Below are 129,983 nucleotides of genomic sequence, written 5' to 3' on the forward strand. Positions count from 1 at the left end.
ATAAAAAATATATTAAAAATCGGAATTCATAGAGCACTACAGGTGGTTGCTCAGTGGCATACACGTGTCCAGTTCTGTTACCCTTTTCACACCTCCCCGCTACTGGAGACCGCTGCCCGTGGCTGCCCTGCCCACCCAGCTGGAGACGGGGCTCCTGGGGCCAGGGCCACAGGGCTGCGAGAGGACGGGTCTCCCGGGGCGCCAGGGGGTCCCCGCGGGGGTGTTCCCTCTGCAGCCTGCACCCCGGCTCCTCTCCCGGGGGTGTTCCCTCTGCAGCCTGCACCCTGGCTCCTCTCCCGCGGGGGTGTTCCCTCTGCAGCCTGCACCCCGGCTCCTCTCTCCCGGGGGTGTTCCCTCTGCAGCCTGCACCCCGGCTCCTCTCCCGCGGGGGTGTTCCCTCTGCAGCCTGCACCCTGCTCCTCTCCCGCGGGGTGTTCCCTCTGCAGCCTGCACCCCGGCTCCTCTCTCCCGGGGGTGTTCCCTCTGCAGCCTGCACCCCGGCTCCTCTCTCCCGGGGGTGTTCCCTCTGCAGCCTGCACCCTGCTCCTCTCTCCCGGGGGTGTTCCCTCTGCAGCCTGCACCCCGGCTTCTCTCTCCCGGGGGTGTTCCCCCTGCAGCCTGCACCCCGGCTCCTCTCCCGGGGGTGTTCCCCCTGCAGCCTGCACCCCGGCTCCTCTCCCGCGGGGTGTTCCCTCTGCAGCCTGCACCCCGGCTCCTCTCTCCCGGGGGTGTTCCCCCTGCAGCCTGCACCCCGGCTCCTCTCCCGGGGGTGTTCCCCCTGCAGCCTGCACCCCAGCTCCTCTCCCGCGGGGTGTTCCCCCTGCAGCCTGCACCCCGCACCCCGGCTCCTCTCCCGGGGGTGTTCCCTCTGCAGCCTGCACCCCGGCTCCTCTCCCGGGGGTGTTCCCTCTGCAGCCTGCACCCCGGCTCCTCTCCCGGGGGTGTTCCCTCTGCAGCCTGCACCCCGGCTCCTCTCCCGCGGGGTGTTCCCTCTGCAGCCTGCACCCCGGCTCCTCTCCCGCGGGGTGTTCCCTCTGCAGCCTGCACCCCGGCTCCTCTCTCCCGGGGGTGTTCCCTTTGCAGCCTGCACCCCGGCTCCTCTCCCGCGGGGTGTTCCCTCTGCAGCCTGCACCCGGCTCCTCTCTCCCGGGGATGTTCCCTCTGCAGCCTGCACCCCGGCTCCTCTCCCGCGGGCCGGCACTGGCGGCCCTAGTGGGTCCTCGCCGCTCCGCCGGCAGGCGGCGCCCTCCCGCCGACCTCCCGCCGGGGTCGCGACGGGGCGTGCGCGCCCGAAGGTTCCCGGCGCCCGCGCCCAGCCCCACTTCCTGGTCGCCGCGGGGTCCGGGGCGCCGGGCTCGCCACGGCCACCCCTCCTTTCGGGAGTCTCTGCTTCGGGCCCCCTGGGGCGGGCGCGGCAGGTGCCCAGGCGGTGTCGTTGCGCATCGGGCCGGGTCGGATCGGGGCCGGGAAGCCCAGCGGAGCCTCCGGTGAGCGCGGGGCCGGCGCCCTGGCTTCCCGCCGGGTCCGGAGGGAGAGGGGAGCGGGGGGAAAGGGGTCTGCGGGCCCCGCGCCGCTCGCTCACGGCTCCCAACGGGCGGGAAACGTCCTTTCCGGGGCCCCGGGCCGGGCTTCGCTCGTCCTGAGGGTCCCGCCGGGGGTCCCGCTGGCGGAGAGCCTCGGACCCGGGCCGGCGGGGGTGCACCTGGCGCCGTCGGGGGTGTGGGGACCCTGAACCCGGCCGCACCCGCTGCTGCCAAAGAAGCCGGTTTCGGAGCCGCACGGACGGGCGGGCGGCGGGCCGGTCGTTGTCAGCGCCTCCGGCTGGAGGCGGGGCCGTTAGCGCACGTGGGTGCCGGGCGGCCGCGCCGCCTCCGGCCGCGGGGCGCGGGGCGTTGGTGACAGTTTGGAGGCGGTGGCGCCCCGGGGCTTCCTCCGAGGACCGGTTCTCAGTGCCTCCCCCGCCCACCTGCTGCCTCCGGAAGCGGCCGGCGGAGCTCCGGGCGCACCCGGGCGGCGGGCGGCGGGCGGCGGGGCCCGGGGGACTCGCCGCGCCCGGCCCGTGCCCGTGCCATTGGTGCGGGTGCCCGTGCCGGGGGGCCGGGGGCCGGGGGCCGGGGGCCGGGGAAGCCGCGGGGTGCCTGCTGACACCCCCAGAGAGGAACCCACCCGGATCGCCATCGCGAAAAGACTCGTGAGTGTGTGTGTGTGGGGGGGGGGGAGGGGGCGCGTTCTCGGAACTGCCAGTTGTTTCAGGTCAGAGTGTTTCCGTTGCGGTTTGAGACGGTTTTTCCCGGGAAACTTGTCTAGTGAGGAAAACGGCTAGTTATAGGGTTATGGAGACTTGCCGCGGGGTGGGGATCAGCCTGGCTGCTCTGAAAATCACAGGGGCGGGGAACCTGTTGGTAAAAAGTAAGGGACATAGCACGGCAATGCAATGCATGAGACTTGGATCCTGGTTTGATTTATTTTATTTGATTGATTGATTGATTGATTTGATTGATTTTTTTTTTTTTACAGAGAGGAAGGGAGAGGGACAGAGAGTTATAATAGAAACATTGATCAGCTGCTTCCTGCACACCCCCCACTGATGTGCCCTTGACCTTAATCAAACCTGAGACCCTTACGTCCGCAGGCTAACGCTCTATCCACTGAGCCAAACCAGTTAGGGCTTGATTTTTATTTATTTATTTATTTATTTATTTATTTATTTATTTAAAGAACGTTTTTAAAAATTGAGCCAATAGAGGACATTTGTACTGGTTATTTGGTAGCATTAAGGATATTAGTTTTGTTTTGTTACTTTAGGTAATAGTATCATAATTGTGTTTCTTTTACATATCCTTGTCTTTTAGAGATAAATATCAACATTAGAATATTTATTTGCTTCAGAATCACCCAGCTTTGAGGAGCACTGCTAGTGGAGACATGAGGGGGAAGGAGATGAAAGGCTGGGTGAGGGGGCCGAGGTATGGGATTCTTTACAATGGTGTCTCTACTTTTGTATGTTTGGCATTTTTCTTTAAAAGTAAGCACCACTGCCAGCGCCTCCACCACCTCCACCACCCGTGAAAGCTTTTTGTGCAGAAACTAAGTTTGGAAGTTAACCGCCAGCGCTTCTAGATTCCAGGCCTCCCACCGACCCTCACTTTCTGTAAGCTGGGCGTAGCGGCTGCCTCTGTAGACGCATAGAAAGTCTTCTTTTTCTCTCTCCTGGGTGCTGCTTTCTTTTGTTCAGAAGGCACAGGGTGTTTGCTGAGTGTGACAGAGCAGAGCGGATCAAGTTGATGCAGGTGGTTGCTAGGTCAGCTTTTTTTATACAAAGGGTATTAGCAAGCTTGGGACTTGAGTTGTCTGCAAAGGGACAAGTTGGATAAAATGTGTTAGCAACTTTTCCCAACTGCCCAAGTCCTTCCCAAGTTGTGCACATCAAAAACAGAGCTCAGCCGAGACCAGTTTGGCTCAGTGGATAGAACGTCAGCCTGCAGACTGAAGGGTCCCAGGTTCGATTCCGGTCTAGGGCATATACCTTGGTTGAAGGCACATCCCCAGTGGGGGGTGTGCAAGAGGCAGCTGATCGATGACTCTCTCTCATCGATGTTTCTCTCTGTCCCTCTCTCTTCCTCTCTGTGAAAAATCAGTAAAAAAAAATTAAAATTAAAAAAAAACACAAACAAACAACAAAAACAACAGAGCTCAGAGTAGTGAACCCACTCAGATACACTTAGGATCTGTGTACACTTCTGGAATCTGTGTACACTTCTAACATTAGTTGTTGTTGTTTTTTTAAAAGAATGTTTTTTAAAATTGAGCCAATAGAGGACATTTGTCCTGGTTATTTGGTAGCATTAGAGATATTAGTTAGAAGTATGCATTATAAAACAAATCACAAGGTAAGTGGATCTTATCTGGAAGAGATCTTTTTTTTTTCTTTTCTTTTTTTTGTTGATATTTTACAGAGAGGAAGGGAGAGAGATAGAGAGCTAGAAATGTCGATGAGAGAGAAACATCGACCAGCTGCCTCTTGCCTACCCCCTACTGGGGATGTGCCCACAACCAAGGTACATGCCCTTGACCGAAATCGAACCCAGGACCTTTCAGTCCGCAGACTTACGCTCTAAGCCCACTGAGCCAAACCGTTTTTGGTTTCAGCACCTGGAAGAGATCTTATCTGTGTGGGTTGTCTTTTAAAGCCCTGATCTTTTTTGCTTCAGGCATTGTGATGTGTAACTGTTAAGAAAGAACTGACTGCTAAAATACTCTGTGAGATTCATTTCCTTTCCAGGAACCCTGCTTTGAAGAAGAGGGGTGTGGAGGGTAATATCTGTACTGTATCCATCCGACATTCTTGTTTTTCCACCCCACCCCTGTATTTATCATGTACAATAATTTCTCCTCATTCTGTCATGCTTCCTTAGTCATTTCACCAAGTGACGATGGTTTGAGGGAGATACTAAGTTCAGCTGAGGGAGAGGCGACGTATTCCTCAAAGATAAACCCACATTTCTTAGGAGTTTCAGTGGAACTGATTTGAATGCTTCTGTTTGTTAAGAGAAACCAAGCCAAGTCAATGCTGTCTGTGATAGCTGGAAGGTGAGGTTAAATGAATCCGCTCAGCCTGTGCCTTGCCCAGTTCGGATTTGCTCGTGTAAAAGGAGTTAAGATGCTTGAAGAATTCGGTTGAGGAAATGCCAGTGTGTCCCAATTTCCTTGCAATGTATGGGGAAGTGAGAGAGTCAACCGTAGGCCCCTCACGGTTGGAAAATGTCATAGTGAATTCATGTTCGTATGGAAGTGAAACTGGCTTTAGTTTTTGTTGTGTGACGAGAAAGGAAGATGAAGCTGTTGAGGGACTTAGTTTTCTGCGTCAGTTCTCCAGAACAAGAGCATGGAGAGAGAACATGGACTGTCCTGGCCCTTAGTGACCGGGTGGTGTCCTAGCAATGCTTGCCCTCCTCCGTGTGAGGTGGTGGGATTGGGCACGGGAGAATGGATTGCTGGTTACCCTTTTAAGGAATTACCACACATGTGACACCGTCTTCTCCATCCAGTTGTTTAAGGGTATACACTGGGTGGCCAGATTATTATGATCTCTGCACGCATAATAATCTGGCCGTTCAGTGTATATCCTATATAATAAAAGGCGAATATGCCAATTGTTCCCTCAATCGGGAGTTCAACCAGCAGGCAGGTGGGCCAACCACCCATGTCCCCTCCCCCTAGCCAGGCTGGTGGGACCCCACCTATGACTACCCATGGATGAATTCATGCACTGGACCTCTAATACTCACACACACACACACACACACACACACACACACACACACACCCCGAATGGCCAGACTATTATTCGTTCAGAGATCATAATAATCTGGTCACTCAGTGTAAACATATTTGAAGGGCAGATTACTGCTGTTGGTTTAGAACTGAAAGGAAGGGGTGTTAGCAATCAAGTCAACACCTCTTGTCACAGATAAACACTGCTGTCATCTACGACATTTCATCCCATCCCAGGAGGGTTATTTTAGTTTTTAACGGATGAGAACATTGAAACCTACAGACACTAAGTAAGACTTGCCAAGTCGCTTCTTTAATGGGGGAAGGAAATTTATCCTAGTCGTCTTCACACAGGCGTTTTTAATTCTCACAAATAACTCAGAGTTGGGTATTATCAGCCCGTTTTGCGGATGGAATTGTAGCTAAGAGAGGCTAATAATTCACTAGAAGTCTTGCAGCTAGAGAAAGTAGAACCAGGGTTTAAATTCAAACCTGTGGGATCTTAGAGCTTCTAGCCACACTACCTTCAGCAGACTACCTTCAGTGAAGCTATACAACCAGGAGTTGGTTAATTATTCGAAGCAAGCTGTCTTTTTTCCCACATTCGACTGCCCTGGTTACAAAGTGGAGACACGGGCCACATCCATCCAACAGAGATGTCTCATCAGGCCAGCACGGAGTTAAAAAGGAAACTGAGCCAACATTGAAAACGGGGAAGTTTCAAGTAATCTGCCCCCAGAATTCCTGAGGGCAGTACTGAGCAGCCTTCTCTCCAGAGCAGGGCATTGCAGGCCAGGCCCCTGGTCTCCACCACCCCCTGAAGCGTCCCCCATCCCAGAGGCAGAGGACAATGGCACGCACACTGTTGTTTCTTGTCACAGTAAGAGAGCTTTCTACATGTGTGTCTCCAAAATGGAATTACAAAAGATGGAATGAGAGGCTCTTGTCCCGAGAAAAATGGGAAAGACCATATTCCTTTGCGGGAATGAGGAGTCCTGTGTTTACTCTGCATAGCTTCCATGTCAGAAAGATACAGGTACGTCCTCATTTTCCTCACACCCCATTAGCTTGACTCATGGCTTTATTTACTCAAGACTTAGCGTTACTAAAATCTAGAGTAACGCAACCAACGTGTAGGGCACGCGAGGGCACGCGAGGGCACGCGTGGGCCGGCTGCAGCAGAGAGAAGGAGTGCCTCCAAAGTCCCACACTGGCTTTGTGAGTGGGAAGAGGGACTTGGTGCACATAGGGACTTCCCTGGGGTGTCTTGTGGTGGGGGGGTGGGAGATGGGGGGAAGGAGCCCTCTTTCTCTAAGCAGCCTGATCCTGGATCCCAGTGGCTCCTGAGCTTGTACCTTGGCTCTCTGTAACTGGCTTGAGGGTTCCCAGGGCTTGGGAAGGGGCTCCTCTCTCTCCCTTCTCCGCCCACCCCTCACGCTAATGACAGCTCTGCTCTAATGCACGGCTCAGGCATAGTCCTGTCCGAACACTTCAGGGATGGAGGGACGGAGGTGCCCAATCGTCTGGCTTTTGAGACCTTTCTGTGATGCAAGTTCAAGGGTGGCCTAATTTCCTCATTTTGAAACTTCTGGTTAAGAGTCATGGGATAGAAGTTCTCACATCTGTGTGTAGCTGGGATTTCATCACCATTGAAGCTTCTGTTTATATCTTAGTTTCCTTCCTCTTGAATCCGAGTGCTCACAGCTGGGGATATTCTCACAGCTGGGAATATCTTGCCCATATTCCCTCTAGGGAATACGGTCTTTCCTTAGAGAAAGGGAAGAGGAAACACCACAAGTGGAACCTTGTGGCGTGGTTTTGAGGACATATCATGGGCTATTTTGGGGAATTGGTCACTGGAACTGTCATGTAGGTGCCTTGTGGTGGAGAAAGAAACTTTCCTCCACCCTTCAAGGTTCTTTCAGCTGGTCTAATCATTAATCCACATGAGTCAGATTATCAGAGAAAAACAACCAGATTAAATTACATACACAAATACAGGAACCCTGCATACATGAGCGGTTCGGACAGGAAGGGAAAATGAGGTATAAATGGAATCCTTAGGAAGAACGAGGTAAGGTTCCTTGGGGCTTGAGAGGGGGAAGAAAGGCCATTAACAGGACGATGAGAACTGATGTTCAGTAATTAGAAGTTCCCACTGCCCTATAGATAGCTCATAAAGTGTTATCCTATATAATCCTATAGAATAAAAGCCTAATAGGCTAAGAGTCTGGTCAACTGGTCAGCCGTTCATCCAATCAAAGCGGAATATGCTAATGATATGCTTCAGCCACCCAACTGCTCCTTCAACATGCACTGACCACCAGCGGGCAGTCGACTGGTCGACCGGTCACTATGATGTGCACTGACCATCAAAGGGGCAGACACTCCGACTGCTGCTGGGGTCCGGCCAATTGGGACTGATGGGCTGGACACCCCGCAGCTAGCCAACCTCCCGAGTCTCTCCCCACCTCGATTGTGCACCGGTGGGTCTTTCGGCCTGGCCTGTGCCCTCTCGCAATCCTGGACCCCTCAGGGGATGTCGGAGAGCCGGTTTCGGCCCATTCCCGCAGGCCAGGCTGAGGGTCCCCAATTTAAAATCTTGAAGGGAGAGGTAAAAGGGTCTCAGTTACCTTTAGCTGAAATTAATTCCTGTGCCAAAGTGGCACACCATGAGGCGACTGACTCCGAACCTCTTCCCTGTACCCAGGGTGGTAAGAAAACTAGAACAGAGGAGGGTTCTAAGTTCAATGCCTTGTATGGTTGAAAGAAGGAAGGTTAGAGTCGGGGTGTTTTGTAAATGCCTGATTATCAGTTGACTGGTTCCTTTCAGGGAGAACTCTCAGATTCAGATGTGCGGGTGCATAGGCAGCTGGTGAGGAAAAGTAGGCCAGTTGATTACCTGCCAGAGCAAACAGAGGGGAGGGAGCAGTCCTGAGTGTGGACTCCAGCCAGATCATTGGTTCTCTTACCACCTACCTGTGTAACCTTGACTCTTTTTATAATCTCTCTACACCTGAGTTTCTCTTGTATGAAATGGAAGTACTAATACATAACACCCACCTCATAGGGCTGGAGGATTAAATGGCACATCAGCGGGTGGTTTAGCTATTGCTGTTGTTAGAGCCCTGCCTCCTTCACCTTGGCCTGCATTTGAGGTATTCCTCCTGCCCCCTATCCCCCAATAATGTTAGGAGGAAAGCTACGGGACACAAATGCTTCCTGGTTCTGAGGGTGAGCCTCGGCTGCCCTGCCTCACGGCCTTAGGAACTGTTCTCATGACAAATGCTCACGGGGAGCCTCAGCCGCTTTGGTTGGTGAGAGAACTGGGCTGGGGCCCTGGCTTTGAACCCAGGCTTTGCCTCTGTTGTTTGGGGATTAAAATTCACAATGACTCTAGAAAAGAGATGGAAACCCCTGGCAGCCTGTGCGGGTGCAGACTCCACCCTGCTGCGGAAGAGCAGGCTGGTGACAGCGTGGAGATTGGGGCAGACACAGGAGCCCTAGCCCCACGCTGCCACCGCTCGGTGAGGGCTCGGCCGACCGAGTCCACCCCGTGGCCTCAGTCTCCTGGCCGCTGCGGGTAAGCACACCCCATGGAAACACTGTGAAGGGCTAAACGTTTTACGAAATCCTGACCCAGGCACAGAGAAGTATTGTGTTCGACTTGCTCTGTATTGGTGAAATCATGCAGCAGGTACACTGGCAGATTTAAAAATGCTGATAACCGCCATTTTCATAGCATTTTTTTTTATAGTTTGAAAAGAGCTATATAATTTAACCTTTAACTAGGGGTGCAGCTTTATTTGTTTATATTTGTTCGTCCTGCCTTTTCTGCTTGTACGGGGAAGTACGAAAGGGAACTGATGTTCAGGCCAGAATGAGCCCAGAGATAAGATAGGAACATAGAAATGGGTTATTCTTTTTATTTGATCGGGGAAGGCAACATGAGTTTGTATTTCCAATGCTCTTCAGGAGGCCTAGGGAGATGTTGATAGCTGAGGTGTTTCCAGGAAGCCTGTGTTGTGTCCAGAGAAGCAGAATGGAGGGCAGTCAGTCTCCTCCAAGCAGCCAAGGTGAAGGTCACTCCCATGAACAGCTTCTTCCCAGGAGAGGCCATGGGCTGTTGGACTTCCTCATTCTGCCCCAGGTCCAGACCTTCACTAAACCCACTGCCTTTCTCCTCTTCTACTCACAACCAAGTAAGTATTCTATGAGATATCAAACAGCCCCACACCCTAACCCACCCCCCAATCCCACCCCCCAGCTAATAGGTCCCCATGCCTGCTCCTTTCTAGCCCCTGAATAGATTTCTCTCCACTGCCCCTGCCATTTTCCATCACCTCCCACTTCCATTTATTTTTATTTTTTTAAATAAATCTTTATTATTCAGATTATTACAGTTGTTCCTCTTTTTCTCCCCGTAATTCCCCTCCACCCGGTTCCCACCCCACTCCATGCCCTTACCCCTCCGCAATCCTCCCCCATAGATGTAAGATTTTTAAACAATCTCTTCCCGCACACCGTCTCTCCACCCCCCCCACTCCCTTTCTATGCCCCTGATTCTATTATATTCACCAGTTTATTCTGTTCATCAGATTTTTAATTCACTTGATTTTTAGATTCACTTGTTGATATGTATTTGTTGTTCATAATTTTTATCTTTACCTTTTTCTTCTTCTTCCTCTTCTTAAAGAATACCCTTCAGCATTTCATGTAATCTTGGTTTGGTGGTGATGAACTCCTTTAGCTTTTTCTTGTCTGTGAAGCTCTTTATCTGACCTGCAATTCTAAATGATAGCTTTGCTGGGTAGAGTACTCTTGGTTGTAGGTTCTTGCTATTCATCACTTTGAATATTTCTTGCCTCTCCCTTCTGGCCTGCATAGTTTCTGTTGAGAAATCAGCTGACAGTCATATGGGTGCTCCCTTATTGGTAACTAACTGTTTTTCTCTTTTAATATTCTCTCTTTGTCTTTTGCCCTTGGTATTTTAATTACGATGTGTCTTGTTGTGTTCCCTCGGCTCCATGTAGTAACAAGGATCAATGATCGCAGCGAGCACCTCTGAGAGAAAGCCGCCCTTGTGTTCTGGCCCGATGCCACACAGTCCAGTTTCTCCCCATGAGTCTGGGTCCCCAGGGTCTCACCTGGAACCCGAGTTCAGAGCAATTGGGAGCTCGTATTTACCTTCCGATTGAAACACACACACACACACACACACACACACACACAAACAGTGCACCTGGTTGCCAGTCCGTTTTGCACATGCCTCCTTACCTCCCCACCACCGCACCTCCTACCATTCTCAATGCGCTTTTTTCTTTCCTTCTAGTTGTAGAACTTCCACTCAGCCAGCTTCCCCGTGGTTCTGGAAGACATTTGTTTTGCCTTTTAGTTGTAGTTTTGATGTGGTTGTGAGAGGCAGCAAGTACAGGTGTTTATCTATGCCACCATCTTGGTTGTCTCCCCTCCTTCTATTTATTTTGTTTTTGGAAATTGAAGGGAAAAAAAGAACTATGGCCCCACCAGCCAAAGATTCAAATATATTAACATTTTGGCATACTTTTTTCCACTTTTGCTTTGATTTGCTTTCATTTTATATAAATTTAATAAATTTTAGCATTTTATAAAATGTAACTCGTTGTATATTTGCATTTTAACAAACTGTCATACTGTGATTGAAATTTATCATAGCATTTTTCCAGTTTTTTACAAAAATCATTTGTAATTGTGTGCTATTTCAGCCTTTTTTTTCCCCCCCCCTCTCCCCACCCCCTTTCTTGGTAATCCTTACCCAAAAATATTTTCCCATTCATTTTTAGGGACAGTGGAAGAGAGAGGGAAAGACAGAGAGAAACATCTATGTGAGAGAAAGACATTAATTGCTTGCCTCCTGCATGAGCCACCAGGCCCCAGGCCAGGGAGGAGCCTGCAACCAAAGTACATGCCCTTGACTGGAATTGAACCCGGGACCCTTCGGTCCATGCTCTATCCACTGAGCCAAACCGGCTAGAGCTAGCCCTTCTCTTAATATTAGGGAACTAATTGGTTGCTCTTTTTTTATATTATAAAACATTCTATATTGAATGTACATAAAATCTTGATTCTGTGATATATTTAGTCTTTATCTCTAGTTCCTGGTACAGAAAGTACCTTCCAGCCTAACCTGAGTTTATGCTAATGAGGTATTTCTTGGTGGATGGGGCCTGGTTGTCTGGGGAACCAGCCCTGTGATTAGTGAGTTGGAACTTTCAGTCTCACACCCTGACCACCAAGGAGAGAGAGGAGAGGAACTGGAGATTGAATTCAGTCTTCGGCAGCCAGTGATTGAATCATTCATGCCTACATAACGAAGCCTCTGGACAACCCCAGACACAGGAGCTGGTGGGCACATCCAGGTGCTGGGAGGGTGGTGTGCCCAGGAGGGTGCGGCAGCTCTGACCCTTTCCCCATTCCTTGCCCTGCACATCTCTTCCATTTGGCTCTTCCCAAGTTGTATCCTTTATAATAAGTCAGTAATAGTGTCAAAAACAAAAATTGCCGCAAAGAATATGAGAAAATGGAGAGACTTGATTCCTGTGAACAGATTGCAAACCGGGGCGGTGCAGGTCGGGGCAGAAACTGAAAATGTACGCTGAGGAGGCAAAGGGAAGGCCACCTCTTACAGAGGGAGCTGCCACCCGGGCCCCACGCTGGTCTGTTTGATGTAAACGAGGTGTCCTGACTGCTGTGAACCTGGTGTAAAGGAGAAGAGTGGAGTCCTGATTGGTCGTTATGGAGCAGTTCTGATTGGTTTAGGTGCACCTGAGGCTATAATTGTGCAGTTCTGATTGGATGGGTCAGGTCTGGGGCGAAACCAGAACTCCATGTAATAGCTGACCCAGTGTAAAGGAGCAGAGCACACACAGTGCAGGAAGCCAAGAGCTCGTCTGATGCTTTTCCGGGTCTGCTGAGTGCGTGAGAAGGCCCTGTCAGCTGACGGCCGCTAGACTTTCATTACTTTACAAAATTTGGACCCTCGGCCCCACATGGGGAGTCCATGTGAGCTGATAAATGTCTTCTCTGGGTTCACATCAACTGAGCCTTTCTTCTCAGGGGCCACATAAGTAAAGTGTTTCCCTGAGTTCTGTGAGCCATTGAAGCAAATTATCAAACCTGAGGAGGGGGTCACGGGAATTCCTAATTTACAGTTGCTTGACCACTTGGGACTTGTGCCTGGCCTCTGAAGTGGTAGCACTTCATTTGATATTGTAAACCATACTAAATGGAATGTGCATAACCCTTCTGATTGAATGTACATAAAGTCCCTTGTGAGACTGAGCCTCCGTGGGGTCTGCCCGAACTCTGAGTAGTGTTAGAATTGCTTGGTGTAGAAGAGCCAACACCTTTGGTGTCAGAAGTGATTTGAGGAGAGACAGTGTTTTACCTTTTAATTCCATTTCTCATTACTTGGGACGGATTCCCACAAATAATTACTGAATCAAAGGATTTGGAGAGTGAAGTGTTCTTTCTGATTATAAAAGCAGTACATTTTCATTGTGGAAAACCTGGTAAACACAGGTGTGTGTGCAAAGAAAGTCCACACCCTGACTCTCACCAATCAGTTAGTCACTGTGAACACAGCGTCTCTCTCTCTCTCTCTCTCTCTCTCCTTCTCTCTCTCTCGCCACCTGCAGCCTTGCCTTTTCCTATGGTCCATGGACTGCCAGCATAGGCGTCACCTGGGAACTTGTTAGAAATGCAGAATCTTAGCTCACTCCAGACATAGGCAGGATCCGCCTTTTAAAAGATCTGGATTCAGGTTGGGGAACTATTGGTCTATAAGGCCATGACCTTACCAGTCCCCTTACCTACCAGGTGGCCTGGCATTAATTATGTGTATATACATAATATTTTTTTCCTATTTACCTAATATTAGGATGATACTCTGTGGAGGATGGGGCAATCTCCTTTTCCCTTAGTGTTTTTCTGGCTGGTCAAATAATTCAAATGACATACAGCAGATTAACAGGAGAAAATCAAGTTTTATTACATTGACTCAAGGAATGCACTTAGCATGGAAATTCCAGAAACTAAGGCAAAATGAGGTCTGTGTGCCATTTGGAACTAAGGAGGGAGACGGAAGGAAATTCACAGGGAGTGAGTAATTGTTTAGTAAACCAGCGTGGATTGGACCATCTTGACTCCTAGGCACAGAGAGAGCACTTGGATCGAATGCTCAGTTCCTCCCTGTTAGCCACACCTAGTTCATATTAAAATCGTCATTTTATGATGGTAGCTTCAAGTTGTTTGTCTGAATTCCTTGAGGCAGTAAGAGAGAAGATCAAAAGCCTTTCTCCCAAGCCTTCGAGGCCTCCCGTGTTTCAGCTGAAATCATCTGCGTCCAGAGTGGTGCTTTGGGGGGAGCTCCTTCTGTGCCATGGTGCTCAACCTCCCCGCATTGGGTCAGACTGAGGACAAGCACATCCCCTCAGTGCCGCCGACGCCGGGGTCAGCAGCATCTCCAGGAGGCGGGAATTCCACCTACGTCTCCTTGCTAAGCCCTGATGCTTGCTTCTATTAATATCTTTTATCTTGCTTGTATCAGTTAACATTTTATGTCAGCATTTTCCAGTTCTTTGATTTTTCTGAGAAGCTTGTTTTTCGTGGCTGCAGACCAGTAGTCCATCTCATGACTATCAGAATTCATCGGACCTCCCTATCATTGGGCGTTAAAGTAGTTTTGATTCTTTTGGGGCGAGCGGGTTCTGTAGGTTGCTGTAAGTATGCTGAAGTGAGCTGCTCATGCAGTCATTAATTTCTTTAACCTTGATGATTTCCTTGTGACAGATTTTCTTTTGATGAGTCAAAAGGCACCAGCATTTAAACATCTTTGAAATGCAGAAGTGCAGGAAGTGCCCTGCTCTGTACTTTCCCTGGCACTGGGCAGTGTGGGCTAAGGAGATGGTGTCTGGGGAGCAGTGGTTTTATCTGTTAGTCACGCCTCCAAACCTGGCTTAGAGCAGTACCCTAAGGGAGCCTGGGGGCATGGAAAGAGAGTTACCAGAAGGGTGGGTAGCTGCCTGTGGTCGAGGTGTTTCTTTGCTCCGGGCCTGGGTACTGAGCTGTAATAGATGCCACTGGCCAGGGGATGTACACACCCTCCAGCGGCTGCAGGGTCAGGAGTGGAGCCGACGAGGCGTGAAAGGAGGAATCTGCCAGCCCTGATTGGTGCCAGACTTGTTTTATTTTGTAAGTCTGGGTGTGTTTGGTTATCCAACACTTTTCCTCTCCCATGCAGACCAGGACACTCCTTTTAGGTAAACTTTATTCTGTAATGTGCACTCAGATTCTGCCCTCGAGAAAAGGTGGAATAGCAGCATTATATTGTGATTGAGTCACAGCGTGAACTTGGATGGCTTCCTTAAATACTTTTGGAGTATATGAGTAAATGAATATACAAAGAAAAATGAATTGTTTGTTTTATAATGTGCATGTATTAAACGTGTGTATCATATGATATAAATTAAAATGTTTTAAAAAAAAGTATTTTATTAACTATTTGACAGGTTATAATTTCCAAAAGATACACACACAAACTATACCTTCTGGAAATAAGTATGATTGATTTGTATTTTGTCTAGTAGTAAGTCTTTTGGGTGGGCACTTTTAAAAAAAAATCTTTATTGTTCATATTATTACAAATGTTCCTTATTTTTTACCCCCTCCATTGCTCCCCTCCACCAGGTTCCCACCCCACCCTCTGCCCTTTCCCCACCCCCCGTTGTCCTCATCCATAGGTGCACAGTTTATGTTCAGTCTCTTCCCACACCCCCCACACCCCCTTTCCCTGAGAAGCATCAGTCCACTCCCCTTCCATACCTCTGATTCTATTATATTCACCAGTTAATATTGTTCATCACGTTTTTTAATTCCCTTGGTTTTTAGATTCACTTATTGATAGTTATGTATTTGTTGTACATAATTTTTTTATCTTTATTTTCTTCCTCTTCCTAAAGAACCCCCTTCAGCAATTCATATAATTCTGGTTTGGCCGTGATGAACTCCTTTAGCTTTTTTTTTATTTGTGAAGCTCTTTATCTGGCCTTCAATTCTGAGTGATAGCTTTGCTGGGTAGAGTATTTTTGGCTATAGGTTCTTGTTATTCATCACCTTGAATATTTCTTGCCATTCCTGTCTGGCCTGCATGGTTTCTGTTGAGAAATCAGCTGACAATCATATGGGTGCTCCTTTATAGGTAACTACCTGCTTTGCTCTTGCTGCTTTTAATATTCTCTCTTTGTCTTTTGCTCTTGGCATTTTAATTATGATGTGTCTTGGTGTGGTCCTCTTTGGATTCCTTTTGTTTGGGGTTCTGTGTGCTTCCTGGACTTGTAAGTCTATTTCTTTCCCCAGGTGGGGGAAGTTTTCTGTCACTATTTCTTTCAGTATGTTTTCGATATCTTGCTCTCTGTCATCTTCTGGGACCTCCATAATTCTGATGGTTCACTTGAAGTTGTCCCAGAGGTTTCTTACATTATCTTCAATTTTCTGGATTCTCTTGCCTTCTTGCTTCTGCAGAGGAGTGTCTTCTGGCTCTTTATGTTCCAAATCTTTGACTTGATTCTTGCGGTCTTCCATTCTGTTTTTAGGACTCTGTATAATATTTTTTATTTCTGACAATGTATTCTTTATTTCTAGTTGATCCCTTTTCATATCCTCATAGGTCTTGTTTATTTTATCAGCCTTTCTAGGAAATTCTTGAAAAACCTTATAACCGTGGTTTTTGAACTCTATATCTAGTTGCTTGTTGTCCTCCATTTCTTTCGTTTGTGATCTATTTCCTTGTCTCGGCATTTTCGGTGCTTCCCTGAGTTGGTAGGGTGGCTTTGTGTGTTAGGGTGCCCTATATGGTTCAGTGGGTCAGCCTCCCAGTTATCTGAGGTAGACACACTTGGTGCACCCTTTTGTGGACTGTGTGTACAGCCTTATTGTAGTTAAGTCTTAATTGTTGTTGGTATCACTGGGAGGATCTGACCTCCTGGCCAATTGGCTGTGAGGATCAGCTGTGTCTATGCCGGGAGACAGCCTTATTTGATTAGACTTGGAAAATTGCCAAAGCCTCTGTGCTCAGCTTGTATGGGGTGGAGTTTCAGGGTGGAGTCTACAGCCTTGGATTTCCGTCAGCCCCGCCCAATGAGGTTCCTGAGTCTCAGTGTTCCTCAGTGTCCTTCAGTTTTCACTGGAAGCACCTCTGAGAGAAAGGTACCCTCGAGTTTCGCCCACTACCAGACAGTCTAGTCTCTCCCCCAATGAGCCCGGAACTGGGGTTTAGTGCAGTTGGAAGTGGGGTTGGAAGTGGGGTTCAGTGCAGTCCAAAGCTTTTGTCTCCTTCCCGCTAGGGCAATCCAGCGGCACAGTCAACAGTACTTCCTTTGCCGGCAACGTGAGCGCCTCCGGGGGCTCTGCCTTTCGCCACTCCCCTGAGTTTCCGCCTTACATCCCAGATTCTCTCTGTATGAGCCTGGGACCCCAGGGTCTGGCCTAGAACTGGGCTTCAGTGCAGTCGGAAATGGGGCTCAGCACAGTCCAGAACTTTTGTCTCCTTACCACTAGGGCAATCTAGCAGCTCAGTCAACAGTCCGTACTCTGCGCACCTTTGGGCCTCTGCCTTTCGCCACTCCCCTGAGTTTCTGCCTTACAGCCCAGACTCCCTCCGTATGGGCCTGGGACTCCAGGGTCTCACCCAGAACTGAGGTTTAGTGCAGTCGGAACTGGGGCTCAGCACAGTCCGGAGCTTTTATCTCCTTCCCGCTAGGGAATGCCAGCCAGGCACTCAGCCTCCCCCTTCTCTCCGACTCTGTCCTCTCTGTGTGCGCATGTCTCAGTACCTTAGCTTTTACAGCTCCTCTGATTTTCCTTCTCGTTTTCTCTTTCCTTCTAGTTGTAGAATTTCCAGTCAGTCAACTTTCCTGTAGTTCTGGATAATGTCCACTTTATATTTTAGTTGTATTTTTTGAAATTGTTGTGTGAGGCTGCAGTTAGGCATTTACTTATGCCACCATCTTGGTTTCTCCTTGGATGGGCACTTTTAATCACGCAAAAATTTAGTGAGCTACATATGGTAAAATGCACAGATCTTAATCATTGTGTTTTGTTAAGTATCTACACCATATAAACAATATCCCTGTTAAGACCCAGAACACTGCCATGCTCCAGAAAGCTCTCCTGTGCCCCTTTGTAGTCAATCTCCCTACCCAGCAGCAATTGCTGTTCTGATTTCTAGCACAGTGAGCTTTGCCTGTACTTCCTGTAAATGGAATACAGCACAATAATACAAAGCAATCGGCTTTTATAAATGGAATACAGTATACAACAGAACAGAAATGGCTTATTTTGTCAACATAATGTTTTTGCTTGTTGTCTGTTTCAGTAGTTCCCTATTAGTAGCTAATATTTCATTCTTTGATCAGACCACAATTTATTCACCCATTCTCCTTGTGTTAATGGCGAACGGCACCAGATGTTGGACCTTCTCAAAAGAAGGGCTCCTTGAGCTTAGGAGAAAGAAAGGCAGAGGAAACATGCTTGGGGGAAGGAGATGGGGAATAAACTGAATAATCACAGTTTGTTTAGTTACTTCCTGAAGGATATTTGGTTGGTTCCAGCTTTGGGCAATTATGAATAATGCTGCTGTAAACATTTGTGTGGACATGGTTTTCATCGCTACCAAGGAAGTGTGATCACTGGATTGTATGCTAAGAATACGTTTAATTTTGTAAGAAACTGCCATACTGTCTTCCAAAGTGGCTATACTAATTCATATCCCTAATAGTAGTGAGAGGTTCTGTTGTTCCACATCCTTGCCAGCATTTTGGTATTGTCATACAAGTTTTCTTGCAGACACGTCTTTGAATCTCTCCTGGGCAAAATGCCTAGGAGTGGAATTACTGGATCATAGGATAGGTTTATGTTTGTGTCAAACTGTTTTGCAAAGGTTGTAGCATTTTACATTTTATGTCTTTTCTAAATCTTGGTATTGGTCTTTTGATTAGCTTTTTCTTGATGACTGATGATGATGATGATGTTAAGTTTTTTGTATGTTTTCTTTTACAAATATCTTTTCAAATATTTTGCCCAGTTTTGTTTTGAATTGTCCTTTTACTATTGACTTATAGGCACGATATATATATATATATATATATATATATTGTCTAGTAGTATGAGCATAAATCCTTTGTTCAATATATGTACTGTACATGTTTTCTCCCAGTGTGTTTCTTGCCTTTTTATTTTCTTATGAGAAGAGTTTAAGAAGTCCACTTTATCTTTTTCTTTTATGGTTGGCGCTTTTGTGTTTTGTTTAACACAAGGTTACAAAGATGTTCTTTGTTTTCGTTCTAGAAGCTTGAAGGAACTAAACATGAGCAGTGCCATCATCTCTGGTTGTTGAGTCATTCCAGGAGTGGTGTTTAGTCTTCTACGTTTAGGCCTGTGATCCGTCCTGAATGAATGTGTGTGTGGTGTGAGGTGGGATTGAGGTTCTTCTTTTTCACACAGCTACCAGTTTGCCCAGCGCCATCTGTTGAAGAGGCTTTCCTCCACTGAATTGCCCTGGTACTTTCTTGTAGGCCAAGTGGACTATTAGAATGCTCTACAGCCCTCGGTTCTGTTTGTTTGTTCTTAAGACAGTACCTCCTGTCTTGGGTTCTGTAAAATAGCATCAAAATCTGGTAATATAGGTCCTCCAACTTTGTGCTCTTTCAGATTTTTTTTTTTGCTGTCCTTGCTCTTTGTATTTCCATATACATTTTAGAATCGGTTTGTTAATTTTTACAAATAAGCCAGGTTGGATTTTGATCAGGGCTACACTGAATCTATCAATCCAGGGAGTATTGACATCTTAACAGTATTAATCTTCTTTAGTTTTTCTCTGCAGTGTTTTGTAGCTTTTGGCATGAAAGTTTTATACATGTTTTAAAAGACTTATTCCTGAGGGGGATGGGTGAAAAAGGGGAATGGGAAAGAGAATCCAAGATGGCTGCTCGGGTAGACACCTAGCCGCAGCCGCACGCAACAATTTCAATAAAATACAACTAAAATATAAAATGGACATTACCCAGAACTACAGGAAAGTCAACTGACTGGAAATTCTACAAGGAGAAGCAAGGAGAAAACCAGAAGGAAGCGCGGAGGAGCTGTAAAAGCCCAAGGTACGGAGACACGCGGCGCGTGCGGAGAGGACGGAGCCGGAGAGGAGGGAGGCCGAGTGCCTGGCTGGCGTTCCCTAGCGGGAAGGAGATAAACACTCGGACTGTGCTGGGCCCCCAACTGCTCTGAACCCCCGTTCTAGGCCAGACCCTGGGGACCCAGGCTCATCCAGAGGGAGCTGGGCTGTAAGGCGGTACTCGGGGAAGCAGCGAAAGGAGGTCCCAGAGGCGCGCACACAGCGCGCAGAGAAGGGCCGGCCGGCTGTGCCGTAGGACTGCCCTGGCGGGAAGGAGACAGGCTCCAGACTGCTCTGAACGCCACCTCCAACTCCACTTCCAACTGAACTGAACCCCAGTTTCGGGCCCATTGCGGGAGAGCTTACACTGTTTGGTAGCAGGCGAAAATCGAGGGCACCTTTCTCTCAGAGGCGCTTGCAACAAGTACTGAAGGACCCTGAGTCTCAGGAGTCGCATAGGGCGGGGCTGACGGAAGCCAAGGCTGTAGGCTCCACCCTGAAACCCCGCCCCATCAGAAAAGCTGCCTGCGAAAATGCCTAAACCAAATAGATCACAAACGAAAGAAATGGAGGACAAAAAGCGACTGGATATAGAGTTCAAAACCACACTTATAGGGTTTTTCAAGAGACTCCTAGAAAAGGCCGATAAAATAAATGAGACCTATGAGGATATGAAAAGGGATCAACAAGAAATGCTAAGGGATCAACAAGAAATAAAGAATACATTGTCTGAAATAAAAAATATTCTACAGAGTCCTAAAAACAGAATAGAAGATCGCAAGAATCAAGTCAAAGATTTGGAACATAAAGAGCCAGAAGACACTCCTCTGCAGAAGCTAGAAGGCAAGAGAATCCAGAAAATTGAAGATAATGTAAGAAACCTCTGGGACAACTTCAAACGATCCAACATCAGAATCATGGGGGTCCCAGAAGATGAGAGAGAGCAAGATATCGAAAACATACTGAAAGAAATAGTGATAGAAAACTTCCCCCACCTGGGGAAAGAATTGGACTTACAAGTCCAGGAAGCACACAGAACTCCAAATAAGAGGAATCCAAAGAGGACCACACCAAGACAAATCATAATTAAGATTCCAAGAGCAAAGGACAAAGAGAGAATATTAAAAGCAGCAAGAGCTAAGCAGGTGGTTACCTATAAAGGAGCACCTATACAATTGTCAGCTGATTTCTCAACAGAAACCATGCAGGCCAGACGGGAATGGCAAGAAATATTCAAGGTGATGAATAGCAAGAACCTACAGCCAAAAATACTCTACCCAGCAAAGCTATCACTCAGAATCGAAGGTCAGATAAAGAGCTTTACTAATAAAAAAAAGCTAAAGGAGTTCATCACCACCAAACCAGAATTATATGAATTGCTGAAGGGGGTTCTTTCAGAAGAGAAAGTAAATAAAGATAAAAATTATGAACAACAAATACGTAACTATCAACAAGTGAATCAAAAAACCAAGGAAATTTAAAAAAAAAATCTGATGAACAATATTAACTGTTGAATATAATATTGTAGAATCAGAGGTATGGAAGGGGAGTGAACTGATGATTCTTGGGGAAAAGGGGAGAGGGAAATGTGGGAAGAGACTGAACATATAAACTGTGCACCTATGGATGAGGACAATGGGGAGGGGGGAAAGGGCAGAGGGTGGGGTGGGAAGGGGGGGAAAGGAACACTTGTAATAATATGAACAATAAAAATTTATTAAAAAAAAAAAATTAGTAAAATAAAAAAAAAAAAAAAAGAAAAGAAAAAGGGGAATGGGTTAATATGTGAAAATCACCAGTTATAAAAGCAGTTAGAGGATGTAAAGTACAGCACAGGGAATATAGTCAGTAGTATTGTAATAACTTTGTATGGTGTCAGATTAGGTAATAGACATATTGAGGTGATTACTTTGCAAGTTCTGTAATTGTCTAATGACTATTTTGTACAAATGAAACTAATCTACCTAATAAAAGGGTAACATGCAAAAAAAAAAAAAAAAAAAAAAAAAAGACTTATTCCTATGTATTTTATATTTTTGAGTCTATTGTACATGGTACTTTTTACATTTCCAAGTTTTGTTTATGTATGTATATAGGCTTTTGTTTTAATATATTTTATTGATTTTTTACAGAGAAAGGGAGAGGGAGAGGGAGAGAGAGAGGGAGTTAGAAACATCGATGAGAGAGAAACATCAATCAGCTTCCTTCTGCACACTCCTCACTGGGAATGTGCCTGCAACCAAGGTACATGCCCTTGACCAGAATCGAACCTGGGACCCTTGAGTCCATAGGCCAATGCTCTATCCACTGAGCAAAACCAATTAGGGCATATATAGGCATTTTATTTTTTTATTTTTTAAAATATATTTTATTGATTTTTTACAGAGAAGAAGGGAGAGGGATAGAGAGTTAGAAACACCGATCAGCTGCCTCCTGCACACCCCTTACTGGGGATGTGCCTGCAACCAAGGCACATGCCCTTGACTGGAATCGAACCCGGGACCCTTCAGTCTGCAGGCCGACACTCTATCTATCCACTGAGCCAAACCGGTCACGGCATATATAGGCATTTTAATAATTGACCTACAACCTTATTAAATTATTAATTCTAGTAAATTTTTGGCAGGTGCCTTAGAATATTTTGTATATAAAAATACCATCTATAAATAGTTTTATTTTATTCTTCCTAATCTCTGTGCCCTTTTCTCTTACTTTTCTGAACTGGCTATGACCTCCTACAATGTTGAATAGAAGTGATCAGAGCAGATATCCTTGTCTTGTTCCCAGTTTTTGTGTGAAAGTTATTAGTATTTCATAATTATGATACTAGCTGGAGATTTTTCAGAGGTTCTTTATCAGGTTAAGGTAATTTCCCTCAATTTCTACTTTGCTGAGGAGTTTGTATCATGATTGGGCTTTGAATTTTGTCAAAAGCTTTTTCTGCAGCTCTCAAGATGACTACGGTTTGTTTTCCTTTATTTTGTTCATTTGATTATGTCTCTTTTTCATCTACCAGCACTTTCTCCTCACTTCCAATTTGGAAAAGGCCTAATACTTAACCATGAAACATTTTATAAACAAAAAATCACCACATATATTTGAGTAGAATTGTTAGACTTACTAAGTGGCCTGCCTACTTGACCCCCAAAAAATAATCTTTGAAAATGCTATCATTAGTCTCATGCTTTAAGGAAATAGATCTAAGGAGACCTAGATGTTATATTTTCCAAAAAGGATCTTCTTCAGGTATTTTGTATGGTTCACCTTCTCAGAAATGACAAACAGAGCCATGGGTTTTGGAAACTACAAACGAACTTGAGCATGTTATCTCTGGTTGTTGAGTCATTCCAGGAGTGGTGTTCAGTGGGTTGGGACAGCGAGTGAGATCCCAGGAACTATTGAGCCAATTTCTGATTGGTACTTTCTAAGTCACTGTATGCTAAACCCCTTCCTTTACTTAAATGCAAGACTAAAGTTGATGGTAATCATTGAGAACTAGGAAGCAATCTCTAGCTCAAATGCCCTTTGAAGATTAAACCTCTTTAATGAGCATGTTTGTTAAGCATTTGTCTTTGGACATTTCTGGTGGTAGTGCAAACATTAGCTCTCAAGCTACTACACATTCTACTTTTGAACAATTACCATTCTTATAACTTTATTTTTCTTATGAACCCTTTTCCCATACTTATTGACTTATTTAGGAATATTCCTATTATTGATGTCTTAAAATTTGGTAGCAAAATCTGAATGATTAGTACAAGGTTTGGGATGATTTTCTTTATTCTGAACATTGCGCTTATACTAATGATCTGTTCCCACCAAAATGATGAAGTGAATACACACACACACACACACACACAATTTGCAGTAGTAAGAAGGTATTGTTACATTGTGAGGGAGAGCTGTATGAAAATATACATCACCAGAATATTAATTTGCAAGCAGACATAGGGCGTGGGTAAAAATTAATGGTAGTGAATGGAAAACAGAATCATCTCAGGTGTAACCTAATTTCTTCAAGAAGTTTGTAAGGATCTGGAGGAAGCAGGGCACATATATCTTGACGTTCTCATGCCATCGATATAATTAAGGATATATAATCACCTGTCCCCCAGGGAAGCACAGTTTAGCTCAGATGATGCCATGTTAGATGGTGGAAAGGTCATACAAAGGCACTGACTGTAAAGGATGTTTATTTTTATAGAGTGTTAGTGTGGGGTAGCTGTTAACCTTGCAGAGGGCAGCCTGGGGCCCAGTTCTATTTGATCATTTTTAAGCCATGACCAGTGATGTATTGTGTGTGTTTGTGTGCCAGAGATTCTAGGAATAAAAATCAAAATAGCCTGGATAAATCGGGTACTTACAAATTGGATAAAGTCAAATGAAGCCTCTAATTAATTTTGTAAGTAGGAAGTTCAAAATGGAGATGATTGGCTTTGTGCCTGTTCCTGGCAGGAAAGGCCCCTGGGCCATGGTACATCACAAGCCATCGATAACTATAATCCTCTATATGCAGAATACCACACGCCGCAGTAAGTCAGGGGTCTGATTAAGAATAGTGATATGATACTGAGTAGGCAAAAGACACAGTGAAGGCTCACAGTGGCTAAAAATGTTACAGTAGAAGCAGAGACATATGCAGCAAGAGGGGAGGGCTACGAAAAAGAACAATTAGAAGTATTTTGTATTAAGGAGAGTGGGCTAAAATGCTGTAAAAAGAAACTAAAAATGTAATGGTTCAAATCCAGTACAAGTTTATTTCTCTCATGTAACAGTCCGGGGTGGATATATCTGATCCCTGGTGTCTCTGAAAATGCGTTTAAAGACTGGGAAATTCAAGAGGACCCAGGAACCAGCTTGAAGGAACTCCTACAGGATGAGTTTGGAAATAGGCATTCAAAAGAATAAGGGTGGCAGTGATTAAAAATAAGGCCATGAATCCATAATATATTTCCAGGGGGAAAATTGCTAGCGTGTAAAAGCAGAAGGGATCATAGAATTAGGAAAACACTGTTTTGTAATCCCCAAGATGGTAATTGATTCAGGCAAGGGTGATAAGTGGATGCTAAAACTGTTAGGTGAAACTTGGTTGTGGAAGAGCATAGCCTGGCTGTCTCGTTTTTAATAGCTCCAGGGTAATACCATGAGATTTTTATTTTTCTTGTTAAACTTTTCTGAGGTTGCATAGCACGACTATTTGATTATAATACTACTATGAAGTTATTAAGTTTAATTTGTTACCTATTATTGAAAAGTTATATATTTTTTCCTCTCAAACTCGAATGTACAGAGGACTTTCCAAAAGCTACAGGAAATGTGATACTGGACCTGATTTAATATAGGTTGAAGATTCAGCTACATCTGCTATTGAGCCAGAAACAAGCAATTTGTAAAATGTGAAACAATCAATGCGACTTTATTCACTCAGTTTTTTGGTTTGGGAAAACAGTAAATTTTCATTCTAAGAAATTACGTTAACATGCAACAAGTGCCAGAAGGTCCTGTAATCACACCATGAGAACTGTGAGGTTAGACTCCGAAGCCTGTGGGTGGAAATCACAATGTAAGCAAGATTTCTGTAGATGGATGCCCTGGTATATGCACCCACATCTCCGGTCTTTGGTGGACTTTCAACCTAAGTATTCCCTTTCTTCCTTTTGCTGGAAAAAAGATAAGCAATTAATTGCTGGTTCTAATTCCACAGCACATTAGAGTTTTCTTTCTTTTTTTAAAAGAATATATTTTTATTGATGTCAGAGAGGAATGGAGATAGAAACATCAATGAGAGAATCAATGACCTGCACGCCCCCTACTGGGGATCGAGGCCCACAACCTGGGCATGTTCCCTTGACCAGAATCGAATCCAGGCAGACACTGTCCTCTGAGCCAGACCAGCTAGGGTGCAAGTTATAGTTTTTCTAAGCAGAGATTTGGAGCCAGTCATACTGAACTCCAGTTACCAAGGCAGCTATTAATGATGGTTTTGTTCTGTTTTTGCTATCTTTCACACAGAGCTTATTCCTGTGGCATTTTGGTATGCCAGGAACCCAAAGTTAGATAATTTAAGGCTTTAAACTGAAATAGGAAGATCACAAGTGAGAAGACTTCCTCTTGGAGAAAGCAGAGTGAGTATGGTGTGTGGTTAAGATTTGGTTGTTAATAACTAGAAAAGCAAAAAAGAAATCGTGGTTAGTTTCCTTCAGGCCTACTACTTCTGAATCAGTCAGATCACAATGCAAACCCAAAGATGTCTTGAAAAGGACTTCCCTGTTAACTTTTTAAGTTGTATATGAAGCAATATGAGTTGATTCATAAGTAGTTAAAACATTTTTTTTCCCCCAAGAAAAGAACCATATCTTATAAATCCTTGGAGTTAAAGTAAACTTTTTCAAGGGAAAATTCGGGACAGGTAGTCTAACAAAGGATTTTTGTCTTATCCTGTAGGGTTGTTTAAAGAACAAAATGTTGTAATATTCAACAATTTTAGTGCTTTATTGAGGACAGGGAGTATAAGTTGGTATCACCTCAGAAAGTTTCAGTTCCCATTACAACATTCAGGAACCATTATAAAACAGCCACAACTTCTCTTGATTGCTTTTTATTGTTTCAAGTTGCATATCTTCCCTCTCTAAAGTTCCTTCCAGCTTTATGGTTCTCTGATATATTCCATCTCAGATTTGTTTTGTCTTCTTTCTTCCAGTCATCTTCTAAGAAGCTTCCGAGAACTGCCTTGGTGACTGGAACCGACCCTCCTCCTCCACTTCCTGCCTTTGCTGACCTTCCGCAGCCCCCAGACACTCCTCCAGGGAGTCGCCTGCTTTTTGCCTTCCCCTGGCCCCCATGGTGAGAGTCAGTAATGCAGTGGACACTTGGGAAACACCCCTGGGATGTTGTTTATTTAAACATGGATTCCTTAGCTTTGATTATTTAATTTTGCATTGCAGTTATTAAGGATAAAACAATTTTATACGGATAATTCTTTTTAAATTTTATAGTAAAGGTAACTTTAAGGGGGTGGTATCTGTTTTCCTCCCTCACCTCCATTCCAAACCAACTTTTGCTATTTAAAACAGCTTGTTTTTTTTTCTTGACACTGGAGGGCTTCAAGTGGTCTTATCATTCCAGCTATGCTTCCTTATCCAAGCACCACCACTTACAAAGCCAGTGGCATTTGTCAAGGTGCTTAACCATGATTCCGTGCCATTATTTATCATATCTCAAATCTGGAATGGAGCTTTTTCGGGAGAGGGTCAAGTTAAATTACACGATATATTTGAGTATAGAAAATAATTTGAATGTACAAGAGAATTTCTTTCATTGATTCTTTTAAACCTATAGTTATGAATAGGAGTATTGAATGACTTTTTAAACTTTTTTGATATATACACGTGTGTGTGTATATAAATAGATGAGTTTATGACATTGGTCATTATGGCCATAAGAATATGTTGAAGAAAAAATTATTCACAACCCTTGCTGAAGAATGGTAAGGCAGACCTTATTCAGAACCATTGCAATAGGTGTAGGGACCACAATGATGAGATTCTGCAGTGACAGGAAGAGACTGGGCTTCACTCCAAATACAAGTGGGAATTCATAGCCAACAGGCAAGGTGTGGGGGGTCAGTAGATGAAATATTACTAAGGAAGCGTCAGGAGCAAGGGGATTCTGGCTAACCCCTAACAGGATTCTTGCTGACGGAAGGTTAGGGTGATTGGACATCATTGGGCGGGGGGGGGGGGGGGGGGGGTGGTGGTGAGAGATGAGGAGCCTGATCAGATAGCAAGGGAGATCAGATATTGAGGATGAGACATGCTGGCTAACCTGACTTAGCAGGATTCTTGTTAAAATTGGACTGTGATAAGATGAACACAGAAATCAAATGTGAGGGCCTCTCTTCTCAATTAGGACTCCTTGTCAAGTTAATAGAACTAATAGCTTTCTCCCACACTGAACTTTTTCTTCTCAGACAATATCCTCATTACTCCTTTGAAATTTATCAGTTACCTGCTTTTCAACAAATTCAGTCTTTCACTTTTTAGTCTTGACACTCTCTAACTTATTTTTTTCCTTAAAGTTTGAGAAATTCAGAAAGACCTATAATACTACATAAAGTATTAAGTCAATGTGTACCTTTTAAGTTTTTCTATGCATGTGTAATGGCTTAACAAGTAATGACATACTTTTGTAATCTGCAATTCATTTAATTAAACATTATGGAAATTTATGTTATTTTTAAACATGTAATGTGCTCATAAGGCTAAACACTGAATAAGTATAGAAAAGGTGTGTGAACACAGGCTTCCTGCTAATGTTTTTAATGGCTGCAGCGGAGAACATGTAGGGAAGGACTGTATATCATTTTAACCCTCTCCAGTTGTTGACATTTGTGATGGATCTGTTAGTACTTGGAGTTGGTTTTATTTTGCTACTCAGAAATACTTGAACAGTCTTGCAGAAACCTCTTTGGGTCATGTTTTCAGGATAAATTTCTCTAATTTCCTTCCTTCCATCCTTTCCTGATTTCTTCCCCTCTGACCTTTCTCCTTCATCATCTTATCTTTTTTGCTGCCTCCAAGTGCATTTATCACTCAAGCTTCAACTCCTGTTCCTTTGCCTTTACCTAGGACTTCCTAATGTTCTCAGGTATCCATACTCGGTCCCTGTTCCTTCCCTGTATTCTCCCGTCTCTCCAGGTGCCACACCTGTAAGATCATACCCAGAAGATAAATCTTTCCTTTACCAATGTTCCTATTATTTTCAGCTGAATAGTCTGTTCCATATCTTTGAGCTTCAGAGACTTAATATGAATTATGATCCTGCAGTTAAAAACTGTTTGAAAACTGCTGGACTAGAGGGCCCCTTAAACACTACCTCTACCTCACTTACGAAGAGATAAAAGGGGGGACAGGTGAGGTAACATTATCTTGAGTCAGAGTGGGACTCGCTTAACAACTATCAGTGATTGTTCTGAGTGTCACCTGCAGGCTGCTATTTTAAGCCTGTGTTTTCACTCCTGTAGGAAAAAGTATTTTATCTTTTTACTTATTAAAACTTGTACTTATATGCAAGTTTTAGTAATTTATATTAACATTTTGGTTATAGATCTGAGAGTTCTGAACAACCTGTCTCAAAAAGTATGCATATTAATTCTTCGTCTGTATTCTATACATTTTATGAGAAATATAAATTCCTATTTATACATATAATTGTTTGTGGAAATGATTGGATTAAATTAGATTTGGGAAATCCTAGTGCTTGTTTTGTGAAGTCTTAAAATAGAGATAGAATCAAGATAACATCAAGACTTTTTCACTTTTCTTTGCAGGGATGGAAAATAAAACAAAGCAGTATTTTATCGTCTATATTTCAGCAGGCCTTCTGAAGGTTAACTAAAAATATGATTATGCTTTCTTCAGAGAACTGCTCTTCTCAGTACCAGTTACATCATACAAGTCAGCCCCTAGATGGTAACTGTCTGCTAATCTTGATTATACTTGGAAAAATATTACTAAATATCCTCACACTGGGAATGAGAAGAAAAAACACCTGTCAAACTTTTATGGAATATTTTTGCATTTCACTAGCATTCATGGACCTTTTACTCTTGGTGAACATTTCCATTATATCCTATTTCAGGGATTTTGTACTTTTAGACATTAGGTTTACTAAATACCACATCTGCTTGTTTACTCAAATTATTTCTTTTATTTATGGCTTTTTGCATTATCCAGTTTTCCTGATAGCTTGGATAGATTATTATCTGAATTTTTCTAAAACCAGCCTTCCACTTAAGTGTCAAAAATTACTTTATTTCTTTACAGTAATTTTAATTTGGATTTTAGTGTTTGCTTATGTTTTGGGAGATCCAGGTATCTACCAAAACGTGAAGGCACAGTATGTTTATCCTTATCAATGTCCTTTCTATGTCAGCATTCAAAGTTACTGGCTGTCACTTTCCATGGTGATGATTTTATTTATGGCTTTCCTAACTTCTTGGTCAGAAGTTATTACCTTGGTACAGGCAATTAGGATAACTTCCTACATGAATGAGACTGTCCTGTATTTCCCCTTTTCATCCCATTCTAGTTGTACTGTGAACTCTAAAAAAACACTCTTGCCCAAGCTCATTGTCTGTTTTCTTGGTACATGGTTACCATTTGTACTACTTCAAATAATGATCCTTTTATTTAAAGTACAGATTCCAGCATACATTGAGATGAACATTCCGTGGTTGTACTTTGTCAATAGTTTTCTCATTGCTACAGTTTACTGGTGTAAATGTCACAAGTTTAATTTAAGAGACATTGCATTACCTGTGGATCCATTTGTCAACTGGAAATGCTGCTTCACTGCACTTACAATTCATGATCCTGAGCAAACTGAAAAGCCTACATCAATTATAACTTGTTAACATGTTGCCGTGTTAAAACTTACAACTGTGGTATTTTCAAAGAAGAAGAAATAACTCGGTGCATACCAAGACTGAACTGAACTGAAGCCTCCCTCAACCGCCTCAATGTGTATTTTGGGCTATGATATTATTTGTCTTTTTGTTTGCTTTTAAACAAAATAATTCCAAGAAAAAATGTTATATCTGTTCAGGAAAATTCATGTTACAAATATGAACATAGAAAGTGAAATGAGTTAACATTTGGCCATACTGATGTTTCTGTTATCCAAAAAACTACTGGATGCAAACTTCTGTAAATCTGAGATTTGCTGCCAACTTTATACAAACTTAAATAAACATTTTTATTTAATTCACAGCAATAAAATCAAGATCGTCTTCTTAAAATGATTTGGAATAAATATTCTTTAACATAGGGGAAGATTAGCTAATTTAAAAATATATATTTGTTCTTAAAATATATATTGTTCTATATTTGTTCTTAAAATAAATATTTCTGCAAGCTAAGTTTTGCTTACCTTACAGAACTGGTAGTGACTTTCTAGATTTCTTTCCATGACATACCATATTCCTTTTCAGTTATATAACTTAAATGCCACTTGCAATATCAAATCATAAATACCTTGTAAAAGTAAAGTAGGGTTTCTTATCCTCAGCACTATTGGTATTTTGGGTTAGGTGATTGGGGAGAACGCCCTGTGCATTGTGAGATACTTAGTAGCATCCCTACCCCTCTACCCACTAGATACCACCAATAGCACTCTCTTCCCCAGTCTTGACAATCAAAATGTCTCCAGACATAGCCAAACCTCCCATGGGGGGAGGGGAAGGGCGCAAAATCGCCCCCGGCAGAGAACTACAGGAATAAAGGAATCTGAATGGCAAATAATCTGAAGTCACTTTGTGAATTCAATTGAACTACATAGAAGTGTCTAACCTGTCAATGTCTAAACCTAGCCCTCATTTCTCTGTTCCTTTTCTTCTGTACTGCTTTCTAATTGGCCATAACACGGCACTATGATATTTAAAATGTTTTGTGCTTAATAAAACCCTGCAGATTTTAAATCAGGAAAATTTATAACTATTTCAAATCCATTAGTAAGCTTTTTTTGTTGTTGTTCACTAAGAAAGCCCCATGCCTCATAAGCTTAAAGAAAAAAAGAAATGCAATAGACCAGCCAAATGGAAGAGGCTTTTATTAGTAAAGAAATGAACTTAACAGCTGGTCTACAATATATTATTGAATTATAAACAATATAAATAAATGATTCTGTAGGCCCACTTAACCTTCATCCAGACCCACATGAAGCAATGTTACAATAATATTCTATGTGAAAATATGCAGGTAACAAAGGTGCAATTACAAGTAAGTTTAAGCAGCAGAGTATAAGGTGCTTTAACAGTTAACGTTGCCATCAACAAACATTTGAATGCTTAGTTTTACTTCACTGAATACAGACACAACAAATATGAAAATCTAAAATTGATACACATGCTACTTGTTAATATGAAAGTGCCTTCTCTTTTCTTAAAAAAACAAAACAAATGGAAAGACTTTTTACATAGATCGGGGTGTGCTCTTATAATGCAAAATTAACTTCATTTTCAGGTTATACAATTGAAAACTAGCTACAGACACCAATCTAGGAACACTAATGCTAAGAGAGCTAAGACTATTTAATTTCCTGTAAAGAGGACTCTAATACAATATCCAATGTAAAGAATACATCTATATATAATCTTAACATTTGTTTTCTAGAAAGATAAAAAATGCTTTTTCCCCTTGGTGATGCTTTGTTCATCCTGGGTGGATCAGCTTTTGAAGTTTTAATCATTTAAAAGTCCTATTTTAGAACAGTGTGAGGAATCAAACGTAGGAATAGAAAAAGTCAATTAACATGTACTTGAAGAATCAAAAATTAGTATTTTTTTAAAAAACTAATATATTACACAAATTTGCCTATGTTTAAATCAACAACAAAATGTTAACAAGACAAAAGCATTAATTTAGCAGAGGCCTAAAATGCCTGCCATCTGTGTTGGCATCCATCCTGTACACTGCGGTCTACAACTCCAACCCTCAGCACAAGCTCACTCCTGACTTGAAGCATAGTTTCTAGAACCTATTTTGACTTTTCTTTACCTACAGGAAAAAAAAAAAAGGGGGGGGGGTTTAATAAGGTGACTGGGAATCTTTGGTGAATATCTCGGAAGTTAGACATCCAAAATGATACACCCAAAGTTAGACATCCTTGCACATTCCGTTGACTTTATTTTTTTAAATTCTCACCTGGGGATATTTTTCCCATTGCTTTTCAGAGAGCATGGAAGGGAGGAAGGGAGGGAGGAAGAGAGAAACATCAATGCAAGAGAGACACATTGACTAGTTGCCTCCTGTATGCACCCAACTGAGGCAGAGAGGGAACTGAACCCAGGTACATGCCCCAGGAACTGAACATGCAATTCTTCAGTTCAGGAGCCAAAAGGTACTTATACAATATATATATTAACATCATAAAATATGGGTAAATATTTTTAAAATTCGGTAAATCAAAACATCTTAAATTTTAAACAATGCCATGGGGGGGAAATTTGTTTTACTTGGAATGTCAGTATTCCTTTTTAAATCAATTTGTTAAAGATTCTAATCTGACATGTATTTGGACATTTTCCTGCTTTAAGAAGCTGTGACTGCCCAGCTGGTGTGGCTAAGTGGTTGAGCATCAACCTATAACCAGGAGGTATGGTTCGATTCTCGGTCAGGGCCCATATTCGGGTTGGGGCTCAATCCCACTGTGGGGCATGCAGGAGGCAGCTGATCAGTGATTCTCTCATCATTGATATTTCTACTTCTCCCTCTCTCTTTCTGAAATCAATAAAAATTACTTTCATTTTTTTTATCTTAATAGAGAATGTTAGTATCAAGCAATGTTACTATGTAAAGCTGTGTCAATAGGAGTTACAGTGCAAGTCACAAATCCTCAAGTGGTAAGGAATATACCCAGTTAATAACTGATCCCATTCAATGCTTACCCCCCAAATATTTGTCAATTTAAACACAGAACTCTTTTATGTTTATTCTATATTTTAAAGTAAAACCCTTTTATTTTGTAATGTGTGCTTTCTAAAAAGTAGGTATTTGTAATAAAATTTATGTAGTCTTCCTTGCTTTAAAAACAAAACCTGTTCAGCGATTTCCTTTGAAATTTCCCAGTTTTAGATATGCTTCACTGTCAATACTGGGTATAAAGTTTTTGTAGTTAAAAATGTATAGTAAGTCGCCGAGACCGGTTTGGCTCAGTGGATAGAGCGTCAGCCTGCGGACTGAAAGGTCCCGGGTTCGATTCCGGTCAAGGGCATGTACCTTGGTTGCGGGCACATCCCCAGTGGCGGTGATGCAGGAGGCAGCTGATCGATGATTCTCTCTCATCAATGTTTCTAACTCTCTATCCCTCTCTCTTCCTCTCTGTAAAAAAATCAATAAAAAATTAAAAAAAAAAATGTATAGTAAGTCAGCACCAGCTTCTTTGTATTGTTCTGTCTCACCCCCTGCATAGCAATACCTCTGGAATAGATTCGAGTGTCAAAACAATTCTTAGAAATATGGGCTGTCACAAAATATAAATCCTTACTGTTAATACCCTTAATTTCATAACCTACTCAGGTTTATGACTGATGGATGTTTAGTAGGTGAAATGTTACAAGAATTGATGTGATTTACTCAGACCCCTTATCGTCATCTAGCCTAATTCTTACCCCAATGCAGAAAAATTTCCCTCAGTTCCAACTTTATATTCAGTACATTAATAATAATTATGTTCATATCTGTTTAAACTGCAATCAAAATTATGTTTGGGAAGATTTTTATTTATTACTAGTTCCTTATGTCATGTCTACCACATGCTACACATATTAAATGTTCCAACAGTTTGCTAAATGAATGGATAAATGCCTGAATGATAATGTCCATATCCTACATAATAAAAGGTTAATATGCAAATCTACTGAACAGCATAATGACTGGTTGCTATAATGCACACTGACCACCAGGAGGCAGATGCTCAACATAGAAGCCACCCTCTGATGGTCAGTGCGCTCCCACAGGGGGAGCCCGTTCAGCCAGAAGCCAGGCTCACAGCTGGCGAGCACGGTGGTGGCCATGCAGCCGGATATTCCCCGAGGGCTCCCAGACTGCTAGAGGGCACAGGCCGGGCTCAGGGACCCCCCAGAGTGCACGAATGTCATGGACTGGGCCTCTAGTGTGTTCGTATATTCCATGGTTAGCTAGCAAGAAGCATTTAGAAAAATTTCCTCATTTGCTTGTCTGTTTGAATTTTCTGCCTTGTTCCTTAGGACAACAAAGACTAGGTGGCACAGGGAATATTGCTTAATAAATAATTATCTTTTAGCAATTGCTCTGAAGTATGAAAGAAACTGTTGAAAAGGGAAAGAGAATTAAGTAGAAGCAACTTAAAAACACCAATTATGTGGCCCAGAATCATAGTTTTAGAGCTGGGAGGAACCTCAGAGATGATTTAAATTAAAATCAACATTTTTAGTATAGGCCCAACACTGTATACATAGAAGAGGAAACAGGTTTAAAGGTAAGTAACTGCCGAGGGTGTCGCACACAGCACTTCCAACCGAGGTAAAACCCCAGTTATTCATCATAGTAATTTAATGATTATGTAGACCTATTAACTATTAATATAGTATTTAGTACTACTTAACACAAAAAGAATTATGACTTTTCAACCATTCTAAACGAAGATAGTAAGCAATGGATTCTTCTGGTTGCTTGAGGCAAGACTGAAAAGTTCCTTCTTTCTAAAGTAGGTTGATATTTACTTCTACCATCAGTTCTACCACCCTCACAAGCACCAACTTTTTCACCTCTATCAATGAAAGCTCAAAAAAAACATGGATTTAACACTGTATAATTTTAAGCCAATAATGATGGCTACTATCAATCCTTAAGAAGATTACTGGAGTCCATTTAAATAGGTGGTCGAAAAGGACTTACTATATTACTCTTAAATTTAAAACCATGCCATGTTAACATAACAGTGTTTTAAATTCATATTTATTTTTTCCAAATTAAGAGTCATCCTATACTTTCTTTTAGACAATACATTTAAAAACCTTTGCAAGGTTTTCTTTCTATGGATTCATATTTATGCCACCAGTATCACTGAGAGCAGTTGTACTTTTCAAAGACAGTAGAAAAAAATATTTTTCTAGTGTACCCCCTAATGGCCTAATATCTGAGATTAAAACGGTCATTTTTAAATAAAATTAAGTGTTCATAAGCTATAAAAGGGGAAAACATGAAACATTCATGGGGAACATTTCCCAAAAGTTTCGGTAAACAACGCATTTAGAAGGTTCATGTGTGAAGAGTAGAATGGGACAATTTTCATTAGAGAAGCTGGGCTTCAGATCGGAAAAGGAGGGAGGCCACTTCCTTTTAATATGTGAGTACTAAAGTGACAGTTCAGAAAAAGCCAAATGTTTTGCTCTAGAATATGACAGCAATAATTACTATCATATTAGTACTTTACAACTTTCAAAAAAAGCTTTCTCATAGTATTATTTTAAGCTCTAAAAAATTACATGTAAAACTTTAGAATTCTTAAAAATTTAGGAAACTTTTTCCAAAGATAATATAATTTTTAACTCTTTACTGATGTAATGGCTTGTACTGCTGCTATAAAGGAAATCATATAGTAATACATTTTCTGAACTTACAACAAAAGAGGAATATGTTCCCAAAGAATTCTTTTAAAGATAATACAGCTCTTAATAGGTTGAAATTAAATTTTGCTAAAACTGCATATTTACTTTCCTTAATACTGTTTTTGTGCTTATCTAAATTGAATCACAATCTTTAAAATGAAATCAAATGTTTTAAATAGATTCATAAAATACCAATATTGATGAATGTGGAACTATTTATTTCATGATCCACACTACTGTGCATCAAAAAATAGAGGTAGGCTTGTGTTAATTGAAATCCACACTGATAAAGAGAAACAGCTCTTAGTCATCCAATTCTTAGACTGAGACTACCTAGCAAATAAAATACAATATTAAAAATGTTTTTCTTTGATTCAGCTGTGGCATCTGAAAGTGAATACTCAATTCTGATAATTAAAACAACTAATCTTTGAGTTTTTGACAACCTAAGACTACATATACAATCTATATATTGCCTCCTTACAACACTTGTGCCATAGTGTACCAAGACCCTGCAAATGCAAATAATGGGGCTTAATCACATTTAATTGGACATGTCAATGATATGGGGCACTATGACATTTCAATCTAATACTGGTATCTGAATAAATGTCTGACTATAATTTCACAATGGCTACATGAAGATTATCTAAAAAATTTATTCAAAAGCATGGGCATAACAATATGTATTATATACAGTTCTAAGAGGGCTACTTAAAATTATTTCTATTTAAAACTAGGTGAAAGATGAATATTAACTTCAAAAGTGCAGAAATTTGTTCAGTGTTGAAGTGGGATAAACTAACAAGTGGCAGGCCTCTTCTCTCGCATTCTCAAGTTTCTTCACTAACATTTTTTCCCTCCCATTCCACCTTCTCTACTTCTAGGTCAGCCCTTAAAAGTGTGTGTTTAGATGATGCCACAGCAAATTAAAAGTACCATCTTGGAAATAGTTAAATGCCACTTAAAAAGTCTCATACTATACTGATTTCATCAAAGCTGCATAGCTGTGTCAGACACATCCCTACACAAGACTTGATGAAAATCCACATCATGTAAAAAATAATTTTTACAAGCTAGCTCTCTCGGCTTGTTTACTTTCTTAGGAACACATGGTTTAAAGCAAATAAAATTTAAAACTTATAGGTTTCTCCCCACTCACCCCCAATGGAAAAAGAGTGCATAAGTTTAAACAAGTCAGAAAATACAAACTTAAGTAGCAAAAATAGGAAGAACTTCTCTTTCTGTTTGTCATTCCCTCAATCAAAATCCTAAAACAATTATATAAATAAAAATAATAGCCCTCTTCATACCTATATCATATCATACTAAAACTGTGCTTAAAGCTCAGGGGAGAGGTGCACACCCAGTGTCATCATCTATATCCATTATATGTAACTGATATTAACATGGTTTAATCATCTTAAAGAAATAACTGCTTCAAAGGTGAGAGTGACCAGCTGAAAGCAAATGAGCCATTTCTAAATAAAACAACTCACTTGAAAAAAAAAAACACAAGTATACTTTCTGGTATGTTTTGAGTGGAGACAACAGAAGATCTGTACTATTCTAAAGATTATTATTATAAGACTTAAGATTATAAGGTACTCTCAAATGAATACCCTTCTTGTAAGCTTTCTTAACATAGTGCCAGGCACAGGGGCTTTTAGTAAGCACTACAATAATGACTGCTATTACAAGAGGGTGTAAATAAAGGTGAACCTATTAACACAGTTCAAAGCTAACATCTTAAAGGTTCTATGTATTATAGTTAAGGGAAGCAATCATTATTGCAAGGGGAATTTGTCCCCACATACTTTTATATTGTTTGTGGATATGCTAAAGTTTTAATTCCAGGAGAGATTTTTCTTTGTGCCCCCCTGCTCCCTACAGTGAAACATCTTCCGCTAGTGCTTAGCCTGTATTTAAGTTCTGAAATTGAAACACGAGGGGGAAAGTCAAGCATATGACAACTCTTCACAATGATTAAATGCTAATAAATGAAAGTTGACTAGAGAGTACCTACCTTTCCTTGAAACTTTAATCCAATGATTAAAAATGTGATATAAAGAAATATGTAACATGGACTACAAGCTATGTAGGTCTGGAACATGAGCCTTACACTATATTACACATTCTAATCCTACACGCAACTATCAGTAAACATTTTTTAAAACATTACTACACTAAAGAATCCCGCAAAGCATACATTCAAACAAGAGGCATCTAAAGATTAAAAAAATTACCCGCTGTATTTTTGTATAAAAATAATCAACATTCTCTAATGTACACAAAGCCAAAAGATAAATATCTGTGATGTCTTTAATGACATCTTTAGTCTTCTACTAGGTCAACACAATCTTCTTGAAAAGAGCAGTGATAATGACTGAAACCCATAGACCCTTTCCCACTTTTGCCAAATATCTATGTACGTTCCTTCAATTATTAAAACATTTTCATTGTATGACAGAAAGATTAAAAAAATTAAACGTTTGATGTCCAGGACTATAAAGCTCTCAAGGTTCCCACAACAGTTTTGTTTTGGTGTCACAATTCTAGCAGATCACTAACTGTTTAGTGAAAGGTTTTACTTAAAAATTTCCCCCCTAAAACATGTACATACAAAATTAGACCTCACCATCCAAGAGATATCACTTGGTGTTTTGTCGAAAGCATGCAAGGGTTTAGTCAGGAAACAGGAATATGCTTTCTAGCTAGACCCAACATGTTCAACATTAGAAAAATGACAAAGACCAAATACATATATCTGCTACAAATTATTGCCTTGTGGAAAAGGTTATATGTACATTGGGTTCATAAGGTATAATCAGATTATGTAGAGAGAAAATATAATTAATATGAATCAATATCTTTTGAGAGTCAAATTATTTGTATGCTAGTCCTTATTTTATCGGCCAATTTAATGGATTGCTCCCCTTTTTTTCAGTGTGCATACACTGGGAAAAATACTTGAGCAGAACACTGATGCTACCTGAAATATTTCCATTGTGTCATGTATCCCTCTGAGTGAAAAAGAGAATCATTTTCCTTCCTGCAGTAGAGTTTCTCAACTTTGGTACTGCGGACATTTGGACCACATGACTGTTGTAGAGGGCTGTCCTGTGCATTGTAGGATGTATATACTCCCTGTTCTCCATGTGCTAGGTAACCGATAGCTTCCCTCCCTCACCCCCTCAGCTGTGACAACCAGAATGTCCCCAGGGCAGCACAACTCATCTCCAGGAGAACCATTGGTCTATTTGTACAAAAACTAAGAGGAAAATGTTCTCAGTTACACCAAATTCTTGGTCAAGTTTAGAATAGAAGCCAACTCTTCTGACTCCCAGATCAGTGTTATCCTTGCTAGAATGCATCCTTTTTTATAGACAAAACAACTTTCTAACAGACATTTTTTTCAAATGCACAATGATATCTCACTGCATACAATTCCAGTCACTGGACTCCTAAATTATTTTTAAATTACCTCTAATGACAACCTATGGGAAACTTACAGGGTAGAAAAATGTATAACAAAACTGGATTAAAAGAGAAATGTAAATCATTAAATTAGTTTTAAAAGGATTCTTTATATTAATGATAAACATTCCTTTTTAAAAAGTACTATAATACGTTTCTTTGAAAAATATCATGGCCCTCTATAACAAGTCTTTCAATGTTGTATGTAACCTGTAAAATTAATTTCACCAATGTTGGCTAATTATGAAAATGTATGATGAATTATTAAATCTGTAAAAGAAATGCTAGCTTTTCATGTGGAGATCCCAATGTTTTTGGCTATCCACCACAATAAATGATAATATTCTAGGCCAACCTGAGCCTTTACCTCACAAGTTTGTTTAAGAAGAATAAAACTGCTGTTATCTCACAGCCTCATGATCTTGTTAAGATTCCTTCAGAGAGTTGATGCGTGCACAGATCTTTAGGGCAGGGCCAAGCTTGATATTCATTGCACTCATAAGATGGTCTTCTTTTAGCAAGAGAAGGGCCTGTCCATCAATCTCCTGTGCTCTGAACTCATCTGCAATATCCTGGCAGCCTGGAATTTGATCAGAGGAAGGAAGTTAGAATTAATACACAACAATTAGACATTACTCCTAATAGTCACAGTTATACTCTCACTGGGTCTGAGTATGTGAAACACAGGTTGAAAACAAATGAAATTTATTTATGGTAGTCTTGGGTTCACTCCTGAAGAAGAAAGTATTTCTTGATATTCTGAAAATAAAAATTAATCAAAATCAGGTAAAGCAACTTATTTGGTAATTCTTGTTCTAAAATTTAATCTACATATTTATAAAAGCCTAAGTGACCATCACAAACCGAATGGATGACTGAACAGGCTGTGTGGGGCGACCAGGCTGGCAGGGGGGTTAGTGAGGGGTGACCAAATGACCGAACAGCAGGCTGCGTGGGGCGACCAGGCCCGCAGGGGGGGCAGTTGGATGCGATCAGGCTGGTGGGGGGGAGGTACAGTTAGAGGCAACCAGGCTGGCAGAGGGGGTGACAGGACAAAGAAGGGACAGTTGGGGGAGACCAGGCCAGCAAGGGGACAATAAGGAGCAACCAGGCTGGTGGGGGTTCGGTGTGGGGGCGTTAGGAGAGACCAGACCAGCTGGGAGGCGGGGCAGTTGGGGGCAACTAGGCTGTGGGGGGGGGGGGGCAGTTAGGGGTGATCAGGCAGGGAGGCAGGTGAGCAGTTAGGAGCCAGTGGTCCTGGATTGTGAGAAGGATGTCTGACAGTCAGACATTCCCCAAGGGGTCCGGGATTGGAGAAGGTGCAGGCTGGGCTGAGGGGACCCCCTCCCCATGCACAAATTTCGTACACCGGTGCACCGGGCCTCTAGCATAAAAATAATTAGTAAGAATCAGGTAAAATGTAAGGATTGATCAGTCTAGATATAGCTTATCTTCACAAAAAAAGGATGATGGTGTCATCTCAAAGTGTGCCACACATATAACAAGTTTAGATTAATTAGTTGTTATACCTCATGAACCTATCTTTCTATAATATATTCTTCACATATATGTATACAAAGGAATAAAATTAATGTTCCTCCATTTAAATAACAATTTAGAAATATTTTCTTATGTATTAGAATACCACTTTCATTATCTCTTATAACTTTTAATTTACAACCTTCAATTGGCCAGCACATCTAAATCATTTTTATTGTTCACTAAGGTCAGAACCAATCCATCCAGATTATAGTATTGCTCTATTGCAATACTGCTAAAATGTATTATACTGCTCAACTTGTAATTTCAACTTCAAATCTTAGGATCATTGGACTCATCTCCACTTTTGAAATATAAATTCTCGTTGGAATTAGGGGCTTGCTAACTAACCTCTTGCCAAAAAACAATATTTTAGCTCTCAGACTAAACCAGGTGCTTTATCAGGTAACAAACACAATGCTAGCATCTACTTGAACCCCAAATGTTCTTATTACCAAATTTTGCAGTCGGGTTACTCAATAAACTTCTCCTACTCACTAAGGATAAGGAAACTAGCAAGAAGGTAATGAATTAAGGAACCAAGAGAGAAGAGAATACAAAATGTAGAAGCTTCCTTAGACAGTAAAATTATAAAAATAAATTTGAGAATAAATACTAATGTTAAGTGTTAGAGCATTGGCCTGCACACCAAAGGATCTCAGATTTGATTCCCGGTCAAAGGCATGTACCTGTGTTGCAGGTTTAATCCCTGCTCCAGTGGGGGTGCATGCAGGAGGCAATCGGTGTGTCTCACATCGATATTTCTCTCTCTTTCCCTTTCTCCCCCCTTCCACTCTCTCTAAAAATCAACAGAAAAACAAAATAAACAAAAAAAGAATACATACTAACAGCTTAAAGTCTATTTTATTCAAATTAGTATTCTCAGGGAAAACACAAAAAAATGGAAATTGTTACATCTTTGGATACAACTTTGCAGAAATGATTATCCTCCTATTGCAAACGTATCATTCTCTTGTTTATATAGATAATGATGTCATCTTCTATAACCCCAGCACCAAACACTGAAATATAGTGGCAACCATACTTTGGTAAAAACTGCTGTTTGAATTTTAGCTTTGCTATCTGACTTCGGCCTTTGATTAAAATTACTGACCTTGCCTGGAGGGTAGAAAGTTACTCCTCCCTCCCCCTCCTGGACCTGAAGGCCAAATCAACAGTCTGGGTTAGTCAAGGCTAAAAGAACAGAACGAACCAAGAAGGGAGATTAGGCCATCTGGCCAATACATACAACCTCAAGGTTAAGCAATATAGAAACCAGTCAGCTCCAGCTCCGTGGACCTCCACCCCCCCTTTTTTGAAATGTATATAAAAAGCTGGATTTGTAACTGCTTGCTGCTGCTGTTTGTCGCCTGCTCCATCCTGGCGGCGGCAGCCCAGATTCGAATCTGTAATAAAATTTGTTATTTGACTCCGCAATTGGCTAGATGGAGTTGTTTCCCGGGTAGGGGTCTCTGCCTCTTGGGTGGTCTCTTCTCCATTCAACAAACACAAAGCACTGTAAATGCTAAATATATATATTGGGTAAGTGAAGGACTAAATGAGTGAATAAACAAATAATAAACAAAAAATAGAATCTGCTAGAGAGGAGCCATCTGTAAGAGTAATACAACCACTTTTTCTGTATTTTGCTGTGTGGCCATCTTTTCTCTTGGATATTTTTTTTGCCTTCTTTGTTGGTTGTATCTTTTTTGTTTCCTATATAGCAGCCAGCTTATCAATGTCTCCAGTATCTTAATAATTTCTCAGACTTCTAAAAATTGACATTTCAAAAGTACCCTCTGCAGAATTTTTATGATTTTTCCCATTTACCATATAAAATAAATTATATAGTTAAAAGGAATTACTCACCATAGAAAAGCCCCTTTTCTTTTCCCAGAGGTAGCTCTCAAAACTGGACAGACAAAACTGACTAATCTTGTGTCTAGTTGTGACTTCGTCCTTCTTTATATGAAAGAACTAATGTTCTTCTCTCTTCAGTCTTACTTACAAGAGAGCAGGGAAGAAAAGAAGAGAGAGAAAGATAGGGTAGGACTTAGATTCAGAAAACGGGAGCCATGAGAAGTAATGAGGACTACAAGAGCTACATGTGGGAATAGAAACAAGGAGCTCTCCATGAGGAAAATATTTAGCAGGTTCTTGTTCCTATGCATTATGAGATCCCTCTTCAAATGTCTTCTTGCCGGTGGACAATAAATGTATTAGCAAAATAATAATGAACAAAAAGTTTGGGAAACAGCATGATTAAATATGAATACATTATCTTCAGAATTTTAGATCACAACTTTCTAAAGTTGGGGGGACTATACATTAATACAGAAGTTAAAAAATAAAGTGACTTAGAAAAGAAAAAGATAGGAGCAAATATGCTTCTAGAAAATTGAGAAAAATGAACTTTTTAAAAATTCTAGATGCTGAGTATACTGAGCTAAAGTTCTATGAGTTTCTGACATTAAAATCTCCTTTTATGAAGCGGCTGTACCATAGGGATATGTACAAAATATATCCCAACTATTGTAACCAGTCAGCACAGGTGGCTTTACATCACCAGAAGCAACTATCAGGGTGTGCACAGATGTGAACACATGGACATGGGTCCCAAAGCATCCAGTCACTTTTCCAGAGAAACCCAAAATAAACTCACTCTGCACAAAAAGTGGCCTCAATAAAGTTGGTGAAAAGCTATGACCTGCCATTCAATACTACAGAAAAATCAAATCCCAATGTTAGTATTATAAAAACCAGTAAATAGTCATATTGTATGTAATTCTTATACTGTATATGACTACAAAGAAACCTAATTTACTGCAGATTCAAAAATCAATAAATCCAGAGTAAGTTGATATTTGCAATTTAACTGTTTCAAGGAAGAGCTGAAGAAGATAACTGCAATTAACTAAAAACAGAAAGAATAGTATAATGCACAAAACTTTATATGAAAATAATTTTTCTTTCTGCTAACAGCTATGAGATTTGGGTGTACTGCATACCAGCTCCATACGATCCCACCAGAATGGTGAACAAGATGACATTACACAAAGAGAAGAGAAAACTCTAGGGGTTAAGTGTAGGCGCCAGGATAAAAGAGGGAAGCCTATCCTCAACTGGAAGGAAAATGCAAAGGCTTACAAAACTTACAAGCTTGTTCATTCTAGGGTAAAACTTGGGAGTAGACTACTCAGAAAAACAAACAAACAAACAAACAAACAAAAAGCCCTGAATGAGCTCAAAGAGGCCCAAAAGGAAGTTTACAAAGACCAGAGGAACATAAGAGATATGAAGATAAACGCTTATTCTGGTATGAAAGTTACCTTAAACTACAGGCATTTCAGAGAGAAAAACTGAAAAAGATATAAGGATCATACAAATAAGCTTGTTATTTAACCTATAAAAGTTTGGAAATACTCCCATTTAATCAGTTAATATAACTCAGTAGAGTTATATTAAGCAGACTCAAGCAATTCTTAATTATAAAGCAGTCTCCTTTTAGTGACATATTATGTTCTCTAAACACTGGCAATAAAATTAAGTGTCTTGATGAACTCAGTAAGACAAGCATCTAAAGTTATAAACAATAATCATTTTTTTAACTCAAATGAAGCAAGAATGAAACAAAGGAGTTAGCCTTTGTTCCAATAAAGCAGCCAAGAGTAGTCTCATGGCAAATGGATATGGGAAAAATTAGAAAATTAGTCCTAAAAAAGCATATGAAGTGACAGAGGACTTACTACTACCAATTATTTATTTGATTGCCAACCTACATTCTTTAGGATATGAACCACCCTTCATCCCCAAAGGAAAAGAAATACTTTCCACCAAATGAGAACCCCAGCTAAAAACAGCCCACACGCCCCATTTGGCAAACAGAGACTACTTCTGAAGATGACAGAATCAAGGTCGAGCCCAGATCAGTATAGACTTTAGGGTTAAATCTCAAGATATATAAACTAGTCTAAAATCTAAAATTTATTTCATTAAGTATTAAAACCACAAACAATAAAGATTCACCATCCTCTAATACATCAGTTTTAATGCATATTCTAAACCTCCATGGTCAGCACAACTTACACCTAAGTTTTCTTAGGTATGTGCTTAAAAATCTTCCCATGGAAAATGTATCCCTCTTAAAACAATTTCTTCTTTCTTTAAAAGTGACTATATCTTCTTTTTCTTAAGAAAAAGAAGGAGCCAAGACCGGTTTGGCTCAATGGATAGAGCGTCGGCTTGGGGACAGAGGGGTCCCGGGTTCGATTCCGGTCAAGGGCATGTGCCTTGGTTGCGGGCATATCCCCAGTGGTGGGTGTGCAAGAGGCAGCTGATCAATGATTCTCTCTCATCGATGTTTCTAACTCTCTCCCTTCCTCTCTGTGAAAAATCAATAAAATATATATTTTTTTTAAAAAGAAAAGAAAAAGAAGAAGGAGGAGAAGAAGGAGGAGGAGGAGAGAGAGGAGGAGGAGGAGGAGGGAGAGGAGGAAAACCACAAAAATCATTCAGCATTTCTAAAACAAGGTATTGAAAAAATAATTTAGCCCAGCAGGTGTGGCTCAGTGGTTAAGCGTCAACTTTTGAACCAGGAGGTCATGGTTTGATTCCCAATATGGGACATGTAGGAGGCAGCTGTTCAATGATTCTCTCTCATCACTGATGCTTCTATCACTCTCCCTCTCCCTTTCTCTCTGAAATCAATAAAAATATATTTTAAAAGAAAAAAGAATTTAATAAAAATCTCATAGAGTTCTTTACATATGGTAAAATGACTGACAATTTTTTTTTAAAGCAATAATACTGCTAAATATACTTTCTTCACTCTCACAGCACATTAGCTGTAAATTTACAGTGGCCTTCATAAAAAGATTAATTAGCAAAATTAGATGGATAAATTTTAATAACTTGCAGACAACTGCAAAAGAGATGTATTTTTCTGGAATGTTTATGTCAAGATAAATGATTTGATTCAGAATAAAACCAAAATTGAACAAACATTTAAAAATTTCCTTGTGATCCATATTCATGAAGCCAAAGTAAATGACAAGATTTGTTGACTTTAAAAATATATATCGTCTTAACATACGTAACCATTGTGTAGGTTTCATCATGAGTAAGGGTGCAAAATGTCTTTAGTAGCCAGCCCCTTGGAGAAAGTGGACATAAAGATTATTGTTACATTAAAGAAAAAAAGTTAAAGAACATTAAGAATAAGCTCATGGAAAAAATCCAAAAATGAGAGCAGAAAAACATAAGAAAGTTACTTATTCTATTGGGATAGAATATCATAACTGAATGTTAGCTGTCTACTTAAAAAATCAAATTTTGGAACTGTTCTTGATATCTACTCTTTGCAAAGAACGCAGCTTCCTTTAAAAGAAACCAAAATTTAATCATAGTCTAAAAGGTCCTGATTAGCTTTCAAAAATGTAAAAAGAAAATTATACTCTCTCCTATTTTAAAAAAAGGTTAAATGTTAAATTAGGAAATGAGGAAACCGAATAGAAAAAGAGAAGAGCAGAGGGAAGAAGTGTCTGACTCAATCTCTCTACTGACCTCTTGAGAGAAATCAGACTGAAGAGAAGAGAGCACCTTTAATACCTTCACCGGCTGAGGTGTCACAGCTGAAGCAGGACTAGTCAGTTTTTATCGACTTGAGAGTATGAGAAAATACCCAGTTGTGCTGAGGGAATAAGCAAGAGGAAACAGATATTTCAATAGCAAATGCTATTTAACTACTATATATATATATATATATATATATATATATATATATATATATATACACACACATATATATACACACACACACATAAGTACTTCTTGAACCCTTTCATGCAACAGGTGCAGATGGATCTAACATCATTCCTGTGTGTGAATGCACAAGAAAAACATTAAGGCCAAAATGCTGAATTACGTACCAGGCAAAGAATGAATGAAGGCCCAGACATCATCAACCGTCCATATAGAGGGCTCTGTTTGTGCAACAGGTAGCAAGTCACTGTTCTCAGGCATTTTCCTAATCCTCACTTCTCGCAGCTCACGCTCTCTTTCCCGCTCGCTCTGCCTGCGCAGACGTGTTGTCATAGCAGATGGTACAGGATCTTCATGAGAAGCCAAGTCTTCTTCTGCAGATGGATAAGTAATTGGAAGCTGGAAAATGTAGTACAAGTAAAATACAGCATTGCACTTTCCTTGCATTACTGAAAAGGGAATTGTACATTGAAGCAAGTTTTCTACAGACCTGCCTAAGGATATGTTCTCTTGCTGCCCCATCAGGGCCACTTGGACGACGGCCACGATGTTCAAGACTTTGATTATCAGGCTTACGATTCCAACGACTAAGTGCAAATTTTTTAGAACAGCTAACATTGTACCTAAGAAATTCAAGTAAGAAAAAATATTAAACGATATATGGGACACACTACTTAGTAATTAATTATTAAAGTGAATTTGTGAATCAATAAGTGGCATATACTTCATTAAGAACTATAATACCTCAGAAGGTAAACCATAGTGTTCAATGGATTTACTTATGCTAATAGACAAAAATTGGCTTCTGTATATATCTATAAAATGCATAGCTCTCAATCTAATACTAGATAGGAATTGATATTTTCTCCTAATAACAGCATGACAATGGGAAACTTTCTGTAAAATAGAGAGGGCAACTGATTTTTATAGCAGCAAAGTAATTCAAGGTTCCAGGAGAAAAAGAGTTATAAATTAACTATTTAAATATTCATCCAACCTGGTATTTTCCCAAATAATAATATCTGAAAGGAGATTAATAAAAATAGCTTAATACAGTAGAGAAAGACAAAATCTCAAATGGCTAGTAAAAATTTTTTCAAATATATTACTGAATCAGAGTTAAAATGTAAAGGTGAGATTTCAAAATTATACAAGGAATTCATAGCTCTCACTCTTCAAGAAATTTAAAAATACAGAATTCTTTCAAATTGATAGACCATTTAATATTTTTTAATAGACCTTTATATGGCAATAATAGTAGCTTAAAAGAGTTCTATGCCATTTATTGGGTTCCAAGGCCCTAGAACAGGGACTGGGGACTTTTTCTATAAAGGGCCAGATAGTAAATGCTTTAGGCTTTGTGGGCCATTCACGTCTCTGTTACAACTAGTCAACTCTGCAATTATGACATGAGAGCAGCCATACACGATAATGAATGAGCATGACTGTGTTCCAATAAACCTTTATTTAGAAACACTAAAATTTGAATTTCCCATAATTTTCATGTGTCACGAAATTATGATTCTTTTGACTTTTTTTCAACTATCCCTAAATTTAAAAACCATCCTTAGCTCATAGATCATACAAATAAAGGCTACAGGAATGATTTTGTCTGGGCACAGTTTGCCTACCCTATTTCTAGAAAGATGAATGAAAATAAATAATCTAAGAAAGAAATTTCAGAAAAAATCAGAAAGGCTAAGAAAAATACATGCAGTTCATTTTTTTTACACATATACAACTGCCATTGTAATTTCATGTTTTCAAAACTCTTTTGCTCTAAGATTCTGCAGGAAAATGACAAGAATAAATCCCAATTAACTTTGCTATTGATAACTTTCTAGGATCAATGTATGAAATAAATTTTTCTCACGTACATTTTATAAAAATATCAAGAAGTGAAAGTAAGGGGCACTATGAGAATGAACAGGCTTTTCCCTTCCCCTAAGAATATAAGAAACAAAAAGATGTCCTGATGGCCCCTCATTTTACCCTAAACAATTTAACAAGCTTCTGCTATGTTCATTATGCTCTTCCATGGGCTCAGCTCTGTCGGTTTCTGATTTCCATTCTTATCAATTGACAAAATTTCTTTCCCCACTGACTAAAGATCAGAAAAGAGAGACTACCTTTACACTTGCTATTTAGTCCCTATATTTAGATCTGCAGGACAGTCGTAAACAGCAGCAATTCCTCCCTGACCTAATTTATCCTCTCCCCTTTGCTCTCTCATCTGCATTTCCCTATGTTAGGACTCCCAATCTTCTAAAAATAGAAGAGCAGAAGGGAAGTATCTAACTCTAAAGGTATAATATGTGACAACTCAGCAATCAGCTCTTGGAGAAGAATAGCGGTCGCATTAAAACACCTGAAATGTTTCTAAAAAGTCAAGAAATTTAAAATATTCTGAAAAATAGTAGTCCTTCCCCTCGGAGTTTTCAATCATTTAAAACCATAGAGCCACTGTTCTTTCCTGTGGTGTGTACAAACTGGAAAACTCCCAAGTTAAATAGGAGTTACATAATTTTATTAGGATTATCAATAATATAAAAGAATATCTGAGTAACAGATTGACAACTAAGAAAATCAATGAAGCCATTTTGGAAGGAAAATACTTCAATTGCTTATTCAATAGTACAAAACTTACCTTAAGTTTTACTAAGTATATTTTACTGGCACCACACTAAATAATACATTCAAGCAAGAGATTCCCTAGATGTATAAAATGAAGATCCTAAATTCTTTTTCAAATAGAGAACAAATTTCAAATTAATCAACCTGTAATACATTTCACCTTTCATGGTAAATACCAACATTAGGATTTATTACATGGATTGTAAACAAAAAGTCAGCCAGATATCTCTCCAGCTGAGTGGATTTATTCAAGAGCAAGGAATTGCAACCCAGTATATGCAACCATGGTAAAACATGAAGAGTTAGATACTTCCCTTCTGCTCTTCTATTTTTCTACTCTATTTCCTCAATCAAAGAGAGGAAATGCTGATATATAGGGGTAAAGTAAGTTAGGAAGACAATTACAAAGTTTCCCTATTGTGTCTTGTGATCATCATTGGTCATGAGAGCTCCCCCTTCTGGCCTCTCCACTTTAAATCAGGTTCCTGTTAATGAATTTTTAGCACTATCAGAATCAGAGGTGGCTTTTTTTTTTTTAATGTAAACTAAACTTGAGACTAAGATCAATGAAGATATTTTGTTATCAATACTATTTACCTGTAATATTACTATTGCAAATATATATTTAGAAAAAAGATATTTTACTGACAATATAACAGTATAGGGAACATGGACAGCTGTCCTATTTAGAAACCTAAAATTAATAGGATACATTAAAACAAAACAAAGTAAATTCAGGTATTTTAATATTAACAAACAAAAATCAGGTGATAAAACAAACACTGTTTGAATACCTTGAAGACTAGTAGTCTATTCATAGGAGAGATTCTCCTAAGCATATATTCTTACTACCAGGAGATTGCTACTTCAATATCAGATTATGCTGGAAAACTAACTGTAAGTGTTATGACTATATAACTTTCAAAGAGCAAAATTTAGTAACTAACTACCAAAGTAGCTCCATATATTATCTACTTGACAGTATTCCTCTATATTGTAATATCTAGTTTTGACTACTGGTAAATTCTACACGTTTTTTGGTTTTATTACGGTGGTTGGTCTGTGCTTTAGGAAATTAAAAAAGAAATACCTTTTGGCACATGACATAGTGCAGAATCGTTTTGATCGCAGAAATTCATTAGCATATCCCATCTTCCCACAGAATTCACACTTCAGCAACTCGCTGTCCATTTCTTCTAATGTCTCTAAAGAAAAAGGGAACAGAAAAAATTTAATTGTGGCAAATTTTCATTTAGCCTCTATTTTGGTGGGATGCTGCTAGTTCAGACCTTCCAGGAAACTTAAAGGAATGATCTTCGAATTTTTCTTTTCTTTCTTTTTTTTGATCTTTGAATTTTCCAATCCATAGCCACTTTGGCAGGGCAAAGCCTCCAAAACCAATCACCTCCATAAATTCCCTCCTTGTCCTGCATTGCATAAAAATTTTATGGAGTTTACTCTATACATAGGCAATACATTTTAAAGCTTCATTTTGCTAAGAATGCAATATGTCTAAAACGTGCAAATAACTTTATTAAGCACTGTAAGAGAAATGAAGATGAATAAGACAAAGCCACTACCCTGCAGGAGGAACACTTTCAAAAGCACCTTGTAGGATATGAATTTTAGTACATTGTGCCATGGAGATATATAGCATATCCTCAGATAAAGATTATAAAAAAATTTCAAAAATGAACAAATTAATTTCAGATGAATATGCTATTATATTGAGGATAATTAATTAGACATCAAACATAGAATAAGGAAGGTCTAAATCCAAACAACTCAGAAGCTCTATTTAAGGAAACTCAATAAAACAGTCATTTATTTAAGTCAGCTTGAAAAAAAAAATACAGAAAGTAGTTTTGATGCTAAAATTTTGAATTACTTTCATATATAATGAAATTTTTCCCACCCACATTCTTTCAAAAGTCAAATTAACTGATAGTATGTAAATTAACCAGTCTTACTTTTATTAATTGGCCATTAAGAATCTGGTTACTGCCGAAACCGGTTTGGCTCAATGGATAGAGCGTTGGCTTGGGGACTGAAGGGTCCCGGGTTCGATTCCGGTCAAGGGCATGTACTTTGGTTGCAGGCATATCCCCAGTAAGGGGTGTGCAAGAGGCAGCTGATCAATGACTCTCTCCCATCGATGTTTCTAACTATCTCTCTCCCTTCCTCTCTGTACAAAATCAATAAAATATATTAAAAAAAAAAAAAGAAGAAGAAGAATCTGGTTACCTTTCCCATTATTTTAATCAAATAATGCATTACTTGAAGGAAAAAAAAAGTAAATACTTCCAAGTAAAAATCTGTGTGAAATAAAAATCCATGTTCGTCTCAAGCAGTGAAAATCAAAGTTAATTAAGGGTATCTTAAGTAAAATCCACAGACCTTCAGCAATCATGTCTTCCAACTCTGTGTCAGATGAATTATCTGCATGCTTTGTATTATTCTGTAGGTCTGGCTGAACACACACAGAATTTATCACCTGATTATCCAAGAGAGGCCTTTTTTTCACAGGTTGTTCTATTAGCAAAGATGAACGACTCACCTTTAAAACAGAGAGAAGATAAAATGTCTTTTTAAAGACTTTTAGAAATAAGTTGGTTAAAAAAACTTTTGAAGCCCAGCTGGTACGGCTCAGTAGTTGAGCGTAGACCAATGAACCAGGAGGTCGGGTTCAAATTTCCGCTCAGGGCAAATGCCCGGGTTGCGTGCTCAATCGCCAGTAGGGGTGTGCAGGAGGCAGCCGACAAATGATTCTTTCTCATCATTGATGTTTCTCTCTCTCTCTCCCTATCTGAAATCAATTTTTTTAAAAACTCTTGAAAAAGTGGTATCAGTGATCATTTGCTTGTCCAATTGATCTGACACAGTCATCAGGTGCTTTTTCCTTGAGAAAGTAAAGGCTATCTGGACATGAACACTATAGTTCAGGTCGTCAGCAATATGGATGCTTCAAAGTCTCTGCCAAATGAAACTTAGCATCCTAGTTTAGGCAAGTAGTTAAGAAAAAGTCTTTTCTTTAAAATATCAGTAATATGTTTTTATTTTCCAGTTTCTTTAATTTTTTTCTGTAACAACTTTTAAGATTTTTCATGTATAAAGCTTTTTTACTAGTATATATAGGGTTATCTCCTCAGGATAGATCATTTCTATGTGTATTATACAGATACAGTTATGGCAAAAGATGGGCAGAGCACATGAAGACATTTCTCTAAAGATGACATACAGATGGCTAAGAGACATATGAAAATATGATCAATATCATTAATCATCAGGGGAATGCAAATTAAAACCACAATGAGACTTAGTGTGATGAACACACTGTAAGGTAAATAAATGTCAAATCACTATATTATATACGTGAAACTAATATAGTATTGCTAATATAATACTGTATACCAATTACAATTAAAATAAATAGAGATAAGAAAACTACTGTTCAGTGTTTAGGTGAGTTCTTTACAAAAGAAAGAACAACTAGAACTCAAGTCTCCTGATTCTTAATTCAGCAACCAAATCTACTATAATCATGAAAAGAAATGGGAAAAGGCTGCAAATATTAACATTAAAATTAACAAAAAATTAAAGTATGATCAGTATACTTAGGTAATGAATGATTATTTTAGAACTGCTTTCAGCAAAAACAGTCCAGATCAAAAATAATTACTGATTTGGTAATGAACCCTGAGCTAATCTTAAAAAGCAGAATCTGCCGGGACCGGTTTTGCTCAATGGATAGAGCGTCGGCTTGGGGACTGAAGGATCCCGGGTTTGATTCCGGTCAAGGGCATGTATCTTGGTTGCGGGCATATCCCCAGTAGGGGGTATGCAAGAGGCAGCTGATCAATGACTCTCTCTCATCAATGTTTCTAACTATCTCTCTCCCTTCCTCTCTGTATAAAATCAATAAAATATATTTTTAAAAATAATAATAAATAAATAAATAAATAAATAAAAATAAAAAATAAAAACCAGAATCTTTTCTTTTATCTAAGAATGTGAGTCTGCCACACTTGGTCAAAAATAGCTTATGAAAAGTTTATATATTTAACTTTAGAAAATAATCATCCACATATTTTTAAACTGTGTTCATTTCAGTTAATATATTTAATATGCCTCAAGTAAAATTTATAAAAATTATTGCTGTAAAAAACTAATATTCAGTGCTGTTAAGGTTATATACTTATGGTGTGTTAATAAGTTTAAATAATATTTCCAGAAAATAATTTAGTAATATATATATAATCTTACAAATATACATGTAAATATAAATACATGCCAGTACTTATAAGAAATTTATGCTAAAGAAGTTATTTAAAATGTGAATTATTTATATACAAAAGTATTCCCTTCAAACTACTTGAATAGTGAAAAAAATGGAATAAACTTCCAACTATCTTTCTCTAAAAATTATAAAATTGATATATTTATATCCTTAGTTTATACAACTACATAGCTAGCATAAAATTCTAGAATTATATTTAGAGTATATATATATGATATATATAGAATGATAAATTCTAGATATAAGAGTGATAACTTTTTTGAAATAAAATGACAAGTTTTTTATTAGAGAAAAGTAGACTAAATTTTAAAATATTACATGAATTATTTTAAAAATACAAACTTGCTTGTTACTTACAGGAAATGGCTCCAATCCCTCTTGAATTACAAAGCCTTCGATAACATGGGTCAAGATCTGTGGTTTAACAATGGCCTGCGGAGGTTTGTTTTCCATATTGGGGATGCTGTGGGGCATAGATGTGATATTACTCCTCGTGGTAGCAGCTGGAAGCAGGAGTGGAGGAGGAGGAACAGAAACATGTGAAGGATCTGAAGGAGATTTAATTACTGAAGCGCTGACTGATGCTACAGCAGGTAATTCCACTTCCTCTGAAAAAAAAATAAATTTTTTAATGTTTAGCATTCTGCCCAGCAAATATGAAAGATAATTTTAAAATAATCACGAATAACAGTAATAGCTAATATCTGGTGCTTAAAAAGCCATTCTAACAATTTATTTATTATTTTTTAATATTTTAGAGAGAAAGGGAGGAGAGAAACATCAATAGCGAGAGAGAATCATTTACCAGCTGCTTCCTGCACGCCTACTGGGTACTGAGACTACAACCTGGGCTTGTACCCTGACCAAGAATAGAATCAAACTGTGACCTCCTGTTCATGGGTCGATGCTTAACCACTGATCTACACTGGCTGGGCTAAAATCTTTGTTAATCACCTCATTTAATATGCACAATAACCTTAGGAAATAGAAACTACTATGAGCCCCATTTTACAGAAGAAGGGGGTAACTTGCTCAGTTATCATTCCAACCGTGGTTAAAAAAACTGTCCCATGAGACACGAGTATGTTTTAGAATGTCAAATTAAAAATAATAACTGAAATTGCTGCTTTTCAAAAAAAATTTTTTTTTTATTAAATTATTATCTGTGTACATATTTTAACATTGCCCCCCCCATACATACCCTCCCTCCCCAGAGTTTTGTGTCCATTGGTTGTACTTATATGCATTTATACAAGTCCTTTGGTTGATCTCTTATCTCCCCCAGATCTCCCTACTCTCCCCCTGTAATTTTACAGTCTACTTGTTTCTTTACTGTCTCTATATCTATCTTTTGGTTTGTCAGTTTATAATGTTTTTTAATATCCATAAATGAGTGAGGCCATGTGGTATTTCTCTTTCATTGACAGGCTTATTTCACTCAGCATGATGTTCTCTAGTTCTATCCAGGTTGCTGCAAATGATGAGAATTCCTTCTTTTTTATGGCAGCATAGTATTCCATTGTGTAGATGTACCAAAGTTTTTTGATCCAATCATCTGCTGACGGGCACCTAGGCTGTTTCCAGATTCTAGCTATTGTAGACTGTGCTGCTATGAACATAGGGGTGCATATATCCTTTCTGATTGGTGTTTCTAGTTTCTTGGGATATATTCCTAGGAGTGGGATTACTGGGTCAAATGGGAGTTCCATTTTCAGTTTTTTGAGGAAACTCCACACTGTTCTCCACAGTGGTTGCACCAGTCTACATTCCCACCAGCAGTGCACGAGGGTTCCTTTTTCTCCGCAACCTCGCCAACACTTGTCGTTTGTTGATTTGTTGATGTTGGCCATTCTGACAGGTGTGAGATGGTACCGCATTGTTGTTTTGATTTGCATCTCTCGGATAATTAGTGACTTTGAGCATGTTTTCATGTGCCTTTTGGCCTTCCTTCTGTCTTCTTTTGAAAATATTCTATTTAGGTCCATTGCCCATTTTTTAATTGGATCATTAATCTTCCTTTTATTTAGTTGTATAAGCTGTTTGTAGATGTTGGAGATTAAACCTTTATCAGTGGTAACATTTGCAAATATGTTCTCCCACACAGTGGGCTTTCTTGTTGTTTTGTTGATGGTTTCTTTTGCTGTAAAAAAGCTTTTTATTTTGATGTAGTCCCATTTGTTTATTTTCTCTTTAGCTTCCATTGCCCTAGGGGCAGTATCAGTGAAGAAGTTCTTTAGGCATATGTCTGAGATTTTGTTGCCTGTGGATGCTTCTAGTATTTTTATGGTTTCCCGTCTGATGTTTAAGTCCTGTATCCATTTTGAGTTTATTTTTGTGTATGGTGTAAGTTGGTGATCTAGTTTCATTCTTTTGCATGTATCTGTCCAATTTTCCCAACACCATTTATTGAAGAGACTGTCTTGACTCCATTGTATATTTGTGCCTCCTTTGTCAAATATTAATTGAGCATAGTGATTTGGGTTGATATCTGGGTTCTCGATTCGGCTTCACAGGAGAGTTTTATCAAACATTCAAGGAAGAACTAAAACCTATCCTCCTCAGACTATTCCAAAAAATTCAAGAGGAAGGAACACTTCCAAACTCCTTCTATGAAGCCAGCATCACCCTAATACCAAAACCAGATAAAGACAACTCAATGAAAGAGAATTACAGGCCAATATCCCTAATGAACATAGATGCCAAAATCCTCAACAAAATTCTAGCAAATCGGCTCCAGCAGAGCATCACAAAGATCATACACCATGACCAAGTAGGATTTATTCCAGGAATGCAAGGTTGGTACAACATCCGCAAATCAATAAACGTGATTCATCACATAAACAAGTTGAAAGATAAAAATCATATAGTCATATCAATTGATGCAGAAAAAGCATTTGATAAAATCCAACACCCTTTCCTGATAAAAACTCTCAACAAGGTGGGAGTACAAGGATCATACCTCAACATAATAAAAGCTATATATGATAAACCCACAGCCAACATCATACTCAATGGCCAAAAACTAAAACCATTCCCTCTAAGATCAGGAACAAGACAGGGATGCCCACTTTCGCCACTCCTCTTTGACATAGTACTGGAAGTACTAGCCATTGCAATTAGACAAGAGGAGGAAATAAAAGGCATCCAAATTGGAAAAGAAGAAGTAAAGTTATCCTTATTTGCAGACGTCATGATATTGTATATAAAAAACCCAAAAGACTCCATTAAAAAACTAATTGACTTAATAAATGAATTTGGCAATGTAGCAGGATACAAAATTAACGCCAAGAAATCTATGGCATTTCTATACACCAACAGCGAATTTATAGAAACAGAGACTAAAAAAGCAATTCCATTTACCATCGCACCAAAAAAATTAAGATACCTGGGAATAAACTTAACTAAGGAAGTAAAGGACCTATATGCGGAAAACTACACGACACTGAAAAAAGAGATAGAGGAAGATGTAAACAGATGGAAGAACATACCATGTTCATGGATTGGTAGAATCAACATCATCAAAATGTCCATACTTCCTAAAGCAATCTATAGGTTCAATGCACTCCCCATTAAAATACCAACGGCATATTTCACTGACCTAGAAAGAACTCTCCAAAAGTTCATTTGGAACAATAAAAGACCCCGAATAGCCACAGCAATCCTGAGAAAGAAGAGTAAAGTAGGAGGGATCTCAATACCAGACTTCAAACTGTATTACAAAGCCACTGTTCTCAAAACAGCCTGGTACTGGCACAAAAACAGACATATAGATCAGCTTTTCAAAAAAATTTTAAGCTAATAGATATTAAGCTATCTTTTTCAAAAAAATTTTAAGCTGCATAGATATTGAATTTTCTTTGTTACTATTTATATATTCCAAATTATATGATGAAATAAAAGCACTTTGAAAGTATCCTAATATATAAAAATCCTGCGTCGTAACGACCAAGCCTCGACCAACTGGAAGTCAGTCCTGCAGTCAGTGCTGGGTTGCCATGGCAGTCCAGCACTGACTGCTTCCACTGCAGGTGTGGTGTCCCAAAACTGACTGCTGAAGGGGCTGCGAAACAGGGCCAGAAAGAGGCCTAAAAAGAGAAGCAGGGACTGATCCGTTGCCTCTGTGGCAGCTATTGATCAGGACTTGACTCTCTTTTTCTCTCCCAGCAGCCACGCCTCCATTTATCTCCAGGCCTCCACCCAGGCTGCTAATCAGCCCCACCTTTCTGATCAGGACCTGTTGATAGGCCCAGAGATGCTGATTGGCAATAGAAACTGACCAAACAGAACCAAATCTGGGTGAAGTATGAGGAACCAATGACTGCCTAAGAGGCCATGGTTTTTACACTGACTGGCATAGAAACCGACCAATCAGAACCAAATTGGCCGGCAGAGGAGGGCAGTTGGGGCGAGATCAGGCTGGTAGGGAAGGGCAGTTGGGGACAACCAGGCAGGCAAGGAGAGGGCAGTTAGGCACGAGATCAGGCCAGCAGGGGAGGCAGTTGGGGGCAAGATCAGGCCAGCAGGGGAGGGCAAATGGGGCAATTAGGCAGGCAGGCAGAGAGGTTAGGGGCAATCAGGCAGGCAGGCAGAGGCAGTTAGGGGTGATCAGGCAGGCAAACAGTTTAATGGTTAGGAGCCAGGGGTCCCAGATTGTGAGAGGGATGTCCAACTGCAGGTCCCAGATTGTGAAAGGGATGTCCATAAGGATTGGGCCTAAGCCTGCAGTCAGACATTGCCCAAGGGGTCCCCGATTGGACGGTGCAGACTGGGCCAAGGGAACTGCCCCCCTCCATGCATGAATTTTGTGCACTGGGCCACTAGTCTATATAATAAAAGCTGAATATGCTAAGTGTCCAGTTGGCAGGTTGACCATTCAACCAATCAAAATGTGATATGCTAATGATATGCTAAGGCTGCTCAACCACTCGCTATGATGTGCACTGACCACCAGGGGGCAAACAGTTGACCAATCATTATGATGTGCACTGACCACCAGGGAGCAGTCAACTGATCGACCAGTTGCTATGACATGCACTGACCACCAGGGGACAGATGCTCCGATCAGTAGGTGATCTTGCTGCTGAGCGAGATAGGCCATATACACCCTGGAACCCTCCTGTGGTCCCTCCTGAGCTGGCCAACCTCCTGCGTCCCCCTAGCCCTTATCATGCACCGGCAGGGTTCCTCAACCTAGCCTGCGCCCTCTCACAATCTGGGACCCATTGGGGGATGTCAGAGAGCTGGTTTCAGCCTGATCCCACAGGCCAGGCTGAGGGACCCCACTGGTGCACGAATTCATGCACCGGGCCTCTGGTGCTTAAATAAATATGGGTTATGAAATCCATAAAATAAGTAAAGATTTTAGTGAACTATACAGTTTATATCACCTTTATTTCAAGCAGTAAGGCTAACTCAAATGCATGCACAAACATTCTCTATTTTATTGTGTGTGTTTTAAACTTGTCTCTGCCAACATCAATGTCAATTTGAGGAATACTGTACTACCAGGCAATTGCAAAATGTTGGCCTGGATCACTGTAATTCCTCCCTTTCAAACTTTTTTCTTTTTTTCAAATCAATCTTTATTGTTCATATTATTACAAAGGTTCCTCATTTCTTCCCCCCTCCACCAGGTTCGCACCCAACCCTCTGCCCTTTCCCCACCCCTCATCGTCCTCATCCATAGGTGCACAGTTTATGTTCAATCTCTTCCCGAATCCACCACTTCCCTCTCCCCGCCCCCAAGAATTGTCAGTCCACTCCCCTCCGGTATCTCTGACTCTGTTATAATCAACAGTTAATATTTGTTCATCAGTTTTTTTAGTTTCCTTCTTTTTGTTGTTGTTGTTTTTTTAATTAATAAACTTTTATATTTTTAAGAATAAATTTTAAAATCTAATAATTTTAAACCTTGTTTTTTCTGCCCTGGGAACTGAAAAGCAAACTTGTTTACATGTAAACTTGCCCTTAGGCTATCAAAAGGCATAGCCATTTAAATGTAAATGAACATTGTTTAAAGATAGCTGCTGGCTGGAATTGGATTACCTGTTCTGGGTGGGAAGGGCTTGTCCTCCCCTTTCTCCATTAAAATTAAGGTGTTAGCTTTAAAACCTCTTTTTGGGAAGAGACCTTAAACTTTCAGAACTTTAAATTTTTCATGTAGTAAATCAATTACTTAGCATTTTCTCAAATCAATAATACCTCCACATGCCCAAGGATACACTGCACACAAAAGAGACTTCCAAATAGATCAACCAACTTCATCCAGACCTCACACAAGGAACTCACAGATCAACACCACAGCGCTATAATATCTCAACAAATCCAGATCTAAGTCATCATTTGATTCAGCAGACCCTGAAGTTCCCCCTAAAGTTTCCAGCCATGTTTGAGAAGCAGCCCTGGGGCATGGGCAGGCGAGGAGCGAGCTGTTCCGGGCCCGCCGGGCCTGGCCTCTGTTGCTCTGGTCCGCTCCACAACCAGCTGCTCCGGGTCTGGCCGCTGCCGCTCCGGGTCTGGATGCTGTTGCTCTGGGCCTGGCTGCTGCTGCTCCGAGCCCGGCTGCTCCGGGCCCAGCCATTGCCGCTCCAGGCCTGGCTGCTGCTGCTCCGGGCCTGGCTGATCCCAACCTGGCTGCTCTGGACCCGGCTGCACCGGGCCCGGCCACTCCGGGCCTGGCTGCTGCTGCTCCGGGCCTGGCTGCTCCAGGCCTGGCTGCTCCCACCCGGCTGCTTTGGGTCTGGCTGCTCCAGGCCTGGCCGCCCCAGGCCTGGCTGCCATTGTCCCAGGCCTGGCTGCTCCTGCTCTGGTTCTGGCTGCTGCTGCTCCAGGGCCTGGCTGCTGCTGCTCCGGGCCCGGATGCCACTGCCCTGGGCGTGGCCACTCTGGGCCTGACCGCCGCCACTCCAACATTCTTTTTTTTTTTTTTTTTTTTAAACGCATTCATGTTGCAATGTTGGCTGCTGAGTTGAGTTCTGTCTTAATCTTCGATTTTTCAAGATCTTCTTTGTATTCTTTCTTAAGTAATTTTACTATCTTTTGCTATAACTTGATTTCTTCACATTGGAAACTTCTTCGGTTTCTTCCTCCTCGTCCTGGAAGCTCAGCAGGCCGGCCTGCGGCGGCCCTTTGTTCTCCCCGGCCTCCTGCATGGCTTCAGCCTGTTGCCGGGGTCAGCACCGCCCAGGAAGCCGCCCCCGGCCTCGGCTCCGTGGTCCGCGATCAGCGGTCGAGGCCCCAGCGGCACCTCCCCTCCGGAGGCCCTGTGGCCCGGCTCCTTGTTGTTGCCCAGCTTGCCTGTGCCTGGCAGTGGCTCCCGCTCCTCATTGCATTCTTCCCAGTCTGGAGGTTTTGTCTCCTTCCCGCTGGGGCAGTCTAGCATTGGAGTCAACAGACCGTCTTCTGTGCGCAATGTGCACGACTCCGGGGGCTCTGCCTTTCGCCGCTCCCCTGGGATTCCGCCTCACAGCCCAGGCTCCTTCTCTTTAAGCCTGGGTCCCCAGATTCTGGCCTAGAACTGGGGTTCAGAGCAGTCGGAACTAGGGCTCAGCTCAGCTGAGGCTTTTGTTTCCTTCCGGGTAGGGCAATCTAGCATCAGAGTCAACGTTCCATCCTCTGCGCGCAATGCGCGCGACTCCGGGGGCTCTGCTTTTCGCCGCTCCCCTGGGATTCCGCCTCACAGCCCCGAGACCTCTGTTTGAGCCTAGGTCCCCAGGGTCTGGCCCAGAACTGGGGCTCAGCGCTGCCGGTTCTGGGGTTCAGCCCAGTCCGGGGCTTTTATTTCCTTCCTGCTAGGGAACGCCAGGCAGGCACCCATCCTTCTCCTCCTCCCTGGCTCCGTCCTCTCCGCGCGCCGTACCTTAGGCTTTTACAGCTCCTCTGATTTTCCTTCTTGTTTTCTCTTTCCTTCTTGTTGTAGAATTTTCAGTCAGTCAACTTCCTGTAGCTCTGGGCAAAGTCCATTTTATATTTTAGTTTTATTTTATTGAAATTATTGTGTGTGGCTGCGGTTAGGTGTTTACCTGTGCAGCCATCTTGGATTCTCGCCCTTTCAAACTCTTGAAGATCACAATAAGACAGTCCCATCCCAGCCGGTTTGGCTCAGTAGATAGAGCATTGGCCTATGAACTGAAAGGTCCCAGGTTCAATTCCGGTCAAGGGCACATGCCCAGGTTGTGGGCTTGATCCCCAGTGGGGGACTTACAGGAGGCAGCCAATCCATGATTCTCTCTCATCATGGATGTTTCTATCTCTTTCTCCCTCTTCCTTCCTCTCTAAAAAAAAAAAATACATATATATATATATATATATATATATATATATATATACACACACACACACACACACACACACACACACACACACACATAGTCCCACCAGCCTGTGATGGAGACTCTACCTATCCATCCATTCAATAGCATTGAAAACTTATTGCCTGTGTGAAAGTGGAAAAACAGAACCAGCTGATAGCAAGGAATAGAGTGAATACAGATATCTGAGGAAAATTAAAAAGAGCAGAGACTTATGAAAACTGATTCTAGATGGAAACAAGTCCCTCTATTTTTCAGGTTAGTTTATTCCATGATTTGATGAGAGCTATTCTAAATATCAGCCTTGCTTACTTTCCCCCTCATATACAAAAGAATAAATGTGTAATAAATTATAGAAGATTCAAAAGTCTACATTGTATTTATACAATACAGCCAGCAGGACAGGCTTGACAGGATCTCAGACTATATCCCTTGCCTAATATGTGAAGATATACTTGTGTTCCAATATTTTAAAAATTTTAAATTTTCCTTTGAGTACCATTACTGATACTTTTCAGGTAATCCAATTACAGACACAATGCAAGGTAATTATCCAATTACTATAAATTTCTTTCTGCCTTTCAACCAAAATTCCAGAAAATCTGCCGTAACATAAATCCATTTTCAGTGTACAGAAAATACAAAAATTTTATATAGTTATATTTTCTTAAATCTATCTTTTGAAGTATTGTTTTGAATATACAAAGGCATTAATATTAAACTATTTTATTAAATATTTTATATAATTTTAATGACTAAATGTTTTCTATTTTTAAGAAGAGAGAAAAATTGGAACAAAACTGATTTTCCCCTTTTTAAGCTTTCCAGAGATTCACTTCTGTAATAAAGGAATAAAAGCTAGAGAGAACAGAAGGATTAGAAATGTGGCATGTTGAAGAAAAGTGAAGGCAAAGGTTATTGTGGGAGCAAAATGAGTGCCTCATTACAATTCATTTCCATGCCTGATACAGTGGTTCTTCTTATCTGAAGTGATCACGAGGACCGAGAGGTAATCAATAGGCAGAATACCTCCAACGAACCCAGAACCAAGTATTATCTGGGTCAGAAGTCAATGAACTTTCTATAAGGACAATATGGGTTTTGCAACTACTCGTCTTTGCTGCAGTAACACAATGGTAGCTATCTATCTATCTATCTAAAGAGGTAATATGCAAATTAGCCAGGATGCCATAACAGTCATGACTCCTCAGAAGAAGGCTGCGTACGCAGGTGGGTGGTAGGTGACTGCTGTGCAGTGAGGCAAGCCACGGAGGGTGCAGGCCCACACAGAGCAGGGTGAAGAAGGCCCACAGAGAGCAGGGAGCAGGGCCTGCCTGCCAGCCAGCCACAGCAGCGGCAAGCAGACAGGCCTGCAGAAAGCAGAGCACAGGGCTTGCCTGCCAGCTGCTATAGTGGCAAGCAGGCCTGCAGAGAACAGGGCCTGCCAGCCGGGGCGCACCAGCAGTCCTGCCTCTGCACATGAGCTGCAGAGGAAACACCTTTTCTGACTGCACATTGGCTAAGCTCCCTGTAAGCTACTGGTAATATTCTTAGTAACTTGGATATAAGAATCCAAAAAGGTGATCTAGTGTATTTCCACCACACTCCTGGAGATAAAAATGAAGGTCTGGCCGAAACCAGTTTGGCTCAGTGGATAGAGTGTCGGCCTGCAGACTGAAAGGTCCCAGGTTCGATTCCGGTCAAGGGCATGTACCTTGGTTGCGGGCACATCCCCAGTAGGGGGTGTGCAAGAGGCAGCTGATCGATGATTCTCTCTCATCGATGTTTCTAACTCTCAATCCCTCTCTCTTCCTCTCTGTAAAAAATCAATAAAAATATATTAAAAAAAAAAAAATGAAGGTCTGCTGCTAGCGAGGATAAGAAATGTCATATCCTGCTCTAGCCGATTGGTCCGAGTTCGATTCTGGTCAAGGGCATGTACCTACGTTGCAGGCTCCTCCCTGGCCAGGGCCAACGTCAGGGCTCATGCAGGAGGAAACTACTCCAAGTATCCCTCTCTCATTGATGTTTCTCTCTTTCACTCTCTCTTCCACGCTCTCTAAAAATCAATGGGAAAATATCCTCAGGTGAAGATAAAAATAAAGAAATGTCATATCCGCCAGGACCGGTTTGGCTCAGTGGATAGAGCGTCGGCTTGGGGACTGAAGGGTCCCGGGTTCGATTCCGGTCAAGGGCATGTACCTTGGTTGCGGGCATATCCCCAGTAGGGGGTGTGCAAGAGGCAGCTGATCGATGATTCTCTCTCATCGATGTTTCTAACTATCTCTCTCCCTTCCTCTCTGTATAAAATCAATAAAAAATATATTAAAAAAAACAAAACAAAAAAAAAACACTGGTTAAAAAAAAAAAAAAAAAAGAAATGTCATATCCTATGAAATATCATATCCTTGAAAATGCCTTTAAAAAAGTTATTTTTTTACTAGAGGCACGATGCACGAAATTCATGCACTGTGGGGAATAGGGGGGCCTTCTGCCTGGCCTGCACACTCTCACAGTCCAGGAGCCCTTGGGAGATGTCCGACTGCTGGCTTAGGCATGCCCGCTGGCAGTCAGACATCCCTCTCATAGTTTGGGGCTCTTTCAGTCCAGGACCTTTTGCTCTTTACCACCTGCCTGCAGTGGAGGCAGAAGAGGCTCCCGCCAACGTTACTGCATTTGCCAGCCTTGAGCCTGGCTTCTGGCTGAGCGACACTCCCTTATGGGAGTACACTGACCATAAGGGGGGGCAGTTCCTGCGTTGAGCATCTGCCCCCTAGTGGTCAGTGTGCATCATAGCAACTGGTCGTTCTGTCGTCTATTTGCATATTACACTTTTATTATATAGGATGGTGAAGAGACTAGGCTCTGTGTGGATAAAAACGTCTTGGCGGCTGCAGCAGCCAGCAGTGGCAGCAGCAGCTGGGTGATGGGGGCGGCACCTTTCCCATCCTGCAGAGGGAGGCCAGACTGCAGCTTAGGTCTACTCCACACAGGACATCAGTAGGATATCCCCTGAGGGCTCCCGAATTAGAGATGGACGGTGCAGGATGGGCTGAGGGACATCCCCATGCATAAATTTCGTGCACCAGGCCTCTAGTAAATAATATTTGAACAAATGAATGTGGCTGTATTGCAGAGAACAATGTAATTTATATTTCACATAACATGAAATATTATTCTTCTTTTGATTTTTTTCAACCATTTTAAAAATTTAAACCTGCCCTTACTTCATGGGCCATATAAAAACAGACAGCAGGAAAGATTTGAAGTATTAGTTTGCCAATCCCTGATCTAAGTAAAATATTCATAAATTTAAAAAAAAAAACCTAACACAGAATGTATCTTTTTTAAGCTCTAGACACAGGGCAACAGATCATACTAATGTTTTAGTAAAACATTTAGAATTCACAGTCACTTTGATATTGTGAAGAGGAACATACATAAGATTTACTTTAACTTAAAAGTAGTAGTGACATAATGAATAAGAATTTGAATACTTAAACTCAATAATTTTTTAATCCATCTCTACTAAGAATTAGCGAGGCTTAATTTAAGTACTGTATGAGAAAGAACACTTTTAAAAGATTTATTCAGTCTAAATCACAAGCAATTATGAGCAATGCACAGATACAACTTAGAATGCATTGTGATTTAGGGAAAATATAAATTAAATCTTTTGATAGAACTTTGATTTATTACAATTTTTAAGGTAGAAATAGCTTGACATATGAATTTGAATGAGCATATGAAACACATCTATACAAACCAATAAAAATTAGAAAGCTACATGTGTTTTTCATTGTGATTCCTTATCAGTTATTTTAATTGCTTCTTTTTTAAAAAAAACAACACCTAATTCTTGTTTTACTGTAATTAATTACACAAATTAGTTTAATACCATCTGTAGTGGAAAAAAACAACTTTCCCATTACTAACATTAATCTAATAAAAAATCCCCCCAATTGAGACATTTCCTTACCTAACAAAGGGTGGTCAGAAGTTAAATCTTCTCTCCCCACAGTTATAGCTGCTGGAGACAACGTGGGTGGTGGTGGGGTTCTGTCCATGCGGATACATTCATCCGACTCTTCTGGCATTTCTTCTTCACACATATCTTCCACTTGGTAAACCTACAACAACAAACCATACTATCTTAAAAAATTGCTAAAAATATTTTTAATAAGGTGTTCCTAATTTAATTTTAACAAAATAAATTCAAGATTTTGAATTTAAAAACAAGGAAAACGACAATTAGCTTGAAAAGAAAAGTTTAAAAATAAAGTTTTGGAAATGCGTGGCTAAATATTTTGTAAATGTATCACTAAAACCAAGTTGTGAATCGGTATCTATGTTACAAATGAATAAGGTTTCCAAAAAGGTAATATGCAAGTCAGGACATATTTTTAATTTTGAGAATTAAAATAAATGTTTTGATTTTCTATAGTCTATTTTGGTGATTTACGATTGTTTCTGTTAACTTGTAATTGTGACAAATTAAAATAAATATTATTTTTCACAAGCACACTAAGTCTCCAAAATGGCACACATTACAACAGGAAGTGTACTGCCAAAGGACTTCATCCCAGGCTCTTTATTATATTAATATCAAAGATTAAATTATGAAAATATCTGAGTACCCACAAAAAGGTATGCATGCAATTACATGTCTTTAATCTTATGATCTACTCAAGATTCTAATGATTTTTTTAATAAGCAAACTAGAGGCCTGGCGCATGAATTAGTGTACCAGTGAGGTCCGTTGGCCTGGCCTGTGGAATCAGGCTGAAACTGACTCCCAACATCACCTGAGGGGTCCCAGATTGCGAGAGGGTGCAGGCCAGGCCAATGGACCCCACTGGTGCATGATCGAGGACAGGGAGGGATGCGGGAGGTTGAGAATCCTTGTCTTGCTCAGTCCCAATCAGCCAGACCCCAGCAGCAAGCTCACCTACCAGTCAGTGCACATCATAGCAAGCAATTGAGAGACCTTAGCATATCATTAGTGTATTATGCTTTGATTGGTTGACTGGCCGGTTGGACAGTTAGCATATTAGGCTTTTATTATATAGGCTATCAAATAAACAAAAATATCTGTCCTGAAATAGCATACACACATATACCATCCTAACCCATTTGGGACATTAATTTTAGTTATTTAATATTATTCTATAATTAAAGAGGAAAGTTATTTATTATTATTACTTTTTTATATTTTTATTGATTTCAGAGAGGAAGGGAGAAGGAGAGAGAGAAACATCAATGATGAGAGAGAATCATTAATTGGCTGCTTCCTGCACAACCCCTACGGGGGATCGAGTCCACAACCCAAGCATGTGCCCTTGATTGGAATCGAACCTGTGACCCTTCAGTCCGCAGGCTGATGCACTATCCAGTGAGCCAACCCAGCTAGAGTCAGAGGAAAGTGTTTAAGTTATTAACTTTCTTATTATTCAATGGTAAAGATTATACTTAAACATGGATTCAAAAGCACTCAGAGAAGGAACCTTTCATATAACAAAATATATATCTTATTAATTTCAATAACTTTAATACTGAATTTTCAAAGTCCACTTCTAGAGATTGACACAGGTGCTTTAATTTGTCAGCATTATTTATTTAACCAATGTAAAATACTACGGATTTTTTTTTTAAAGCCACAAAGCAGTTCATCTCCCTCTTTTATGTATAAAGCTTATTACTTACTAGTAAGTTTACAAAGGTTGTGAGTTTTTAAGATTATTTAACCAAACTGATTAAAATTTCTAATAAATGTTAAAAAAAAAAAAACTTTCAACATTAACAAAAAATTTAAGTGATATCTAATATTGTACGTATTTTTAATCAAACTATTGATAAAGTTTGATTTTAAGTACATACAATTAAATGTAAAAATAATCAAGATTTCAGGAACTAGAATAAGCCAGATGTCATAAAAAGGATTATAAAGTTTCATCCACAAAGGCATATTTAGAAACAGATATAGTTTTCTGTATTTCTCTTAAACTAACTTTTCAAGACTCTTTTGCCTTAAATTTTTCCAATATTTCTTTTTCCAAGAAATCTTTTGCCTTGAAGTTTTAAAAATCCTATTGTTACTAATAAATTTATATCAAATACTATGTCCAGGACTGCGATCTGAATCAGCTACTAAGTAGGCAACATCTTCCAAGTATTTGCTCACAACTCTGCAAACAGAAACCTGATTCACCAACAGATACTTTGTCTCATGTCTGGATCCTCAGAAGTGAAAGTAGTTGTTCAGTATAGTACAGTGTGCAATAATGATAGCTGCTAATATCTGTACATGACATATATTTTTAATGATAATAATATCCAATATAGGCGAAGTCATTAAAAAAAAAAAAAAAAAAAAAAAAAAAAAAAAAAAAAGTCCTGGGGTTAAAGGAAAAAAAACTACAAAACAGTCTAGTGAGGGCTACCTTCTGCAGTAGTGATTACCTTAATTTGGTGGAGTGGTGGGGATGTTGACTCATAAGTAATTAAACAAGTATTGATTTATCTACCAGTTCCATTTTATCTGTGTAGCATTCCTTTCTTAGCTATTACTTTTCCTTCAAAGGTCATTCATTATCTTTTTTAAAAATGCTAAACTCTCTTTAATATTAATGCTATAACAAGTTTTTCAAACACCTACTACAATACTTTTTAAGGAATCAAAGTTTGATCATGTAAAGAACTCTGATTTTTAAAAAGTGAGAGTTGTAAAGAATAAAAAGAGGCATAGCACAAATAACATTTTCTTAAATAATCCATTAAAGAATACTATAAAATACTTTTTCATTCTTATAGGTCAGCCTAAATATATATTCTTCCAAATTGCCCATGTAAAGGCAAAATAAGTAAGTATGAGAAGTAGATAAAAGCACATCTGTCACAGACATCTGGCACCATCAGCATAAAAAAACACATAAAGGCAACAACTAAAATATTGAATAAAGCAAAGAAATGGAGGTTTTGCTGATAAGATCATTAGGAAACTGCACATCATAATTTCTGTTTAGCTCATAACTATTATAAAACTAGCAATGCCTGCCAAACTTACCTCAATAAAGTGCATTAGTGCCATCTGTCTCCCTTTCCTAGCAAAACTATGGACTATTGATTAGCTCTAAATTGTCTATTCTCACTACATGAAAAAACTACACAAATATATCTCTTTTTAAAAAATACTGACTTGACCGGCGAGGGTAGTTCAGTGGTGGAACGTCGACCTATGAACCAGGAGGTTAGGGTTTGGTTCCCGGTCAGGGCATATGCCTATGTTGCGGGCTCAATTCCCTGTGTGGGGCGTGAAGGAGGCAGCCAGCCAATCATTAATTCTCTCTCAGAGAATTATTGATTTTTAAAAATATATATTTTATTGATTTTCCAGAGAGGAAAGGAGAGGGACAGAGAGCTAGAAACGTCAATGAGAGAGAAATATCGACCAGCTGCCTCCTGCAGGATGTGCCCGCAACCAATGTACATGCCCCTGATCGGAATTGAACCTGGGACCTTTCAGTCCACAGACAGACGCTCTATCCACTGACCTAAACTGGTTTCAGCTCATCACTGATGTTTCTATCTCTCCTTCTCTTTTCCTCTCTGAAATCAATAAAAATATATTAAAAAAAAAAAAGCACAACAAAACAACATACTGACTTTACTTTGATAATTCACACTTTCAAAATTTGAATTCTTTTAAAAAGTAAATATAGCTCTTTACCTTTAAATATTCTAAACAATTGGGAAATTATAAAGACAGGTGCACTTCGTGAAGAAATATTTGAGGGGAAAAAATATTTGATCAAAGATAATAAAAGAAACATACAGCAACTTAATAAATAGACTATGGTACTCACAGGAAAGTGTATGAAATATTGGTAATATTGGTAGCATGAGCATACTAGTGACAGCAGAGAAAGTTAACATTTTCACACAGACACACACACATCCTTCAAAATAATGAGATAACAAATTTAAAACAAAAAAATTTCTTTAAAAGAGATCAGGAAATAACAAATTAAGAGCATAATATTTTTAGCTTTAAGTATTGTTTTTCATATTTCTATCCCAAATATATTCATCCAAAGTTTACTTTAACAAAAACAATTGGAAAAGTATAAAGTATATAAAAAAATTTTTATTTTCTACTTGTTAAAAACAAATTCACTAAACTAGAAAGTAAAAATATAAATTTAAATTAAATTTCATATTTTTGAAGATACTAGACACTTCGAAACCTGTATTTTTGTTACAATATCCATTGTAAATGCTCCAAAATTCCATTAAAATAAAATATAGGCATGGTAATTGAATGGTAAACTTATTTCTAGATGCCCATTGTTGTTTCTGTCAATTCCACCTATATATAAAAGCCTAAGCAACCGAACAAGCGAATGACTATGATGTGCGCTGACCACCAGGGGACAGGAGCTCCTGCCCCCTGGTGGTCAGTGTGCTCCCACAGTGGGAGTGCCACTCAGCTGACTGATGGGCACCAGACACCAGGCTCACAGCTTTCAAGCACAGCTGCGGAGGCGCAAGCCTCTCCCGCCTCCACAGCAGCGTGCTACCAAGTAGCAGTGGCGGCAGGCACAGTGGGGCTGGGATGAGCAGGAATGGTGCAGAGCCCGGCCCCACTACTATACTCTCCAGGCAGTCCAACATCCCCCAAGGGATCCCAGATTGCAAGAGGGAGCAGGCTAGGCTGAGGACCCCACCAGTGCACAAATTCATGCACCAGGCCTCTAGTTTTTAATAAAAGGAAATGGAATTCAATCTCTTTTTGCCTATTACATCAGTCTTAATAACAATTTAAAAAATCTATAAATTAGCATCCTGAGGACCAAAATGTTTCCCATTAAGGAACAGACTTTGAAACTCCTTTCCTTTCTAAGCAAATGGTTACAGGTCTTTTAGTGATAAAGTCCCTTCAATGAGGTCTTTATGTAAAGATATAAACCTCCTTTTGGGAAGACGGTTTTCTTCAATTATAAATTAATTATGAATTTGATCATTCTGCCTAAAGATTTTAAGACCTTATTCAATTTTTACTGTAAATTATTTTATACATTTTAAAAATCCTTTAGAAAATTTTTAAAGTAAAACACTTTTCAAGACAATTTTCCTTTCTAGACAGCATGCACTATTTTTAGATGTTTAGTCTGATAAATTTCACCACAATCTCAATTTATCAAAATTTTTATTCCCCCAATGGATTTTTTTTCATCCTCAGTATTCAATTCATCCACTGAGATTTTCCCAGGGTTTTAAATGAGAAATATTTTAATTATATATTTTCCCTTAGTAGAAATTTAAAAATTAGAAGTTTAATAATTCTGATAGTCTACAGTTAATTTTTTTTGTAAAGTTAAATTCTTTTCTAGAATAAATGTTTTTATAATTTTAATTACAATATATAATTTTACAAAAAAAAAATTGTATCATACAAGCATACTCCATCTTGAAACAAAAGCTTCTAAAGGCAGGCCCAGGACTTAGAATGCATACAACCAAAAAGGTTAGCTACATAAGCCATACGTTTAAGAACATACAAGCCAACAGAAGGGATCTATGAAGGATAATCACCTTAAGAGAAAAAACTTTGTGCAGATGACACTGGTTCAAATGTATTCCCTTGGGGAAAAAAAATCAACTCTGTAAAGATAGCAGATGGATTTGTTTAAATAGTAATAAAATTAACAAGGGATTTTAATAACCATCATAAATTATCAAGCATGCAACCATACAACAAATTGCTTTTTTTTTTTTTTTTTTTTTGCCCATACAGCATGTTTGTCAGAAATTGACAGATGTAAAATTCCAGCTTTTAAAAATCACAGGCATATAGCTCTAGCAATAAACACAATGTAGGAGAAAACTGTTTTTACTTTCAGTTCAGCAAGAAAGTCAAATAGCTTCCAAGGGCTTACCACTGGTGGATCAACAGGTGCTGGTGGTTGTACTTGTAGGTTTACCGCAACAGTTTGTGGAGGAGGAAGAGTCTGAAATGGCAACTGGACCAAAGCTTCTGCAGCTGGAAGCTCCTCTTCTGACACCAAAGCATTCTGTACTAAAACCTGGCCCTGGGATAGAATTTCAGGCTGCACTTGTAAAGATTGCATAGACTGTAAGGGTAGTGGTGGAATCTGAGCTGGAGGAGATGTTGACATCTGCGGAGGAGTTGCAATTGGGATTGGAGAGGACTGCAGGGCTGAATATTGCTGGTGTGATGCTGGAGACACAATCTGCTGACCTGGGGACACCAAGGCGGACTGCTGAACGGGGCCAATGTGTACAACAGGGGAAGCTGAAAGTGGAAGATGGGATGGAAGATTCAGCTGCGCTGTTGACTGCACCTGATTAGCAGCGGACTGTTGCAAGTTTGTCCCCGGCTGGAGAGCGGATGACATAAGAGGGTGTGGCTGAATAAGTGCTTGTGGATGAATAATTATGGTAGGAGACTGACTTGGTGAATGAGGTGGTGGAGGAGACACCACCACTGACTGCTGTGCTGACTGTGACTGGCTAGGAGACATTGTTAAAGGAGTGGGATGACTCTGAATTGGTGAACAATGCTGTGACTGGGCATTACTGGGAGGAAGGCCATGGTTTTGGAGTGGTATACAGTGCTGGGATGGGGGTGGATCTTGAGTTGGATTTTGGAGTGTAATTGGCTGCATTTGCTGCTGCTGCTGTTGTAGTATCAGCTGATGATGGGAAACCTTGGAAGGTGGTGAATGAAGAGGAATCTGTTGATGCTTCATTAGAGGATGAGGCTGAATTGGAGGATATGAAGCTGTGAGAGACAGAGAAAATGACAATTAGTATCTATTTTAAAAATAGCATTGAAATTTTAAATAAATTTAAAGAAGGAAAATTTTTACATCAGAAGGCTACTAAAAGTCTTCCAAATAAGAGTAACTTCAAAATGTAATAACAAAAAACTTTTCCTTGGAAACTATAAATTTCATAAAATAAGCTGCACTGTGATAAAACTGCCTAAAACAATTAATTTATAAATCTGAATCTATACATGATTCATTCTTATTAAATTGTATAGGTCCCCAGAAAATCTATGTTAACTTTTAACAACGTTATCCACTTAAATTCCTTCTTTGGGAAGAAGAGGAGTATCACTGAATAAGTATAACATATATAAAGATAACCTCAAATCATAAAAAAATGCAATATTAAAATCCATAAAATAAAAGTATCATCCTTTCTAATCTGTGTCTAAATATTCTTCCAACTAATCACCAATGTAATCACTTATAAAGCTTCCCAAATAAGTTACCATATTGAGCCAAGATGAAAGAGTTGGTATTATTTGACCAAGGAAGTGAAAATGTTTTGCAGGAAAAGATAATTCAATTAAGCAAAACAGATGTGTAACTCCTAGAGCACAGTCAAATAATCATTGTAAAGGAAATCAAATTTCAGGGGCCCTTCCAAATCTAGGAGAGCACTAGTTTTGCTTGCAGAGAAAATGAGGCTATAAAAAAAATCATACTGTCTAAATAAAGATCTTGTTTTACTTCTCTACCCACCCCCAAAAAAACAAGCAAACACACACACACACACACACACACACACACACACACACCCTACAGTAATCTATAAAAAATAGTACTAGTTTTCTCCACAGAGGAGCCATTCACAACAGCGACAATACAGATAAAGAATTAACAAAACCAAGTATCCCCATCATTTGGCCTCTTTTGCATACTGGTGTTTATGTTTACAAAGAGGGAGCTGCTGGTGAAATCCACTCTATCTAAATAGGAATGGAAACTGGGTTCACTATATATAAACATATAATCATTATGTTTCAAAGCTGAAACTAATAAAATACTGTATGCTAACTGTAATTGAAAATAAGTGTAAAAAAAAGAAACTGGGTTCACTAGAAGATAAACTGAAAAGGGGGCTTACTATTAATATCATGTAAAAATTAAAACAGCTAAAGATAGGGCAAAATTTTTTTCTTAATTTCAGAATGTGAAGATAAAGAACCATCTTGCATCTATTTTTATACTCAGCCACATTTGTGACAAAGGCCTTTATAAAAACTTCTAACAACTTTTCTTTTTAAACATTTCTGCATTTGGTGGGTTTTTTAAATTTTTGAGATCCTTTAAGAAAATTAACATCTGGTTAACATCTCAAAAGGATATTTAGAAAGTCCAACAAATATCCATGAATTTTTTAAATGAAAATTAAAATTCATCTAACAAAATAATTTTCATCTAACTAGACTAGCATTTCAAACTAAAACTGAAAATTGACAGCATTTTATAAATGTAATGTTAAAGACTCTATGAGTATTCAATAAAATTTTGGTTATCTATTTTTTTTTAATATATTTTATTGATATTTTACAGAGAGGAAGAGAGAAGGATAGAGAGTTAGAAACATCGATGAGAGAGAATCATCGATCAGCTGCCTCCTACACACCCACCTACTGGGGATGTGCCTGCAACCAAGGTATATGCCCCTGACTGGAATCGAACCTTTCAGTCCACAGGCCGACCAACCAGTTTTGGCAAAATTTTGGATATCTATAGGGTGCCTTTCTTCCAAGGGGCTCAAGGTACTTACACATTGCTCATTGTTCTAAAAATAAGTGCCTATGAAGTAGATAGGTATTAATTCCCTTTTACAGACTAAAAAAAAGAGTGTTTACAAGTATAATAGCAAAGGCCTATTTTAATTCAATTTTAAATTATAATTAAAATTTAGCATATCCTTTAAGAATAATGGATATTATGTTCACAGAAATAAAAATTCCTTCTGTGCTATAGAGATAATTTTTTTTATATTCTAGAATTGATAATTCAACAAATTAATAGTCTATCCTTTCACCTAGGTTAAATTTTTCTTTGATCAGAAATCAAAGTGAATCTATTATGTTGCCCGTAAGTCAACTGACAAGCACATCTATTACAGAATAATTATGAGGATATCTGAAATAGTACTTCTGTGCAAGAAAAGCACTAGTGCTCTAGAAAATCATATAATGCTTTTTTTTTTCTGGTTTTAACAAACACTTTATTGTCAGGGTGGCATTATACTTGGAGAATTTATGACTGGTATCATCTCTCACTTATGTAGAACTCTAATTATTATAAATAATATATTATTGTAAATTACTACATTATTTTATTCAATAATTACGAAACCCCACCCCACTACCCCACCTCCACCCACTCCCGCCAAATAGTTACAACAATCCCATGAGATAGATAGGGTACTACACTAATCCAATATGTTACAGGTGATGAAACTCTGAGCATTAAGTGACTTGCCTGAAATCACCAAGGACTCGTCTTTCTAACTAAGTCTGGGTTCCTGTTATGGACTGAATGTTTGTGTCCCACAAAATTCATGTGTTAAAGCCCTAACCCTAATATGACAATTTGGTGATGGGGTCACTAATGAAGTAATTAAGATCAAATGAGGTCAGAAAGGTGGGACCCTGACCTAAGACAATTAATGGCCTTGTAAGAAAAGACCACAGAGGACTCACTATCCTCTCTACTAGCGCTCAGATGAAAGGCCATGTGAGAACGCAGCCAGAAGGCAGCCATCTGCAAGCCAGGAAGACTCTCACCAAAAACTAAACACTATCAGATCTTGATCTTGGGCTTTCCAGCCTCTAGAACACTCCAGCCTTTAAAACACTCTGTCAATGGTATTTTTTTTTTTTCTTCTCATGGCAGCCTGAACAGACTAACACAGGCTTTTCATTACACGCTGAATTAATGTCTGCAAAAAAAGGTATATGGGGGGATGTCAATGGGGGCAAAAGAAGACATATATAATACCATAGGTAATATTTTAAACAAATAAACAAAAAAGGGGAATATATATTTTTCCAATAGACTAATTTCATAAAAGTTCTAAAAACACTTGAGCTCTAATATTAAGGTTAATTTCCAGACATTTGCCTTATTTTATATAATAAAAATAGAATTATTAACTATCAAGTGGCAACTCCCCCTTCAAGAAGAAATGAAAAAAACAAAACAAATTTAGCACCCTAAAAATACATACAAGGAAGCAATAACCTTGTCCATTATAATAGTTATAAAACTATACTACACTGGAACACAGATTCTTTTAGAATTTGTAAGTTACCTGTAGGAACAAACATTTTACTAATTGAGGAAAAAGGATAAATTACCTATCCAAGAATCTCCCAAAATAAAGCTTAGCTTCAGACTAACTTCCCACCAGCAGAGTAGGAAAACTAAAAAGCTGGAAAATACAGCTTTCGTCAGAAAATAGAAATTGCTTTGAATAACCACAGTGTAAGGCTTGAATAAATTTTAACAAAGTTATAATTTGGTAGCTACAAAAGTTTATATGCGTTAGGATGTTCCATTTGGTTTTGTTTCTAATCGACACCATCATAGAATACTAGGTTAATACACATAGCATTTGAATTTGGAATTGCAATTCTCCCGAGACTCTGACAGTTTTTGCTTACCGGTATCCTCCACACCAACTTAAAATATTGGCCATCAGAGGAAGACAACTACAAGGATATTATTGCACTACCAGTGAAAGGGGGAAGAATAAGTTTAACAAAGAAACAGGTACTGGGAATTCAGGGAGACTGAAAATCTAAAAGTAGAACTCCCTGCTTGAACTAACCCTGAAAAAGTTCTTAGCTTTCTCTGAAGGTAACAGTCTCTTTGGGAGGGAATTATCCTACCTTCCAGTATAATCTATCAAAACTGTGGGAATTACTAGAAATTGTCCTAAGCAGTCATTCCAAGTACAGTGGGTCACTGCTGCTCCTCACTGACTTTTATCAACACTGGCCAGATAGGCTGGTTTGAAGCTGAGAATCTCTGGACAATTTTACTAATAAAAGAATAGCATGCTAATTAGACCGGGAGACCTTCCGGACAACCATCCGGACGTCCTTCCTGACAAAGCCAGCTGGGTGAAGCTGCCTGTGGCTGGCTGTGGCTGGGGAGACGAAGCAGCTGCCTGCCCTGTGGTCCCGGGCCCCAGCCAGCTGGAAAAGCCACCTGTCCCGTGGTCCCAGGAGAAATGGAGAACCCGCCCGCCAGCGGGCGCCAGTGCCTGAGTCTGGCTGGGGCCTGGGAGATGGAGAAGCTGCCCGCTGCCTGTCCCTCGGTCCCGGGTACCAGTGCCTGTAGCCCAGGGAAAGCCACCTGCACACCGTCCCCTGCAGCTGCAGCCAGCCCAGGCAAAGCCAGCCTAGGTCCTGGTGCCGGCCAGAGGGAGGGAAGCCTGAGTCCTGGGTGTTTGCGACTGGCTGGAGGAGGGAATCCTGGGTTGCAGGTGCAGGACCAAGGCAGAGGTGGTTAGGAGAGATCAAGCCAGCAGGGGAGCAGTTAGGGGCAATAAGACCGGCAGGCAGAGTAGTTAGGGGCAATCAGGCAGGCAGGCAGGTGAAGGGTTAGGAGCCAGTGGTCCTGGATTGTGAGAGGGATGCAGGCCAGGCTGAGAGGCACCCCCCCCCCATGCACAAATTTTGTGCACTGGGCCTCTAGTATAGATAAACGGATGAAAAGGTCAATCTGCAAAAAAGATTAAAAGAAACAATAAATGTAAAGTGCCTGATACACAAATGCTCAATATTATTATCCTACCTTCAAAGGGCTTACCACCTATTATAAAAGAAAAAGAGCCATAAAAAAAGCATAACAATGCTCTACAAATTCAAAGTAATGAGAGATTTCTAACAAAAGGAATCAAATAATTCTAACAGTTTGAGATTAGGTGATTTAGAGAATATGGCACAGAGGAAACTTATAAAGAGAAATCGATTTAGGTGGAGTATATGCAGACTTCAGTAGTGTAAAATAAATCTTTAGAAAGCAACGCAGTTATAAAAGGATAGAAAGAAGTTGCTTGCCTGATGAGGTTGGATAAAAGAATTTTTAAAAAAATAAAACATATGTAGGTGTCTAACCCAGTAGATCTCTCTCTCTCTCTCTCTCTCTCTCTCTCTCTCTCTCTCTCTCTCACACACACACACACACACACACACACACACACACACACATTTTCAATAAATAATAATTATACTGGTATAAAAACATATGTATATATATTAAGGTTAGGGAAACCTAAGTATGCTGGAGAAGCAAAGGAAAAATATCCAACATGAGAAAGGCAAAAGATGCAATAATAACTATGACAGAAGGTAAAAACAATGCAATCAATGACGAAAATAGTGCTAACTTAAAAAGGAAAGCAGATAATTCCTTATCTTATTACAAGTGAAGGAAGCTCAACATTGACAAATTCTGAGATGAGCAGAAGAGATGGTAAGAAAACTCACTCAAGATGGCCCCAACATTTTCAGCATGAGAACAATAAAACAAGATTATCTGTAGATAGCAGGAGTGCACATGAGATTCAAAGTTTGATGAGAATGAAAATAACTTAGCTGACTCCCTGAAATCTTCCTCTTAAAGATGAAAACCAAGATGGAAAAAAGCAACGTGGTAAAGAAAGTAATTGTGTATAATCTTATTTTTGGAAAGTGATAAATTCCTCCCACTAATGACAATTTTAAACAAAAATAATAAATACTTTTTTAAAAGGCTTTTAATTTTGTTCCACTAAAGCATATTAAATGAACTACACACAAATTTTGTTTCTAAAGCTAAAAGGTTTTATTTTTATAGTAGGAAACTAGCACATAATGAAGATGTTAATCAAATGTCAACTCACCCCCAAAAATCCATTTTATTATTATAATTTGTTTTAGCTATTGGGCTCTTTGGATTTCTCTTTTTTCAAACTACAATATTGAAATGTGTTTTTCTTTTTACTTATGAAATTCACAATATAAAATGCTTTAAAATTATCATTTTTATTCAAGTAATGGACATCTTTTGTTTTTCTCTGCCTGCTAAGAAAATGCAACTGTTTTCAACAAAAGTTTTATCCCACCTGGTGCTATTAACTGGTGAATACTTGACGTCCGGGTGACAGCTGTGCTTCGTGATTCCAGACTTGGACTTTCTCCTTTTCTAACACTTTCTGGAGAAGGATCTCGTTGGCTGATTTTAGAACTGGTTACTGTTGTTTTGTTATGACAAATTGTCAATGACTGAGTTTGACCAGTGCTTTTTGGTGGACCATTCTGTGAGCTAGATAACACACCCAACTTCTGGCTGCGTAATGTTAAATTCTGAACCTAAAGAACCACATAACAAAAAATATGGATGAAACAGATGGTATTAATTCATGTGGTAATCATTACATTATAGTAATAATGACAATATATTTATATTATGCTTTTCAAAAAGCTCCAAGCACTTAAAACTACTGATTAATCCTGTAAGAAAGGAGAGTTATTATTCTAAGTAATCAAATCCTAAGTATTAAGTGAATTTTTTAAAAAGACATTAAGGGAAAGAATCATTAAGAACTCGATAAAAATGGAATATATATATGAATTTTGAACTATGAGTAAATTACTCTGCAACATACTGCGTTTTTGAGAAAGGTCATTCCAAGTAAAAGGGAATACTTGAGCAAAGATGCAGAGGTGGGGAGCCCAAGGTGTGCAGGGAACAATGAGCAATTCCTTCGATCTCAGACCTGTACCATGCCAGGACTGTGACATTTTAAGGTTACAAGTATCTCATAAACTTACATAATTAGAGAGTGTGGATACAATACTGCTGTCTTAATAAGTATAAGAAAGATAACAAAAAAGTTATCAGCTCAACTGAGATTATAAGGGAATGCTAATCTTGTACTAGTAAGAAAATGAATTCATCAAATTATCTACCCCACTATGCTAATTATGAAAATCATTTCCCACTAACTCCTTTTTAAAGATGTTTGTTATATGCTGTTGCTGTTGTATGGAACACTCACTTGCCTTTGAGAACCAGATTTCATGAATTGAAAAGATTGTGTATGGCCTTGAAATGGTTTCTGTGACAGCTCCTATCTATACCCAGTGTTATTCTAAACATACTGCCAGTCTGCATGGTGGCAAGGATAATCCAATTACAGTCACATGAAGTTTATAACATTTCTAAATAGCCAGGCAGAATATGCCTTTCCAATAGCTGCCCAAGTTTTTGTTTATCTGGAATGAATGCACCAAATACATTTATGCTAGCACTAGCCCTGGGAAGGAAACTGAAGTAAAAGAGATTATAAAGTGACAAAGCAAATGATATATTGAGCTTCATAAATATTCTTCAGTTTCATGTGTATTCAGTCTCTACAACTATATTATTAACTGATGCTCAAAGGCTATATACATTATCTTGGATCCAGGTGCCAAATACAGTGATCAGCCAATAGCAAGTGCTAAAAAAATATTTCGGGGCAGTTGAGGTTTTCATTAGTTCTATTCTAAGCTACTGAAATAATCTTCTAAGTGAGACTATATCTTCTCTGATTTTTGTCAAATATTTCACAGCAATATAAGTGGACTAAAACTACTTTATTATTGAAATGTAATGCAAAAAATAAAATGTGCTAAAATCCAGGTTTCTCAAAGTCAAGGCCCAAATCACTTCAAGCCACATTCTCCACTATTCCAGTCCATCATTCTCATATTCTAGCCATACTGTTCTACTTGCCCTTTTTCAAACTACCTTGCTCATTTACCATCCTTGTTCAAGCTCCTCTTGCCTCAAATGCCATTCTTCCTCAAGGCCCAGTAAAAATCCCAAAGAATCCTCCCTAAATCCCTGATTAGAAATAATTTCTCCTCTCCTATCTAATGCTTTTCTCATGGAATTTGGGTCATATTGGCCTACAGCACTGCCTAATGTCTAGCTTATTTTAGAATTACTCATGTATGTGTCTGTGAAATATGGAGGCTCTGACTGGCAGGCTCCCATCTCTAACATTCATGTTTGTACTCCCACAGTTCTGTATTGCAAACATGACAGAAGCTCCACAAGTCAGACGTATTTTTCTCTATCTGATTCTGAAATATATATTACACATATATATTTCATATATATTACATTTTTTTCCTTTTAGTTCTATTCATGGTTTTCTTAGGCTAACATTAAAACCTGTTCATATTTTACTTAAAAAAAAATCTCAACAAATATCTAGTGATATTTATTTTAAAAATTTGAAAATTTGAAAAAATTTCCTTCAAATGAAAAGTATATATATTTACAATATAAATGAAGATTTGACTCAATGAACCCTAAAACCTGATGCAGTCCATTTCTATAAAATAATACACTCTTTTCTTCTAACTTTTCTTTTGTTTTCTGGAATACTGAAATTCAATGCAAAAAATAAAATGTGCATTTTATATATTATATAATACTAGAGGCCCGGTGCGTGAAAATTCATGCACTGGAAGGGGGGGTCCCTTAGCCCTGCCTGCCCCCTCTCACAGTCCGGGAGCCTTCAGGTGCGGGAGGCGACCTGGCGATCAGGGAAAGGCAACGCCCCATCACACCTCTGCTGCTGCCACTGCCGACAGCACAAGCCTCGGCCGGCCCTGGTTTTCTGAGCCTCAGGTAGCCCTGGGCAGCTGGGCAGCCGCCATCTGAGGCTTGCCTACACCTCAGGCCAGCTCTGGGCAGCTGGGGGGCTAAGGAGACTGGGGACTCCGAAGGCAGGCCTGGCCTTGACGCATGACTGGTGGGGGTGAGGGGACTAGGCGCCACCATCTTGTGGCTATGGGCACTGCCATCTTTGAGGGCATGGCAGTCAATTAACATATTCCCTCTTTATTATTTATATACTATTTATATAAATAGATAAATTTTAGACTATGGCTATAATACCTATCTGTGGTCATTTTGGCTTAAATATTACATTTCAAATGTTAAACTATACTTTTAAATTATATTACAAAGATAAATTAGCTATTAATAGGAAGATCACATATTCCTCTCTCAAATCTGGTTCTCCTTGACAGAGCTTCACTTTTGCAGAAAACACACCCTTTCTAAATAAAAAATATCAGTGTATTCTTTTTTTTTTTTTTTTTTTTAATATATTTTATTGATTTTTTTGTACAGAGAGGAAGGGAGAGAGATAGAGAGCCAGAAACATCGATGAGAGAGAGTCATCGATCAGCTGCCTCTTGCACACCCCCTACTGGGGATATGCCCGCAACCAAGGTACATGCCCTTGGCCGGAATCGAACCCGGGACCCTTCAATCCCCAAGCCGACGCTCTATCCATTGAGCCAAACCGGTCCCGGCAAATATCAGTGTATTCTGAAGTCCAACTTTTATTTTATCTAAACAAAAACTATGATCAAATTATGGAAACTTTTCTGACTTTTGAAAAATTCTAAATTTCCTGTCAAGTATTTTTGCTAATTTCACACCTTAGATTTTTATAGTGGATTACCCAAATACTCTCCCACCAATTGTTCTAGTTGAATCTAAGAAATATTCTGTGAATTACAGCAGCATCCCTTCTTTGCAGATGAGAAAACTAAGAGTTAATATCTCAATGGCGGCAACAGAGCTGAGTTTTTAGATTTTAAATCCAAAGGACAGTTTCTTCTCAATTCTCACAGCATTCCCCAGATAGCCATGGTAAGCAAGATTTCTTACTTTTCTACAAGCATATTTTTAGTTCTATGACACCTTCCTGAAAAAAATTTTCTGAAAAAAATAGTGGGGAGAAGGGATAGAACATTTAAAATAGTAAATAAGAGTAAAATACTCTGAATTTCTTTTTTTCCCCTTAGTATTCTATAAATAAATTTTAATAATAAGGAAAAATGAACTATGCTGACTTCTATCACTTAAAAAGAGTACTAAAATAAAACTTCAAATTTGGTAGTTCTCAATTACACACTAATTATTTTAAAAACTGAAAATATAAGCTTTAAAATTAACAAAGGAAGCACAAATTTTTCAAAACTAAGAACCCTGAACTTGAGAAAAGTTACCATTGAAATACTCAAAGTATTAACATCATTTACCACTCCCTCACTGACATTTCAAAAGCACAGAAGAGAAAAACATTTGCAGAGAAATTTCTAAAGGCTCCTCAAAGTCTACCTTTTAATTAAGTCATATTATCACAAAGCCTCATACCTGTGTCACATCAAGCTGAAGCCACTTTTGTAAATTACTATGTTCATTAAAGACACTATAATATGTTTTCTCTATGAGAACACACAAGACAGATTGTGCTTTAGAGCATGTTAGTTATATTTTCCTAACTCACTTATTTACCTTGGAAACTGTAAATCTTTTAGAAGGTTGTGTTTCTCTTTTCACTTCAAAGCTAAGTACCAAATTTGTGACTCGTCTTTAGACAATATATAACGAAAATAGTAATTAGTGGTATGTGATATCTAACATGCCAGGCAGAATACTAAGTACTTTATAATTATTGCCTCCTGTATTTTTATAACAACTCTGAGCTATCATTTCTAGTTTATAATGAAGAAACTGAGACCTTGAAAAGGTAATAATAAAAGCTGTTTAGTAAGTGCTAACTATGTATGAAACATTGTTCTGTTTTTCACTTATTAACATATTTAATCCTCACTACAAAACTATAAAATAAGCATTATAATTACTTTGTAAGTATTTATTTTATTTTATATTGTTGGAGCTGAAGCAAGAAATTAAGGATATCCAATAATAAGTGGTAGAGCATTTGAACCCAGAGAATCTAGCTTCAAAGTCCAAACTTATACACTGTGCTATACTAAGACCTTGTCCAAAATCAATCAACTAGCAAGTGACAAAGCTGGCAACTGTTGAAGTCAGGATTTGAACCCAGGTCTTCCTGTTCCCCCACTTGCAAAAAAAGGTACTAACAAGTGCCCATAATGTTCTAGACACTAAATATACATATTACTCATTCTTCAACCCCCCCCCCCCCCCCGGAAGTATGTATGACTATTAGAGATGTTTGGTAACTTGTCTAAAGCCACACAACTATTAAGTAACTGAACTGGGAGTTGAAATTAAGTCCATGCATATAACCTGAATAGCCTCCTTACTCCTACCTCTGTGCCACTTCCTTTTTTCTGGCAGGCTTTACATTTATTTTATCTTGTTTTATTGTGTACATCTTATAAGTCGATTAAAATTTCAGTTGGAACAAAATATAAATAAAAAATAAAACAGAAAATATTCTGGAAGTTGATAATGGTCTAACTCTATTAGGTTTTTTTATAAATAAAAAATTTTAAAAACAAAAAAACAAAAAAAAAAACAGCCAAGCTAGTGTGGCTATGTGGTTGAGCATCAACCTATGAACCAGGAGGTCACAGTTTGATTCCTGGTTAGGACACATGCCCCAGGTTGCTGGTTCAATCCCCAGTAGGGGGGCGTGTAGGAGGCAGCTGATTTAATGATTCTCTCTCATCACTGATATTTCTACCTCTCTCCTTCTTCCTTCCTCTCTGAAATCAATAAAAATATATTTAAAAACCAAACAGCAAAATCATTACTTCAACAAATCTATCTCATGAAAAGACATTTATAAAAAAAAGTTTAGAGCTGAAAAAAATCTTAAAGTTAACAAAAACAAAGGCCTCGTTTTGTAAACATGAAAACTAAAGTCCAACAAAGTTCAGGAATTATGGAGGATCACAGAGCTGTTAAGAAAAACTTAAATTTAATTGGTCAGCATCTTTATATATTAATATATTAAAATTGGCCCTTATTATTAAATAAAATATAATGTAAAGAGATCTATGAAAAGTAACAAAGAATACTATTACTATCTTATTTTTTGCTTTTTACCAGAACACTGAAACTATTAAATTAAAAGTAAGAAGGCAAGAATGATCCTAAGATATACTAATTTCTATGGAAAAAGTAATATTTTACTCAATTGCTTTAATTTAAAATTTACATTTTTACCAACTTTACTGAGGTGTAACTTACATTCAATAAAATGAATGAACCAATTCTGTGAATTTTGACATATGTATACGACATATCACCACCACTCCAATCAAGATATAGAACATTCCCATCACCCAGAAATTTCTCTCATGCCCCTTCCACATCAATCTCCCCTACCTTCTGCCCCTGGTACCACCAATCCAATTTCTTTCACTATAGATTAGTTTTGCCTGTTCTGGAATTTCATATAAATAAATCAGAGTATGGACACTGTGGTGTCTGGCCCCTTTTGTGAATATAATATTTCTTTTTCAATGTTTTTTAGTGATTTCAGAGAAAGGAAAGGAAAGGAAAGGAAAGGAAAGGAAAGGAAAGGAAAGGAAAGGAAAGGAAAGGAAAGGAAAGGAAAGGAAAGGAAAGGAGAGAGAGAGAGAGAGAGAGAGAGAGAGAGAGAGAGAGACAGAGACATTAATGATGAGAGAGAATCATGGATCAGCTGCCTCCTGCATACTTCCTACTGGGAATTGTGCCCACAACCTGGGCACGTGCCCTGAGAATTGAACTGTGACCTCCTGGTTCACAGGTTCACGCTTAACCATGGAGCCACACTGGCCGGCCGGGCAAATTATAATGTGTCTGAAATGCATTAGTTTTTTGTTTTCATAATTTTAAATTTCCAAGTAATATTCCACAATTTGTTTATACATTCACCAGTTAAAGAACATTGGTTGTTTCCAGTTTGGGGCTGAATAGAGCTGCTATGAACATTTGTTTACATATCTTTCTGTGGATATATGTTTTCAAATCTCCCACAGTAAACATCTAGAAGTACAATTGCTGGGTCACATGGTAAGCATATGTTTAACTTTATAATGAAATGACAAACTGTTTTCCAAAGTGGTTGTACCATTTTAGATTATCACCAGCAATGTTTTGAGAATATAGCTGCTCTACATTCTTCAGAATCAGTCTCCTTCATTTCAGCCATTGTAGTGAATGTGATTGTGATTTGCGTTTTTATAATGATTAATGATGTTGAGCATTTTTTTTCACGTGCTTGTCAACCTTTTGTGAAGTGTTCAAATCTTTCCCCCAATTTTAATTGAACTGCTCATATTTTTTAAAAATATATATTTTCTTGATTTTTTACAGAGAGGAAGGGAGAGGGGATAGAGAGCCAGAAACACTGATGGGAGAGAAACATCAGTCAGCTACCTCCTGCACACCACCCACTGGGGATGTGCCCGCAACCAAGGTACATGCCCTTGACCGGAATCGAACCTGGGACCCTTCAGTCCGCAGGCTGATGCTTTATCCACTGAGCCAAACCGGTTTTGGCTGAACTGCTCATATTATTACTGAGTTGAAAGCATACTTTGCTTTTTCTGAATACAAGTCCTTTGTCAGATATATGTATTGTGAACATTTTCCCTTAGTCTGTGACTTGCTTCTTCACTTTTGTAACAATGTCTTTTGAGAACAATTTTTAATTTTGATAAACTCTATTTTCTTTTATGATTAGTGCTTTTTGTGACCGAAGAAAGCTTTCTCCACTCTAGTTGTTAAGATATTTCCTGTATCATCTTCTACAGGTTTTATACTTTCAGCTGTAACCTTTAGGTCTATATTCTAATATTTATTTTTGTAATTTACATGAGAAAAAGTGAAGGCTCACTTTTTCCATAGTACTAAACAAAGTAATATTCTATTCCACTTTTTAAATTTAAAATTTACCCAATTTAATTCATTTTTAATATTAAAATCCATCTTGACTTAGTTATTATATAGCTGCTTGCAAAGAAATCTACACAAAAGAATGCAACTCAGATAACAAAAAATAAATCTACTATACAATAGAACTAAACACAATGTCATATCGAAAACTTATTTTCATTTATGTCAAATAACCTAAATATCCATATTTAACGGTATTATAATTTCTATAGAAGAAAAAACACTTTTCTTGGAGTTCTTATAGTGTTATATTAAATTTCAATCTGAAATGTATGACAAAGAGCACTAAAATAATCAGTAACTTAAACTACAATGTATGTTTATCTTTAACCTGAAGATCCAGACCTTAAGTACCACATTATGAAGCTAGACAAGCTCACCTGAGTAGCTGCAGACTGACAGGAAGATGACGATGACGACGAGACAACAGGAATGTCAGACTGTACAGCAGCCACAGTGGTAGCGGGTGTGAAAATCAGCTGTACAGACAGAAAAACCGAAACAAAAAAATACTCTAAGACAAAAAGAACATGTCTCACACACAATGTATAGCAGGCAAGGAAGACTGAAATTCATGACAGAAAGACAATGCAATTTAGGATTTCCTCTTAAGCAAAAAAAGGTTTTACATGACAAAGAGAAGTTTCTGATATAGAGAACTAAAAAAAAAATCATAAACATTTTTGAAACAGTTCATGATTCTGGTGAGTAGAAATATAAATCAGTGTTCAAAAAGGAATATGTAATTTGGCAATATGAAATTCTCATACCAAATTTTGCCCTGAATAAGCTATTATACTTAAATTTCTCCCAACTAAAAACTACGATGGTAGGATCCCAAAAACTTAGATTACAATAAACAACCATAGTCACTACTCTTGAATGTAAATTAAAGAAACACATAAAGAAACCCCCAAAAGTCTTTTCAATCCTCTTTACTATAAAAGCTAATTATGCTATATAATACACTATAATATTTCACTCAGCTATATAGGATCTATAGTACAAATCTAGGTTGCTCTTGATTTTTTAAAAAAAAATCTGTAAAGAAAAATTCATTCTAAATGTAAATACTAGAACATGTCAAAATTCAGTAACGGTTTGCAAAAACAGCTTTACATAAAAAATAATGAAGAAAAGACATACTTGATTTATTTACTAATAATCACCATCTCTTTTCAACTGTTTTTCAATACTGAAACAGAATGCCATTAATTTAAAAAAGTAATGCAATCCATTCAGAGATTATTCAATCCAATTTAGTAAATTATAACAGCTATTTCCACGAATGTGTAAAATACTCTATTTCAAAATTGCATCGAGTTATTCAGTTCCTCAAAAACCATTCCTGTTTAAATTAAAATTATCAATTAAGGAATCTTTTTTATTTCAGATCTTTATAGTATATTATTGGTAAATTTAAGTGAATTAATCAAAAAAACATAACATTCACAAGAAGTTAATTTCCAGTACAAACAACTGAAAGCACTAAACCTAAAGAGAAGATGTTCTATTTAACTTGAACCATATGAAACTTCCAAGGGGTCAAAAACAGTCAAATTACAACCATTTCAAATGGTTCATGCAGCTTAATTCTGAAGCATATTATTAATTAAATAAGAGTTCATGGCGGGAAAATGGCAATGCCTACTGAACAATCTGTAGATGGGTCATATCATTGTTTCCTATTAGAAATATGATGGGGAACTTTATTTGCAATTTTAGTGCAGACCTGGGAATCCAGATATATATTCAGTTCACTGGACAAAAAAAGGAATGTAAATAAATATATGCTAGGGCCCAAGTTTTTATCTAACTACATACAAAGACATCAAATAAAATAAATGTCAGCCAATTTCTGCATTTCTTAAAGAAGCTCAACAGTTAAATCAAGAAGCCGAATAGCCAAATTAACCTTCCTGTATTAATAAAAGATCAGAGTGAGCTTAAGAACACAGATTAACTTGCAAAATTGGAGATGGGAATAACCAAAGCTCAGAATCATTTGGTAAATTACCAAAACTTCAATCCTGATTTCAGAAGATGTCACAATATAAACTCTAACTTATAGTTAACAACCAAGTTTATAACATTTTTAACATTTTCATTAAATCTTCTTCAAATCTAAGATGTCAATGATATACAATGATTTTATGTATCACTATAGGTACAATTATAAATGTACGATGCTATCAATTATAAAATGCATCTCAGTTTCAGATGTTAAAATGTGAAAAAAAGGTTTGAAATCAATGAAATCTGATATTAAAAAAATAATCATTCCTCTGTTACAGATTTGTCAGCTTCGCATGTTACTATTTGAAACACCAAGAAGGCCTACCAATTAAAGGAATTTTTCATGACATAAATGTATAAGAGCTGAGCACACGCACATAAAAATTTGTTAAACATATCTTAAATATTTAAAATGTCTCTTATTGCATCAAATCAAGAAATATTTTGATCTCTCTCAAGTCCTTAAATGCTAAAAAAATTTGGTAGCTCACATCTTACCATTTGAGCTCGGAGATACATTTGAGCTTGGCTTGCAGTTAGGGTAGGGGAGGTACTCCCTAGTAACATAGTCTGCTGGGTAATACTGCCGCTGGTAGAACTGGAAGCCTGGGAACGGCTTATTAACTGTGCAGGTGTAGGAGAAGTGGAGAGGTTGATCTAAGGAAGAAAACATATTAGATCATAGGCTTCCATGACACTGAATTTCACCAAGCTGACTTAGGCAATCAATAGTATATACAGTAGCTAAGGAACCTAAAAAGGAGGACTTCAACTTTGACAGACCCCTCACTTCTTTGGGCAATTTTCTGCACTTGTGCAAACAATAGCATTTACTGGTTAACAATTAGAACAATTTTGAAAGCTATCCTCCATGTGTTTCAATTCCAGTATTTTAAAATATCATTTTTTACTACCTCCCAAAAAGTAAGGTTAATGTCCCATTATTTTAATAGTCCACATAACTTAAAACATTCAAACCAACAGTGTACACTATTTTGTCAGATTCTGAGGGATTTTTGAAGTGAACAAAAATTAAAACACAAATAATCCATTCATATACATAAAAACATACATATAACATATAATTAGGGTTAGCATTCTCTCTCAAAAGCTCCCAGGAAAGAGCCGAAACCGGTTTGGCTCAGTGGAAGAGCGTCGGTCTGCAGACTGAAAGGTCCCAGGTTCGATTCTGGTTAAGGGCATGTACGTTGGTTGCGGGCACATCCCCGGTAGGGGGTGTGCAAGAGGCAGCTGGTCAATGTTTCTCTCTCATCGACATTTCTAGCTCTCTATCTCTCTCCCTTCCTCTCTGCAAAAAATCAATAAAATATATTAAAAAAAAAAAAAAAAAAAAAAAAAAAAAAAAAAAAAGCTCCCAGGAAAGAAAAAACTACAATTGCTATTTGTTAAGCAGGTTAAAAAAAATCCTGACCACTGGTTACAAAATTAAATTATACACACTACTTTAAAGTGCCCCTCCAGTGTTGCTCAGTGGTTGAGCATTGATCCATGCACAAAGAGGTTGTTGCTGGTTCAATTCTGGTCAGGATACATAACCAGGTATGAGCTCCATCCTCAGCAGGGGGCATTCAGGAGGCAGCTGATCAACATTTCTCTTTCATTGATGTTTCTATCTCCCTCTCCCTTGCTCTCCCTCCATAAATAAATAAAAATATATTAAAAAACAACAACAAAAACTAGCGTACAGTATATCTCTAGGATATGTAAGAGACTAGTATCTAGTGTACCTGTGAAGGCAAAATGCATAAAGTATGGAACAGGGCAAGAGACCTTTATATCCTTTTTTATCTTTCCAACTTCATACAACATTCATGTATCATCCATTTAAAAAATAAGTAATGTATACATATATTTTTATCCTCACCCAAGGGTATGTTTTTATTATTATTATTAAATCTAGAAAAAGAGGAAGGAGGAGTGTGGGGTGGAGAGAGAGAGTTAGGTAGGGAGAGGGAGAGGGAGAGGGAGAGAGAGAGGGGAAGAGAGAGGAAGAGAGAGAGAGAGAGAGAGAGAGAGAGAGAGAGAGAGAAACATCATTTGCCTCCTATACACACCCTGCCTGGTAATCAACCTGCAACCTTTTGATATACAGGACGATGCTCCAACGAACTGAACCACCCAGCAAGGGCTAAATAATATTTTTAATGAGAGTAATGTAATCTGACTTCAAATCCTTTTTGTAGACAAAGCAGAGAATAAAATTAAGAAGTAAGAAATTAAGAAAGCATTTATTAGACTTTTGATTCAAGCAATAAGGCAGACTGGACTCTTATATACACGTGCCCAAATAATTCACTAAGATGCTAAATCAACATGAGAAATCAGTTCAGCTGAATCTGAAAAGGGGGAGCCCTGGACAGGTGGCTTGGTTGGAGTGTTGTCCCCATACACCAAAAGGTTGCACATTCATCCCTGATTGAGGCACAAACAGGAGGCAACCAATCCATGTTTCTGTTTCTCAGTCTCTCTCTCCCTCCTTTCCTCTGTAAAATCAATAAATATATCCTCCAGTGAAGATAAAAAAAAGAGGGGGAGGGGAGGATTTCTAGGTGCCAGAAAAGAAGAAACTCAAAGACCTAAAGTCCCAGCTGACACCAACGTAGTCAGGGGACAATGGCCTAAAGAGGTAGAAAAACCTAATTTTGAGCCTATTTCAGGGAAAGCTGGAAGTAAAATCCCTATTTTGAGCCAAAATCCTCAAAAGGTCTGCTCAATACGTGAAAAGGAAACTCTACCCGTATGCCCTGAGAAGCAGCAAGGCAGCTTGCCATCTGCCCTGCTCCTAGTGTGGGGAGAGAGGCTCCTATGAAAATCAAAACTCCAGATTTGCACCATGCAGAGGTACAGAATACAAACCGACACTACCTGTATAGTTCCACAACCCATCCCAAACATTAGCATTTGCACTACTTCAGGACATTTGTTAAAATGAGCAGGTGGTCCTAGCCAATATTGCTCAGTGGTTAGATTGTCCGTCCTCCAATTGAAGGATCTCAGATTCAATTCTGGTCAAGGGCATGTACCCAGCCAGGACATGGAGGAAACTACTTGATGTGTCTCTCTCACATCGATGTTCCTCTCTCTTTCCGTCTCCCTTCCACTCTCTCTAAAAATAAATGGAAAAAATATCCTTGGATGAGGATTAACAAGACAAATTAAAAAAAGAACAAGTGAATGGAGGAAAGCTTGAGTAAAGGTTATAGAGGAGGATGTCTCTGTACTATTTTTGTAATTTCCTGAGTCTACAAATATTTTAAAATAAAAAGCTTTAAAAAAAACTTTAAAGCTTGGAGTTGGTTAATTAATTCTCTAAATTTAGCGGTATCTTTTAAGTATTTCCTAATTTTAAGAAATTAACCAATGAAATAATTAAACCTGTAATTCAGTAAACATAATATACAGAATTAGTCTGCAATCTGGCTTTTACTCCTAACATACTACTAAAAGTCCCATTAGCAATAACCAGTGCTCTCTATTCAACAAATTCAGTGAATTTTTTTCAGACCATTCCTTCTTAACCTTCTGACTCATCTCCAAAATGTTCATGCCTTATCTTTAATACTTCTCTTCTTAAATTCCTAAATTACCACATCTATTCCAGTAGTTTCAAAAAATTCAATCATAATTACTCTGAATCCTTGAAGACAAACTCTTATTCTGAGCTCCAGATCCAACTAATTACCAAAGACATCTTATTGAATGTCTCAAATACCAAACTTATTATTATTCCTTCCTAAGCCAGCTTATTCTCAAATGGCCACCAGCATCTTTTAAAATCTCCCAAAAGAGATTATCTGGGAGTTATACTGATTCTTCCCTCTCCTTTACCATAAATGTATCTTATTGATTCTCCATCTTTATTCTCCTCATTCTCATTTTGATTTTTAATCACTTAGTTTGACAGTCTAGGCCCATGGCACTTCCATCTAGATTTCTTTGCAAAGTGACCCCCCACCTGGAATCTTGCCTCCCCCTCCTTGTCAGATAATCTTTCCCTGATTTTATTAATATTAATTAACCATTTAAAAACCTTCTGAATAACATTCAACCTCTCCTGACTCACTAACACCATGTCCTCCCACTCTTCTTTTCTTTTAACAGAGAGGAAGGGAGAGGGATAGAGTTAGAAACATCAATGATGTACCTTGGGTTGGATATCCAACCAAGGTACATCACTGATGTTTCTAAACCAAGGTACATGCCCTCAACCGGAATCGAACCTGGACCCTTTAGTCTGCAGGCGGACACTCTATCCACTGAGCCAAACCGGTCAGGGCTCCTCCTACTCTTCTATACAATACCCTTCACATTAGCCATATGAAGCTATTTGCAATATCAAGATTTCTCCAGCCTCTATGGCCCTGGTAATAATGTTCTGGACTGGATTGAATGCCAACAAGCCCTGATCCCTCTCCACCTACTAGTATACAGTGAACAACACCCTCTCAAAAATCTTCAGCTCTAATAAGCTTTTCCAGGCATCCATAGTAAGACCATTTTACCTTCTTTTTGTCTGTTATCTTCCAGATACTCTGGCATATACTTCTATCCTTCTATTTCTTTAAGGGTGGGGACCATGTGTTATTCATTTTCATATATCCAATATCCATAAAAGTGCCTTCATTCAATAAGTTTATTAAGTTAGTAAATAGCATGTTATTTTAAGGCATATTCCAGAGTTTTAATGTAATATATAAATCCATCACAAAGAACATGAGTGTGTGTATATGCAAGAGAGACAGATACAGAAAGAAAAAATAATTTTGGGATAGCCTTTAACAAGGCAGAGATGTGCTATATAATAAAATTTTTTAGAGATGTGCTATATAATAAATTTTATGTGCTATATAATAAATTATTAATAACCCCCCCAAAAATATAATCTTTTTCTATATCACTCTACAAACATACATTTTGGATAAAGCCTTGCTCCAAAAATTAAATCACTTAGCAGTGTAAAACTGAACCCAGGTTTTCCAACTCATGTATTTTGGCATCAGGGGGCTTTCCTATACCTTGAAAGTTTGATCAATAACCTGGGTCAGTCTGCAGTAATACCACGTTGGCACTTTTTTCTAGTCAGTGATGAGTGGGGGAGGAAGAGGCACAAACCACACACTCTTTAAACAAAAACATAATAAAAGTCTCTTTAAAAAATGACTGGCTGATAACAAATGCCTGAGTACTCTTTAAGGAAATAGAACACAAAGTCCAGACAGAATGTTTTTCTTGGTCTTTAAAAAGAAAAAAAAGGAAGTGAGAAAACTAAATAGTTACTTCCTAACCACCTGAATTGCATTTCACTTTGTCTAAGTAGTGAGATCAAAGAACAAATATCATGTTTATTTTTAACTTCCAGACGGCAAATAACACGTCAGGCAGTGTCTTCTAATGAATGCCCAACCCATGAGAGTACATAGATTAGTCCTCATCCCTGAAGAGAGTCATCTCCACCCGCTGGCCTAAAAGAAACTTTCATTCCTTCCCACAACTGATAAGGTTCTCCTGTGTCTCCGGCTTTGTTCCAGGACCTGAACCAGATGCCCTTATCTGTTCTCCGTCAATTACGTCCCCACACTCCTAAGTCCCTTTCACTTTAAAGCCTTGGCCAATCCTGGCTGCACACTTTAAAAAAGAACTTATTGCTTGAATCTTATTACTGGAGTCTCTTCCCACTGGCACTGATTCCAAGAGTCACCAGAGAAAACCAAGTCTGCTAAGAAAAGCCATTTAACTCCAACCACCTCTTGGGGTCCCCAAAAGGAATTTACACAGGACCTCTGGCCCAGAGTACTGTGAAGGCCCATTTGAGAGCCACTGCTGACAACTGACTGGTAAGAATCAATGGAGTATTATCTACAAGGAGAAACAGTACACAGACATAAAGAAAATAATGCATACTTATATTATATGGAATGAAAATATCTTAATCACCCAAGGTTAAGAGAAAAATAGTACAGAATTACATATAGTATAATCTTACTTATATAATTACATATAAATGTGTGTGTGTGTGTGTGTGTGTGTGTGTAAAAATCACATATGAGAACATGTTGAGAGACAAGTGACTGCACTGTATATGTAAACAATAGTGCATAGTGGCTCCCCCTTATCTGTGGTTTTGCTTTTGAGAAAGTAGTCCAAAAACATTAAGTGAAAAATTACAGAAATAAACAATTCACAAGTTTTAAACTGCATGTCATTCTGAGTAGCATGATGAAATCTTACAGCATCCTGTTCCATCCCATATGGGACATGAATCATCCCTTTGTCCAGCATATACACACTGTATACCCTACCTGCCCATTAGTCACTTAGTAGCAGTCAAAGCTACCAAATCAACTGTCAAAGTATTGAAGCGTTTGTATTGTCTGTCATTTAGATAATGTGTATCACATTTTATTTAGGCAATATAAAAAAAACAATAAAGTTCTTCGATCAGAAATAACCACTGATTAACAGTTTGTTGTGTATTTTAGATTTTCTTCCTGCATAATCAGATATATAGATATAACTTTGAAAAAATAAGTTAAGCCCAGCCAGTGTGGCTCAATGGTTGAGTATCGACCATGCACCAGGAGATCACGGTTCAATTCCTGGTCAGGGCACATGTCCAGGTTTCATATTTAATCCCAGTGGGGGGCATGCATGAGGCAGCTGGTCAATAATTCTCTTTCATCATTGGTGTTTCTATCTCTCTCTCCCTCTTCCCTCCTCTCTCTCTGAAATCAATTAAAAAAAAATAGCAAGTTAAATGGCAGGAATTCTGTTTCCATAATGATGGAATAGACATACTTTTCCCTATTCCTCTTCCTAATTATTACTAATAACCCTAGATAAACTTAAGATAATCCCAAAGGTGGGAAAAGCAGACTGGCTAGAGACCTCAGGACCCAGTAAACAATGTGGGTGTGAGCTCCCTAGGATTTCTTTTTGTCTCATATAACCCAAACTTAGAGCTAACGAATACTGTAACACTAAAACATCAATGAGCATAGACAAGGAGCCCCAACAGAGAAGCCTGCTATCTCTAGCCAAAGGACCAGGAAAGAGACAGCCTGGCAACTTTTTTTTAAGAGCTCTACTTCACAGAAAACATTGTGGCCCCACTCACACCCACCAGCAAAGACCTCACCAGGCTGTAATAAGGCACCCCAACACCCCTACTCCCTCCAAAGGGTTAGTGTCAGAGAAGGCAGGTAGAGAGCCAGGACTTTAATCCCAGCCAGGCAGTAACAGCACCGCCACAAACCCACCTGTTCCCTGCAGAATCATTGGAGACCATATGGAACCAGTCCTCTGTCCCTGCCAGCCAGGAAAGCAGCAGTGGGGGCCTAGTGAGGAGCCAGAACTCTCACCCCCGACTCGGCAATTACGAGGAGCACCCCCCGGGTATCAATGGAGACCAAATGGGGAACCTGTCTCATAACATAATACTGAAAATGTCCTAGTTTTAATAAAAAATCACTCAATGTATTAAAGAACTATTTAGAAAGAGCTCTCAAGCTGAAAGAAAGACAATCAATCAATAAATGCCAACACCAAGACAATATAAAACTATCTGAGAAAGATTTTAAAGCAATTATCTTTGAATAAGCACTTATGATCCTGACTGAATCAAGTGAAAAATATACTCTCAGCAAAGAAACAGAAGATATAAAGAACCAAATGGAAAGTTTAGAACTGAAAGAACAGAATAACCTAAATAAAGTAAATGCTATCATACTATACATTCTTGCCATTTTTCAACTTAATACTTAATGAAAATCTAAGTCTCTCTGTAAAATTAATCCTCAAGTAAAGGACATTTATATTGTTTATAATTTCTATTATAAACCATGCATGTTTGCATAATTATCTATATCATTTCTGCAGAATTATCTGGTCCATCTCAGGCTGGTTAGCTCAGTTGGTTAGAGCATTATCCCAAGGTTGTGGATTCATACATGAATCAACCAATGAGTGCATAAATAAGCAGAACAACGTACCAATGTTTCTCTCTCTGTCTCTCTCCTTTCTCTCTAAAATTGATAAATAAAAATTTAAAAAATTAAAAAACAATTATCTGGTCCAAAACATCTATATTGATGAGACTGATAAACCTAGGACAACTGATGAAATTTTAATATACATTACATTGCAGGAAGGTTAAGTTTACTGAATTTGATCATTTTCTTGTGGCTTTGTAAAGAAATGACTTTGTTTCTAGTAAATATATATAAAAATATTTAGGACTAAAGAAACATGTCTCAACTTACCCACAAATGATTCAGAAAAAAGAAACAATATGTAAATATGTAGAGAGAAAAAATGATAAAGCAATGAACCAAAATGCTAACAACTGGTAAATCTGAGTAAATCTTTTCATTATTCTTGTATTTTGAAATTATATCAAAATTAAAAGTTAAACAAGTATTACCATGCCTATAAATTTCTTTTAACTAGGAAAGTTTGCACAATTTCCCAGAATATATGCAAGAGAGCAAACCAGCTTTCTTTAACTCCTTTTTCAAAATAAATTATACTATCTTGAGTGGACTAATTGTAAATTTGACCCAGATAACTCAAGTAAGTGTAAGCTGAAATGTGTAATTTCTAAAATGTGAATTTCAGAGAAAAAGCTAGAAACATTTAGCTGTCTACCAAGGCTATGACATCCTGCAGTATATCACAGTAAATGTATGACCTAGTACCGGTGCATTGTACATTTCAGACTTTCAGTACATCCTGAAAACTACAATCATTTAGAACCACAAAAGATCTGAATACACTCCATGGGAAACAATGTATAAGAAGTAAAACAAATATTTTTAGACTCAGATTTTCAGAAGTTTAACTTAGTTCTGAATTCTTGGATCTTATCATTCTTACTTACTTACTTCATGGTACTTGTTACTTAAATAGTATTTAAACAAATACACAATTAACAGCTTTGCAAATATTAATGGTTTACTTTTGGAAAGCAATAATTAAAATTTTTAAATCCAGGAAAAAGTTTAGGGCACTTACAGATGTCTGGGACATACTTGACTGTTGTGTGACACTTCCTGTGGGGGATGTAGATGGTCTTCCACTGGACAAACTTGCCTGAAATAATAAGATCTTTATAATATGTCTATAAAAACCTAAAGTTAAAATCTTTCTGGTACCAGGATACCACAAAACCATAAGAAAAGTAAAAATGTCTATATATGAAGCTATTCATTTTATAGTGAACACGGATTAAGCTTTGGCCAAACAGATTAAGAAAAGAAAAAAAAAAAAAAAGCTGAATGGTGGAAACAGGACCCAAAGGGTAATATGATTTTCATAGCTGCACTCATTGTCAGTTTTACTCTACAAGCTTCTATTTTCTATTTTAGGGGAATCAGCACTCCAACATTACAAAAAAGAAATTGAAGCTACATCAGGTGCCAGTGGTTTCAGTTTCCTAACTCATATCACAAACATGATGTTACTTAAAATTACACTACCAAGAAAACGAACAGCTGGGGATGTGATTACAATAGATATAAACCCCTTTCAGGTTCAGTCAACTGAGATCCTCCTCTAGTAAGATTTAAAATTAAATCTCACATGTAGTTTTATTTAAATAAACAGAATAATAATGAAAATATTTTTTAAAACACAAGCATTTAATCATAAAATCATCCTGTTATTAGTGGGAATAGTATGATTAGATTTTAGAAAGTACATATGCATAACTTTATACAGAAAATTTCTGGAAGGTTACATATTAACTGGTACAGTGCAAAAGTGGGTGTAGTAAGAAATACTTCTACTTTAACTATTATAAACAATTTTAAAGGGTTTAATTTTTTTTCAATAGTGTGAATTACTTGCATATTGAAAAAAACCTTTTTTTGTTAAAATATAATTCACATAATCCTAAGTATTCACTGTTATTCCTAAAATTTTACATGCAAAATCATGACACTAGCGTAGCAATCCTGCAATGTAGATAAAAAGCAGTGGAACAAAAAGTTAGCAACAAAATAATATATAAAACATAGCCATTGTTTTTTAAAAGTAACTTCCATTTGGCAGCCTATTATAATTCCCTAATAAAAAATTATCACAAAACATCTGAGAACTCTGAAATAATAGCCAATTCATTTATTTTCGTCAAATAAAGTCAAGTTAGGCCTCATAATTTTTCATTTACTCCACTCTCACCTGAACGGCAGCAAGGCTCTGAAGCTGGGAGCTGCTTAAGTGCTGCTGCTGAAGAGCTGCAGTGTGCAGCATTAAGTGCTGCTGCTGAGCTGCATACATTTGCTGAAGGTACTGAGCAGCTGAGCTGGAGGGGCGATGCAACGCCTGTTGAATTACCTGTGATAAGTCAATCGAACCAATGTCAAACCATAATCTTAACCATAAAATAAAACATTAAAAAAGGGACAGTTTAAAATTTTACTACTTGAATATTCAATGTCATAAGCTTGTTAACATAGTTCTCTCCTAATTACGCATCACTAGGATTGCACAAATTAAATCCGTACAAATTAAAACTACCCTGTCTAGTCAATTCACAAAAGAAAAAAGATCCAAACAACTATTTGAAAAGATCTTCAATCCCATTAGCAGACAAAAATTACAAGTTAAAACAGGATATTATTTTCCAACTTTCAGATGGATAAAGATTTAAAAGAATACTACTAACTGAGGAAAAAGGTACTCTCATAAATGGTCATAAAAATGTAAACTGGGCCGAAACCGGTTTGGCTCAATGGATAGAGCGTCGGCTTGGGGACTGAAAGGTCCCGGGTTCGATTACGGTCAAGGGCATGTACCTTGGTTTCGGGCATATCCCCAGTAGGGGGTGTGCAAGAGGCAGCTGATCGATGACTTTCTCTCATCGATGTTTCTAACTTTCTATCTCTCTCCCTTCCTCTCTGTACAAAATCAATAAAATATTTTTTTTTTAAATGTAAACTGGTATGAGCATTTAAAAAAAAAAACTTGGTAGAATTCAGGGCTATGGTATAGGAAAAAATATGTATAACCCTGCAGCCATTACAAAGCAGTGCTGCCCAATATAGTAGCCACTAGCCACATGTGTCTCCTGAGCACTTACAATATGACCAGTACAACTAAGGAATTGAGTTTCTAATTTTACTTCATTTTAATTTAAATATAAATAGCCACATAAGCTAGTAGCTACTGTACGACACTGCACATACTAGTATATCTACATTAACAAAAAGAATTCCCAAATATATCATAAGGTGAAAAAAGCAGGCTACTAAATAGTATATAGAGTATAATGCCTTTTTATAGTAAAAGTTTGTGTGTTTTCTTATAATACTTTTTAAAAAAAACTTTTTTATTGATTTCAGAGAGAGAGAGAAACATCCATGGATGAGAGAGAATCACTGATCGGCTGCTTCCTGCAATCCCCACACTGGGGATTGAGCCCATAATCTGGGCATGCGCCCCAGACCAGAATCAAACCCGGGACCCTTCAGTCCACCGACCAATGCTCTACCCACTGAACCAAACCAGCTATGACTATATTAAAAGTTTTGAAAGAATATTCAGGAAACGTTGAAAGACTACCAAGCTGGATTACAGGTGATTTTTACTTTCTCGTTTGTACTTTTCTTTTTAAAAAAAAAACATATTATTATTGATTTCAGAGAGGAAGGGAGAGGGAAAGAGAGATAGAAACATCAATGATGAGAGAAAATCATGGATCAACTGGCTCCTGTACGCCCTTTACTGGGGATCGAGCCCGCATGTGCCCTTGACAGTAATCGAACCTGGGACTCTTCAGTCCACAACCTGATGCTCTATTCCCTGAGCCAAACAAGTTAAGGCTCTATTTGTCTTTAAATGACTGAAAAAACTTAGAATGAGTAGGTATTATATTCATAATCATAAAATTATAAAGCAATTTACTTTTTAGAAAATTACTAATTACCTTTCAAATGTAATTTTTCAAACGTTTACAAATGTTTTTAAATGTCAGATTCCATGTTTGGATTGTTTCAACAATAGAATAAAACTATTCTTATTAAAATAATTCCTATAAAAGTGTTACTGAAAATATTTATTAGTATAATATAAAATCTGAGCCTGAAATTTCATAAATAGATAAACACAGAAAAGACAAGCATTCTATTAACAGAGAAATATTCTTTATCTGCCCAAACCAGTAAGTCAGAGTATGGCAGTCCTCTGTAACCACATCCCAAAGTCACATCATGCCCACTGTGCCTCAGAAACAGCATAGAACTCTAACAGCAGCATCAAACCAGAGAGATAAGGGAGTAATAAAGCCATATCCTTCAGCTTTAAGGTTGAGTCAGGACATCTTGAACCACAAAATTCCAAGAAAGCATATTTCCTGTGTTGTTTACTTTCACTTGTTCATATCTCATTTCTTCAACTCCAGATTGCTAAAGCTGCTACAGACTTCCATCACAATATCAATGTAGTCTTTTGACCCCTAGTTGCAGAGGCCTATAGACCAGCATCAAGTAATTTAAGATTATAGCAGTACTAGAGGCCCAGGGCACAATATTCCTGCACTTAGGGGAGGGGAAGGGGGGCCCTCAGTCTCACCTGCGCCCTCTTGCAGTCCGGGAGCCCTCAGGGGATGTCCAACTGCGAGAGGGCACAGGCCGAGCTGAGAAACCCTACCATACACACGCGCGCGCACACACACAGTGTGCACACACATGAATTTCGTGCACCTGGCCTCTAGTGATGTTATAAATATCCAAATGGCCCTTGGCAGAAAAAAGGTTCCACACCCCTGCTCTAAAGGAATAAGGAAGGCAAAGAACATTCAAAGGACTGAAAAAGAAAGCTGAAGGTATTAAAGAACTACTTAGGTAGTTCAATAAATATTGATTTGATGGTATTTTAGGGGAAGCAATTCTAGAATATCATGCAAACTAGTATTAGTGCTATTTGTGAGATATATCTATATATCTGCAGTAACACTTTAAAATTTTTTATTAAAATATTAATATAATACTTCCAAGTGTACAACACAGTGATTCAACATCTATATACCTTATGAGGTGATCACACTATACAAAGTTATTACGGTAATATTGACTATATTCCCTATGCTATACATAAGAATATTTTTTATTAAACACATCCAGCTCAGGTAAAAACTAAAGAACAAAATGGCATATTAAAATATCACATCATCTGTATGTTCAAAGATCCCTTGCCTCAGAAAAAGATGAAGAACATTAAAAACACATTCTGCATTTCCAGTTTGAATTTTTTAACTGATTGGGTCTCCAACAATTCTGATTCCACCCATGGTAACTTCAGAATCCTAAACCATGCAACAGTTCAATAGTCATTATACTGGGGTATCCCCTCTAGAAAAATGAATAGGAAGAGGACTATGTTGCAAAGTTATTTTCAACATAGAATGCAATTATGGGGATTCTAGAGAGAATAAGCAAGTATAATGGAAAAAATAAACTCAAAGAGTGGTTAAGATTGCAACTCTAGAATCAAAGAACTTAGTAGCTTTATGAGTTTAGGAAAGTTAGCCTACTTATTAATAAAACATAAGTTTTCCCATTTATAAAATGGAGATAATAATAGTATCTAATAATCCATGCAAAACATTTATCAAATGCTTGGCCCATAGAAACTGTTCAATAAATGTTAGCTATTATTACGTACTGGGTACATCTAATGTGCCCACACAGTTCTAGATGCTTCCTTTAATCCTCATAATAACTAATAAAATAGTGGTCTCATCCTCATTTTACTGTTTCCTGAGGCTATTTATGCCAGGGTTATATAATCCCAAGATTAATAAGTACTAATGAGAAAGTGAAATTCAAACAAAGAGTATGTCAGACTGCAATGCCCATGTCCTTTTTATGCAATACCATATTGCCTCAACTTCCATTATTATAAAGGTTAACCAAATAAACTTAACTTTCTCAACTAAGTGAAAAACCCAAAATTTTTCCTCCTTAGATATTCCTTTCCACCTCTGCCCCTAAGAGCTTTAGAATGAATCTCCCTAAGGAGAAACATTAGGGTTCTTAGGTTTTAAATGAACCTCTTAACACATCTACAGACCTGAATAGATCTCCCTAAGCCTATATTATGAGTTCTAATATAAAATAACAAAAAAAAAAAAAAAAGGCAAAACCTACAGCCAATTGGCATGTTGGGGATCTAGATTGAATATCTCCATACTGCAGCAGCAGCTAGACACCTTCCAATTAAATTTTCCTTACATATTTTAAAAGCTACACTCGGGGTTAGGAGGGGGTTTGGGGGGAATAGGGACGGACTGGAAGAGGTTAAATGGGGGTGGGGGGAAGAGAACCTATGTAATACTTTCAAAAAGAAAGATTTTTTTTTTAAAAAAGCTACACTCTGACAAATGTAAGCCCTCTCAACAGAATAATTATTAAATAACATTTTGAGTGCTTTGAACATTAATAATTATAACTGTACTTATTTAGAGGATATATAATTCATTGGATATGAAACAAAATCTGGCATAAGCAAAAATAATGACATCCTAAGTCTTAGCCTACCCATCTTTGTAACTGAAATACCTGTACAGCATGTCGGTCTGAGCCGCTGTAGACGGAGATCTGTGGCTGCTGCATTCGAGAGGAGGAAGTGGTGATGGTGGTAGTGGTAGTGCTACTGGTTGTTGTCGACACAGAAGATGTTCCAGAGTTTGGCTCACTATCCATAGCTGTACTGTGGTCCTTAAATCTGGCAGATAACACAAAGAGTTTATACTGGCAAAAGCATTATCTTAATGGGTTTTAAAGAATATTTAATCATTCCAAAGAAATGATCAAGTCTAAATTTCTAAGAAGGTCCTCAAAACACAGATAGCACACAGTCACCATAAACACCTAGAAAGAAAAAGTACTTCACAAATATATAGCACATTTAATACTTAATACCAACTAAATTTGAATTCAAATTATTCAGGATATGGCAGAAGCCAGTTTGGCTCAGTGGTAGAGCGTCGGTCTGCGGACTGAAAGGTCCCAGGTTCGATTCCGGTCAAGAGCATGTACCTTGGTTGCGGGCACATCCCTGGTAGGGGGTGTGCAAGAGGCAGCTGGTCGATGTTTCTCTCTCATCGACGTTTCTAGCTCTCTAACTCTCTCCCTTTCTCTCTGTTAAAAATCAATAAAATATATTTTTTTAAAAATTATTCAGGATATGTAACACAGATACAGCCAGGTCTAGAACTTATTTTCATTATTGATAGAAGATGAGTATTTTGAAACCAAAACATGTGATGAGTGAATACTAACCTACCTAGGAAAATAAAAACTAAAGCAACATCAAAGAATTTAAAATATATATTTACATTCTTCTGGCCATGCCAACTACAAGTTCAAATCTTGCTTTTTTTTTTTTTTTTTTTTTTTTTGGTCAAATCATTCTTATCTATACATTAAAATAGGGTGCCTAAGGGCTTGTGCTAATTAGCTTAATTTTTGGCTACCATATATACTTGTTTTAAAAATAAGTACGTTTAGCCAAAACCGGTTTGGCTCAGTGGATAGAGCATCAGCCTGCGGACTGAGAAGTCCCAGGTTCAATTCCAGTTAAGGGCATGTACTACCTTGGTTGCGGGCACATCCCTAGTAGGGGGTGTGAAGGAGGCAGCTGATCAATGTTTCTCTCTCATTGATGTTTCTAACTCTCTATCTCTCTCCCTTCCTCTTTGTAAAAAATCAATAAAAAATATTTTTAAAAAATAAGTTCATTTAGAAAATAAGTTAATTAATTTAAAAAATCAGTTTTTTCCCTAATTAATTTTACTACATCTACAAAGTATAATGAGTTACACTTATAAGCAGATTACTCTGAATGGATAGAGAAGAGCTTCCCTACTTCAAGCTTCTCTACTTCCCTGCAATTTCCCCACTTCCTTACCAAAATCTTTTTCATAAAGAATTGTCCTAAAATTTGAAAGGAGCATAATTATGTCACTTGCCTCAGGTATGGACAGTAAAGTACATTTGTGTACAAGACTTTCTGATTTTCCCCCTTCTAACATTATGAACGTGAGTATAAAGTTCTTCACTGTTTTATAAAGTTCTACTAAATACAGAATTTGTATCTGAATAAATTTTAAACATTTTAAGTCAATTCTAAGGGTCTCAATATTGTTAGAAACTAGAACTACAAGTAGGTTTTGTGTGAATGAAAAATGCACCACAAAAGTGAAAGGCACAGAGAATATACTTGCTTTATCTGCCTTCCCTTATTTCCCATCCTTTCTTCCCAGAAACAAAAACTGGCGGACCTCACATTAGCAGCACTGACAAGAATGTATGTAATAAGAACACTTTCTACTTCAGGAAAAGACAAAGGAACTTGGCACTAATTGTGTACCCATACACTATTGTGAACCCATACACTCACTATTTGGCACTAAAATTGTGTACCCATACACTATTCCCATAAAGTGTCTGTCCTTTAATGTACACGTTTTCTTTGTCCTTGTAAATAATATTTACATGCTCTTCAAAGAATCAAATGTGTTTTTTTTAAATCTCGATTTAATAAGAGGAAAAGTGAATGGAAAAAAGCTGACCACACTTAACTTTTTTGATTAGTAAATGACTCATACATCCTTACGCTTCTCTGCTGGCTTTTTTTAAACAGTTTTTTCAGACGGCATTCCAATAACCAAATCAAAGCATCTCAGGGTAACTGCTCAACCATGGAACATTTTTGTGGTCGATAAGGTAAACTCTCCCCCCCCCCCCCCCAAATTACTGGCTGTCAGTACCCCTTCCGAACCTCGGACCAGTGCTGTGCAGAGAAAGTCCGGCTTAAACCCTGGTCCCTTTCGAGTGCTATTCCGCTCAACCAGCAATACCCTCCATCCCAAACCCTAGGGGCCAAGCAGTGCGGCCACCAACCAAAAATGGTCACAAGAGAATCCTCATGGTACTAGGCACGATTCTACACACATCGGCGGGTGTGGAACCGGCCAAACCACTGACATGCGTTTGCAGACCTGGCACAAAAGAACAATTTTTTTTTGCAGCCCCGCCGTCTAGGGCAGAATAAATAATAATGCCTTACAAAACACACACAGCCGGCCAGGGACCCGGGGGCCCCAGAGGCCTACCCGGGGCAGACGAAGTTGGCGTCTCTAACTGAGCACAGACCGCCACGCCGCCGCCCGGGACCGCGGTCCTGCAGCCCCGCGGCCGCAGAACCGCGGCAGGAGCTCCCCTTCCCGGGGCTTTGCAGCCCGGCCGGCCGCCCAGGAAGCCCCGCCGCTACGAGGCCGGCGCCGGGCACGTCCTCCGCGCCTCCCGGGGAGGGCGGTGGGCACCCCCACGGCGCGGGGTTCCCCACAGGAGCGGGGTGGGCGGCGCGGGAGCGGGAAGAGGGCGCCGCGCCGCAGGCCCGGCAGCGCCCGCCCAGCCCCCGCGGCCCCGGCGCACGCCCGGCCACGCACTGCCCGCCCGCGGGGCCCGTTGCAGGGATGACAGCGCCCGACAGGCCCCCAGGGCTTCCTCCCGGCGGCCGGGGTCCGCGGCGGTGACCCTGAGCGCAGGGGCCCGCCGATCCCGGACCCGCGGGCGGCAGGCAGGGGCGCTCCCGCCTGGAGGCAGCTGGACCCTTCCAGGTCGCCTCCGCCCCCGCAGCGGACCCGGGCCGAGCGGGCTCCTCCACGAGGAGGAAGCCCTCGGGTCTCCCTTCCCCTCCCCCCCACCCTCCCACCGCACGGCCCGCGAAAGAGCCCAGAGCTTTCCCCGTGGAGGACGTGTCGCTGCCCCCACGCGCCCCCCGGTTACGACATCAGTCACCAGCGAGTCACTCACTCCGCTTCCGCCATCTTCTCTCCTCCATCACTAACGCGGGCTGCGCATGCGCCCCCCGGCGGCGGCGGCCGCGGCGGCGGCGAGCAGAGGGGCGGGGTCGACCCAGCCCCGGGCCCCCGGGGTCACGTGGGGTCGTCGGCTTCCAGCCCCCTCCCCCCACCCCCTACCTCTTCTCTCCAAACTCAGGCTCTGCTCTCTCTGGGAATGGACCAGGTTTCCCCAAATGAGGTGCTAAAGTGTCTCCCCTCCAGCTCCTGGCTTTCTCCTGCTTAGGGTCTTCTTTCTCTTGGAGAGGGGATCTGTCACCAAGATAAAAGTTTTCTGCTTCCGCTGCTGTTAAATTAAAAATCTGAAGGACCTATCAAGTATGCTAAAACCTGGTGGACACTGCAGAGTGAGATGAAAGAAAACCAGGAGGATCCGATGCTAAGGTCTCAGAGGGAAAGGAAATAAATGCCTTGGTGGCTGCAAGGCCTGTTTCCTCTGGCGAATTGGAGTTTGGGGGGGTCTGAACCAGCAGTTTCTCTGTCTCAAAGACAGTGTTCAGGATGCTGGTGTGGGGGGTGGTTAAGGAATCATCCTGGTTATCCTGTGTCTTCCACAGGAATGTGCTGAGCAAATTAGAACACCACGGTGAACAAGCAGGAGGGGCCACCAATTTGCTAATGTGGTTTATTAATAAATGATATAAATATAGATATATAGGAACTACTATGAGGCAGGATGAAACATAAAGAGGGGTATGAAAAGTCCTTTCCTGCCGAGCATAGCCAGATGGAAGAGACTCATGGACAAGCTCTGCACCCTCTTCAGGCACCTCACTCTCCCAGCACCCCGATGGGTTCACCGACACAGAAACTCTCTAAACCCTCTTTTGAGTGTTTAAAAAGGCCCCGTTGCATAATTATGATTGAGCAAATCATTGGCTATTGGGGGTAATTGATTCAACTTCCAGTTCTTCTCCCCTCCCTGGAGAAGAGAGAATTACAAGGGTTGAAGGAACTCTGTGCCAGGAATGGGGTTGAAGACCTAATATATACTCCTTATAAATCACAATCTCACAAGCCCACAGGCCAAATACAGACTGCTTCTTGTTTTTTGTACAGCAATCAAGCTAATAATGGTTTTTACATTTTCTTTGTAAATGGGGAATCAAAAGAAGAACACTATTTTGTGACAAGTGAAAATTATGTGAAGTTTAAATTTCAGTATCCATAACTAAAGTCTATTAGAACGCATTCATGTTTGTTCTTTTATGTATTGTCACCGGCTGCTTTTGTGCTACAAGGGCAGAACGGAGTGGTTGCCACAGACGCTATACTGATCTCCTTACTTTACTGGCCCTTTGCAGACAATGCTTGCCAACCTCTGTTCTATGTCACGGACCAGCCTGTCTATTGCCGAGTAATGCCTGCAAAACACAGCCGGCGGTCCTGGTGCCAAGAGGCCTGGTGCCAAGCAGGGAGCAAGCCCCTGCTTGCCAGCGATGCGTGGGTTCTGCAGGCCCACAATGACCCAATCCCCTGGCAGGAACATCTTGGAGATGCAGTGGTCCTCATCATTGACTGGCTTGGACTTCTTCTTGCCCTCGCCACTCTTGGGGACCGCGGTCCACATCTCTGTCACATTCCCCAGCGCCATGTGAATGTGCCAGTGCCTGTCAGAAGCCTTCACCCAGCCCAGGACCTTCTTGTTGTTGCAACAGCTGATGAGCACCTGGGTGTTGTTCTTGACTGACTGTGAGCTAAACGCTTCCTCCTCCTGCTTCTGCAGCTGCTCCGCTGTCATCTCCCTCTTGGGCTTTTGAGAAGGCTCCTGGGGGCTGTGGTTGAGCTCTCAGAACGCCCCTGGCCTCCAAAGAGGAAGTGCGAGCCAGGTTTAGTTTTATAGTGTGGAAAAAAGGGAAGGAGGGGGACAACAGCACCCTAAAGACTGTTGTAAAATCTTAGAAAGCAACATGTAAAGTTCTCTTTTTTCTTTCTTTCTTTTTTTCTTTTTTTTTTTTTTTTTTTTTTTTTTACTTTTTATCAAGGTCTCTCTTCACCTGTATTCGCTCAATCAATGCTATTATGACTAATACTCAATAGGTTTTAAATGCTTGTTGAGGGAATAACGGCTTGAAATAAACTGTTTGAATATTTGGACGGATATTGCATTAAATTGCATGAAATTCTAGTGTACCCTGTAAATTGCATGAGACCCTGTACAGACTTTTTTCCTTGAAAGTAATAATACCCAAACAGAATGCTTTTTCTAAACCAAATAGCATTGAAACTGAAAAGACAGTCTCTCTAGGCCTGCCACCTCTCAGGAGGTTAATCATATGCTTATCAGTCTTATCTTCCCTTGTGTACTCGTGGGCAGCACTGTACACAGTCAGCTGTATTTCCCCAGGTGCTGAATAGTAGCAACACGGAGCATCAAAGCTGGAAGGGCCATTAGACATCATGTGACCCACACTGAGGAAGAATCTATGGCGAAAGGAGAATCTGAATTCTGATCTCCTATCCACCCAGGCCAGAGTGTTTTGCCTTGTGCCGTAAAAGCCTTCAAGCACGGAGGTGCTCACTAAACACTTGGAGACATTATGTACTTTCATTTTCACTCTGCTTTTTTTGCTTAGTGTTTGCTAGCATTAAGGCAGCCTACAAGAGTTGTTGTATAAGCAAGGCTTTAGACTCACACACACCTAGCTATGAATCCTGGCTCTTCCACTCCCTTAGCTGTGTGACCTTTTGCAATCCTGTCTGCTTCCCCTTCAAAATATAACCTCATCTCTGGCCACACAACCACGAGCGTGCATGAAATCATCAAAATACAGACTGCATGTGACACCTCGCACCACCTTCACTGTTTTCAGCCCAGGCCCTGCATCTCTCTCCTGGGCCACTATAATATAATCGGCTCCTGACAGGTCATCCCGCTGCTATTCCTGTTTCTTTATAGTCTGTTCTCCTGCCAGCAGCCTAAGTACGCTTTTAAAACTGTAAATCTGACCACGTCACTGCCCAAATCCTCCAGTGGCTTCCCATCATGCTCAGCAGAGAGCCCAGAGTTTTGTGTTGCTCACTGCCTCAGCCACACTGGCCTCCTTGCTTTTCCTTTTTTCTTTTCTTTTCTTTTCTTTTCTTTTCTTTTCTTTTCTTTTCTTTCCTTTTCTTTTCTTTTCTTCTTCTTCTTTTTTTTTTCTTGATAATAGCTCTTGCTATTCCCCAGATCCCACTTCCTCACTTCTTTTTAGGGCTCTGCTCACATACTTTCTCAGAGAGCACTCCCCACCACCTACCTTAATATGGCCTTCTCATCACTTCCTTTCCCTATCCCACTTCACTTTTCTTCATAACACTGCAATGCACCAGACATTACCTTATGTACATATTGATTGATTTATCCAGTACTCCCATCAACCTCCAGGTTGTAAGCTCCGCATTTTGTGCACTGTATTCCTAGTTCTTAAAACATTAAGTGCTGCCCTAGCTGGTTTGGCTCAGTGGGTAGAGCGTCAGTCTGCTGACTGAAGGGTCCCAGGTTGGATTTCTGTCAAAGGCAGATGCCTGGGTTGCCAGCTGGATCCCCAGTGGGGGATGTGTAGGAGGTGGCCGATCAATGATTCTCTCTCATCATTGATGTTTCTCTCTCTTTCCCTCCCTCTCCCTTCCTCTCTGAAGTCAATAAAGATATACTTTTAAAAAAGAAACCATTAAGTGCTTATTAAATGAACATTGAATGAATAAAGTTACGTAGCCGCTCTAATCTAAATCAGATCAGAATCCCCAGGTTTCTCATCTGAGAAATAGGTATGATATTTGCCACAGTTATTGTTGAAGTTAAATGCAAATTGAAATAATGTATATAAACAGTAGAACATAATAAATGCTCACCTTTTTTTGTTGTTATTTAGCCCCATATTATTATGCTTAAAGGAAAATAATCCTCCTACCCTATTTCCAAAGGCTATGATTTTTTTTAAATTACAGGGCAGTCCTTACTTTTTAAAGTTAGCATTATACATTTTTTTTTTTTAAAACTAGCATTAGCTGTATTATAAAATATACTAGAGCCTGGTGCACAATTCATGCAAGGGTGTGGTCCTTCTGGGTGGCCTGCAGGGATTGGACTGAAACCCGCAGTCCAATGCTGCCTGCAGCTCCTACCTGCTGCTCCCACTCATCTCGGTCCCACTATGCCTGCTGCCGGCTCACACCCAAACAGTCCCAACTGGGAGAGGCTCACGCCGCCACAGCAGCGCTCGCCAGCCGTGAGCTCTGTGTCTGGCGCCCTCCCAAGGAGAGTGGCCTGCGAGATTGGGCTGAAACCAGCTCTCCCACATCCTCTGAGGGGTCCCAGATTGTGAGAGGGCGCAGGCAGGGCTGAGGGACCTCACTTGTGCAAGAGCGGGCCAGGGAGGGATTGCAGGAGGGCTCCAGGGTGTATCCAGCCTATCTCCTTCAGTCCGGATGTGCCAGACCCCAGCAGCAAGCTAATCAACTGGTCAGAGCATCTACCCCCTAGTGGTCAGTGCCCATTATAGCAACTGATTGACCAGTTTACTGTCTGCCCGCTGGTGGTCAGTGCATGTTATACTGAGTGGTTGAGCAGCCTTAGCATATCGTTAGAATTTTACGCTTTGATTGGTTGTTCGGTTGTTCTGCCCTTTGGTCTATTTGCATATTACCCTTTTATTATATAGGACAGTTTCAGTATCAGAGAATAGATTTTTGCCTGAATGCTCCTAATGTATAAAAGTAAGCTGTCGTATCAGTTTGACATTAAATTTAATTGTAATGTTCTACTTATGATAGATAAGTCTCTCAAAAATACATAAAATGCCATAGACAATAGAAGACAGAACAAAATACATTATGGAACATACAAAGCTACAACAGGGCTGAAAAATTGAGAAAGTTATTTAACAGAGGCATACAAAGATACAGAATTTAACTTTAGTATTTAACTGTAGTCAATCCTAAATACAAATTGGTGTAAAATTTAAATAATGCATATATGAAGAATATATGCATTATTTCCTTTCCTTCCTTCCTTCCCTCCTTTCTTTCTTTCTTTCTTTCTTTCTTTCTTTCTTTCTTTCTTTCATCTATCATCTATCTATCAATCTATCTATCTATCTATCTATCTATCATCTATCTATCTAAAAGCCTAAGCAACCGAATGACCGAATGACCAAATGACAGGTCAACCGGTCACTATGATGCACAGTGACCATCAGGGGGTTAGATTCTCAATGCAGGAGCTACCCCCTGGTGGTCAGAGCACTCCCACAGCCAACCTTCCGTGGTCCCCCTCCCCAACCAGCTGGCCCCGGTTGGCCCTGATCAGGACTGGACAATTTGGCCCTAATTGCCAGCCAGGCCAAGGGATCCCACTCATGCACAAATTTGTGCACCAGTCCTCTAGTTGAGATATAAAAGACATGTAATATTATATTAGTTTCAGGTGTACAACATAATGATTTGCTATATGTATATTTTGCAAAATAATCCATCACCACATGTGTGATATTTCTTTAATCAGGAAGGATATCTCCAAGGCCTCCCATAAGAAGTAGGAGATCCCAGCTCCACACAGACCCCCATCCCAGGGTTCCAGAGCTGGTAAGAGAACTCCCCATAACATTGGGCTATAAAAACCAGCAGGGATGCGTTGGCTGGTTTGGCTTAGTGAATAGAACATCAGCCTATGGACTGAAGGGTCGTGGGTTCAACTCCAGTCAAGGGCACATGCCAGTGTTGTGGGCTCCATCCCCAGTGTTGAGTGTGCAGGAGGAAGCCAATCAATAATTCTCTCTATCATTAATGTTTCTATCTCTCCCTCTTTCTTCTTCTCTGAAATTAACAAAAAATATATTAAAAAGCAGCAGAGATTGTGGCTGACATGGAGGGTGTCAAGTCCTTTTAAAGGGCCTGCATACAAATGTACACAGTCCTGATTTCTCTGAGCTCCAGGCAAGGCGGTGGCTTTGGGGGGAATCCAGGGGAGCATCTAGACTGCTTGGCATTGGAGCAGGAACTCGGGGGTGGCTTTCTCCCAGATAGGGGTGCTTGCAAGGGACCTTCTCCAGCATAGCACTGACTAGCAGCCATATATGAATTTCCATCAGCATGGCCTACACTGTCTGTTCTGCCCTGGTGATTCCCCGAGACTCTGCCCAACCCAATTTGCAGGCCCAACCAAGCTGTTTGCAGGTGCTTTTTCATATAAGTGGCCTATGCTTCAAACTTTGCTAAAATCTCTTAAACAAGCAGCACCTTGAGTCAGCATGCCCCAAACAGTATCAACTAAAGGCCCAACAACCAGCACTAGCACCAGCCTGCTTTGCCTCAGAGGTGGGCCTTTTCTGGGAACTTCCTAGTCCAATACAAATAGCAGCCATCTGCATATCTCTCTGTAGCTCCTACTGGGTGGCCCTAGTCACTGGCTGGCTTTGCATCTCCGGGGAGGACCCAGAGCTAGTGGCCCAGTGAACAGCTTCAGACCATACCAGATTACAATTCTACGCATCCACAAACAGTACACTCAAGGGGCAGACTCAGTGAACACCAAAGCCTCTCTGAAGCAAGTCCTGCTCTGTAGCAGTGTCTCATGCATAGCAGCTCTTCCATTGTAGACTTAGCTGATCCTCACAGACAATTGGCCTGGAGACCAATTCCCCCCATTGACACCAATTCCTCCCAGTGACATCAATCAACTGCTCAAGTACAATAAGACTATGCACCCAGCCCTCACAGAGAAACAACTAGAGCTCCCAGCTCAGGTGATTGGGGAGGCTGAGCCACTGGGCCCTACAGGATATCTATTACACAAGGCCACTCTACCAATTCCAGGAAACATAACAGCTCTAGCTAATACATAGAAACAAACACAGGAAGCCAAAATGTGGAGACAAAAAACATGTTACAGATGAAAGAAATGGAAACAGGCAAGCTACTAGATACAGAGTTCAAAACAATGGTTATAAGATTACTCAAGAATCTTACTGAGAACTTCAAGGGACTTAATGAGTGATTCAAGGGACTTAGTGAGATATCCAAGGATCTTAGTGAGATTATCAAAGACATAAGAAAAGACCAGTCAGAAACTAAGCATACACTAACTGAATTAAAGAATAACTTACAGTGATTCAACAGTAGAGTAGAGAATTCTGAGAATCAAATCAATGATTTGGAATATGAGGAAGGAAAAAACACTCAATCAGAAGAACAAAAAGAAAAAAAGAGTCCAAAAATATGAAGATAGTGTAAGGCGCCTCTGAGACAACTTCAAGTGTACCAACATGTTAATTATGGGGATTCCAGAAAGAGAAGAAAAAGCAAGATATTGACAACCTATTTGAAGAAATAATGACAGGAAACTTTCCCTACCTGATGAAAGAAATAAACTTACAAGTCCAGGAAGCACAGAAAGTACCAAATAAGAGAAACCTAAAGAGGACCACACCAAGACACATCATAATTAAAATGCCAAGGGCAAAAGACAAAGAGTTCCCTACAAGGGAGCACCTGTACAACTGTCATCTGATTTTTCAACAGAAACTTTGCAGGCCAGAAGGGAGTCGCAAGAAATATTCAAAGTGATGAATAGCAAGGACCTACAACCAATATTACTCTACCTAGCAAAGCTATTATTTAGATTGAAGGTCAGATAAAGAGGTCCACAGACAAAAAACAAAAGGCTTGCCAAAACCAGTTTGGCTCAGTGAATAGAGCGTTGGCCTGCGGACTCAATAGTCCAGGTTCAATTCCGGTCAAGGGCATATACCTTGGTTACAGGCACATCCCAAGTGGGTGATGTGCAGGAGGCAGCTGATTAATGTTTCTAGCTCTCTATCCCTCTCCAGTCCTCTCTGTGAAAAATCAATAAAATATATTTTAAAAAAGGCTAAAGAGTTCATCACCACCAAACCAGTATATATGAAATGTTGAAGGATGTTCTATAAGAAGAGGAGGAATAAAGAGGAGGTGGAGGAGAGAGAGGAGGCAAAGAAGAAGAGATCAAATATATGAACAATAAAATGGCAATAAACACATATCGATCAACTATTGAATCTAAAAATCAAAATAAATGAACAAGAAATCTAATGAACAAAATTAACTGATGAATAAAATAGAATCAGAGGCATGGAAACATGAAACAGACTGACAAGTCTCAGAGGGAAGGGAGTGGTGAAGGCCTGGGGCAGGCCAGAAACAAGGTAGAGGGGGATAATGGGAAGAAAAAGGAGGGACATCTGTAATACTTTCAACAATAAATATTTTAAAACACAATAAATATAGATATATAGATAGATAGATAGATAAAAACAAAAATAAAGAAAAAAGAGAGAGAAAAAAAGAAAGTTTGAGCAAATTTGGGATTGGATGGTTTGAATAATGTTGGCAGACTCTGATCCATAGGGGTGGTCTCTAATTGTCCAGTGCCCTGGGGTGATTTAGGGCAGCAGAAAATATTGGCTTGATGTATGAGAGTTAGTTGAAGGAGGTGGTTTGGGATATGAGTTTTGGTTTGGTTGGTTTTTATATGAGAAGCACATTCACAGAGAATCATTTGCTATCTCTAGGAGTCAGCTAGCTCCGGGAGCAGCAGTCTTTGTTTTGTCAGTAATACCACCAAAAAGCCAAAATATCATAAAATATATCCCTAAAAGCATGTTTAATCATTTCTAACCTACTTTAAGTATTATGAATGTTTATTCCCTGATTAAATTCTTCAGCTAAAGGATAGACTATTATTGCTTTGTGGTATTTTAAATACACTATATACTATATTGAACAATATATATTGATTGAAAAATGATTTTATTATGATGACTTAATATATATAGAGCTTTATCCAAGTAATTTTATAACATTGACATATTGTGAGAAACACTTGGGTTACTTATTTGATTAGTTTTATGGAAATAAAATATGTAAAAGCTGCAATTTTCTCTTAGCTAATACCATACTATTTAATCTTAATTTACAATAAATGTCCCCTGTCGCAATATGGTATATTTAGGAGCCCATAAGCAATCCATTCTCTGTGACAGGTATAAAATATTTTTTAGGTAATTAAATATTTGTGTGTGTGTGTGTGTGTGTGTGTGTGTACATCTTTGTCTAGTTTAATGCAGGAAGATTTGCAGGGCTAGAAATTTGGAGTTCAAAAGCTGAATTTAAGAACTGGTTTTGGGAATTTTCAGCCAGTGATCTTCGGCAATTCATTTAACTTCTCTGAATACCAAGTTGATTATCATTAAAGCAGAGATAGCAGTAATTTTTACCAGATGAACTTTGGGGAGAAATCAATTAATCTAAATGTGATTGTACTTGTCAATCTGTTTTTATAACCACAATGCACTATGTGCATGTATGTAGGGCTTACTCCTACTGCAATATACTGTAGAGACATTTTTTTCAGAATAAGAATTCAGAAAGTTTTTTTTATAATTGTAGAAATGTCCAAGGGCAAGACCAGAGGGGGAGAACACTAAAAATTGATTCAGGAAAAGAATAATAATTTACTCTCTATTTATGTAGTGAAATTTTGGACTTAATTGGGTATTTTCCATCTTTGAACTTCAAAGAGCCTTGAAATGTTTATTTATTTTCATAATATTTTGAAGTCAGATTAAAGTTGTCATTTGCTCTCTGAAAGGGAAATAAATACAGAGCAAGTTACATAACCTGCTTAAGTCAAAATTAGAACAAAGGCTTTCAATTTTGCCACGTAGTGTTCAGACTGGATATTGCACTGCTCCCACAATAAGTACCTTCTTTTGCTGGAATCATCAAAGGTTTGGTTTTATCAAAATACTTGCAGGTGGCCCTAGCTGGTTTGGCTCAGTGGATAGAGTATCAGCCTGTGGACCAAAAGGTCCAGGGTTTGATTCTAGTCAAAGGCACATACCTTGGCTGCAGGCTCCTCCCTGGCCTGGGCCCTGGTCAGAGCATGTGCAGGAGGCAACAAATTGATGTGTTTCTCTTACATCGATGTTTCTCTCTGTCTTTCCCTCTCTCTTCCACTCTCTCTAAAAATCAATGGAAAAATATCTTCAAGTGAGGATAAAACAAAACAAAACAAAACAAAACAAAACTTGCTGGTGCAAGCAATTAAGTATAGAAAATCTGTCACCAAATAATCGTTAGGAACTCATTTTCAGCAAGCACACCAAGTCAAGTCCTCTAAGATGCAGGCTATAGTCTATAGTAATGAAGTGAAGAATCTGCATCTTTTCCTGAGGTCCCAAAGGAAAAGTAGTTTTTTACTATTCTCAGCCACCCTTTCCTCTGTTCTCATCTAAAGAACAAATGTCTTCACATTCCTCTTTTTCCTAAAACTTCAGCTGACTTAGGGCTAAATAATAAAAGTCTAAATCCAAAGCTCCTTTCTTGGCTTACAGGGTCTTTATTTTCTGACTCTAAAATACCTTCCCCTGCTTCCAACTGCCTTTGTACTTATGCCTCATTGGCTTTCTCATCATTCAAACACCAGCGAGGCCTTTTCTCTGCTTTGCTTTTACTCTCAACATTAATTCCACCTAAAATAGCATTAAGAAGAGGTTGAGGATGAGAAAGACAAGGCTATTACTTGTTGAATACTTATTGAGTGTTCTACACAGTGTCCTATCTAAAATTTGTACAGCAAGCCCATGAAGTAGGTATGGTAATATTCATTTTTGTGGCATTAAGTAAGCTGTCCAAGGTCACAAAGTGGCAGGGCTAGCTTTGGAACCAAAGTCTAACTTCAAAACACAAGTTCTGGAGTTACTTAGTATGCTGAATCCTATTTAGTATGCTGAATCCCTCCACCCACTCTGTGTATACTACTCTAACAGTACTTGCCAAATGTTTGCTTTTGATTCAGATATAATTCACACATAATATAAAATTCATCTGTTTAAAGTATACAATTCAATGTATATTCACAATATTGTATAACCATCACCACTATCTAATTCCAGAACATGTTCATCACCCCATTTCCCCTTCCTGCCAACCATTACTCTGCTTTCGTGTCTATGGATTTGCGGCTTGTGGACATTTCATACAAACAGATTTACACAACACGTGATCTTTTCTGCCTGGCTTCTTTCACTTAGCTTAATGTTTTCAAGGTTCATCCACATTGTAATGTGTTTCAGTACTTCATTTCTTTTTGTAGATGAATACTATTCCATTTTATGGAAACACCACATTTTGTTTATCCTTCAACTTTATTCCTTTATATATGGATATCCAATTGTTCCAGGATCATTTGCTAAAACAAACAAACAAACAAACAATGGACATTTTGTTTGATTTCACTTTTAAGCTATAACAAATAATGTTTCTGTAAATATTTATGTACTAGTTTTTGTACAGACATATTTTTAATTCTCTTAATTATATAACCAGGAGTAGAATTGTTGGGTCATACAATAACTGTGTACAACATCTTAAAGAATCATTGAACTGTTTTCCAATGCAGCTGTACTACTTTACATTCCCACCAATTTATCTTTTTCTTTTGTTATTTGTGCTTTTGGTGTGCAGTCTAAGAGACCATTGCATAATAAATGGTTACAAAGATAAACTACTATGTTTTTCTAAGTTTTACAATTTTAACTCTTACATTTAGATGTTTGATTCATTTTTGAAAAAGATTTTCTTTTATTAATTTCAGAGAGGAATGGAGAGAGAGAAATAGAAACATCGATGATGAGAGAGAATCATTGATTGGCTGCCTCCTCTATGCCCCACACCAGGGATCTAGCCGCAACTCAGGCATGTACCCTGGCCCACGGCTGGGAATCCAACCATAACCTCCTGTTCAGAAGTTGACACTCAATCACTGAGCCACGCCAGCTGGGCTTAGATCCATTTCAAGTTAACTTTGTAAATGGTTTAGGTAGGACTCCAACTTCATTCCTTTATATGTGGATATCCAATTGTCCCAGCATCATTTGCTAAAACAAACAAACAAACAAAACCCCTATTATTTTTTCCATTGAATTATCTTGGCTCTTACTATGAATTTTTATTTATTTTCTTGTATTTTTTAAAATATATTTTATTGATTTTCTTAAAGAGAGGAAGGGAGAGGGAGAGAGAGTTAGAAACATTGATGAAAGAGGAAGGGAGAGGGAGAGAGAGTTAGAAACATTGATGAGAGAGAAACATCGATCAGCTGCCTCTTAAACACCCCCTACTGGGGATGTGCCTGCAACCAAGGTACATGCCCTTGATCAGAATCGAACCTGGGACCCTTGAGTCCGCAGTCACTCTATCCGCTGAGCAAAACCAGCCAGGGCTTACCATGAATTTTTAAATTAACATTGGCACATGGCTACTCCTATGCGCTCCTTGAGGGAAACTCTTGAATTCCTACCTCCGTGTCTTCCATGGGACTACGACATAGTAAATCTTCAACAAACACCTTCAATGAATGAAAAGCTGATAAAGATTCCTATTGTTAACCAACAAATACCAAGTGTGGTAGACTTTGCTAGGAGTTGGGAAAGTTTCATACATGTAATTCACAGTCTAGTGAATTTTTCAAATCAAAAGTTTCTAAGGGGTCCCAGAATCTTATAGTTTAGACTGAAATGGGTCTTTGAGATCATAGACCCCCTCACTTGCCAGTAAGAAAATGCAGCTGTTGGAAGGCTGAATAGCAGCTTGTGGCCTTATCTTATGTAAATTTACCAGAGGGTCCCAGGTCTCTTGGAATTTACACTCTAACTATTGCAAGTTAACAAAGGATTTTTTTAGTTAGTCCTTGATAAAGCATTTTTCCCCCCCAGTTAGTCCTTGATAAAGCCCTTTCCAGATGAAAGACAATGCTTTGGTTTCATAGCATACTTATCTTCTGAGATAACTGCTATCAGAGATTTTTAAAAAAATCTCCATCCTAGCTGTACTTTATTACTCCTTTCTCTGAATTTCTATAGATCTTACTTGCTCTTCCACAAAATTAGCAATCTCTTTGTACTGCCCTATTGCTTTGGAATGTAACGTAATCTGGAATTATTATTTATCACAGGTTTATGTGTGGCCTTCCTAAGTAGACTACTACAACTAGATTTGGGAAAATTTTAGATGTTACACTTTATTGTATGAAATGTAGAGCCCCTAGTGGACATGGGACTGATGTTTCTTGATATTACTTAGATAATAAGTAATAAGTGTGTTTAGATAATTCATGTTTAAAATAAGAAACTATTAGGCCTAAGTTTCATTCTGTTTTCTCCCTTTCAGAGATCAGGCAGCTCAGTCATAACTCAGGGTGAGAGGCTTAAGGAAGAAGCACCTTCTCTCACTTTCTAGTGATCCTCTGCTAGCTTTCCTAGAGAAAGAGAGAGACCAGGGACCTAATAATTAGTATATACGGGGTGTCCCCTAAACATGGATACACATTTTGAATGATTATAAAGTCAGTGTTTATTAACATGCAGTTCATTTTCAAAGTTAAGTGAATTTATAAACTGTTAAAGTATGTATACATTTTTGGGGGAATACCCTATATATTTAAATATTTCTTAATATTACTATTCAAAGTATTAAAATTATATTAAAAGCATAAAAACCTTTGGCAGAATTCTCCCAACAATTCAATAAATTAAACGAACTGTCAAGGGAACTCTGAGTTGTAGTTTTAAATTACTGAGTCAGAAAGTAGAGAAAAACATCCTGTTTTCCTTCTTATCTCAAGCTTTCTTTCTAATTTTGAGGTGGAGGAAGGAGATGGAATAACCTAGCCTCATATTGCTTTATAGGACATAACCACATCTTTGAAACTGTTTAAGCGAGTTAAAATATAAAGTTAAGACTAAATAAAAAGTTGCCAAATGAGAAAGAATATGCCATGACATGACACTCGGTAGATATTATGCCTCTATGGGAATACAGTGAGCCTGTTAATTGATTGCGATAAGACAAATTATGTGTGGGCTAAAGTGCTTCTTTAATAACTGAATACAGAGCATTTTAGCAGATGGTTAGGTCATGGAAAACAAACAAACAAAAAAACCCTCAGAATTTTGTGAAGTTAATGTTTTCCCTGTTCTACCAGAAATCACTCAATCTCTGTTTCAAATTCTTGGTATTTTACACTTATACTAGAGAATGAAACACATTGGATTAATGATAAAGTCTTTCGCCAAAGCTCGTTTGGCTCAGTGGATGGAGCGTTGGCCTGCGGACTGAAAGGTCCTGGGTTCAATTCCGGTCAAGGGCATGTACATTGGTTGCGTGCACATCCCCAGTAGGGGGTGTGCAAGAGGCAGCTGATCGATGTTTCTCTCATTGATGTTTCTATTGGGTCGGCAGCTAAGTAATTGCGGATTTTTTAAAGAAAATCAAAGACAATTTTTTCATGGAACTAAATAACTTTATTCTGTAATGTATTGCCCATTTTGATCAATGACCTTTTGCCATCTTTCAGGCAGCATCATAATCCCACGTTCAAAAAACTTCTGTTTTTTATTAGCAAAAAACTGAATCAGGTACGATTTGACATCATCATCATTATTGAAATTTTTACCATTCAAGGAGTTTTGTAAAGATCGAAACAAAAAGTAATCAGATGGTGCAAGGTCAGGACTATATGGTGGATGTGGCAAAACATCCCAACCAAGCTCCATTAATTTTTGCCGAGTGACCAAAGATGTGTGTGGCCTTGCATTGTCATGATGGAATACAACACCTTTTCGATTTGTCAATTCGGGCCACTTTTCTTCAACTGCATTGTTTAATTTCGTTAGTTGTTCAATGTAGACATCAGAATTGATCGTTCGGTTGGGTGGTAAGAGTTCAAAGTAGACAATTCCTTTGTAATCCCACCAAACTGATAACAAAACCTTCTTTTGATGAATATCAGCTTTTGATGTTGTTTGAGTTGGTTCACCTGGCCTGCTCCACGATCTTTTCCGCTTGATATTGTTGTAAACAACCCATTTTTTATCGCCAGTTATCAGTCGTTTTAAAAATGGATCATTTTCATTACGTTTCTTTAGCAAATTGCAGCTGCTAATGCGTTGCGTTAACTGTGATTCTTTCAGTTCGTGAGGAACCCAGGTATCGAGTTTTTGAACATAGCCAAGTTGTTTTAAGTGATTTTCAATGCATGTATGTGATACATGAAGCTTCTCTGCAATCTCACGTGTTGTACTGTGACAGTCCGAATTGATTATTGCTTTGATTAGGGCGTCATCAACTTCAACTGGACGACCAGAGCGTCTTTCATCTTTGAGTGAAAAATTACCAGAACGAAATTTGGCAAACCAATTTTGACACTGCTGTTCTTTTAAGGCTTCGTCACCATAAACAGCACATAACTTTTTATGAGCTTGTGATGCGTTTTTCCCTTGCGGAAATAAAAAAGCAAAATATGACGAAAATGTTCCTTTTGATTTTCCATTTTTCAACGAACGCCAAACAAAAACTACAAAACAGATCAAAAAACTTTTTTTACTGATTAACAGCTGAATAGCCAACTATCAAATACAAAATGTGTTTTACATTTGTACTACGTCTGCAAACCTAAAAATTCAACTGAAGCCATATGTGTGAAACCCGCAATTACTTAGTTGCCGACCCAATAGCTTTCTATCCCTCTCCCTTCCTCTCTGTAAAAACTTTATAAAATAAAATATATTTTTTAAAAATGATAAAGTCTTTCTCATTTCACTTCTCTGGACTTCATTTGTAAGATGAGACCTAGACTTCCTGCTCCTCAAATTGTAATCAGTGGAACAACAGCATCAGCATCACGTGAAAGTTGGTTTGAAATGGAAAATCTGGGTCCCTTCCTAGATCTCCTAAATCAGAATCCTCATTTTCAGAAAATCACAGCCTAATTTGTATGCATGTTTGAGAAGACTGGCCTAGAGGATATAATGTAACTTCCAGCTAGTAAATGCTACCATTCCATGATTTTAGTGGAAAGATTCCAAGTTGGGAAACATGAGAGTCAGTTCCTTAAGAGTTACGTTTGACGAGTAAAAGGATAGCTCAGCATGTTGAACTAACCTTTCAGGTCACAGCCTTAACAAGGCAAAGAAAATAAAGACTTGCTCTGCTTGTTAGATGTCGCCGATTTCTTTCCTATCACACTAAGATTAATTTTAGCGTTTAAATGGACACAAACCAATGTAAACCTACTTAAATATTAAATAATTTAATATTTGTTGAATTCCTGCAACTTTCTAAGTGCCATCAAAACACACACACACACAAAAAAAAAAAAACTCTCAAAAGGTAAGATTCCTATTGTTGAGGCACCTAATGAAGATGGTAGCTTTGCTTGGAAAGTCTTAGTGTCTGGAGCCCTTTGCTGATTGAATTACAGGCTGATTTATAATTTGTTACTTCCTAGCCACACCAAGTCATTAAAATACCTATGCTTAAGTCTCAGGACGCTAAGCATAATGTGCCGGTGGATTAACCGGCAGCTTCATCTCTGGGGTAATATTCCCATTGACATTGTGCATGTAATCAAGCAGCCAGAGATCATTGTAGACTCTGAGCTCTGCTTTTTCTCCTGATTTCTGTGCGACCCCCTAATAGGATATGGTTTAATTCAAGGTCAGCAGAAATTCCATATGAAAATATCTGAGTCCAGTAGGAAGTAGGTGAAGGTGGTAGAGGAATGAGCTGGTCCTCTGTGGTGGGGAGAAAGGTTGGCAACCTTGTGGGGCAGTTCTAGGAGCTCACCCCAGAGGCCGAGAGAGAACTAGATTACTGAAGGAGACCAGTGCTGGGGCGGGCGAACTTCTGAAGCTGGGAACGTTATTATATTAGGTTCACATTTTCAATTGAATATGCCACCCTCATGAACAGGTTTGCCATTTCAAATCGGAAGGTAATGTACATTTGATGGCCAATTGCTATTTGTGAAAGCATACTTGCTGTGCAAACATCATTAAATAATGAAGTTTCTAGACCAGCCGACATGGCTCAGTGGTTGACCTATGAACCAGGAGGTCACAGTCCAATTCCCCATCAGGGAAGATGCCTGGGTTATGGGCTCATTCCCAGTGTTGAGCGTGCAGGAGGCAGCTGATCAATGATTCTCTCTCATCACTGATGTTTCCATCCTTCTCTCCTTCTTCCTTCCTCTCTGAAATCAATAAAAATATTTAAAAAACAAATAAATGAAGTTTCTATGTTTCAATGGAGGCTCTTTCAACATCATTTCACTAGTCAATCTTGTGCCTCTCAGTATAGTCAGATATAAACGGTTCTTCTGGTTCCTGAGGTAGCACTCAGGAGCTGCTGTAATTGCTCTTTGTCATTTCCTGGCACATAGTTTGCTATTTTTGCATTATTTTTGTTTTTATTGGTGTATGTCCTGACATTCTATCTAAATTGTAACTTCCTTGAAAAGAAGGAGAGAGCCTAGTGCCTGGCACCAATTAACCCCATTGGAGCTAATTATGTTAAGTTTTCTCTTTAATATACAGTTATTTTCCTTAAGCAAATGTTTTGTAGTTTTATTGCTGATTCTTCTGCTTACCGGAACTCTCCATTGATGGTTCACTAAAACAAACCTCTTCTTTCTTGTTTTTTTTTGTATCAAAAACTTGCTACTTTATATTTTAAGAATTAAATGTAGTCCAGCCTCAGGAAATCCTTATCAAGTAAAGCAAATGCTTATCCTTTCCTAATAGATAAGAAAAATGAAGCCAAGTGGTGTTGTTCAGTGTCAACAGACACTGAGAACCTATTATGTGAAAGGTGCAGGGAAACAGAGGTGAACAAAGTAGAGCTCCAACCTTATGAATGTGCCAGTGAGTTAATAAAGTCTGATTTTGTGCAATGCAGGCTGTAATTGATACATGAACAGAGTGTAGAGCAGGAGTGCAGAAGAAGAGGAAACATAAAGAGAATGGATACCTCATGGCCTTGGAAGCAGAGGTGAGAAGGAAAGTAGAACTCAACCAGGAGTGGTAGGGACTAAGTTAAGGAGGGCATTTCAGACTAAGACAGAAATAGCTGAAACCGGTTGGCTCAGTGGATAGAGGACTGAGAGGTCCTGGGTTTGATTCAAGGGCATGTATCTTGATTACGGGCACATCCCCAGTAGGGGGTGTGCAAGAGGCAGCTGATCAATGTTTCTCTATCATGGATGTTTCTAACTCTCTATCCCTCTTTCTCCCTTCCTCTCTGTAAAAAATCAATAATACATATATATATATATATATATATATATATATATATATATTTTTTTTTTTTTTTTTAAAGACAGAAATATGTGTCATTGGCATCAACGAATAAGCTTCCCTTTCTGTGATTATCAGGGAACATATGACATGAATTTTAAAGTTATTTTAAATTCAAAGATCTTTTATTTCAAAGGCAAAAATAAATGAAGGCCCGAACTGCTATGTCATTATGTGTAGTGTGGGAGTGAGATGGGGAGATATAATGGGAATAAGTTTGTGCAGCTGGAGCAAAGGGAGTATCCAGATAACTTGGAGATAAAGTTGGCCTGATGTCAAAGAGGCAGTGTGAGGGTGTAGGAGAAAGAAGGGTAAAGGGAAGTCTTGGGGTTATTGCTTGCTACGTTAACAGAATAAAAATGAAACTCTCTCATGCAATCTCAGCTATCGGGACTTTAATCAGGAGTTTTGGTCATGGCTTCTGCTCTTGAAGGTTAAGAAAAACTAATGTGATATTAGGACATGATCACACAGGACCTGTGTCCACTAGTTATTGTCTCCGTCACCATTCTCCTAGCAGGTTATTTCTTTGCTCCACCTTGGACAAGCACTCTGATAATGACAGAATTGGAGAATGTTAGCCAAAAAAATTTTAAGTCCCTTAAGCCTATGGATTGGAGAATTAATTATTTTTCTATTAAAGTTTTTGCAATTAGGAGAGTAAAAGTCAGCCCAGAGCCCACTGTTTATCGCCACAGGTCAAAGAGTCCCTCTAAATGATTAGGACTTGCAATTTAAACACTTTTATCTCCTTTTAATGACATTATCACATGTTCAGTGTAACTACTGAAGAATGTTAGGTTAAGGGCAACAGGCTTACGCAAAATTGAAGGTATTCGTAAGCACCATTTTAAGGACAACCGAAAGATAATGGGCTTTGAGAGACTTGTTCACAGTGTCTACCTTTGACTTCCCAATTTATTTTTTTAAAGAAGATTTATATATGTTTATTTTTAAAATATATTTTATCGATTTTTTTTCAGAGAGGATAGAGAGTTAGAAACATTGATCAGCTGCCTTTTGCACACCCTGGGGATGTGCCCACAACCAAGGTACATGCCCCTGACCGGAATCAAACCTGGGACCCTTCAGTCTGCAGGTCGACGCTCTATCCACTGAGCCAAACCGGTTTTGGCTGACTTCCCATTTTAATCATTTGAGTTTCAATTAAGAAACAGGCATGGAAGATCTAGGAGCAGGATATATGAGATGACATCAAGAATATAGCAAACAAATTTTCATATTTGATCCTGGCTGCGGGGCTCATTAATAAGGCTAATTAAAACTGAATATAAAGTTTTATCTATTGTGATCAGTCATTTTCTTGTTAGAGCAGCTCAATCTCTAGAAAGGAAGCCAAATTTTCCCAAATATGTGATTAATGTGATGCCAAGTTCCTTTTAAACCTTTTTACACAATCTGGTTTTCTTTAGCCAAAGAGACGATTAGATAGTTTCTGGTATTTTGTTACTAAAAGTGACATCATTTCTGTGCCCTGATCACCCTTATATACATAAATGTTTGTGCCTTATTGACTTTAAAAATTAATGTCAGAGTGGAGACACGAGGAGCTTCCGGTATACTCTCCTTATTGAAACAACCACACTGATCAAAATAACAAAAAAAACAAACAAACAAACAAAAAAAAAATTCCCTCAGACAATGAGGCAATTTATGCCTCAAGGTATTGTCAAAAACCCTGGAGCCATAAGTTGCCAATTAGTGGAGGCGAACAGCTGGGAGTGATATCAATAACAGTAAGCCAGCCAAAAGCTTGATAGGGAGGTGAAGGAAAGGGAACCTAACTAGGGATGGAAGGAGAGAGAGAGAGAAGAGAGATTTATTGTTTCACATATTTTGCATTCATGGGTTGCTTCTTGTATGGACCCTGACCAGAGAATTAAACCAGCAACCTTTCCCTGTGTGCTCAGTGGATAGTGAATGGGTCCTTGCACTGCAGGTCGAGGGTTTGATTCCCCCTCAAGGCCATTCACAGGCCCTGTGCAGGAGGCAACCAATTGATGTATCTCTCTCACATCAATGTTTTCGCTCTCTCTTTCCTTCCCCTCCCTCCCTTCCATGCTTTCTTGTGTGAGGATTTTTTATTTGATTTTTAAATATATATTTTATTGATTTTTTTACAGAGAGGAAGGAAGAGGGATAGAGAGCTAGAAACATTGATGAAAGAGAAACATTGACCAGCTGCCTCCCGCACACCCCCTACTGGGGATGTGCCTGCAACTAATGTACATGCCCTTGACCGGAATTGAACCCGGGACCTCTCAATCCGCAGGCCAATGCTCTATCCACTGAGTCAAACCTGTTTTGGCTTGTGTGAGGATTAATAAAGATAAACAAAACAAAAAACACCCCTCAACCTTGGAATATCAGAACAACACTCTAACTTGAACTACTTCACTAATGCAAAAATAGCATGTTAAGTGAAAGAAGCCAGACACAAGGGACCACATATTATATGATTACATTTAAAATGTCCAGAAAGGGCAAACTATAGAGACAGAACATGGATTACTGGTTGGCTAGGGCTAGAGGTATATAAGTTGAATTAATTGTAAGTGGGCATGATGGATCTTACTGGGGTAGTAAAAATGTTTAGGACCAGATGGTAGCTCCGTTGGTTGGAGCGTTGTCCCAGAATCACAAGGTTGCAGTTTGATCCTCAGTCAGAGCATATACTAGAAACAGCCAAAGAATACATAAATGAGTGGAGCAATAAAACCATGTCTCTCTCTCCAAAAATTAATTAAAAATTTTTTAATGTTCTAAAACTGATTTATGGTGATGAGTACATAATTGAACCAATTTTCTAAAAGGCCCTCTATTACACACTGGAAACAGGCCAACTTTAACATTTGTAAAGTATACTTCAATAAAGTAAGAAAATGGCTATAAGAGAAGAGAGATGTGATAATGCTCTACTCACTATGTTCTTTTATAGTCTCCTTCCCAACACTGAGTTCTTTCAGGTTCCTCAACCATTTTTTCTTAAATGCATTATATTATTCAACATCTTACAAGAATCATAACATTGTGAATTTCCTAAAGATATTGTCACCAAATACTTAAAATTAAATTTGAAAAGTAAAGAGTGGGAAGTAAAACAGAGAGAGAGAGAGAAAGAGAGAGAGAGAGAGAGAGAGCGAGAGAGCGAGAGAGAAGCTGACTAAAACCACTTTCATTCCCCTGGGAGGGAGAAGTCAAAGTGACATAATGAAGAATATGGTGTTGACAAGGACATAAAGAAGTTTCATACATGCTGGTACAAATGTAAAATGGTGCAGCCAATTTGGAAAAACAGTTTGGCATTACCTTAAGATATTAAACATAATTTGGCCTGCGAGGGTTGGTAGTTGAGTGCTGACCTATGAGCCAAGAGGTCCTGTTTCCATACCCAGTCAGGGCACATGCCTGGATTTGAGTCTCCATCCCCAGCAGGGGGAGTGCAGGAGGCAGTCAATGGATAATTCTCATTATTGATGATTGTTTCTCTCCCTCTCTGAGATCCATAAAAATATATATTTTAAAAAAGATGTTAAATATAGAGCAGTCATATTACTTAGCAATTCTACTCATACCCAAGAGAATTAAAAACATATACGTATTCTACACAAAAACTTACACATGAATGTTAATAGTATCATGAATTGGAACACTCATGCAATGAAATATTATTCAGCAATAAATAGGTATGCAGAACTTACATATCATACAACGTGGACGAAACTGTACAACACTGAAGTAAATAAAAGAAGACATACACAGAAAGCTACAGCATTGTATGATTCCACTTATATGTCTAGAACAGGAAAAACCATTGTGATAGAAAATACACTAGCAGTTGCCAGAGGCTAAAGAGAATGGGGAGTTTCAACTAATGCATGTGTAGTTTCTTTGCGGGCGAAGAGAATGAAATTGATCTGGTATTAATGGTGATGACTGCATAACTGTGAACCAAAAACTACTGAATTGTACACTTTAAATGAATGACTCATGTGATATGTGAATTATATCTCAATAATGCTGTTAAAAAACTAAGGTCAGGCCAAAACCGGTTTGGCTCAATGGATAGAGCGTTGGCTTGGGGACTGAAAGGTCCCGGGTTCGATTCCGGTCAAGGGCATGTACCTTGGTTGCGTGCACATCCCCAGTAGGGGGTGTGCAAGAGGCAGCTGATCGATGACTCTCTCTCATCGATGTTTCTAACTCTCTATCTCTCTCCCTTCCTCTCTGTACAAAATCAGTAAATATATTAAAAAAAACAAAACAAACAAAACAAAACAAAACAAAAAAAACTAAGGTCAGACTTTCTCTGATAATCATAAGGTCATGCTTTCATCATCCAGAAAAGGAATATTTATTTATATGGTGGCATTGATGCAAACTATCAATATTTATAGACTCATGTTGATGACAAAGTAATCAAAGTCTCTCTGGAAAAAAATATTATTTACCTTCAAAGCATGCTATGAGGACAATAATGAAGGATTTTTCAAACTGCTAAGGAATAAGAATCCAAAATAAAAAGGTTTTCATGCCTTACCTTTCTAAAGTCTCGCTTCCCATATAAGATAAATTTCTTTTTCTAGGACATTATATAATCTTTCAAAGTTGTCAGAAGCATATAAAATTTTCCATTAAGCCAGTTAAAATTTCACAATCTCACTTCAGAAATACTTTATATTCCAAAGCTAATCCTATCTAATAAAGAGGTAATATGCAAATCACTTCATATTGCTACATCCATCACTCCAACACACAAAATGGCCACTCCCATGTAGTCAAAGATGGCTGCCCCCATGTGGCCGCCACAGATGGCTGCCAGGGAAGGGCAGTTGTGAGGGACCAGCTCTGCAGGAGAGGGCAGTTAGGGATGACCAGGCCAGCTGGGGAGGGCAATTGGGGGTGACCAGGCTTGCAGGGGAGGGAAATTGGGGTGACCAGGCTGGCCAGGGAGGACAGTTAGGGGGTGACTGTGCCATCAGGGGAGGGCAGTTGGGGTGAACAGGCTGGCAAGGGAGGACAGTTAGGGGTGATCACGCTGGCAGGCAGAAGTGGTTAGGGGAAATCAGGCAGGCAGGTAGGTAAGGGGTTGGGAGCCAGCAGTCCTGGATTGTGAGAGGAATGTCCAACTGTCCGTTTAGGTCCAATCCTACCAGGCAGTTGGACTTCCCTCAAGGGGTTCCAGGTTAGAGAGGGTGCAGGCTGGGCTGAGGGACACCCCCCCCCCCCCAATGCGCGAATTTAATGCACCAGGCCCCTAGTTGATTCATATTTAACATGCTGATGCAAGGCCCCAGTTGCCATAAACTCTGATACCAAGTCTTTCAATGGGGATTTTTATTAAAAGCATATAATCCAAGTTTGTAACAGTTCAAGAACATACCAGGCTAGGTGTCAGAACATACCAGACTAAGCGTCACAAATATCTCTGATGAGTCAATCCCCCAACACTGTGTTTTCATAGTAAGAAAAGTTATTTCCTCGATGATTCCAACTCTTTCAGCATGGGTTGGTACCAGGACTGATGCAGGGGATGGATTCATGCTACCTCTAACTATAGTATGTGACAGAGCCAAGACCAGTGGAAGGACAGATTCTTTTAATCCTTTGTCAGCCAGTGTTAACAGAAATAAAAGGCGATGGATGGATGGAAGGATGGATTGGCTACATCCATCCTACACTTGTTCTATGCAATATACACGGTCCTACATAT

The 129,983-nt window shown here is 39.3% G+C and overlaps 2 protein-coding genes across 10 annotated transcripts; one reads left to right on the plus strand and one right to left on the minus strand.

Annotated features, from left to right (window-relative positions):
* The first annotated feature begins 1,245 nt into the window (after nt 1-1,245).
* On the plus strand, nt 1,246-31,813 carry GPR160 (G protein-coupled receptor 160). Of its 5 annotated transcripts, XM_084874144.1 has the most exons (5): nt 1,870-2,191; nt 9,250-9,476; nt 25,493-25,605; nt 26,181-26,323; nt 28,809-31,813. In XM_084874144.1, exon 5 carries the CDS (start codon nt 28,881-28,883, stop codon nt 29,892-29,894), a length of 1,014 nt encoding a protein of 337 aa, XP_084730270.1. In that variant the 5' UTR covers nt 1,870-2,191; nt 9,250-9,476; nt 25,493-25,605; nt 26,181-26,323; nt 28,809-28,880; the 3' UTR covers nt 29,895-31,813. The 5 variants fall into 5 exon arrangements, with proteins under 5 accessions (XP_084730268.1, XP_084730271.1, XP_084730270.1 ...); XM_084874142.1 differs by lacking the exons at nt 1,870-2,191; nt 9,250-9,476 and adding an exon at nt 1,246-1,487; XM_084874143.1 differs by lacking the exon at nt 9,250-9,476.
* Nucleotides 31,066-106,164, minus strand: PHC3 (polyhomeotic homolog 3). Of its 5 annotated transcripts, none has more exons than XM_084874114.1 (16): nt 106,051-106,164; nt 102,790-102,955; nt 98,411-98,566; nt 97,244-97,321; nt 88,712-88,870; nt 86,578-86,676; nt 78,588-78,834; nt 71,579-72,444; nt 71,235-71,282; nt 65,623-65,773; nt 53,692-53,942; nt 51,435-51,594; nt 50,128-50,242; nt 46,894-47,026; nt 46,571-46,802; nt 31,066-39,684 (listed from the first exon to the last, which is right to left on the minus strand). In XM_084874114.1, exons 1-16 carry the CDS (start codon nt 106,062-106,064, stop codon nt 39,530-39,532), a joined length of 3,030 nt encoding a protein of 1,009 aa, XP_084730240.1. In that variant the 5' UTR covers nt 106,065-106,164; the 3' UTR covers nt 31,066-39,529. The 5 variants fall into 5 exon arrangements, with proteins under 5 accessions (XP_084730240.1, XP_084730239.1, XP_084730242.1 ...); XM_084874113.1 differs by lacking the exon at nt 106,051-106,164 and adding an exon at nt 105,348-105,799; XM_084874116.1 differs by lacking the exon at nt 71,235-71,282.
* Between the last annotated feature and the right edge of the window lie 23,819 nt (nt 106,165-129,983).

This window comes from Pipistrellus hanaki, assembly GCF_964339955.1.
Source record: "Pipistrellus hanaki genome assembly, chromosome: 2".
Taxonomy (NCBI): domain Eukaryota; kingdom Metazoa; phylum Chordata; class Mammalia; order Chiroptera; family Vespertilionidae; genus Pipistrellus; species Pipistrellus hanaki.

What these genes read in the sequence shown, in the direction of transcription:
- GPR160 (XM_084874142.1), top strand. Translation starts at nt 28,881, where the DNA reads ATGATTATGCTTTCTTCAGAGAACTGCTCTTCTCAGTACCAGTTACAT.
- PHC3 (XM_084874114.1), bottom strand. An exon ending in GTCAGTCTGCAGCTACTCAG is followed by an intron (nt 78,835 to 86,577) that starts GTGAGCTTGTCT and finishes GTGGTTCTTTAG; the next exon opens with GTTCAGAATTTAACATTACG. An exon ending in CTTCATTCATTCTTTGCCTG is followed by an intron (nt 39,685 to 46,570) that starts GTACGTAATTCA and finishes ATCAAATTCCAG; the next exon opens with GCTGCCAGGATATTGCAGAT.